A 142100-nucleotide genomic window follows, 5' to 3' on the forward strand; every position below is an offset into this window, starting at 1 on the left:
ACAAAATGCTCAGTAGTAGTAGTAGTAATAATAATAATAATAATAATAATAATAATAATAATAATAATAATAATAATAATAATAATAATAATAATAATAATAATATACATGGAGTCCATCTCTTGTGGCAGTTTCTCTTCCTTTGCACAAGGAAATATCTTGTAATGTTTGTTTGCTGTTGCTCTGATCGTAGCAGTCACTTAATCAAGGCAGAAATACTGTTAGCAAAATCCTCCCCCGCTCTTGTCCTTTCCATCAAATAAACCAGACGGATCACTGTTGTTCTGCAACTTGATAAACAGGTTATTTTTTTTAATGTAAGCTCTGGAGTCCTGACAGGAGAGTAGTCTGAAATGCCTAAAATATTTCAAATGCTACCAGCAGAATCTGCAGCAGCACGAGGAGCTGGTCTGTGTGCTGTCCCTGCTCGCTGGGGCTTAGCTTTAAGTATGGCAGCAGCGTCAGTGCAACAGGCGTTTCCATGATGCCTCAAGCATGGCTTCAGCTCCAGGACAGCTTATTTTATCTGTTTGAGGCTTGATACTTGTCATTAACAAGAGTTCTGTGGTCCTGCTAGCAGCCCATGCTGCCAAGGTCTCTTGTAGCATCAGCAGACAAGCTACACTGGTAATTGTCACACAAACAAGTGTGCCCCCTCACAAGTCCCCCCTACTTAGGTAATGCTGCCACTTCCCTTCTGCAGCAGCTCCAAGAACCCTTGGGAGTTGCTCCCCAGGAGGAAGGAATGAAAATTATTTTGGGGTGTCTGTCTACCACTGGAAACCTGAGAACTGAAAAATTTGGTATAAAGTGGAACACACTGAGCATCAGCCTTAATTCTGCTTCATGGAGCATGCAGCCAGAGGGGAATTGTGTGCTGGTGTTCTGGCATCCTGCATTGCACAGAGGAACAGACCTCACCCAACAGAGCCCTGGCACAGCTACACAGGGACCACCTACCCAGCCCCACTCCTTGGGGAGCTCCACTTGGATTGTGGCTTTGAGGCATCTCTCCTGGGCACAGGCATAGCCCGTCCTACAGCCCTGTCACCCTGTCACCTGTCTCCTAACCACAACCTCTCTGAGGTTTACAGTTAAGAGATGTTGGTTTCCTGCAGTTTCTCTCACAAATTAGCAACGTTCTGTGCTTTCTGGGCTCCTTTTCAGCCCTGTTTCCTCACACACAGCCTTTCCACCACCTCCTCCTCATCCGTGCTGCTGAGGGTTCTGTTGCTACCACCCAGCAGCTCCACTGATGCCCTGGCCATCTGGAGACCTGCACAGTGTTCCCCACATCCAGGAGAACCATGCAGGAAGGGTGGAGCAGGGCATGTTTAGCAGCTTGGCTACGTGTCATCCATCACCTGGAACATGCTGGTCCTCCATCAGTGAAGTGTGCCTTGTCTGATGGGAACGACTGAGCAGACGTTTGGGAGGGTGAGTTTCCACATCCCTAGGTCAAAATTTCCCATATGGGTAACTTGATGGTTAGAATCAGCACCTTATCCATGTTACACATGCTTGGCTGTCTGCTCAGTGAAGTTTTGGACTTGTTTTATCTGTCCTTGGATTGGTTTTTGTTTGATTGTTTGTTTGGATTTTTAAAGTAAACTACTGTGTCTTATTATTAAAAAGGTATCTAAGAAAAGACGAGTTTGGCTCTTAAAAACCAGTTGTTAGTAGTAGCCCTTTTCAGTGTGTTTTCAGAACTCTTTATTTTTTCAAGAAGGCACATAAACACAGAGGTGTGCAAAAGAGGCTTCCTTTCCAAAATACATCTGCCCTGTGCTGTGTCTGCTCTAACACACCACCACAGTCACCTTTGCTTGGGATTTGCTCCGCACAGGAGAATGTGGAGGATCCTGACTGCCAGAGGAGGGTTTGCCTCCCTTGTTTGTGCAGTTAGGAATGTGGGTGAGTCACTGCTTTCTTTGAGGGCTGAAACCTTTCATCCCAACCCCTTATGCCTTTGTTTGCTTTTAGAACTGCAGTGCTCTTGAAGGTAACTCACGCTCCTGTGGCTTCTCTGGGGCTCAGGTTTAACATCTGGTTTCACGTTTTGTATTCCCTTTTAAAAAGCACAGAGATGGGACTACATTTTCCCACGTGGGGTCCAAAATCCATGGGATCCTGAAGACCATAGAAGACCAGAGCAGGCAGACCCCCAGCCCGTCCCCAGTGAGCGAGGCTGGTTTCCACCACCACCAGGGCAGCGGGGTGTGGCTCTTGAACAGAAACGTCCCCAATTAAAATAAGCGATTTCCAACGACAAAATTAGAACAGTTTTTGAGGTCATTTTGTTTCAGGAAGGCAAGAAAAGCAGAAAAACTCAAAACGTGCTAGAAAGACACAAACCCCAGAGCACAGTTTTCTAACTTTTCTAGCTTTCAGTGATTTAAGCTTAGGGACCTGTGGCCATTTTGTGAATGAATTATCTGATTTCAAAGGTTTTTAAATGCCTTGAATGATATTCCTGCTTTAGAAAATGACATTCTTACTTTATGGAGAGGCTTAAGTATCAGTTTCAGTACTTTCTTTTATGTTTCGCGGATTGAAAAAAAAAATATATATATATAAAAGACTTCATAATTGTGCCATTTTCCTCGGCTGAAATTTGACATTTAACCTGATCTTTTTTCCATATATAATAGATGGTTTCATTCTTGGTTTCATTCTTGGTTTTGGTTGTTTTTTTTAACACTGTAAATCTGCAAGTTATTCCCAAAAGCCCAGTATTTATATTTATTCCATAGCAAGCATGTGACTGGTGTGACTGCATAATTATATCAAAATGAATTTGAGTTTCTTTTGTTGCAAAATGTTCTGAGGCTACAGATACGTTTTGAATGCGTAATAAGCTCTGGGTATTGAGATTACAAAAGAAACTATCTGCAAAATCCTATGGATTAAGGTCATGCATGAAATATTTAATTCTCCCTCCTGTGAGGTTTGATTGCAAGATAGTGTGCTCCCACTGACTTCTTAAAATGAGAAAGCTTGAAAAATTGACCAGATTCTGTCAAATTTGCTGCGCTGCTAGTGGAACTGGAGGTGTTGAAGAAACAGGGAACTGTGAGGAAAGGAAGAAGCAGAGACCAGGAGGGTCAAAATCCCTGCTGGTTCACAGCTTGGAAGTGAGGAAAGACACCAAGATAACTTTTTTTTTTCCTGCCACTATTTGATCTACTATAGAATTCACTATATGAGAAGGGGCAGCTCTTCTCTCTGTTGCTGTGACTACAGCAGTATCTCGAGGCTGCAGTTGGGACCAAGGTTCTGCTGTGCCAGACCAAAGGATGTGTCCTTGAGGGTAAAGGATGCAAAGTGTGGATGGGAGAAATGTGAGAAGCAGAATGGAGGTCATGGGGAAGCACCTCAGTCCTATGGGAATTCAGTGATATCTCTTCCCCCGCCCCAATGTATATATGATCAGTCAATACACCACAGAGACTTGATGGAATGTAAAACTGGGTTAAACTCTCTGGGGGACAGCCAGCCCCCAGGATCACTGCTCTCCTCTGCATCTGCCAGGAGGTGGATTCAGTGAATTGTTTTTTTATAGAGGTGGCTATTCTTCTGCCATTTTTTTTTCCTCTCCATAAACTGTTGAAAATCATCTGATGGGAATAACTTCCAGTAACTGATTCTGTCATACAAATGGGGTGTATCCTTATAGAGAACAAACCACCCCGGGTTCAAGTTAAATATAGATCAGCTGCATGGATTCGCTCTCCAAAAAAGGTGTGGATGTAACAATTTCACCCCGTTGCAGACACGATTAGTCACTGGTGTTCTTCATGCCGTCTGTAACTAGGGCATTGCTGCTGCCTCACTGCCTGTCCAAAGGGACCTGGGTGGTGTTTGTGCAAACGCGATTGGGCTGAGGAAGGGGTGGAGAAATGCAGCTCTCAGCCCGGGATATATTTAGTGAATGCAGCTGTGGGAGGCAGCAGGAACAAGAGAGCTTTTGTATTCCCTGCGCTCTCACAGCTCACATGCCTAAATAATCTGCTAGTTTCTTACCCATATGTTTCCTCCCCCTGGTCCCCAGTGTTTTTAATTTGAACGTAAAGTTATACTTTAGACAAAATCCTTCCTAGAGCTTAAAAGTGGGATGTGTTACAGTGTTAGCCTTGGTACAGCACTTCAGATGGGGAAACCTGCAACTTTCAAGGACACTGGACTTTCTCCATGGTGACTAGGAAAATTTAACTTCATCTTTTAGAGAAGATAGTGATGTTCGAATATGCTTTTCATGTGCATTGCAGAGCTTGCCTGGGGTGGGAGCAGACCTGCAGTGCTGCTGCAGCCCCTCCCAAGCAAATAAAGTCTGCTTCTTGCCAGGGCTGCTGAGCTGAGGTGCAGAGGCTGCTTTTGGCACCCTGGGCACTTCAATGACCTGTACAATCTCTGCTGCTCCTCCTGGCATCCCTGGGAGTCTGATCCAATATTCACTGCTACATCATGGGATAAAAAAGGAGGACAAAAATAGGTTTACTGACCCGCTGGGTCCAGCGGGAGCAGGTTACTGTGGCTGTGCTTTAGGACTAATTTGTCTGTGCTCTCTGGCAGTGTTCAGACTTGCCCCCAGAGAAAAAGATCGAGGCTGAGAATTCCCTGTGCAGCTTCTTCCCTGGCTTGTTCAGTGACACATAACAAGCCACGAGCTGACCTGCCTCAGGCTTTAAAGGTTTATAACAAATTATACTGCAGCATGTAAAAAGAATTTTAGGTTTTTTTTGGTCTTGTTCTGATGTGGTTAAGGGGTTGAAAAAACAGGACTGGTGCAGGGTAGTGCTGTCTGGATGGTGGAGACATCACATTTAGAGGGAGACAGACTCTGCCATTGCTTTCCTAGAGCTCGTCCCACCTTACGGTGTTTTTCCACCCACAGCAGCACTGCTGGAAGATGTTGCAGTGACACATCCGTTCTTGGGCAGAGCAGCACTCTGACCCATCCCAGCCCACCACGGACAGCATGGATTTGCTATTTCTGTGGCAGGGACCTGATATCCGTATCGGAAATGCACCTCCTGTGGGTGGCTTTTATCGTTCCACCACAGGCCAGCACATCCAGCTTCTATTAAAACTGCGTGGTGTACGTGTGCAGGGTATAGCTGTCCAGTTTGTCTATCGAAAGTATTTATTATTAAAGTATAGGAAAAATGCATCTATGAAAAGATCTGTACGAACACGATGCCCTTGGAGTCCACACAGCCTTTTCTGTCTCTAATCCCGCGGACTGCGTGCCTGGGCCTGGCTTTGTTTCCGCAGTTAAATGGTTAACAGGAGCACTAATTGGCTCTGAGCGCTCCAGCCCTTTGCAACAGATTATTGGCATGCTGGTAGGAGCAGCTCCCTTCCTTCCCTTCCCCCTTCATTATAAAAACACGTACTGTAGAGAAACCAAATACCACATGGCGCCCTGCGCCGAGCCCGCCACCGCTCCCGCTCCGTGTTCAGCACAAAAACTCCTTTTATATTTGGGAAGCGGAGGGAGAAAATTCTGGAGAGGCAAGATCGTGGCGATAGCGGCTGAATCGGCACATTTATTTACAGTGTGCAGGGGCTGGAGCCCACAGCCCCACACACCCGCGCCCGTGCGGGGAGCAGTCCCGGCGGGGCTCCGAAAGCAGAAGGGAAAGGCCGTTTTATGAAGGAGAACTCTCCCCATCAGGCTTCGGCTTTGCGGTGGGGCCGAGAGGCTGGATGTGAAGAGAGAAAAATAAAAGCTTTGCGAGGAAAAAAACAAACAAACAAACAAAAAAATGAGTTGCATTTCTGTTTTCCCGAGGAGCCGTGGGCGTTTTGAGGCAGCTGTCTGCAGAGGCAGGCGCCATTTCGTGAGGCGGCATTAATGCAGCGAGAGGAGACATGTTGTGTTCGTGCAGTTCGGGTTTAAGGTTTTTCCCCTTGGTTTGAAGCAAGAGGCTTATTTATCCCGCCTTCACCCTCGTTCAGTCCAAAGGCTATTGTTTTTTAAACCTGAAGGAAAAAAGTTATGACAAACGGGGAAAACTAGGGAAAAGGGGGAAAATTCTGAGTGTATCACAGTGTGCAAGCAAAATCAGGTCTCTCTCCAGGAGACAATCTTAGAGGTTTACATGGTTCCAAAAATGCCACGAACTGTGTGGGGAGGATAACCAAGATGACAGCGTGGCTGTACACCCAGCCCAGGTGTGCAGGGAAAATGTGGTACATCAGGAAGGTTTTAAATAGAGGATTTTTTTCTGCTAAAAAAAAAAAAAGTCTGACTGGTCTGCACACACACAAAACTGGCCTTTTGATTTACACAAGCTGACTTGACTTCCAGATTTTGAGATACTAGTTTTGATCTAAAAGCCCAGACTATTGCTAGTGCTGCAGAAGTGCTCTTTTGATCAAAGGAGAAAATAGGAATCATGGCAGGAGTGAGCTCAGGCTGATGCCCTTCAGTGCAGAACTCCTGGAATAAGCTGCAGCATTTTCATTAAGGGCTTTTGGTATGGGAGTTGACTTTTTACCACTCCGGGACCTTTCACTTGCAAAATGCATTATAAGGCTCATTTGTTTAACAAGTCTCTGGGAGCTGGAAGAGGGAGAATTAATGCTGGCATTTGGGAATACAACTGATAGTGCTGCATTTGATTTTGGTTTCATGTCATTATTTTCTGCTTTCAGAGTCAGGAAAAGCTGCTCATTTATTTTTCATGTAGCTGTATTTTTTTTCTTCTGGCTTCTTAAGGAGGCAGAGCTCATGAAATGGTGCTGTTAAAGGCCTGGAGCTTTTGATCTGACGTTCAGTTTCAACAAATTTCTGTTCTAGAGGTTCTGCACTTTGGGGAAGGCTGCACGTTATAGTGATAAATCAGTGCATCTTCTAAAGGAAGAGATACAAAATGAGTGCAGAGGGTCTGTGTTTATTTTCCTTGCTGACCATCAATGACCATCTCATTGCCAGCTGACTGGTCCGTGCTGTGTAGCTCAGAAATGTTGCGGCCTCTGTGGGAATATGGTGTGGGACTGGGGATGCTGCAGCAGTGTAGCACACTTGGGTGTGGGGCTGCTGACTCCCAGGAATGCAGCCATCGTTATTTCAGCTGCTCACAAAAGACTTGAAAACTTCCAGCCACAGTATTCAAATGCCAGCTAGGTTTTCAAGGAGTATTAGTCATATTTAAGACTCCTCCATGTTATGTGCAGCTGAATTTTGCAAGGTCTTTGATCTTCTTGCTCCGGGTCTAAAGGTTCCTTTTCAAGCTTGTCACCTGCAAAGATTTCTTTCAGACCATGATTCCTTTATTACAGAAAAGCCTCTTTGCCATCTCACGACTATTATTTTTCTTGATTGCCCTTTTCTACTCTTCTAAGGTTACATTCCATCTGCAGTTCAAACATAACCTGGGTGCAGTGGACTGATGACCAGCAATAAATGTAGAAGAACTCTAGCATGACATTTGTGTATATCCGTGGTTTGTTTGTCTAAGACTGTGCCTTATAATGATAACATAAAGCATAAAATAGTTTCCATAGATAAAAATCACTTTTTCAGCATTTACTAATGTGCCTTTTGGAACCTCTTAATTAGGTTATGTTTTCCCCTAAACTTAATTCCACATTATTAACAGGACTTGAGTAGACTTCAACATTCCAATTTTGCTTACAATTTTAATTTTGTTCAGAGTGTGTGTGTGTGTATATATATATGTATATACAAGAAGGAAATCCGTTATTAATCTTTTGCGCAGAACAGTTTTCGTTTGTGCAGGAGAAGTCCTGTGCCTGAATGTTCATTATTAGCACCTGATACGCTAGCCTGGAGCACAATAGCTTAATAATTGGAGTTTGGGGGGGGGAAGCTAGTTATTAAAGTCACAGTGTTTCATTTTCATGTATGTTATGATTGTAAATTATTCAAGCATTTGCCTTTAGCTCCTACACATACGAACTTATGCTCTCCACACATTTTTTTCCCCAAAGTGTTGTAGGGTTTCCTTTGTATTACACCCTAGGTTGGAGAATTCAAATGTACTGTTTAATATCAGTAGCATGTGTGCCTCGTTACAAGAAAATCTGAGATAGTTTCTAAATTAAAAGCATTTTATTTTGACCTGTTTGTTTCTACTTCTGTCTCATGTTTGGTCTCTTCATAGCCAATATTCTGTTTTAGGGAAGGTTTTTAAAGGCGTACTAAATGAGAGGAATAAGAGATGAAGTACCTAGCACAATTTATATTCTTTGTTTTGCCATTATTAATAAAAATATGAATGAAAAAGAAGTGTTGGGAAAAATTAAAGTAATGGTGTTGCAATTATATCTGTATGTGCAAAGCTGCAACATGCTTGCTCTTATTCTTGAAATTTAGACCTCTGCTTCAGGTTTTCTTTCCCTTGTACAGACTGGATTAGTTCACTTCAGTTGCATTTTCCAAGTACTACCATACATGTTCATCCCTAATTCACTTCATGTGCTTCCAAATCCTTAGGACAACATTCGGTTTAGACACCAAGAAAAAACTGGAGTGATTCCACGTGCCTAAATGTAATTACTCAGCCCTGAATTAAAGGCACAGACACATAACTTATGTCCCATGGGTTTGGAGCAACAAGAAGATATCAAATTCTCAGCTTTTGTCATTAAAGTAAATGTTTCTACACTTAAGACACATTTGTAGAGAGAAGTGATAGATTCTGGTTAGACGCATGATTAAATCTTGAAGAAAATAAATCCTGTTTTGGGCACATAGAACGCTGTTGGGATCTTCCTCTGGATGAAGTGGCAATGAAGGTGACAGTCAGATTTTTCAGGTGGTGATCAAGCACTGTGCGTGTCTCAGCCAAGACGTCTTGTGTTTGCTCTGCTGCTTTAATTGCACAAAAAGCCATTGACCTAATTTTGTGACAGGATTGTACCAGCAGTGTTTTCTAGGGCTGTTTTGTCACAGCTCACCACATAATATAAAACTTCAACTATTAAAAAAAAGTGCACTGTGAATGGTTTTAAGCTGAGACAAGATTGTCACCCTTACTGGGTTGGTCAGAGAGAAGGGGAGTATTTGTTTCAGCGTGAAACAAACTGTCTGCAACAGTTACGGCTGGTAATTCTGGAGTTTATGTGCCTGACATGCCCAGAGCTGCTCTGGTCCCTGGGCTGATGAGCTTTCTGAGTTGGGTAAAGTTCTGGCAGGAGCCAGTTTTTAATTAATTGACTGTAAGAAGAAAACATAAAAGCTCATGGGAAACATCAGCCTGACACAGGAGCTGTTTCTGTTCAGGTGACATTCTAATCCAAGTGTGTCGGTGCCTCACTACAGCAAAAATTGGGCTCCAGATCTAGCAAGTATTGACAAATACGAAAAAGTTTGTTTTGAGCTACTACATAAGTGGTCTTTTATATAAATGGTGCACTACAACAGGGTGATTCAGTGCTTTGTCACACTGCCTATGAAATAAAAAAAGTATATGCTTGTAAGATTTCAGAAAAAAGGTACCATTTCTTTTCCCTGCATGTGGCAATTTACTGAATAATGCATCATTTTGTCAACTTTTATATACCAATCAATAAATGCCCTACGGTGCCACCTGCACGCGGGAGATGAGAATGAAGATCATTATAGAAACAGGCTTGAAACTTGCTTGAAATAAAAATCCCAGTTCTATACTCGTGGTTTTGGAGACCTGGGCTGTTTTTCTTTTCATTCTAGAGTAGCTGTAATTTATCTTGTTCAGTCTGAGTGAAATTCCTCATGTTTGCAAGGCCTTTGCCTCCAAAACTCCAAGGAGATTTACCAGGAAAATATAGTTGTTGTTACAATCATCATCATAACTTTCCAAAGTCTCCACTAGAACTCACATGGAGAGTGTGTAAAAATAAAAATTAGAGCTCATAGTTGGAATTTTATTTTGTCCTCGATTTTGACATGTAAACACATATTTGTGCTAATCCTGTTTTCCCTTTTCTGATCATATTCCTCAAACACTTAAACAATCAAGCTTTACTGGCTTTTGCAGCAAATAAGTTTCAAGGATGTCAGGTCAGGTAAATTCCTTTGGAAAATGAGCTTTAAATGTACATAAGGAAGTCATCATGCTAGAATTTCAAAATAACTGAACTTACAAAACAATTAATTTCATTGTCTAGATCTTCTAAAAATTTTGCAGCTACATTTAAAGTCAGATATTCTGAAGATTTGGCTTAAAAGTGATAAAATGTTCTGATTCATTATGTAACAATTCCATAACATATTGGAAAATGGGAGAACAGTATCTGTTTTGAAATGTAAGGTGGGATTAGGCTCCCTTAATTGTGCTGATGTTTTAGTTTTTGTTTTTTTTTTTTTAAACAAACTCTTGATAGAATAATGACCACAAAACACTGCTGTGACTCTGCAGACTCTTGTTTCCAGCTGGAATGGTGAGATAAAGAACACTGCTTGCAGCTTCTACCATTTAAAGTGATCTTAAACCCTATCACCACGTCTAATCCTTGTATGGTTCCAGTCCTGAAAGTTTGCAGGCAGGGAACTTGATCAGTTCAAGTGTGTAAGCCAGGTCACAGCACCTACCTTGGTGTGCTCTGCCTCTGGCATTACAGTCCCTGGGAAGGTGCACTTTAGTTTCTTATTTACTTTCAAAGGCGATGTCAGCAGTAAGCAATAATTTTTTCATGTAAGGAGACATGTAATACCTTGTAAACACTTTTATAAATTCCAGCGTCTAAGTGGAGACAAGTAAAATGGTCAGTATTTTTCTACCATGTCCCAGTCCTCTTATAAAAGTTTTCCAAGCCAAGCAGAATAGTTTGTTACCTAAAAGGTGACCTTGAAGAAACAGAACATTCCATACAAGAAGTAGGGGCTAAAAAGGGGGGGGGAAGAAACAGATTTGTTGTTCCAAGCTCCAGTGGTTTACTTTAAGAAGCAATTAAACATATTATTATCCAAACACCCTCATTATTTAAGTTTGAAACAGTCTAGAGTTTTAAACTCTCTTAAGATTTCACCAGAATAAGGACTACTGCTTCTTTCCGACTTTCTTATAGCTCTAAGGCTGCCATTTAAGGCAATAGCTGTATGTTAGACATTGACCAAATACAGCATAAATACCTTGACTGAGATGGTCTCTATTTCTTACATCCATTTAAGATGGCAACAAGGGTTAGTTTGAAGATGATCTGTAATAAGAACAAAGAACTTCAAGTCTCAAACCTCCTTAAGAAAAGTGGATTTGATTTCCCAAGAAAAAATGTGTGTATATTCCCTAGTGGAGTTAATATAAAGCGTAATAATTAATCCTCTCACTAGACAATAGTTGCTGGTCTGCAATTTGCTTTATTGTATACAGGAACTCATGCAAAACTGAAACAGCGAGGTGTGTCGGTTGTTAAGGAGCTCTTAGATCTAAACTTTGAGCTCAGGCCACAAGATCATGTGTACAGTAACGGTACTGACTCTTTGATACATTGTGACCAACAAGCTAAAAATTTGCTTAGGAGAGATCATTAAGTCCCAAAAAATATGTTGAATCCATTTCTGACTTCTATTTCATCTTTCTACTTTTTATTAATAACTTTCTTTTCTTTGAAAGCAGGAATAGAAAGAGCTGAATCTTGGTTAAAATGGCTTCATTTTGAACAAATTGAAAAAACACTGGGGTTTGGCTTAGATAGAAAGATTTTTTTCTTTACCATATGTTTATAACACTGATAAGAATTTGTTTCTAATTATTCATAGTAATAAATCTTTTTTTTGCTGCTCACAAGGTTCATCGTTCTGAACATGAGCCCCATAGAAGTGCCAGCAAACCCCCCATATTAACATAATCTCAGTTTTCGGTGTTAAAGCCTAGGAACAAAAAGGGCATATGTAAAAGTTCTCTTTATGTGTGTCGATGTGTTTGCAATTATTCATTACCGGCTGGAGCAAAAGTCTGGATTTCAGCTCCAGTTCCAGACTTGGAGCAGAATGAGCAGCACGAGTTCATTGCTAGAACTGAGTTTTATCCTTGCTGCTGCGGGGTTTATTGCTTGTCTTGTGACAATAGCAAAAAGCTTTAGCTGGGATCAATACACCAGAATCTCTTTACCAGTCACACGGGGAATGTGGTTCCATGCTAAGAAGGTGAATTTGTATCTACTTGAGCAGTTACTGTGATTTTAATAGTCAATTACTATTATTGAGGAAGGAAACAGAAGGGGGGAGAAAAAAAAAATCATAATGTTTGTTTGACCAACATGTTACAGGTTATATACAAAATCTGAAAATAGAGCCCCTGCCTGATTCAGGACCAAGTGATAACTTCAATAAACACCCAGTTCACAGGAAGTTAAATGCCTCCCACAAACAGCTCGCTGTGCTCAAAGGGCATTCCATATCCTGTTTGCATATGCTCTGTCCAAGTAATCTAAACAATTCTGTTTGGCCTAGGGCCTAGGAAATTTGCATTGATTTCTTCTGAAAAGTGAGAGTTTTGGTTAAAGAAAAGTTTGGTGACTTTTCTTCAGTCTTGTTCAGACTCCTGTTTTCTTCTTCAAAAGGCAGATATAATACTTGACCATTTTGTCCAATATTTGCCTTTCCAACCATTTTGTCCGATATTTGTCTTTCCATTATATTTGTGTCTCCAAAGATCTGTGGGTCATGCTGTATAACAAAGGATAAACTGCTTCACCAACCTTTTGGTGTCCTCTGGTACAGAGGGCAGATTGGGACAGTGGGGAAGGGACACTGCCCTGTGGGATCAGTGTATGTTGTCCCTAAGGGATAGTAACATGGGGCTGGGGGAAGGAAGAAAGGTTCTAGAAGAAAATAAAGTACCAGAAAGTCAGGTTCTGTGCCTCCATCTGGAATTCCAGCCACAGACGCAATCTCAGAAAATAGTTCCCAAATTAGTAATGGAAACATTAACTTGTTATTTTCAGACACGTGGTTCATAAAACATGGCTGAAGTGTCTGGTCTAATGATACACAAAGGAAGAAAATGTCTTATCTGAAAAAGAAGGAATGAACTTCATAGAGGAAATTGCAGTGTAGAAATGCTGAATTTAGGAGGAAAAAATGGGGTTACTGCAGAGGCAGTAGGAATGAGAATTTTGTTCCACTGTTTCATTAGGAAGAAGAATGCATACAGTCTGTTCCTGGTACGGAGCAGCAACACCATGGCTCTGCAGTGACTGTACTTGTGTTCACCTCCATGCAACTGCTCAGGGCCAAGGAACGGAGGAGGTCATGGACACTCGTGGAAGGATTTTCAGAGCTGCTTCAGGTCTTGGTGCCCAGGAAGCAAAAGAGCAGCGCTGCACATATTTAATGAAGATATTGGACTTGGAGTAATTTTTTGGTTACACATAGCAGCAGTAGAGTAACAGACTTGCAGAAACATTTATCTATAAATGTACATAGGGTTGTTATGTTGGTTTTTTTTAAGAGGAACAGTCTATTATACTAGACAGTCTGGTATAGCTAGAGAAAATCAGATAACAGTCTGAGCACACAGGTTAGGTCTTGTTCAGGCACAATCTCAACTCTGCTGGCTGGAATCACACTAGTCTTACGAGGCACTATTATGTCTAGAATGTCTGATCTCTTTTCTCCCTTTCATCTGGTTATTGCAAGTGATCACGCATATATTCTGCTAGAAACGTACTTCTGTTTTGGGAAGAAATGAGAAAGGCTGGAAATTGTACATGGAATTTCTAATCTTGGTCTTTGCTGTGAAGTTTTACCATGCAGGATTGGCTGGAAATGCTGACATAAGGAGAAGTGCTGTTGCTACACCCTGCTTTCATCTGGATCCTGCCTCATCCTTCCCCCTTTTTTCACTGCTGGTGGTTTTCCAAGGAGGACAACGTCTGAGTTCTGTCCGTGCAGGTATCTTTAGATACAGTTATATCTGAGCAGTTCCACTGAGAGCAAGAGGATTGGCCTTTGCAGGAATCTAAATGGGAAAGAAGTTGCAGAACAAGGCTTTCTGCTATCCATAGTCTCCGTAGACTAGAACTTCAATAATTCTTCTTGTGAGAAGGGAAAAAAAGGCATTTTGCCCCTTTTCAGTGAGAAGCTGCATTGGCTCTTTAGTACCACCACTGATTCCCTGACTGGCAGTTCCCATGCTGTGGCACATTTATGTGGGTCACCACCGTCCCTTTTCTGGAGATGGAAACACCACTGTCTACAAGTAGTAGATATCCCCTGCTATCCTATACACGAGGTCATCTTCGCTCTGTATTTTGAAAGGAAATACAACTCTTGGCTCAAAATCATAGGGATTAATTCTTTTCATCTGGCCACTTCCTTGTGGTTTTTCCAGGACTCAGCTCAGGAGAGAGCTGCCAAAGTCCAACTGTGTGATCTCTAGTGCCAGACTGGATCCTGAGGCCTTCCATAATCATTTGAAGTATTGTTAGTTTAATCCTGTCATAATTACCCAGGTTCATTCATATGAAAAAGGAAGACGTAGACAATTTCTTTCTGTTTTTAATGGAGTTACCTGGATGAATGAATGAAGGTGAAAGGTGTGCATAATATTCAAAGTGACTGAAGTGAAACTTCATATCAGTAAAACGGATATAAATATCAGTTCTGTCATGTTTGCTGTGTGTGCTTCTTGCAGAGGGCACCATAACTGGGGCTGGCACAGGATTCATGGCAGTGACCAGGAATATGAGGATGCCTTTCCCTCTTGCTGATATCTGGAGTGGTTTCCATGGCTCTAGTCAAAACAGGAGATGATGTCCCGGTGAGGCTGGCACACCAGAGAGTTTCTATGGTGTTGGCTGAAAAAACCAGGATATCTAGTTTTATTTGTGTGTCTGTGTTGTTTCTGAGCAGCATTAATGGGGGATTGATGTGGCAGACAGGCAGGTGACTGGGTTGTGCTGGCTCTGTGCCCCAGCCGGGCTCTGGAGCTGAAGGTGTACAACATCAGGGTGTATCCCATCAGAAAAGAGGGGTTCGTGGGCCCCCTTCTCCGTGGAGACCCAGCAGGTGAGCTGTTCCTGGCTCACGTCAAGGGCAGATAACAGAGGTGGTATTTGTGGAATGGCGGCAAACGGGGCCGCGAGATGCGGGGCGCCAGCAGCCAGCTCAGGGGGCTGCACCCCGCTGTGTGTCAGTGCAGGCAGGCGGAGGCACGAGATCTCTGCAGTGGGGTCTGGCAGCGCTCGGGCCCGGCGGGATCAGGGCTGTGCTGGGCAGTTCAGGTGGGACGGCCCGGCAGTTCAGGTGGGGCTGGGAGGGGGCGGCGGCCGCTCCTGCTCCCGCTCCCGCCTCCCCCTGAGGGGCAGCTGCTGCGGCCGGCGCGCGAGGAGGCGGCGGGAGCCAATGGGGGGCGGCCGAGGCGGAAAGCGCGGGCCAATGGGAGGCCGCGGCGCCGGAGCGCGCGGGGCCCGGGCGGGGGGAGGCCAATGGGGAGCGGCGCGGCGCGCGCGCAACCGAGGGCGGGGAGGGGAGGGGAGGGCGCGCGCGCGGTGCCGCCCCTTCCCCGCCGCAGTGAGGAGCGACCGGGCGGCCATGTTGTGCGGGGGAGGGGAGCAAGGAGTTGAGAGGAGACGGCGGAGGCTCCCTCACACATACGGCACAAGATGGCCGGGGAGCAGCCGGAGCTCCCGCCCGTCTCCCGGCGCTCTCCCCGCCGCTCGCGCTGGAGACGCCCGGCGGGCGCCCTCGGTGCCGCTCCCGGGCGCCAAATCGGGCCCGGCGCTCTGTGGGCTCCGGGGCTTCGGAGGGCGGCGAGCCGGGCTGCCGAGCGGGGCTGCCGACGGTCGGGCAGCAATGGCGCCGGGCTGCCGAGCGCTGCCCGCGCCGCTCCCTCGCCGGGCGGGCGCGGGGCCGCCCTTGGCCGCGGGCAGGGAGAGCCGGGAGCAGCGCCCCGTCCTCGGGGCCCCGGATGCCTGTCAGCGGGCTGCTCTTCGCCGGGTAAGTGCCGGAGTCTCCGGGCTCCTCATTGTCCTTTGTCCTTGGGAGGAAAAACAAAATGTCCTTGGAGCTGGGAGGGGGAGGGGGCGCTGCCTCCCCCTGCCCCCTCCTTCCCCCCCCGCCGCTCGCTGAGGGGACCTGCGGGTACCCTCGGGGACCCCCGTCCGTACCCGACACCGGGCTGGGCTGAGGGGCAGTGGCGGGACACGGGGAGCCCCGGTGACCCTCGGCGGCTGCGGCCGCTCCCTTCGCTCTCCTGCAGCACCCGGGAGGCTCCGCACGCCCTGTCCCCGATGCAGTCCCGGGGGGAGCCGCGGCGGGTTTTGGCTCCCCTGTGCAGCACCGAGCACAGGGAGGGCTGCAGACCGGTTCCCCCCAGCGCAGCGTTCAAGGAGGGTATCTGCAAACCAGCCTGGAACTCCAATGCAGCAGTGGAGGGAGGGGGGAGAGGTGAAAGCTGTGCGACAGCATCACTTAAATGTTTAGCCCCGTGTCTATGTAAAGAGCGTTTCTTGCCCGTCGCTGGTCGGATGGGGATATGTTTTCGTAGTTTCTCAGAACAAAGACGCCATGTCCTTTTCTCTTAAAAATAAAACTTGGAGTGGTTTTTCTGTGGGGTGTTGGCTTTTAACTCTTTGTAAACCAGTAAGAGAAATGGGCTGCAGATGAGACCGATTGGTACTTTATGAAACAATAGAGAGAAATTGATTTCACTGGAGAAACAGCAATTCAGGTGCAGAAGTTTAAAAGAAAACTGCTAGGAATTACGTGCAAATTTGATTTTGCAATTAAAACGGCAGTGTAGAAACTTAAAAGCTTGAGAAAAACAAAGCTCGGTCATGCCAAGTCTACCGTTTAAAGTTGGCAAAATACTACAGTTGTGAATTAGGGGACACTACAAAAAGAAAAGAGTTACTTAAATACGAATTACACGATAAGGAAAAGGATGAGTTTGCGTCTGACATGGAAAGCTTTTAAAAAACATTTAATGGGTATCACGTTTGTTTTTATTATTCAGTTTATAGTTTTTTCAGAGATCTGACTGTTACTTCTCTTTACAAAACGTTTTAATCGTCCTTTCGGTGTTCTGATAATTTAGAAGTTGTACAAGACCTATTGCAAGACTTTCTAAAAATGCAAGTTTAAATGTAATGGCTGACGTTTGTTTTGGGTTGGCTTGCGTTCAGCAATTACCAGTTTAAGGGTAAAATTGTAATTTTAAATATATAAAAAGTCCCTGTAGAAGAGCAAAAGGTAAATACTTAAAACTTTAGTTTTAATTGGAGGTTGTGTATAGCCGTATTTGTTGGATTTTAATGGGTGTATGCTTGTGCAAGGTTATAAAACTCTTGTGCAGATTTTAAATACTGCAGTTGGAGGTAAATCTACATTTTTCGGTACTTCCTCTGCAAATAAGAATCTGTCATTGCAACAATTGAAGTTAGCCCTTTTTTGGAAATAGAAATACAAGTTTTAGCAACCACTGGACTTCTGTCACCTTTATGCAAAGTGTTCGGTGTCTTTATTTTAGATTTGGATTATGGCGGTTTTATAACCCCAGCAACAGTTCTGCAGTGTAGAACAGGTTCTGGCATACACACTTTGCCCTAAAGAAAGTTCTAGCTTTAGGTGGGTGTCTCCTGGATTTGTCTTAAGTATATTACAGGATAATTTTTAAATAGTTTTGACTGGTTTATTTTAATAAAATAGCAGGTAATTGTCCAGAAAATAAATTACTTGTAATTCATAATGTGTTTTATTTAATACTTCTGCGGCGGGTTTTTTATATTTAAGGTGTGTTTGAATTTATACATCTTTTAATCCAGCATAAAAATGGTTTTTAAAATTGTATATTTACAGAATGATTCTACATTTCTAGAGTATGAAGTAATGCTGGTGATAGATCTCATTGCTACAAAATTAAATGTTATGGCTTTTCACAAAAGGCAAGAAAAGTTGGCTAGAGGTTGTGCAAATATGATCTTCCTTGTGTTAAAAGAACATAGTTTGAGATCTGATTAAAGGTTAAAGAAGCTGAAGGCTTTAAAACTGTATTCTAAAGGGCAAAAAAGATGTTTTTTTGGGGAAATGAAATAACTTAGGACTTAAAATTCAGAGAAGCTGATGACAGAAGCCATTTTAAAATAACCTTGTTATCAGCAAAGGTTTTATTTAATTTTGTATAGTGTACTGCTAAAGATTTTAATGTGGAAAAAAATAGTAAAAGGGCTGAGGGATATTATGTGATAAATTACTCAGTAAAAAAAAAAATCTTAAATTGGAATTTTAGCTTTAAGTCTTTCAAAATTAAAGTAATGGGAGACAGAAGAGCTGACTGCAGTTCTTCATGAAAAACACAGATCATGCATGTTGTATGTCAGTCACTCATCTCCAGTGGGTTTTTCTTCAGCCAGGAATGTACAGCCACTCATACTTTTATTTTTCAGAGTACAGTTCAAAAGACAGTTACTGTGATCATAAGTTTTTCTCAACTTAAGAATTATCTAAAGATTGATAGATTTCAGACATATGACTAACGCTGCTTTTCTAAAGCAAAATACTGAAAATTTCCATATTTTTGTTTTTTCAGGTAGGATTTCGTGAACAGAACCTTATTTCCTGATAAGCTTCCAGAGGATTCGTTCATGCCTTATTTTTCTTAGGTAAGAATGGTTATACCTTTTGTTAGTATATTCATTTCCTTGTTTTTTTTTGAAACTGCAAATTGCCTCTTTGCTACTGTGCAGTTGTGAAGAATAAAAAAACAATCTCATTTTTATATGGAGGGGACACATTTTATAAATTGTCTGAACTTCTGAAAAGCTTTTCTTTGCAGTTACAGGTAGATTGTCTTCATATAATGTCACGCTTACGTGCTGCTTGGGTATAAATTTCAGTTTACTAAGGCTATTAAATAAGTGGACTGTTTATTTTTATAATAGATGGGTACTATATATATGTATTGTATTTGGTGGAAAAGGACAGTAATTGCATATAAACTGAAGTTCTGTAGGTCCTGTTTCACCACTGAAAACCTGCATTAAACTTGGAAAATTATTTCGGTTTTTTACTTAATGAGTTTGTAGCATTCATGTTTGGGGAAATTGTGGAATTTGTATTTGAAGGTAGTAACCCAAGACTTCAGGAATTCATGGAGAAGGAGATTTTTGGGGGCCTGTTTCGTGTTTTTGGAGACTAATGTTTAACAAGGACAGAATACTGGTTTTGTATTGTTGGTAAATCTTTCGTTTATTCAAAGACATTTCCTTTATGTGTTTTCAGAAAGTTTGTTAGTCAAGAATGTTAGGACTTAAAAAGCTTGTGTGTACCTTGTTTTCAGACGAACCTGGTTTTGTTGTTTTTTATCTTTAAGGGCTTTTACTGGATATGGTTCTTCCAAAAATTCTGATGACTGGTTGGGCAAAAGACCTTGAGCAAAATTCTGTACTGTGCATGCCAGGTATGTTACACTGTTGTGGGGTTTTGTTTGTTTTGTGTTTTTTATTTTTTAATCATCCTGGAAACAGTTTTTTTCAAAATAAACATTAAAGGTTTAAGTTTAAGTGTTTTATCTTGTTGAATTTATTTTCTTTTGAGCTTGGTGCGTTTGGAAATTTTTAGTATGTACGTACTACAGCAATGTTAATGTCTCCTGCATCATTAAAGATTTTGTGTTCACTCACAAGTACAACGTTTTAACACTCTGCTATGACCATGTTGACATGTGGTGAAGCCAAAGGATTGTCATCTCCTAAGGATATTGTGTAATCAAACTTCAGGAATGCTTTTCCTTAGTTCAAGGTATTGGTTTATTAGCAAGGGTCGCTCATAAGCTTTTCCTTTTCAAGAAATTGCTTATACAATAAACTTTAAAATTCTGGTTTTGGTGTAAATTTTATTCTAAAAGCCTAAAATGGTACCCAGTTGTTACGAGATATCTTGCTCTCCTTGCAGTGTAAACAAAGCATCTTTTTAATGTTTATTTTTTGTTTTCACACTTCAGATTCTGCATTTAGGATCAGAGTAACGTTTGAGTCAGGCTTTTACTACTCTGTAATTAAAAGTGGGGGATCCTGTTTGCCTCTCTTAACTGGTTCCTTTTCACAGCTTCCCGTGTTCGTGTACTTCTGTGCATACTCAGGACCTCAAAGCATAAGCCGTCTTCATGAGGACACATGTATCAGGATTCCCAAAAATACTTTTGATTATTTGCTTTTTCAAGTTACATAATGCATCATGATAACCAAAAAATACAATTGTGAGCCTCCACCTGAGTGCAGCTGGGTTTTTTTTGGCTTTGATGAAGCCTTCAGTCTGTTCACAGAAAAGAGATTGTACACAGTTTTCCGTAAGCTTTACAAAAATGTCTCTTCAGGTTGTAATAAACCTTTATCTGCAGTGAGTCACTGCTGATGTTCAAGGTAGAGTTCAAATTATAGATATTGGACATGTGCCACCATCATGCATGTCCTGCAGCAAACACAGCTAACGAGCAAGGTGATATGTCAGAATGTTCCTGCAACTTCATCGTGTGACTGTGTGATGGGAAGTGTGAGAACTAGAAGTTTGTGTTAGAAATTATCTCATACCTTAAGAACAACTGGGCATATCTGAAATCCCACGTAAGTTTTCAGTTTAGAGGGTCAAAAATCACAGATACTGCACAGTCTATTACGATAAAGGCAAGCCCAGCCTGGGTCACACAGAAGTCTGATAACGCTGATGGGATTGAACCTGTCAGACTTGACTTATATTCCCAGTATTAAATTCTGCAATGTCTGAATCTGCAGTTTCTGACTGATCTGCTCTTAACAAAAAAAGAGTAGCAAAATAAAAATTAGAAAATCACAGTGCTCAAGAGCAGATCTTGCCTGACCCTGAGTGTTTTATGATAACGATGAAATTCAGCACTTTGATCTTAACGGTCTTGTATCTTTCCAATATTGTCCCAATCCTGATAGCGCTGAATAGACATTACAATAAAAACAGCTTTAGCTGTCCCTTTTGTGAGCTCTTCAGAGCTGCCTTTTCTTGCAAGAACAGCTTGTTTTCAGCTAAGAGTGGTTTCCCCTCTAGGATAAGTAGACCTCAGTGTGTTAGATGCACACTACTGGGCCTTGAGGGAAGTCCCAAGTTCATGGCTACGCTACAGCGTGCTCGTGATGATTGGCGGGGGTCAAGGGGAATCTCTCAGGTTGAGTGCAGACCTTTTTCAGTAGAGGAAGCTGTTCCTCTGTGGGGATACAAACCCCTGTTAAGTGTTCTCATAGAATAGATTCTGGTAGCATTGACAGTGTACATGGAATAACATTGGTGTGGTGATGCACATCGTCTTTGCCAAAATACTTTGTTAATTAAATAATACAAGAGAAAGTAGAAAATGTGATACCAGGTCATAGCTTTTGGGTGTCTGACCTCACCTCTTGCTGAAAAAGGAGGTGCACTGTATGATGGTTAGTGCCAGTCTTTGGGGGAAGGAGCCATGGACCTATGATGCCGGGCATGTTTTGTGTGATAGGCTGTACTGTACTTGGAGTGTCTGTAATTTTAATACAAAAATAAGCCACAGCTGTTAGATAACCTAGAAAAAGTAAATTCACATTTATTTTTAAATAGGGGATGGATTTTTTTAATCATCCAGACTACAACAATTATAGCAGGTAGTCTGATTAAAAAAAATTTGACATTAGATACATGAAATACAGCTGTTAACATGAAATGTTTTCTTTCAGCCATGACTTGTATTTCCAAGCTCTGGTTTCTGGCTTGTGACATAAACCTGTAGCTTTGGTGATTTATTCTGTAGTTTAAGAGTGAATGTGTTTCAGATATAAAAATTAAAGACTCAAAATACAGGGGTATATTCTGTAATAGTGAAAAAATAACTAATGTGAATGAAATTTAATATATTATCAATATCTTCATGCTGTTTTTACAAAACTCATTGCTTGGTTTATCCACTCACTTCCAAGAAGAGAAGTGTCACTACTACTTACACGATACCCCTCTTGACACACCAAAGATTCCTTTTGCACAAGTGTGCTGAGGTCAGAAGAACACAACTCCGGTGGAGTCTTCATAACACTGTCATTAGAGGAAGGTGCTTTGTGGTGACAGCCATGTTAAATATTACCCTCATTAAAGTTTCTGTCAAACTACCATAGCTGTGTGTCTGCTCTAGAACTAAAGAAAACAAGAGCCAACTTGGAAGGAATGATGGATGTGTAGCTGTGCCAAGAATTATAAAAAATGGCTGAGAGCTGTAAACTGAGAGTCCTCCAGTCATTAATTTTACCTGCCTTCATATAGATTGTAGTTTCTAAGTGGCCTTTTTTGAATGAAATGATTCAAAGGGCCCAAGTAACACTTGTCTCCCTGGTTCATTTTTCATGCCTTGGATGAGTGGTGGATGCCTCATGGCTGATGGCGTGTCCAGCAGCCATGTTGTGTTTCTTCTAAAATGGTGGACGGGCACTTCAGAGAAGTTCTGTGCTTCCATTTAGTAGCAGCTGCTTGTGCACATTCAAATACATTTTAAAATATCATTAATACATTTTAAACCTCTGAATTTCACATGCATTAGGACATTCTACATGTTTCTGCCAGCCTACTGCTATTTTTTTTTGTCAGTTCCCTTTTTAAAGATTTTTTCCATACTAAGAGTTTCAAGTAAATGACATCAACAAAGAAATTGCAATCCTCCTCATCCCATATTTCTTTCTACACCTCTGAGTAGCTGTCAAATGGGAGAGAAGAATTTAGAGGATTGCAAAGTATACTGTCACTTGATAGGTTCATTAATTTTTATGTATTTGAGGCTATATTTCAATATAAGTAGATTCTGAGATGTCAGGGGAAGTGGTTTGCTTGTATGTGTCAGGAGGATAAACTTGAATGCCTTGTTGCATGTAGTTGAAATTTACCCTGAAAAGGGGGTTCATGAGTTGTTTTACATTTTTAGGTCTTTCTACCTTTGCTTAAGGTAACTATTAAGAATAGATTAAGAATTTACTGATACAGATTGCCAGTAGGCATTTTCAAAGTCGGATTTCCACATTTGAACCTTGCCCACACATGAGTAACTTTGAGATACTGTAGATAGTTTGTTCTGTATAAAGGTTACATAATTGCCCTGCATCCAGCAGATACCTCCTCTCAATAAAAAGAGCATTTTATTTTCTCTTGTGAAGGACGAGTTAGTTTGCTTAAGCATACTTCCACTTGATGCCTGGTTGATCTTTTCGAAAAACTTCAAAGAATATCTTTTTTGTTGTTTTTTTCTCAGTGAATTTTTGGACTGGGTCTGAATTTCTTGGGTTGTTTCCAGGTTCTTTAATAACAGGTTCCTTAGTGATACTTTAATTTTTTTTTATAAAAATAACTTCTGTAGCACATGCTGTGAGCTGGGAATGGTTGGGTTTTTTTGTGTTTGTGGGGGGTTTTTTTGTTTGTTTTTTTATGAGGGCTTTTGTAATAAAAGCTAATGCTTGGTCTTGTAGACCTTGAGGTCTAGATCTCTTATTTTTTAATTTATTTTAATTCAAGTGTTTTAATATCCCATTTTCCCTACAGATGTGTTGAGGAATTGATTTACTCACTGTAAGCAAAATAGCTGCTCTTGGTTGAAGCACTGGTAAGTTGTTATTCCTAATAACATTTACTTTTTAGCTTTAAAAAAACCCCAGCAACCACACATGGCTATAATGTTTAAGTGGCTGAAGGCTTTGGCTGAATACATTCTGAAGGTCATTAGTGTGTGGCCATGTGTGTTTCAGAAAAGCTTAAAAGGACCCTGGATCATTCCTGCTGGGCCTGGGGAAGTGAGCAGTACTTGGATAGTGCTCTCCCTGGCTGGCTGCAGAACAGCTTTCAGAGCTGGTTCTAGTTCTGGGGGCTTCCATGATTTGACTCCAGATTGCACTGAGAACTTTTACATCATAGTCATGCTCGTTGAGAAGGGTTTTTGGTATGCAGATGTCTGTCTCTAGAGAGGTACTACACACAATTTGGATAACAAATGGTGTGGAAAGTATAGCAGGAAGAACTTGCTGTACAAGCATCTTGTGTTGTCCTTATGCTTCTGTCAGGATCAGTGGGAGCCTTGCAGCAGACAGTAACTGTCTCCTGTTCCACAATTGTTCTCTTTCTGTTCTTCATTCATAAAACTTTGGCTTTGCACAAAATGATAAATGCCAGTACAGTTTCCTGTATTTTTTTAAAATAAAACTGCTAGCTGATAGACTTGAAATCATTCCTCATATAGTCAAAACATAAAATTGGCAGGCTCGAGTAGGTAAATTAATTCAGTTCTTTACTGGATGAATATAGAGACAGAATTTTTTTCCATTTCCTTAAAGGGATTTGGTCTTGACCTTTTGTTGTCTCTGGCACATTTCGTGACTTTCTTAGGAGTTGCTTGTGGAAAGACCCGAGTCCTTTTGTCTTTCTCACTGCTTAACATTCAGACTCCTTGATTCTGCATATTAAGGCATCCCTTGCATTTTGTGTACATGGGTTAACTTTTTTTTATGTGAAGCTCTATTCCTGTAGCACTGTGCTTTGGAATATATGCTTTTCTTTACGAGACAGTTTCTTTTAGTCTGACATGCTACCTGATGAACAAGGACTTCCTTAGGCTCCAGATAGCTTGGGAAAGTGTTCCAAGATGCAAATCCACTATTTTAGTGGCGGGATGACAGTGAATTTTAGCTGTCCCATGGCTGTGTTTGTTAGCAGAGCCCTCCAGCAGCCACTGCCTTCTGCCCTGCCTCAGGTGCTGGGAGAGAAGCTGGTTTTGTACTCTAAAGTCTTGTGCTTCTCTTCCACTGCATGGTGTGGAGCCTAACATAGAGCCCTTCTGAAAAGGAAAAGCAGTTTGTGGGAGATGTGCAAACCTTGGCAAGCTTGTCTTAGTCTGGCTTCCTGCTTCTGGGCCCATTTTATTTTGGACCAATTTTATCGTTTGAGTTTTCAGTCCTAAAGCAAAAGAAGTAGAAAAAGATGTAGCAAAAGAGATCATGGAGTTTAAATAATTAAGTTTTAGTATATGTACACAAACTCAGTTTTGATAAGTATTTAATTTCTTCTACTACTGTTGTCTGTAAGTTTTATTTGTTCTTTCAGAACTCTTCAGCTGTTTTTCCCACTACAGGTGTGTGTTGAGCAGTATATTTCTTGATGTTTCTTCTCCAGCTATTCCTCAAAACTTTTCCTATGCTATCCACTGATGCCTTCCTAGCCCCAGTCACCTGCTAGAATCTCTAAACATGTGATTCATGTTCCATTTTAATATTAATCTTTGTGTGATTGCTACATCTTCCTGTGTGCATTTTTGTTTTTTCATTGGGTTGTAAATTAGCTATTGTCTGATCTGTCTCTTTGAGTAGAACTTGGCTTTTCAGTTACACACTGAGTAATTATTCCATCCTTTTCTGGTTTACAATCCTTACCTAAAGGAAGAGGTGAATGTGAAACCCTTAAATGACTTCATTGAAATAGTTGTCTACAGAAGAAGTTGTTTCAAAAAGCAGTTGTGAAAGTATTGCAGTGTGAAAGGTCTGGTGTTGCATTCTCTGGTTAACATGGTGTTTAGTTGAAGCACTGATTTTTATTTTTAACTCTCTTTTTTAAGAGAAGAGAGAAAATACTCAAAAACACCAGGGGCTTTATTAAAGTTGGTGGCATACTTTGCTTTATGCAATGAAATTTATTATTTAAAAATAATACCCACAAAAGAGGGCATTTGTGAATAAAGCCACATGTTCTCTGGAATTAACCTTGAAATCTGACAAACCTGGCAAATAGCCTTTCTTACCTAAAAATACCCACACCTACATGAGTTGTGCTTTTACTGCTCTGCTTAAGGAACATCTGATGGTGGTAAAAGCAGGTTTAGGGCTGTCCAGAGCACTTAGTTCCTGCTAAAGATGGTACAGAATAAAATAATGGACATAACTGCCAATAGAGAACTCTCCTTTCCTTCAGTGTGAAAGTTACCAGGGGTGTTGTTGAGAGTAAAACATTGCTTTAATGAACTTTGAAGTGTAAAACTTGAGGTTTGGTTTGCTCAGAACCTCATTTTGTCCATTCAGCTCCCTCTGTTGGAGTGAATTCTCTTTCCCAAGTAGGTCACCTTGGTTAGGAGCCTCAGCTTTCACTTTGGAATAGTTTGTTAAATGTATTGGTGTCTAATGCATGGGAATTGTACATGTTGGGCTTCAGGGTCACCCTTTAAGGAATGCAGGGTCACAGTGGACCTGAAATGGCTGAAGCCATGGGTTTGGCCATAAGCAATGTCTCTTATTGCTGTGATCTTTTAATACAGCAACAAATAATTGCAACAAAAGCTGAAGAGAAAAACTTTGTAAACTCAGATGTTTTGTAATTGTTGCCTTGAACTTTTAGGCAGGTTGGGAATGGATGGCATGCAGTGCCAACATGTTACCAGTGGTTTGAAGGAAACTCTGTCAGGATTACAGGACTACCCAGGTCCCTGATTTATCATGACCAAAATAACAGTGCTTGGAAACCAAACCAGTAACTAGTAGATAACAAAAGCTTGAAAAATGGGCAGATGCCTAATCCATTTTACAGAAGGAATGGTAGACTCATGTCATCTAGAAAAAAAAAAAAAGGATTTTTCAGTATCTACCTCAAGTGTAGGATCACTGCATATGTCTTCATGGAGGAGTGTATTTTTGTAACATTATTGAAATTTCTTAGTAAAATATGCTTTAATTCATAAGTAAACAAACACTGTGAAATCTAAAGCAAATGTAAATTTCACAAGTGTAGAGGCTGCTATTAATATTTTGGCCATTCCTGTGGCATCTTTTTGATGTATAATAACTTGGAGAACAAGAATGTGTTCTTAGTTATAATACCTCATCAGTTCTGTTTACTGCTAATTATTTTACAAGATTTAGAGAAGCCTTTAAGATGAAGGTCATGAGGTTACTTGTGAAGTTCTTGGTCCAACCCAACGTAGGTGAACCGAGCAGGGAAATTTGCTCTGAAATTGCTTTTGGCAGGTCCTGCGAGTGTCTGAGGCAGAGGGCTAACCCAACTGGAAAGAGCCTTTTAAAGAGTGACTAATACATAACTAAATTACCTTTTTTAGAGGTGGGGAAAGTTTGTCACTAATTGGATTTTTATATTTTAAGCTTACTAAAAATAACTAAAAATAATTTAAATTATCTTATTTATGGGGTTTCCACTGTACATATGTTAGTACTTCTGAGTGTGTGATTGTGTCAATAATGGACAACTTTGTGGGGTTTTTTTTCATGTTTTGATACTTCGGTCAAGGCATTACTGTGAAAAAACATTCAAAATTTTAATTAATCTTCAAATGCCTGAATAGATTTGAAATCAATTTGGTGAGAAGTGGAAAAAAAAAACAAACCAAACCCAAAGCAACCCCAAAACCAGCTTACTGTGAGGGAAAAACACCTTTACTTAATACGTTGTCTTAAGTGAGGATGAGTTGAATGTTTGAAACAGAGCATTTCTTTAAACTGGGAAGTTCTGTTTCTGAAAGCATGAGTGTCCTGGGGTTGAATACTCCTGCAGCTATGCATGTTTCACAGTGCAAAGTGAAATTACCAGATGCCATATTCCACTTCTATGTGCACGACTTTCCCATTGTATTTAAAACAAGGAAGTCTAGAGAAGAGCATAAAACAGGACACATGGGTACTTGTGAAAGTCAGACTGGGGCTTCTTGCACTGCTTCCAGTGCTCTTTGCTTTGCTGTAACTGGTTATTTTGAGGGTGAGACTGGGGAAGCTGGGATGCTGAGGCAAAGACCACTAGATGGCCCCACTGGTTTTTGCTGGGCTATGGGTAATTTCTGCATCCCTTGTCAGAATCTGCCCAGGATTATCGGGGAGCAGAGTGGTGGTGAAGTTGGCTTTCAGACTAAAATGAGGTTAAACCTTTACATATTTAAAAAAATAAATTTATGTTGGAGTGCAGATACTCAAAATCATGAAGGCATTTTAAAACCCTTTTTGCATGTCAGCCTACAGTCAGCATTGGTTTCAAAATGATGTTCTTAACACTTAGTAACTTCTGTACCTAAGTTTTGCATGTGAGGAGGTGTAAGGTTTTACTTGAAGTAAATTGAGCTTATATTTCTTGGAAGAAGATAGGAAGATGGGAACATTGGGTTTGTATTTATCCACGTGGATGCTTTTTGTTCAGTTTGGTTTGTCACTCACCTGTGGGCTTGGTTGCACTTCCATGATGAGTACAGTTGGAATATGGCTCAGGAGCCTTGCTGAAGGTAGCTAGTGTGACCTGTGACCATTTTTGTCTGATTTCTGGTGTGTCCTTTCCCACCAGTAACCAAACCAGTCGTTCCATTTGCTTGTGTGTTTGCTGTTACACTCATGAGCTGGAGAACTGGGTTAAGATGGTGGAATGTCTTGTGTCCAGTCACCATCTGTCTATAAGAAACCAGTATTCCTTGGTTTTGATGGATCTTTGTCTTTGAAGAAAGGAGCTTGAGTACTTACTTAAAATTTTTGGTTTGTTACAAGAACCTTGGTGTTCTGCTAAGCAGTGTCAGGTTCAGGGGATGAACCAGTGCAATGAAGATGATTGCAAGAGCAAATTTGTTCAATTTCCCACCACAGATTTCTCTAGTGGTTTAAAAATTTCAAATGGAATTCATGGATCCTGAAAGGCTTTTTGGACTTCTAATATTTTCTCCCACTTTTTTATAGTTTTGGTTAAATTTTCTTTTTTAAATTCTTGAGTTGATTATTTGACATTGTTTCTGATGAAAATAGATATTATGGACTGTGTAACATGGAATGAAGCATCAGTTACATGTTTAAATTATCTTCAAGGTACAGTAGTTGAATGTCTTAGTTTAAAGCAATGATGTGTATTCCAACAGCATTTTTCTTCTAATTTTTCATAAAGAATCCATTCAGATGAAGAGTGTCAAAAGGAGTCTACGAATGAGACACCAAGATGGCAGTTCCACTGGGGAATGAGAGGTTGAGGAAATGGACTAATGCATGAGTGCTGGGATGTCTGTCCAAGAAAAGGATGTTAAAACATGGACTCTCGTGTTATTAAACCAGAGAAGATCTGGGTTGTGATCATCCTATCAAAATGGACTTTGCATTTGAATTAATCAGTGACTATCCAATGATGGATCTGTTTGAGAACTGGGTGGCAAAATTTTCCTTTTGGGTTGTTTTTGCATGACAGGCAAATTAATTTGGTAAAAGATCTGTTGCTACTGCTTTTGAGAAAATGTAATTTATAAAGTGACTTTAAATAAAAGGTTTTGGTTTATTTCACACTTTGTGTTTGTCCTTTCTGGTTGAATATTTTTTATTGAGTTGATATTGAAGTGGGTTACATTTTTGGTTGCTATTAAACTGAGAAATACTTTAGCTAAGTACTGGAGGCAAGGTAAAATTTTGTGCTATACTTGGTATCAAATGTGGTTTTCATTTGCAAATTATGTTCACTTTGCCATGACTTCCAATGAATTTTTATTCGCTGGCTTGTTCATTCAGGTGCTTAATATGAGGGGTTTTCAGTACTTGGCCTATTGTCAGGGCACTGCTGCTGAACCTTGTGAAGTTATTTTAAGATGGAATTGATACCAATTGAAGGCTGGGAAAATAAGACAATAAAAGAGTACTTGAATGTTTTGTGTAACTTTTTTAGGTATGTTCTTGGGTTGTGTGTGGGTACAGAAACTTTTCAACAGATTTCCTGGACTACAGACTTCTTGAACAGTCTCTTTGGTCTTAAAATTGTTCTGTGCAAGTGTCCAATCTGCTTCACTGCTCTTGCATGTAGCCTTAGTGTCACAATACTGTGCCATGTTTTTGGTGAGAGAAAATGAGTTATTTTTGATATGGCTACAGATGACATATTAACCCTCACAAATTAATTCTAAAATGGTTCTAATATTCGAAGTAATGATTTCCTTACAGGTTTCTAGTGGATCTAATAATTTAACTGTAGGCATTTCTTTTCTGTGTGTTTCACCTGAAACTCAGAGTTGTCTTTGTTTTGTGCTGGAGGGTCAGGATGGTAAACCTGGTGCTGAGAGAACCTTGAAATTGTATTTGAAAACCCAAACAAAATCCTGTTCATTGTCTGTGTTTAACCATTTGCCTTGCTCAGACTTTTTTGGAAATACCAATTTTTGCCATGATGAGTTGCTCATACCTGTTCCATCCAGCCATTTTGGTGGTACACGCTTGCCCCAGTTTGGTTTTGCCATGTGTTTTTATGGTGGAGTTGGATTCTGGGACCACCCTGAAGGGTTTCTCATTCAAATGAGTGGATTTCTTTAGTGTTACCAGAAAATGTTTGGAATGGTCTTGCATTGTGGTTTTTTAATTCTTGCAGTTGAGGTGCAAGGAGTCTTCTCTGAATAATTGGTAAAGTGGAATTTTTTAAAATGGCTTGTGGCATTGGGGAGTTCCTAATGAAGCCCCTTGTGAAAGAGGATGGATGCTCGTAGGAGATAAATGGCAGGTCCCTGGAGGAATTAAAGGGGATGGTGTTGGTTCTACTGGTCGAAGCCAATGGTTTTGGGCTGTTGGGATGCTGTGCCATGGATGTTCTCATAGAACCCCAAACTAGCCCATTGCCCTTTTGTCCTCCAGTGGTCCCCCAGTGGCTGGTGGCTCTGTCTTGTTGTGATGCTTATGAATATGCAAGATGTTCTTGTGCTTTAAGGGGTTGGTTTTGGTCGTGGAAGACAACTGGTAGTCCGAATCAAGTGGTATGGGGATACTTGGATCACGTCCATTCCCTTGGTGATACATCCTCTCAGTTCCAGGATGTTGTGTTGGAGATGTCCATTGATTGATTTGCAATTCTGCAGCTTGGCTATTGTGCAGCTTTAAAATTAATTTGTTGTGTTAAAATCTGTTAATGAGCATGAATGGGTTAAGAAAGTGCATTAGAAATGAGCAGTTTGATGGTGTTGGACTGGCTTGAGCACCAGTGCCTTGGTGTAGCTGATGGAGTGCTGTGGCTGCTGGATTTGAGTTGTTGGGGGAACCACTAGGGAGGCGCTGTGGAGCTGGAGGGCAATCTCAGCTCTGTGGGGTTGGCTTGGGAGCTGGTGATGCTCCTGTCCCCCCCTGCCAGTGCCAGCCCTGGGGGGCAAAGGGAAGAGCTCTTGTCTGGGGATTGTGCCACCAAACTGGGGGGAAGCTGCCCCTTGGGTGGGGTGACCCCCAGGGTGGGCTGCTGCTGCCTGCATGGCTGTGAGCTCCACTTCCATGCCTTCAAAATGGCTTGTAACAGCACCACTTCCTGTCCAGGGAGGAAGTAATTTTAGCCCAGGCACTGAAATATTTAACAAATCTTTAAAACAAAAGGCACAAATTCCATTTCTTTCTGGCTTCCAAAGGGTGCCTGAGCCACATGGGGTTAAGGTGCCCCTTGAGCTGGGGTAGTTGGAAGGAGCCAGGGCTGTGGGGTAGCAGGCACCCTTTAGGTGGAGGCTCTCTCTTTTTTTGGTAGAAATGAAGGGGTGGGTCTATGGTACATCACCTGAGTTGTGGGGTAAATGTAGAGAGTGTCAATCAAAGGCAGAGCTCAGAGCTGGGAAGGAGCTCTAGATGGCGGCTGTGCCTTAGAGAGAGCGCGCTCAGCTCCGTGCCTTCCCCAACACTTTACGCAACTTTCCCTAACTTTCAGGCAGCCTCAGGGGGCCCCCACAGCCCCTTGCCTCTCCTAGGCACTAATCGGGGGCCGAGCGGACCTTTTTCGGGCAGAAAAGCAGCTTTTGAGGGCTCCCTTTTCGTGCCTTGCTGGAAAGAAGAAGCCGTGGAGAGAGCCCAGGTCGTTGTTTTTCCAGCTTAGAAGCCATGGCGTACCTCCATTTTTGTGCGCTCTCCTAATGAGCTTTTTCCCCCGGACATTTTTGTACGAATTATCGCTTCTTTTGCTTTATCGGCAGCATATTTTTGGGATTAGAATATATATTTTTTTTTCATTTTCTGAAATTTATATTTTATCGGTATAATTACAAATATTTTGGATCTGATGTTTTTCCACTACCCGAAACTAATATCGACTTGGTCCTGGCGGCGGTGCATGGATCAGGTAGGTGAGCAATTAATAATAATAATTTTTAGATTTCTGCCGTTTTTAGTACTTTGATTTTCGACCGATTTTTGCTGTATTGGGATGACGCAATAAGATACAGAGATTATTTGCATCCAGTGTTACTTTGGGAAAGTTTGCAGGATGCTCCTCTCCTGTGTTTATTCTCGGATTTTTCTTGTAAAAATGATTATTTGTTTTAAATCTCCGGTTTGCCGTGTTGATCAGTGCTGTGTATTGTTATAACAATATCATTGCAGCGTCAGGACTTTGTTCCTGATAATGAAAGCCAGTGAAACGAACTGGGACCTTACCTTTCTTTCAACTTTTGACAGTAAATACCTGGGCACAGGACTTCAAAGCAAACAGACACCCCTGACCCCCTTTTAATATTTAAGAATAAAAAGATGATGAGAAATAAGGACAAAAGCCAAGGAGAGGAGGGTTCAGTCCACAGCAATGCATCGAGGTATGACCTATCAACTTTCTTTTTTTTTTTTTTTTGTAAAACCTGTGAATACCCTGTTTACTTTGACAGCCTTGGGTTACTGTCAGTGCTTAATAGAAAACATTTTACTGATTTTGCTTCCTTTTTAAGGAATGACCTTGAGATTGTTAGCATGCCACACCCTAATTTTTTTTGGTAGCAATTTCTGAAACTTGTGTTGTGACTTAAGGGCCCATGTCCTAGGCAAAAGGTACTGTACCTTTATTCAGGGCAGCCCTTGCCCCTGTATGATGTTTTTCCAGCTTTTGAATTTCAGTTTTTAGGTTTTTTGTGCTGTGAAAAATGACCTTGTCGGTTTAGCCATTGCTGCATTGCACCATTTTACATACAAGGCAAATTTTTCTTTGAAGAATCTCAGAAGTCTAAACTTTAACTGAGGGCCATACAGAAGCCTGGTGTAGTAGTAAATTATAGTAAATAGGCACAAGAAAAAGTTACATGAATGAAAAAAAGCTTATTTTAAAATATAAACTGGAAAGTGCCTGTTTGTCGGATACCTCTTACTTCAAATTTTATTTGAGCTTGTACAACTTTGATTCTGTGGAGGTATTTTAGAATATTTTTATACAATTTAACCAGACTTTGTCCTGCTGGTGATGGCATTTTGTATCATAAAATATACACTGGGACTGTTAACAAGAGGGACCAAATGATTTGCTTGTTTTGTTTAACGTATTCTTGCTCAGAGTATTTTTATTTACTTTTGTCAAGTAATGAGATTCTTTACAGATTTTTAGAAACTTAACCTTGATGTGGGAAAAGTATGAAATACTGAAAATGTTTGTTTGCTGAGAATGCAGAAGTACAATTACCAAATCGCTCATTTTATATTTAAAAGGTTGGCTCTTCCAAAAATTGGACATTAAACTATATGCATTTTTGGGTTTTGGTTTGTAAATATCACCGAGTTTTGCATTTTGTTAATTTCAGTTGAATCTTGGTCTGTTTCTTTTTCTCTGGTGTTGTCTTCCTGCATTTTTAACCGACATTAATAAAAAAGAACTCTGAACTGTCTGTTGTATCACATGTGCTCTATGTGATGTTCAGGTGTTTGAATAGTATTCTTGATGTCCAGTATTTAACCTTCCTTAAGCACACGAACTTGAAATTAGTGTGGCAATATATATATTATCAAATTATTGTAACATTCTAATATAAACTTGGATGGTGTTCTGGGTGTATTAAAAATGCAGTCAAATTTTAAATTCTAAAATAAATGTGGGTAAGATTGTTTAATTTGAAATTATTAATAACTAAATTAGCCTCAGGGATTGTTGAAGCCCTTAAACAGAGCTTTTCTAATAATGCAGTTTAAAAACACATCAGATTTTCATACTGTGCTTTCTTTACTGTAAATGCTGCACACAAAATATTATGTAAAAAGCCACCATTTATAAAAATTATTTTTCAGGTTATATACTTTTTATGCTTTTTTGCAATGGATATTATCAACAAGAGCAGCAATTGACATAATTTGTTGAGGAAATTGAAAGTATTTTATCAGTGTTGGAAAGGAATAAGAGCTAAAATCTGAGCCATGTAGCAAGAGTCCCACAGGGGGTTTTGTCCTTAGGGGTATGAGATTTGCATAGCTTCTCGTGTGCTTTTGGCGTTTTCATTGAAAGGTTATTTATCATAAATTGATCATTTACATTTAACACCTGTTGTGTGAGGTTACCCTTCTCCCCCTTCACATCTTTTTTTTTCTCTGAATTAACCTGCTGTGTGTGACACCAGCACACCTGAAGTGTGGGAACAATTGAGCACAGGATATTTGCAAGTGAACCCTGTTGAGCTTATTTGTGAGGTGTGAGTCAGCTCAATGTCATAAAATGGGCTTGACTTCCTGAGGTTGACCTGAAGTAGGGGAAATGATTTCTAGGAAGTAAAGCCACCACTTTGTTGCTGTATTGTAACCCCGAAATGCACCGGTGTCTGCACTTCACATGCTGCTGAGACCAGCTTGGTATCTGTGGAAGTACCTGAACATGGAAGCTGCACAGTCCTGGTGGGAAGCCTGGGTGGTGGAGGAGGTGGATGTGGCCGGTGCCATTCACCTGGGCTGGAGAAGGGTATTAGAGTGGAAGAAAATACAGTTCTTGCCCTCCACTGTAGTGCCCTAACTGAGGAATTGACTCCTTTTCCAGTTCTAAGGGAATACAAAGGCCTGTGTGGAATAAACAAAAATGCCTGAGAATTGTCCCAAAGCAGATAATTTATTCTTGGAGAGAGAGATGGTGATAACTCTTTACAGTTTGTAAGCTGAGGCTTGTACTCCTGCTTCTCCAGGTGCCTAGCAACACCTGTCCTTTGTGCTTTGACAGTAAATCCAACTTGGAGCTGAATGAGTTCATGCAACTTTGCCCAAGGTAAAAGTTGCTCTGGGTCTGCTGCAGTTCCTGCTGACCCCCACCTGTGTGCCTGAGATTTGCATAAGTAATTGAACACAATCTGCTGTATTTTCTAGCATCTTCTGTGCTGCATGTCTGAAAGGCAGGTAGTGTGAAGGTACATCATCCATGGTCGGCCCTCATTGGAAGTGCAGAGGCCAGAGGCAGGCTGGGGCCCCCATGAAGCCCAGGAGTGAGGTTTGCAGGGATAGCAAGTAACAGCCGTGGGATACGTGGTTTTCCTTTCCCTTGGCCTGTATCTGTTGCAGTTGCTCTCCCACCTCAGAAATACCCGGCGTGGGAATGGTTTGAGCTGCAGACCCTGCAATGCTGGGCCAGCCCTTGTGTCTATATCCAGCTCTGGGCTTCTCTGGCATTTAAACATCTTTTTTTGGGGGAAAAATAGGTTGCAGTGGGTTAGTTCCCAGGCCATTTTCTGTGCAGGGCTGGAGCTCCGAGGTCTGAAATGGCTGTTTTTGCTCATCAGCCACCTCCCAGCGCAGGGCTTTGCGCAGCACAACACCCTCGCCTGACGTGGCAGCCATTTTATGGAGATGTCGGTGCACACGAACCAGCATTTGGCCGGGGTGGGGGGAGAGGAGGGAAACGTTCGCGTTAAGCACAAACTGCCCCCGGTGTGTGGCACCGGGGGCGGGGGGCAGCCCGTTGTGGCTGGGGCAGCGGCGGGGCCGTGGCGGGCGGCTGGGGCGGGCGGCGTTGGCCGGCGCTGTCACAAAATGGCTGTTCTTTGTGCCGCACCGCTCGGGCGCCGCGGGAAGCGGCCGCGGGGTTCAAAGGCCGCCCTGCGCCGGCCGCGCCGCCATTGGCTGCGCGCGCCGCGCGGGCCCCCGGGAGCGGAGCGGGCCGGGAGCGGCGGCTGCCGCGGCCTCCCCCCGCTTCCGCTCCTCTGCCGGGCGTGGGCTCGCTCTGCTTGCATTTTAACGGGTTTTCATTTTAATACTGCCAGCTATTTTCAGCAGTCACTTGAAAAGAAGCAGGGCTATTTTTTGCCGCGGATTTTTTATTTTTTTTTTTTTTTTTCTTTTTTTAAACTTCAAAAGGAATTGTAGAATGCCAGAGTATTCCCGGAACATCTGTCTTTTTTTTTTCTTGTTGTCTCTTTTTTTTTTCCAAAGGAGAGGTACAGCTTTCAGTATCCTTAAATCACCAAAATTCACTGTTTGCTTTCAGTGTGTATTTTGCAACTGATTTTCTTTCAGCTGAGTAGAAACATTGAACACATTTGTTAAAATGCTTCAAACTGTGGGTTTCAAGTTTTTATCCGGGTGACGAGTTATTTTTTAGCTGTTGTGGCCATGTGCATGTGCCGAGGCTTTCAGTTTCATTGGCACCGCCGCATTCTTCAGCAAGGATTTTTTTTTCTCTCTCCCTTTTTAAGCTTTAACCCTTTGTGAAACTGTCCAGAGCCTTTTTTGAAAAGGAAAGATGCTTGATCAGTACGGGACACAAAAGGAATAATGTGCAAGGAATTTATATGAATCATGATGTAATCTGTGTGCCGCACAAAGGAGATTGTTCTTGTTTTGCTTTGTTACTTCTGTTTCACATTACCCTCGTGAAGGAAGTGTCTCATCTAATTACGCATGCACAGTCCTGAGGCTTTCAACTCCTCTGTTCCCTGTTTTGTGATTGCTGCCAGAGATGGATACAGTATATACAGTGCTATAAAAAGAGCTCACCAACTGCAGGAGGCTACATTTAGCTGTAGTTCATTGTCATCTGGATTGTTCTTTTTTTTCTAGTTAAATATCTTAAGCTAATTAATCAAATTGCATAGATTGTCTAAAATGCATGACTTTTGCTGAATAAAAATTGGAAAACGGGAATAAAGAGCTCACCTGGGTAATTGTGTAACCCATTTGTGTGGCACAGCCTGTGCTGGGGTGTTGCCGTGGCTGGGTGCACGTGTGTGCAGGCACGTTCCCAACTCCAGGAGCGCCTCCAGCCAAGGCAAGGTGGTTCAGATGGCAGACTGGAGCCTGTTCCCCTTTCTGTCGGGTTGATGTTTCACCTGCGGCACTCTGAGGGCAACAGTTGCCCTTATCTGCGCTGGAGCCAGCTGTGGCTCGGTGGTGGCGTTTCCCAGAACGCAGATCCCGCCTGTGCCTCGGGAGCAGCACTAGGGCTGCCATAACCACATTTCTGTGTTCAAACGAACACTTCCACTGGCAGCCTTGACAGGGCTCAGAAGGAGGGCCGGGAAGGCCCCGATGTTTCATTTCAGTCACCCTAACTCGGTATAGGGATAAAACAATTCCTGTCTTTGTTTGCATGTTTCACTCCTCAGAAAGTTGCTCATAGCACTGGCAGGTTAGTGAGCTGCCAAACTTGTCCCTGAGGAGTTTTTTACTGGGACATCTCTTAATTCAGATTTATCAGTGCTGGTGTTGAGGAGCAGGTGAAGTACCTGAGACAGCAAGCAGGAGTCTGGGGATTGAACTGAAGCTTCCAGTGCCATGGACTGGCTGCTTTTGAACTTGAGACAGCCCAAGTAAACATGCTTTGGGTGGGTTTGGCAGGTTACATTGTCATTGCATCTCCTGATACATCACCTGGAGGTGTGTGTATCCACTCCGTCTTGTTTCAGGTTACACACGACTGTCCCAGCAGGAATTGCAATGTTAAATATGGAAAAGGTTTCTAAATCTCTCCTTGCCTCTAGCTGAAATCCAGCTCAGGAAGGAGCTGATAATGGCTGGAGAAAGCTTCTGTTCTGCTTTATCTCTCCTCTCCTTCAAGGAAAATAAATACAAACAGCACAGCACTGGGGGAGGGGAAGGCCTGGATTACCATAATTAGATAGAAGCAGCCTTCCAGCAAAGGATGTGCTGTCCTACTGACATGGTGTCTTACATCAGTCTTTCTGGTGTGCTTTTATTAATAGACGTGCTAAAATGCCATGTGAAGATGCTCTTTCAGTAGGTCCTGTTTTGTATGTAAAGCCCACTTTCACAGCCTGTAGAGGAGACTTGAAATGACAGAAAAAAAGCCCAGAGAAAAAGTTTATCCCTAGTGACTTGCAGTGAAGCTTTTGTAAGTCTGTCACACTGTTAATGCCTCATTTTCTTAGAGCAGGGAGTAGCTTTGGGATATAATGAGACAAACCTTGCTGATTCTTTCCAAATGTGCAGCAGCTCATTTTACATTACAGCTTGTGTAGCACTGCTGCTAAATTATAATTTTCAGTCTTCACCTTCCATTATATTTACCTGTAGGCTGAGATAACCTACTCTGTACTACACGTGCTTTTCCTGCCTTGACTGTTAAGGGTTAAAAAGTTTTTAACAGTGATCTCAGATTCCTTTCTGGTATTGTGCTGGAAGTGCTGGCATGGCGTTTGATCTTTGCAGGGCTCAGTTCAGTGAGTCTGCCAAGCTCCACAGACGGGATGGGATGGGATGCTTAACACTTCATTGCTCACCAACCTTTACCCCAGCTATGAACAAGGGTGTTGCAATGTCAAGAATCCACTGACTCCAGAACACCCGACTCCTTAGGAAAAAGCTGTGTTGCAACTATTTATGTTTCTTGCAAGTGTTACTGTTAGGTATAGATGACTTAAGAGAATTGCTAATACGTTAATTATAGGAGTCGTTTGCATCTCTCTCATGGGGAGGAATCTCTGTACTTCACTGCAGAGTTGTCACCAGTTGAGATTTGAATGCCATGTACTGTCTGTAAAACTTTAGGCTTAAATCTCTTGGTTAAAACAGCTTTTAAGACTCACTTGGAATAACCCCCTTAGGCCAGATCAAGCTCCCTTATTCTGAACTGCAGGTCACCTGGAACCAAAAAGGAATTTCTGCACCATCATGTTCCTGTTAATGGGGTTTGGGTCCTAAATTTCCATATACACTCCATGTCTTTAATCTGAGAGGTTTTAAAGGAAGTTTACGAATGTTAAGAGAGGAGAAGCACCCACTTTTTCAGTACTAATTGTGTGTGCACACTCCAGCCCCTCTCGTGCATCCACATGTCCTTTGCCAATGGGATGCACCAGTGTGCAGAGTCCCCTTTGTGCTGCCGCTGAGCTCAGCCAGGCTGTCCCTGGGGGACACGGCGCAGCGGTGGCTGGAACGGGAAGGGCGGAGGGCACAGGGACAGCCCTGCCTGCTCTCTGAGGAAGGGCTGCACCCCCGGCTCCTGCTCCTCTCCTTGGCTGGGGCTGAGGAGGAGCTGGGAGCTGCCAGGAGCAGCCGGGGCTCCGCCCGCTGCTGTGGGATGTGGAGCCCGGAAATGCTTCGGAAATGCTTGGCTGCCTCCCGGCGAGGGAGAGATGGGCCCTTTCAAACCCTGAGAACTGCAATTGTTCTCCCCTTTCTGTGCAGGGAAAGGGAAGGATGCTGCCTTGGAGATTATCAATGGTGCTCCTTAATCAACCAGACAGGTTTTGACTCCTTTTGTCCCTCTGCTGATTTTTTTTTTTCCTTTTTTCTCTGTCCCCACTAACCATCCCCAGCATTTTCAGCCTCTGGCTTAAAGATCAGAGAGGAGAGAGCCAACTCTCCCCATCATGAATGAATTGCTCTTTTTGCTTGCTTATGCAAACACAACACAGTGTCTTCCTAGTGGAGGAAAAAACCCCACCAGCTTTTGGAAAGTCTGTATCATTCAGGATAGCCCAGTGTGCTTTGCTGAGCTGTAGCAGAGCAGTGAGGGATATATTTAGCTCTGCCTTTGGCATTTGGGAGTCTTGTGCTGAGGTAAGTAGCAGTGGCCAGAATAGGCTGGAAGTTTGCAGACACAGGTGGATTCTCCATGACAGCTTCTCACGTGCCTGTTTAAGAGGAGAAAAAAAAAGTTGCTGATCATAAAATGAAGTTAGGGAAATATTTTTATGCTGCTTTGAAGAACTTGTTGGTAATCTGGAAGGGCCAGCCCTATCACCGCGGGAGTTTGTTGTGCCCCTTTAAAGCTGGCCCAGATTTGGACAAATCATATTTTGATTATTCAGAGTTGTTTGACACTCACTCCTAAACAGTATGAGGAGCCTGGTTGTGTTTAGAATATTTTAGTTTAAGTTCTTGCTCGAAGATCAATGTGTAAAAGTACCATGCATAGGTATGGAGAGTAGAGGAGCACAGGAGTACTTTTCTTCCTTCCCTTTCCCCCATTTCTACTTTTCCCTGCAGGAAATAAACTCTTTCACCAAATGACCCTTCTCAAGGCTTCTCACTCAGAAAATCTTTGCCCTGGGAGACAAGCAAGCGCCAATCACTTTTTAGCAGACTTTCAGAATAAAATCAAGGGAACTGAAAAAGCTAGGAATGCATTTATTTATATTCAGTGTCACAATCTGTCCTTTGCTTGGCTCTCCTGCACACTCCATGTGCAGTGTCTTTATGGCCTTGTCTATGATTACGGTGGTATTTGTTCAGTCCTCTGTGCTACCCATATTATCTTCTCTTTATCTAGTGATCTGTAACTAGAACCCATCTTGTGTTCCTCTCCCTGGCTTGTTTAGCCTAAAGGTTAAATTTAGTTTAGTGCCTTTTTACAGCTACCCTGTGACTTGAGTGCACATACCAACATTGATGGTGCTTGTTTGTATTTGCAGTATATGTAGCCATTTCATATATATGTTTATATAGAAACATAGAATGGTTTGGGTTGGAAGGGACCTCAAAGATCATCTCATTCCAACCTCTGCCATAGGGAGGGACACCTTCCCCTAGACCAGGCTCCTCAGAGCCCCATCCAACCTGCCTCAAATGCTTCTAGGGAATGGGGCGTTCACAACCTGTCAGGGCAACCTGCTCTAGTGCCTCAGCAAGCTCACAGCAAGGAATTTTTCCTAATATTTAATATAAACCTACTTCCTTTCAGTTTGAAGCCATTCCCATGTGTCCTGTCACTACATGCTCTTGTAAGTAGTTTCTCTTCACAATAGGAAACATCACATTTATAAATCAGATATTCAAAGGAAATGTTTAACAGCAGCCAGTCCTCATCTCAGCTGATGTGTTTGCCCTTTCTGTGGTTTGTCACTGTGCTTGTGTGTCCCACAGTTTGTACAGGTCACTTTAGGAAGACAGGTCTGTTTAACTAGTTTTAAGTTGGTGGCCTGCACTGGCCTTGCTGCTCTGTGCTTTGGAGTAAATCTCAGGTTGGTTCTGCTGGTAGTGACCTGCTGTTTCTCTGGGCTGTCCAGGTGCGGTATCAGGAAGCCCAGCAGGTCCAGCCAGTGCTGGGAACATGGTGAGCAGGGATGGGAGCAGGGAGGGGCTGTGTCCCAGCCACCTGCCGGGCCATTCTGGTGTCAGTGAGCTGCTGCTGTGCACCTGGGTGTCACTTACCCACAGCACTCTGACACTGTGGCCAGCAATGCACAGGAGTTAAATATAACGGTCCCTGCTGTCACCCAGCCCCTGATGTTATCCAGCCATGGGATAATCTGCCAAGGCCCTTCTCCAGCCTTCACAGGGTGGTTTTGCTGGTGCCGAATCCCTGCAGAGATTGCGAAGCCCAGTGGAATGTTGCTGTTGGGATTCAAACTTGTTTAGATTCAAAACATTCACAACAGTTCTTAAAGCTGGGAGGAGCTTTGCTTGTGGGAGGGTGTTGGGTTATTAATCCTCCTTTATTCCCCTGTCTGAATTCAAGTTCTGTCCCTCAAAAGCCACATTTTAAACGCTGGGGCAGAATGGTCCCAGTTAGAGCCATTCCCCAGTCAGTTCTTGGTTTCACAAATGCATATTGGGGTCATTTTTTCAGCTGTCTCACACCTTCTGGAAGCAGATCTACTGTTACTTCTAACTGAGAACTTACAAAATGATTTGCTCTTTGCAAAGATGATCCCCTATAAAAGGAAGTCATATGTGAAATATTAAATGCAAAGTCTGGAGGCTTCAGGCATGTGGTAATGGCCTTTTAAACTCAGATGCCTCACTGTAAAGGGTTTTATCGCTGCCTTTCAGCTACTTATTTCTTGGAAGGATCATGTCCTTCTTGGTAAGGAATGATTTAGTTTTGCTCTCCTTCAAGTCAGGAGCAGGCTCTTAATTAAACCAGACTTATAGCTTAAAGTATTGCTTAGAAACCAGAGGAATGTATTTGGCTGAGTCTTTGTAGATCTCAACTTTTTTTTAGGAGTTTCTTCAAAGAAATTACCAGTGGTCCATCTGTTGCTTTCTTTTCATGTTCATGGGTGTTTTTGGAGGAGGGTGGTCTGGCTGAATTGTGATTTTTGTGACAAATAATTATAGCTTATTTCTTACTTTTAGTTTAATTGGAAGTAGGTCTTGTTTGGATGCTAACTCAGGGGTATTAAACCAGGACAAATTACAGAAATAACTTCTGTAAAGAGGACTTAGGTCTCTAGGTATATACAGTGTTAGGCCTGATTTGACATCTAATGTTGCTAATACATTATATTCTGTTGGCAGGTAGAAATGCTTCCTGATTGTACCAGTGACAGTTAGAAAGGATTCTTTTATGAAAACGGGCCTTTCAGTTATTTTTTTAATCTGATCAACATAGAAAAGAAGATAAACATATATTTCGCCTCAATAACAGGTTGTTCCTTAATAAAAAAAAGAAAAAAATTATTTGCAACAGCCTTCAAAAGGACATAACCATTTCTCATCTGTTTCTTTCCTTAGTAGGGGAAGCAGGTGTGCGGGGAAATATCTGCACATACAGATGTGTATGCCACCAGAGAAGTCTCCCTCTTTTCAGATGGCACAGTTCACAGCCTGAAAAAAAGAATTAGTGTTCAGACAATGTTGGGGATAAAGCACATGAATTACGGCTCTTAATGTGCAGAGAGCCTGTGTCCCTGTGTCCTTGAAATAAAGCTTAAGGCTTTGAGGAACAAAGAGCTCCAGAGTGGGAGGAGGACAGTAATTACTGTTCTGCCTCTAAACAAATACTGTCAGAGCTGTCTGGCTTCAGTCCTGCCTGGGCTGTTAAAATTCCTATTCCAGCTATTGCTCAGAAATGTGACTGAAGGAAAAACTGTCTTCCTCTTCCGTGTGTCCCTGTGGGACACAGGACACCAACATGCCTCAAGCAGAGCCTGATGTTGCCACTTACGTTGTGACAGCAGAGGTTTGGATGCCTCCAGATCCCATTCCTTTGTGGAGGCCCGGTGGGATGGCATCCTGCTGAGCCCTGCCCATGGACACCATGTGTCCCCAGAGCTGCTGGAGTGCCAGTGCCAGGAGCAGTGTGGTACCACCATGGGTCATGTGTGTGGCACCACCACCGGTGGGATCATGGCTGCAGCAATGGAGGGCTGTGGTGGACAAAGAGGGGGAACTGTTGTAGAGCCCACACAGCAAGGGGTGTAGTGGGACACTGTTCCTTTGGTTCTCGTGGATAACCTCCATCCATGCACAGGGCCAGGGCAGCCTGGGATGGCCGTGGTTCAACCTGAATTTCCAGCCCTGCTTGCAGGACACAATGTGATAACCCTGCTCCCTCAGACCTAGGCTGGGACGGTGAAACAGCAGCCACAGGTGATGGCTGCCCCCGCTCCTTGAGGAAGGGGCTCCGTTTGTGTCCCCTCAGTCTGGGAGGGCCGCGCTCCCCACAGTTCCCCTTCCCCGGGGATCCATCCCAGGGTTCCATCCCAGGGACTCATCCCAGGGATCGGCCTCAGCCCCGCGGTCGCAAGATGGCGGCGGAGGGGCGGTCACGAAATGGCGGCGGCGGCGCCTGAGGGCGCGCGGGTGCTGCCCCCTGCCCGCCTCCCGGCCCGCAGCCGCGGATCCCGGGATTTGTCCGGCCGGGAGCGGGACGGGCCGCGCTCCCTCCGGGCATCCCCACATGGTAATTCCTGCGGAGTCGGATGGAAATGTACATGCGCACATGCTTTCTATGGGATGGTTTTTGTTTGGGTTGTTTTTTTTTTTTTTTTTTTTTTTTTTTAATTTTTATTTGTATTGTTTCTCCCTTGAATCATGAAATCTGAGCAAAGCCTTTCATGTGCTTTGTCACTTTTGTACGAAAGTAGAAAAAAAAAATAAAAATTCTGTTCAATCCCTCTGGAAAGTTTTCCTGACTCTTCTTTCACAGTGTTCTACTTAAGTGAATATTTTAATATCACAAACACATCCGACTGCCAGTGGAAAGCTGACTGGGAAAGGGGTGCTCCTTATTCCAAAAGTTTGTGGCATCATCATTGTGTTTTTGTTTGTGGCAGTGGGGTTTGAATGCTGCCTTGCCAGTGCACGTGTGGTAAGGTGTCCCAAGATTTCAGTTTGGTTTTTTGGATCTTAAAATAAAAAATATATATGTTTGGAGTGATTGGGCAAAGATATTTGAATATTTTGGCCACCTGAAATAGTTTGGCCTCTCATTGTTTTGTTGAGGAGCTTTTATTTAAGGGGATACACTGGGTGTTAACCCATTTTTATATAAAAATAAAAAAAAATAAATGGGGGAACTACACCTACTTTGTGTTCTGCTCTTCCATTATTGGCTTGAGAAATGCAGTCTGCACAGCACTGATGTAATCCTTTAAAGGGGAGCTGCCCCAGCCACAAGTCCATATAAGCTTCTTTCTTCTGCCCTGTTGCTTCATTAATTCTTTTTGCAAAAAACATTACATTGAATATCATTCATGGTGTTATGGGTATAGTGGTTTTGATACTGGCCTCTTCCAGAAAGCAGATAGCAGATTTATTTGGAACCACTGGCCACACTAGGATGCAGTGGAGAGCCGTGCTGGAACAACTGCTCATCTTTAATATTAGAGGATGGTCTCTGGATGCTGCAGCTCCCGCTGTGCCTTTCTCTGCCTTGCTCCAAGACACCCAGATCCTCCCAGTGAAACCTGTGCTGCTGCTGCTGCTGCTGCTTCTCCTCACCTACCACCATGGCTTTTGTTCTGGTGATGAGCAGGAGGTCCTGGGCAGCGATTTTTGGGGGCTGCACTCTCACCCGTGTTCACTGCCATCCTGGGAAGGAATTGCCTCTGCTGCAGAAGGCCAGCGTGAGGTGTACACACAGGGTCCACACTTGCATTCAGGCTTTTCCAAACCTGTTGTTGTGGCTCAGGATGTGTCTCAGGTTTGCTCCCTGCGTATTTCACAGCTGTGTCAGTGCAGTTAAAATGTAACCTCTTCTTTCTCTACCATTAGTCACTCGGCATCCGAAGAAGCCTCTGGCTCTGACTCTGCAAGCCAGTCTGAAAGTGAGCAGGGCAGCGAGTCAAACAGCAGCTCCGAGTCCTCTGAGAGTCAGTCTGAATCCGAAAGTGAATCAACGGGTTCCAAATCCCAGCAGACCCCTCCTGAAACCAAAGAAAAACCAGCCTCTAAGAAGGAAAGGATAGCAGATGTTAAAAAGGTATTACCCCTGCTGCTCTGCACGGACACGTTACTCCTGTCCCCAGCACGGAAGGTCAGGCAGCAGGACCTCGGTGAAGCTGTGCCCAACTTCCTGGCCAACTTTGCACCTGGGCCAAATAGCCTCTGACCTCCAGTGTCCCCAGGGGCTGTTTGGGCTGTGTGCTGGAGCCCTGCTGCTGTCACCCTTGAGAGCAGGAGCTGCTGTGTTTGTGGAACAACCCCTGGATTGCCTAGTAGATGGTGACTGGTGTGAATGAGAGGCAGGTGCCTGTCATCAGTACATGATCTTTTCATTTCATCCTCTCCCTCTGTTTTTCCACTCCTCTATTCTGTCTCTCCTGAGAAGCAGTAAAGCCTCCTCATGTGATAAATACGCAGGAAGAAGGTTTGAAGTTTGAACCACTTTGTTGTTTTTTTTATATCACTCTTCCTCTCAAAAAAGCATAGGGAAAAAAAAAAAAACTTCCATTATTTATTAAGTCCAGAACAGGACAGTGCTTGTTTGTTGTGGTTTTTTTTCTCCTGCACCTTTCCAGTTCCTCCCTAGCTATACCCCTCAGGTAGTCAGGTTTTCCCTCCACTTACTGTCCAGCAGGAAAGGGGATTGTGGATGTTACTGCTCATGGTATCCCTCTGCATCCCCCAGGGCAGAAGCTGCACCTCAGGTACCTGCTTTACCTGAGGGATGGAGGCACCTGACTAACACAGGGCAGTGTGAGGTGAGAAAGAGGAGCCCAAATACCATTTGGAGACAGGAACTCAGTGAACTGAGTTTGCTTGGAAGGAGAAAATTCTGGTTAGGTCAACTTGTTTGTTTGTTTGTGGTGTGTAACCATCCTGTTGTTCTTAGCCGTGGGTTGCACTGGGCACAGCTTGCTCCTGAGAGTGAGTTTTATGGAGAAAGGTGCTGTGTGTGTAAAGGATAAGGAGGAAGGACAGTGCTTCCAGCCTGTGCTCCCCATGGACCTGCCAGGAAGAAAGAAAGGATTTTGTTACCACCTTCTCCCTCCCACAAAGCTCCAGGCTGCTGAACTTAATCCTCCAGTGTTTGGACTGGCAAGGGAGGATGAGTTTATAAGGCAGTTGTGGTAACACCATATTAAAATCTGTGGTTTATTGTTGATAAATGGGCACCAAAGGAAGAGTTCTCTCCCTCTGAAGGATTCTAAGAGTATGTCCCTAACAATAAATGTTAACATTATCCTGTGAGGAAGTGCATCCATACACAGGGTGATAATTAGCATGGGTGAAACATGAAAAGGTCAGGACACCCTCTAATAAGAAAGCCTCTCCCTTCCTTAATTTCTCTGTTAATGGGTGTCTTCCTTAGCTAGGTCTAACCTAGGCATGTTGATACATCTTCCCCTTGAATAACCAATGCAATTAATTATTATTGTTTATTTGGTATTTGCCTAGATACACCCATGAAGGCGAGGTTAATCTGCGTTAGGTGCTATTAAGATTTGTCATGGAAGTTGCTCCCACGTTTAAAACCCATGCCATTTAATAGATGAAAAGACAAGTTCTTCACATGGTTTGTGGGGGGAGCATTAAATTTGAGGGTTTATTCTCCTTTAACAGAGGCAGAAAAATTGCTGGGCTGCAGCCTCGTACTCTCAATCCCATCACTGCTGCATCTGGCAGCGTAGTTTGATTTCCTTTTCCTGCCAGTGGCTTGCAGAGGTGTTTGAGGATTGGAGAGAGAGAGAATCAGAAGGAAATGCATAGATGTAGAGAACTAAGAGCTCTGCTCATGTAGAGAGGAATTGCTGGTGTAGGAATTTTAGGGGCATGGTGGTGGTTTGTGTCTGCCCTGTAACTCTTGTGTCCTGTGTCATCAACACAGCTCTGCATTCATGCCCCTCAGGGCATCCATTTTTGTGTCCCCTTCTCCTGCCCATCCACAAGAACGATTGCATGCTCTTATACACAGTGTATTGAACTGGTGAGGGCCTCGTTTTACAGCAAAGAGCACAACCATTGCCAGCAGTCGCCTCTGCACATCCATGTGTCCTGCACTGCCAAACCACATTGCCATCAGTGCATTCGGGAGAGGAACCAGTGGCCACTGCCTTGCCTTGCCAAATGACAGGGTATCTTGCTCCGTTTGCCATCCAGACTGGGCCACAGAATTCACCTTTGAAGCTGCAGCTGGCCATGTCTCCAGGCAGCTGGTGGGGCTTTTCACCAGGAAAGGAATTGTGCTGGAAGCTGTTAGTGACAGAGAATTGCCCTGTTGAGTTGTTAAGTCTGTTCATTCCATGTCCAAGGTGTTGCCTCCATTCCTTTGGCACCAGTGCTGCAGAGGGCTGGTTACCTCAACACTCTGTCCTTCAGCCTGAGGGAGCTGGAGAGTGATTTGTGCCTCAGTGGAAAGATGACCACTGTAGAGAAAACACTGAGATAACACATGCCACTTTAGAAAGGTGTCAAATATCCCAAAGGAATAATAATCTTTCCAGCCAGTTTTTTAAACTGTCCGTCTACTGGTTTTTGGTTGATTTTTTTTAAGCCACCATCAAACTTCTCTAAAATGTCAAAAATAACTGGGGTGAAGCAGGCCTTCTGATGGTCTGTTTATTTTGCAGATGTGGGAAGAATATCCTGATGTTTATGGGGTTAGGAGGTCAAACCGAAGCAGACAAGAACCGTCACGATTTAATATAAAAGATGAGGTAAGGAAAAAAAAAAGGATGAGGGATTACTGAACATATAAAACCAACCAAACCCAAAGAGGAAAGGGAGGTCTCAAATGCTTTGCCTTGTAAACACTGAGTCCCAGTTTGGTGCATGGATGTTGGAGCTCACAGGTGAGGTCCTGATCCTGCAGCTGGATCCTTGGCCTGAGACCTCTGGAGTGAGCCGGACACTGCCTGGGCTGAGATCTGCATGCACTGATCTGATTGCTGCCATGGGGCATAATGCAAGTCCTGCTCTGCTGTAGGAACATCCTGGAGAGGAATCTGTGTAATTAAAAAAAACAGAATGAGACCAAAATGCAACACAAATCCAACCAGGAATAAAGGAAAGTTCCCAGAAACACCTCGTAGCAACAAACAGTCATTATTGCCCGTCCTGGAATGGATCCCACTAATAAATGCATTTGTGTGTGTGCAGCTTTATGACCCATCACTTTTCTTTGAACATTGGGGAGTCTTTTATGCTTCAGTTGAAGGTGACAGTGGTCAGAGCCTGGCAGCCAATCCTTCAAATTGTTCCTGTTTCAGAACACTGTTGGGTTTTTCCTGAAGATGTAGAAATCAGGTTCCGCCTTCATTTGCATCTGACAGGTTTTCTACATGGAGCATTTCAGCTGCTGGTCTTCAGGAAGGTCGAGTAGCTATAGCAGAGGGGAAGGAGAACCAGAGAGAGGCATCTGTGGAGAGCTTGGGGCTGGGAATCTGTAGATAAGCAGCAGACTTTGAGCAGAGCAGGAGCCCAGTGGTGCTGTTTGACTCAGGCTGTTTGTGCTTCACCACCAAGATGTGTGTTCAGATGCTCTAGGGGTGACACACAGGTCTCCAGCTCCTTGCTCTGGTGTGTTATTGCTGAGCCTTGGTGGCACCCCAGTGCCACCAGCTGCCCCCCAGACTCCTGTGCTGGCTGTCCTGCAGAGCAGAGCTCAGGAAGGAGCTCGGGGTGCACCATTGACGTAGCTTTTGTTTTCCTTTTCACGTTGGCAGAGGCTGGGCCCCTCTGTGCGATGCCCCGGCATGCACTGTGCCGGCGACTTCACACCCACCCCAGAGCTCCACTCCCCCCCTCTTAGGGGCACAGGTAAGTCCCTTCTTTTTTTGTTTTACAATATTACGTGGTTTTGCAAATGTTGTTTTCTTTTTCAATATCTTTATTTCCTACTACTTAAGGTAAAATTAAAAAAAAATTAAAAATCTGAGATGCAAAAACTTTGCTATACCACAAAATATTGTAAAAAAAAAAAAACCACCCCAAAGGTCCTCCAAATGACCCTCATCACTGCAACTTCTGTGAAACAGCTGAAATAAAAAAAAATGGAGCATACCCTCAACCCTCTCTCCCCAAAGCAACACTGACTGGTCCCCACAGGGCAGCTCCCATCTGCAGCAGAGTCTGTTGGAGGGTGTGACCTGTCAGAGCACAGTGCTGGGGCCTCGCAGAGAGCAGGAGAAGATGGAAAGCCTTGCTTTTGGAAGACACCAAGAGAGAGGAGATAGCACAGCTCAAGCCTGTGTGGTGCTGAGCACTCCTTGCTGCTGCTGGAGGGGGCAGAAACCCAAGGCACATCTGAAGGTGCTTTTTGCCTTCACAGGGTTAATCCTCTCTCCAGTGACCTGCACCTCTTGCTTGCTGCTTGGGACTTCCAGCACAGTGTCTGGGGGCTTATAATTGCTTTCTTCCCTAATGCTTCTCTGCAGATTAGCAAAGAGCATGGTGCAGGCAGTGTGGCAGGCTCAGAGACCAGAGCAAGGGTGGATGAGCCATCCCAGCTCCCTGTGCTGCCCCATGACTCACCTGCACAGAGGTGGAGGTGATTCAGGTTTTGGAGCCCTGCTCAATCACTGTGTCCTCTGAGAGCAGCACTCTGGGTAGGGTTATTTGTGTGTTAGACATGGTTGCCTTCTGAGGATTTCTGGGTTCATTGTGTAGGTGTCTGAGGTGTGATCAGGGAGGGTGATAACTCGTGATCAATATCCAGGCATGGGCTGAGCCATTGGGGAAGCAAAAGTGCAGCTTTGCATAGGAGCACAGATCTGCTCATAGGAGCACAGATCTGCTCAGAGGCCCAGAGCTGTCTCCAGGAACAAGAGAAGGTGTGAGTTTTTTAGTAAAAACACTACTTCCCCATTTTCTTTGCAGTTCATAAATCAGCTTCAGGTTTTAGCCAGGGGATGTGACGTGTGCAGAACCAGGTGCCTTTCAGAGTATTTAAATTGAAATGGGGGAGATTTAGGTTAGATATATAAAAGAAATTCTGCCCTGTGAGGGTGGTGAGACCCTGACACAGGGTGCCCACTTCCACATCCCTGGAAGTGTCCAAGGCCACGTTGGATGGGACTCTGAGCAGCCTGGTCTAGTGGAAGCTGTCCCTGCCCATGGCAGGGGGTTGGAACTGAATGACCTTTAAGGTCCCTTCCAACTCAAACCTTTTTATCATTCCATGATTCTGTGATTCTGGGGCAGTTGAGAAATCAATGTGCCCCAACCAGACACAGTCTTTTTACTATAAAAAGAATAGTTTCAGATTGAAATTGGTGACAAATGTCAGCGTATTTTTTTCTGTCAGAGAGAGGCCAGAAGTCACGCACCAGTGTATTCTAAAAATACAGCTGGTTTTCTTATTGGAAAAAAATCTGCTCATTTGCATTTTGGTCAATGCTTTGCCTCATGTATTTGCTGAAAATTTAAACACTACTGGTCTCACTGGGAAAGAGAAGCTCAGCAGACATAAAACTAACCTGGTTAGCTGAGATTCTCCAGCTTTTCTGGAGCACTGGAGTTTGGCCTCTTAAATGAGCAAATCCTCACTTTGACTTTAGTCTGAAATACTTTAGGCTCTGTTTAAGCAAGTCATTATCTTTCCTAATGTGAGCTCCAGAGGCTCACCTGGACCTGCTCTCCAATGGCCTGGAATCTCCATTTCTCCCAGCCTGGACTAATAGCAAGGACACTCCTGGATAATCTATAGGAGCAGCACTTTGAATTGCTCTGTGTTGCTCTGCTTGGTGCTACATGCAAACATCATTATGTTTGTTCAGTGTTGCTCCATGGCAAAATACAGTGCAATTAATCTGGTAAAAGTGTGTGCACTTTATGTGCCGGGAGAAGGAAAGAACTGATGGGAGGAGTCAGTGAGGCATGCAGAGGGAAGGCTGATCCCTTCAGCTGGAGATGAGGAAATTGTAAGAGGCCAGATCCTTGTCCAGCTCAGAGCAGTGGCGCAGGAATAAGTTGTGGGCACATTTTGACAAGGAGGAGCCAGGCTTGTCTTTCCCCTTGGCCACAGCAGCAGCACCCCAGCAGGGCAGCACTGGCACTTGGGCTCTGGAGCGAGCAGTGTGACCCCAGCATCTCGTGCTGGGCTGACAAAAACCCCACTGGGACTGGGGATGGACTTTGCCAGTCTAGCTTGTGTCATTCGGGGAGGTGACATTACAAAAATGCAAGTTGCCTGTGATTTCCCAACCAGTGTGTTCTGGTGCTGCTGGTGGGCAGACAGGACCTCAGGTGCACGCTCTGCACCTGGCATAGCCTGGCTCTCTGGCTGTCCTCTGTGCTTCCTTAAACAAGGAATTTACTCCATTCTGGGGTGGGGAGGATGTGGGAGCACAAGGCAGGCAGAAGACTCAAGCTGGGGACTGGCTGTGTCAGAGGAGATAGGGCTGGGCTTGACATGCATCCGAAACAGACAATGCTGTCTTTGAAATATGTAAGAGAAGGTGGCTGAGCTGCAGTCACAAGTTACATTTTTCAAGGTGGAAGAGGGGAGGAAAAGTCGAGTCATTTAGAGATAATCATCAGCTTTGTAGAGACAAGTGACAGAGCAGGGGGAGAGTAAAGGCATTAGACACTAGAAACTTGGAAAATGGGATTTTGGCACAATAGTGGAGTTAATTTCAAAGAGCTAAAGGTTGTGTTTGGTTTTCTCCCAGTGTGATCTCTGACGCAGAGCAGAAGAGAAATCCACCTCTCTTTACCTGTGGCTTGCCAAAAGACAGCAAAAGTAAATGAGCACTGAGGGGCAGCTGTTAAAATCATGCCAAATGATTGGAGTGGAAAAGCTTCAGAAAGTGGATAAGAGATTAAAAGAGAAAAGGAAAACTGAGGACTTCTAAATTTTGTGTGTCAAAACTGAAACCTGTGGAATGCTTGGCTTGTGTTGCAAGAGTAGGTAGGGCTCTCCATGGTGTTTGCCAGGCACTTGCTTCATGGCTGGCAGATGAGACAGGGATTTCATGCAGGGCCCTGAAACAGGTGGATGAACACGTGTTTGTAGTAGGATATGGTGCAAAAGCTGTTATTGTGCCACATGCAAATCTGACACCGCATCCAGGAAAGCTCATGGTCAGACGTGGCATCCAGTATTTTAATGTATTTTAGTGGATTCACTGATGCAAGTGAGACAGAAGTTTCTATGGGTGGGAGGAAAGCTGGAAAATGGGAATGAAGGACGCGTGTTGCAGCTCACACCATTCCACAAGGTCCTTGTGTGCACAGCTGTGTCCAGGAGGGCAGTGCAAACTGTGCTACCCATAGTGATGGACAGACAGTGCCTGGAGCCAAAGCTGAATACTGTGGCAAAAAGCAGCTAGAAGTGGAAGATTTCCAGTAAGTGTGTGGAGCAAGCAATCTTGGAGGCTGCTTCTGTCATTTCAATACTTCTTTAGAAATCTCACATGGGTTTCTTCAGTTTTGTTCCTGCCTATTTGTGTTTTCTGGGGGAGGCTAAGGAGAAGTCACGTTATCTGTGTGGTGATCTGTTTTCATGGTTGACTAGTTTTTATGAAAATGGGGTTGTGTGCAACCAGCATAAAGAGATTATTTTAGATATCCTGGTCTGTGGGAATTCGTGACGCCCACTTTTAGAATAGTACAGCAAGCAGTTAGAATAGCTCTAGATATATTTATCCAAAGAGACTTCACTGGTGGAGGCTGTAGAACTAGGAGGAAGGAAAGCAGCAGGACACAGCTCTGACCCAGTAAGGTCCTTGGTGACTTGCTGTGGGAGAAAAACCCAACAGCAAGACAAGTATACTTTTGATGAGATTATTGCCTGTCTACAACAACATTTTTATTTCATTCCTCGTAGGAAGTTTGTGCAATGACGGCAGAGATCACAGTGCAATTGTCGGGATAAGTTCACCCGTGGGTTTGCAATCCCTGGGGTGTTGCACACACTGCAGGTCTGCCTGGCTGCTGCTGCCATGGTGTCTGTGGGGCACTGGGGGTTGGTGCTGGGGGCTGCATGGCTCCTGAGCTCAGGCACTTCAAGTTAGGTGATGTTGTAGAGCTCCCCAGGCTTCCTGCAGGGTTTTCTTCTTCACACTGAGAGCAGAGCAGCGGGACTGAGCAGCTGAGGTGGCTGTGCTGGGAGGCAGCTGCTCTGCACCAGTGTCCTTCAGGCTGCAGGGAAAGGACCCACCAGCACATGTTTCACTGGCATCCTTGAGGAGCCAGTCCACAGTGAAGCCTACAACTTGATTTTCTTTCTTTTCAATTAAAGGCAAGTAGCGAGTCTGAAAATGAGAGCCCAAAAAGAAGACGCCAGAAGCAGTTGAAAAGAAAGTAAGTTTCTAAGGAAAGGGTTTTGAGTGGTGATGCTTTGGTTTATTTCTCAGAACAGAAGTGCATTAGATTGTTTGATGGGAGTTGTCAGCATGGTGAGCTTGTAAAATAAATATTTTAATAATACTTTGGTTTACTAAAATTGAAGTATGACTATGAATCTATAGATGGATACAATTTTCCAACCTTTGTTTGTATGTTCCTGCTGTGCCTGTGATGGAATCTGAATGAGTCAGATTCACTTTCTGTTGTCAGTCTTTCACTTTTCCATCACATTACTGATTCTCCTTCAGAGACACTTAAAACAGTTTAATCCCTTCTCCTCCCACCTTTTTGATTAACTGAGAATAAAATACCAAATTATTATTTTCTTTTATCTTTTATAACCCCCTGTTAAAACAAAAGAACTTCCATAAAGAATGTTCTTGATGTCTAAGCACCATAACTTGAGTTCACTTGCAGTCATATTTTACTGCCTTTTCCTATCTAATAAGTGCTTTCTAGTTTTTCCCTACACTAAAGTGGAGTAGGGAACTGTGAGCTGTCTGATGGAGAAAATCTAAACAGAGCCACATCATCCTGCTTGCTTTCTCCTGCATCTGGTCTTTTAACTCTTCAGTTAGTTGTTCCCATCAGTGCAGGAGGGAAGTTGATAAAGCACAGGGAGGACTGTGTTAGGATGGACCTCTCCTGGGCAAGGGCAGTGATCCTTGTGGATCCTCCATGTCCTCTTGGAGAGAGGAGAGGCTCCTCCAAAAGGCATTTTGGAGCTGCAGCTTTGTTCCTAGTTGTCCCCAGAGAGCATGCTTCCTTCTACTAATGTACAGTGTGACTTGGCTTCACACTTGGAAACTTAAATTGGCAGGAGAATTTCCATGGCAGGAGTCTTGTTCCATTTTCTGGGCTCCAAGAGCTCATGTAGAAATACTGTTGCCCTGCATGACCTACATTTCTGCCCCCAGAATTAAATGGAAAAGAGAAGTGTCTGCTGGAGAAGAGGATGAAGATGGAGGGGAGCAAGGCACCAGTGGAGAGAGTGAGCCTGAACCGAAGAAAATTAAAGCAAGAAGACCTGTCCAGAGGAGGTAAGGAATGGTTGGTTCAGTCTCTTTTTCTGCCTGTGCTGTGTGGAGAGGAAATCCCTATTTGTCACTAATGAATCTTCTGTGCAATATTACCTTTGTTTGTCACCTAGTAAACCTAGGGCCTAGTTATTCCCTCATCTCCCCATCTCATGCTCCAGTGAGCACTAGAGTGGTTTTCATGATAGAGCAGATTAAATCCCTTAGGAGTCTAATATTTGAGATCCGTGCTTCCTTAAAGACTTATTAAAGTGGATATTTACATAAACCATGCTGCATTATGGCTTTATTAACTCTTATTTTAGAACAGTGGCCAAAACTGGTGTTAAAAAGCCACACAAAATCCAGCGTGGGAAGAGGAAGAAACCAGACTCGTCTGAAGATGACGATGATGATGAAGACGATGAGACCCCCAAGAGACAAACTCGGCGAAGAGCAGCCAAAAACGTCAGGTGTGAAGAAGTGTGGGGTTGGTTTGGGGTGAGAGCTGGCTGGGGAAGGGGGCCCTGATTCCTGTGTGGTCCTGCAGGGACCTGTGGCTGAGGTGTGGCTCCTTGGACAGATTCCTGCTGGGCTCATCCAGGGTTTGTCTCATTTTGCCATCTGTGAAGGAGGGAATGTTTACCAGTCCCTCCTAAGAGAAACATGAGGAGGTTTGCATATTTCTAAAGCACCCTCAGATGAGATTGATAATTGCAAATAATAGATGGAAATGAGCAAAAGGGAGCAACTGTGCTGGACTGGACCAATGAGGGTGACTGGGGACAGTGTGTTGAGCCAGGGTGGAGTAAACCTTTATCCATTCCCCCAATCTTCTCACCTTTCAGGCAGTCCCAATAAGGGTCTTGCAAAGAGCCATCCAAATGAATCACCTGATGTTGGCCATGGTCAGAAAAACTATATGGGCAAGATCGAGGATTAGTCTGGTAAAGTGTAGCTATCTGGGTGTCATGGGGAAAAATACTGAATGCTTGAGACATGTGTGTGCTGAACATGCACTTGAACCACAACATAAATGCTGGAGAAGCTGCTCCAGTTTGAGCCATTCTCTGTGTTGGTGGGCTGGGAAGAGTCAAGGGTTTTATATCAGTTTGGTTTTGATCTTACTCAGCTACAAAGAGGATGATGATTTCGAGACGGATTCTGATGACCTGATAGAGATGACTGGGGAAGGAGCTGATGAACAACAAGACAACAGTGAAACTATTGAGAAAGTCTTGGACATCAGGCTTGGAAAAAAGGGAGGTGCGTGGCTCTGGAAGAAGCCTTTGTTTCTCTTGAACTGGTGCAATGCTTTTACAACTTTAAAGTGGGGCCAAGGGTTGTTTCAGTGCTTTTCATCTTTTCCTCTATGCCTCTTAGTTACATCTTGTAATATGTAATAGTTTTTGTAACATATAATATTTAAAATTCTAAAATGTCTATAGTTTATGTACTCATCAGCTTTCATTTAGCCTACACACATTTTAAAGATGCAGCCATTGTTCTGCAATTCCTGCTTTTCTCTGCTTTGAAATATAAAACAGATCTAAGAGAGTCAGTTTTCATAGCCCCATTGACAAAGCCATAATGAAAATAAAGCCAATGTTTTCTTCTCAAAGCCTTACAAAAATGTTTTTTGTAAAACTGAATGGTTGTGAATACTTTCAAGAGGCCTTTGAATTATACTTAAAGAAAAGCTACTTGTGACAGATTTAAAAATATTCTGTTGCGCGGACAGCTTCTGTGTGCCTGCCTTATAGATTTGCAGAATCTTTTGGGTATTCTTTGTGCTCCCACAAAAGATGTATTAGAATGGTAACTTTGTGTAATGCAGCTGATGCCCAGGGGTGGGTCAGGAGGGTACCAAATGCAGGCTGGTGTCTCTTGCAGCCATCGGAGCTTCCACCACCGTGTACGTGACTGAGGCCAACGGCAACCCCAGCGCCGACTTCGACCCCGAGAAGGACGAGGGGGAGGTTCAGTACCTGATCAAGTGGAAGGGCTGGTCATACATCCACAGCACGTGGGAGAGTGAGGAGTCCCTGCAGCAGCAGAAAGTGAAGGGCCTGAAAAAGCTGGAGAACTTCAAGAAGAAAGAGGAGGAGATCAAGCAATGGTAGGCTTCACTTCAAGCAGTGATTTGGCCTTGGGCAAGTTGTTTTGAGCCTGAGGTTTGAGAAGTCGTGACTGAAAATGTTTCATTTCTTCCTACAAAGTGTGTTTCATGTGCAGTCTGGTCTCTCTTTGCCTGCTGAGGAACATCCCCTCCCACAGAAATGATATCTGTGGTGTGGATGGCTGGAAAATAGAGAGGACAAGGCATGAAATCCACACTATTGCTATTTCCTAGGCTTAAGAATTGGGAAGGCTGACAGGCAGTAAATGGTGCACAGACTCACCTGGCCCAGGAGGTGCTGTGAGACCTTGCAGCCTTATTAACCCTTGTTAATTATGGGCTTCTCTGTGTGCAAGTTTTTGCATCAGTTTATGTCCAGCTTCCCCAGGAACTATAAGGGGAGCTACAGTGCCTTTCCAAAGTGCTAAAGCTGGAGTAGCAGCTTCCATCTCCATTTGGTTCCTGTTTTGAGACTGATTCTTGCATCAGAATAAGGCAGCATTTAACAGGGAGACAATCTGAACATCTATGACATTTGCTTCTCAGCAATAATTTACAATTTTAGGAAATTTAAGAAACATGTCATATAACATTAATTTGCCTCTGTGACTTGTCTGAATGACAGAACCATATAGGAAGGTAGATTTTCTATATGCAACATCCATGAGCACTATGACAGAAGCATTATAGTGTTTTCTTGTTTTATTTTGAATTATTTTGCATCTAGGTTGGGCAAGGTATCACCTGAAGATGTAGAATATTTCAACTGCCAACAAGAGCTGGCTTCAGAGCTAAACAAACAGTATCAAATAGTGGAGAGGGTAATAGGTAAGTGGAGCCAAGACTTTGGTAAAGGGGTGAGGTAGGAATGGGAACTTTATTCCATGTGACAGCAGAATGAGTGTGCAGCTCTCTCTTCTTCCCTGTCCTCCAGTATCCCTGAAGAAAACCCCATGGTGTTTACTGTATTTCATTGTGTGAAATTTAGGAATTTGGCCAGTAGAAATCCAGGTTTACAGATTTGTATTTGTGCTTGTATACAAGCAATACAAATCAGGGACTTTCCTTACCTGGAGTATGGGATGACACAGTAGTTTCCCACAGGTTGCTGAAATTGTTGCTGCTGAATTTCTTTGTCTCCCTTTGTAGCCCTTTGGATGCAAGACGTTTGTTTCCAAAGCAGCAGCATGGGCCTGGCTTTTGTGAGGTCTCCTTTCTGTGGTGTGGTTGAGGATGTGGTTAGGCTGCAAGGCAGCTCAGGGGCGAGATTTTCATGATTAATTAATAAAAATAAAACCAGAACTTACTGAGCACTTTGGTAATATCACAGTCATGTCAGTCAGAGGCGCCAACGCCCAGTTGCTTTGGGAATTGGCTTGGAGAGCTGTGTAAGCTATTTCCAATACAATTCCTGTAAAAACGTGGGCGTGAGGCAGTGATGGCCTGCCCTGCTCCCTCTGCTGGCTGCCAGCATCCCAACCCTCCCTTCCCTTCTCTCTCCCAACACAGCTGTGAAGACCAGCAAGTCTGCCACGGGACATTCAGATTTCCCAGGTAAAGGCACATTTTTTTTGGTCTCTCTACACTTTTGCTATGAGCCAAGAACCTGTTTTGTGGCTGTCTGGGCAGTTCAGCCTGTGAACCATGCTTGTGGTTCAGCTGCTCAGCTACAGGTGCTGAGGTTTGGGCTATTTTTGCATATTTTACAGCAAACAGTCGCAAAACATCCTCGAATGACCCCGAATACCTGTGCAAGTGGATGGGGCTGCCCTATGCTGAGTGCAGCTGGGAAGATGAGGCTCTGATCAGCAAGAAATTCCAGCACTGCATTGACAGCTTCAACAGCAGGAACAACTCCAAGACCATTCCCACCCGTGACTGCAAGGTTTGATGGCTTCCCTCCTTTGCTGGGCTCCTCCAGGCTGGGGGAAGATGCAAGCAGTGGGAACGTGAAGTTTTGTCAGGATAAATGTCAGAGAACATTTTTCCCATCCTCCCACCTGCGTTTGAAGGGTTGTTTGCTGTTCTTGTATTGCACTTCAAGCAGAGATGTGAAGCCCTTTGAGTTTCATTTACTCTGTGCACAGTGAGAACGTTATGTCCCCCTGGGGAGTGGGAGGCTTAATTAATCCTTGCAAAGTGCTTCCTTCTCAGAAGGAGCTGCAGCAGTTTTAATATCAGTTGGATGAAAAAACAGCACACCTGGGAAAAGAGGAAGCCTGCAAGATGCTGATACAGTGAAGGAGAGGGACAGAAATAATGGGAGAAAAACCAAAAGAGGACAAAGAAGGAAGTGGAGCTTGTTCTGACTCCTATGTACTTTGTGCAGCTTACTACACTCCTGGGGGACTCAGAGCCCTGATCATAAACCAGAGGGCAGCAGGCAAATCACAAGAAATGCAGACACAGGCACTGGCTAGGAAAATGTGGAAGGAGGTGAAGTTCTCTTCACTCGAACCAGTGAATAGATACACACTCTTTGCTGAGTTCATGAATATCTTTGCTGAATTTTCAGCCTTTCAGCTGCTCAGAGTTCTGTCTTTCTCTTCAGTGGACTTAAGGCAGATTTTATTTCAGGTGTTGAAGCAGAGGCCGAGGTTTGTTGCCTTGAAGAAGCAGCCCTCGTACATTGGCGGGGAGAACCTGGAGCTGCGCGATTACCAGCTGGAGGGCCTCAACTGGCTGGCTCACTCCTGGTGCAAGTATGTGCACAGCCTGGCATGTTCATTCCATGCCTTTTTTGTCCCTGAAGGAGCTGGCACAGCTCCCTTTCAAGTGAGGTCTTTACCTACCCTCCTTCTGCAGCTTGGAGGATTTCAAATGTTATCGTGCCCAGCTGCATCGCAGACACTGCAAGCAGGAGCTACCTAAAGCATGAACTTAAGAAACCTTGTGTGAAAACAAAAAGCATTTTCCCTGTCTGGGCCTGTTCACATGATGGATTTGGCTGAGCCTGGTACATATAAGCCTCAGATTTCCATTGACTTAATGGGAAAAAAATGGTTTCTGGCTCAGTGTGCTTATATACTCATTGAAGTCTTTGGGAGATGTCCCTCTAAAATTAGGCCACTGATTCCCCTCTGCCTTTGCCTGTTTTCCTCCAGTTTGGAGTCATCATAGTTAATTTTTGGACATTATTGTGCCATGTTCAGTCTGGCTGTCCCTGAGATCCACTTAGAAGTGTTCAAATAGCTGTTTTTGCACTGCCCCTCTCTGTCCTTGTTGTGGATTGCTGTTCATGTGGAGCACAGTAAATTAGTAGTTACAGCTGTGCTGTGAGACCCAACTAGGGGAGAGAGAAATGATTGCATCTGACTCCATCTTATCAGAAGGCTAATTAATTACTTTATTATACTGTATTATTCTATACTATATTACATTACATCTAAACTGAATCTTCCAAGCACTCAATTCTGCACACAACTGCACTGAATCTGGTGACTGTCAGCCCACAGTCCTGACACACACACACACACTGATAGGCCCTGATAGGCCAAGGAAACAAAACACCATCACTCTGGGGAAACAATCTCCATATTGCATTCTACTTTGGCACAAACACAGGCACAGCAAATGGTAAGAATTGTGTTTCCTTTCTCTGAGGTTCAGAGAACGTGAATCCCAGAAATATTCTTGGGAAGAATCATGCCTTGCTTTTCTCTGTGAAGAGAAACATGGGGCAACAAGTAGTGGCAGAAACATGCACTCAGACAGCATTTTTGTTTGTTCTCCTCTTCCTCAGGAACAACAGCGTGATCCTGGCTGATGAAATGGGACTGGGCAAGACCATTCAGACAATATCATTCCTGTCATACCTGTTCCATCAGCACCAGCTCTATGGCCCTTTCCTGGTGGTCGTGCCCCTGTCCACCCTCACCTCCTGGCAGAGGGAGTTTGAAGTGTGGGCACCCGAGATAAACGTGGTGGTTTACATTGGAGACCTCATGAGCAGGAACATGGTGTGTAATCAGAGAGCAAAGGGTGAGGGCTCAGGCAGAAGCACTGGGTGCACAGCAGCAGCTCGTGTGTGATGTGTGTGACACACAGCTCGAGAGGCTGGTGGACAGTGCTGGCAGCACTGCAGGCAGCTGGAGCTGGTGGGGCTGAGTGTGTGGGTGTAAATCCCCGCTACAGGGAATTTTCTGCTTTATTTTGCCTCTTGGAGTGAGTGCAGGAGTGAGTGAGGCTTCTCTCAGAGCCAGTACTGATCTGGATAAAACATGCAGTGAGAAGTCCAGCAGTGTAAAACGCTTGTCTTTAGTGTTTGGGACTATTCAGACAATGGGACACACAAATGCAGGGACTGCAGTGGTGTATGCAGTGAGGTGATGTGTTCATTAGTGTCACAACAGCAAGTTAAACCTTATTTTGTTACCTATGCAAGTTGAACCATGTGTGCACTAAAACAAATTGTTCCTTGGGCATCTTGAGCTCATCAAATGGCACAACTGGGGTTTGGAGTTGGTTGGAGTGTCTGGCTTACAGCTACACTAAAATAACGATTGGTAACTCTTTCCTTCTGATAACGTGTTCAAGTTAACTTTTGTCTCCCCTCACAGATACGTGAATATGAGTGGATCCATTCTCAGTCTAAAAGATTGAAATTCAATGCACTTATCACAACATATGAGATCCTTCTGAAGGATAAGGTGAGTCATTACTCCAAGAATGTTTTTATTTAGACTTTCTCTCATTTTCAAAGGAGAAAGCCAGTTCTCAGCTAGTGGGTTTCACCTCTTCCCCCTGTGGTGATGGACAACTACAGCCACTATTTGCTTTTCCTTCCACATTTGCAAGCAAATGTGGGAACGTGTGACACATTTTGCAGTGTCTTCACTCTTGTACTGCACAGCTGTGCTATTCTTTTTACATGTAAGACATCTGGCAGGATCCAGCAGTACCTGGATTTTTACCTGGTTTAATTTGGGCTTGTTAAGAGGACAAAATGTTAGACTGAACCTCTGGACACAGCGTTAGCAGTATTTATATATTTACATCTGCAAGAAATCTGTCTGCTTAGGAAATATGCATCAGCCCTGTCAGTGTATCACTGAGTCCTACAAAAAACTAAAAGCTTAAAAAAGAAAAAATAATTTAAATAAAAACTCTTGGATTACCTGAGCTTTTTAGGTACCTGAACTGCAATCCTGTTCTTGCTCCAGTGGGACTAGTGTTACCCAGAGCCCCAAGGGCATGGAGAAAGGGGGGAGTAAAGAGCTGGGGAAGGACTGTGCTTTCTGGGTAAAGCAAAGGAGGATGAGGATAGGTGTCCTTGCTTCAGGATATTGAGATGCAGCAGAGTGTTGTACAGCATGGCTGATTTTCACCTTTTCCTTTCTGGGAAGGCACCCTGGTCCCCAAATTAGCAAGAAAATCCTGTGAGGGTGCAGCCACAGGGACACCCTGGGCGGGACATGCTGCAGGGCTTCCTGCCTTGGAGGGAGACACATGTGCAAGGTGGTGGGGCCTGTCTGACCCAGCATCTCCTTGGGGCCTGTGTTTTTTCCTTCTCTCCCTGCAGACTGTTTTGGGAAGCATTAACTGGGCCTTTCTGGGCGTGGACGAAGCCCATCGGTTGAAAAACGACGACTCCTTGCTGTACAAAACCTTGATTGATTTCAAGTCCAACCACAGGCTGCTGATCACTGGCACCCCACTTCAGAACTCACTCAAGGAGCTCTGGTCCCTGCTGCACTTCATCATGCCAGAGAAGTGAGTCTCCTTTCAGGCCTTCCAAGAAATGTCTCTGTTCCATTCTGTCTGTTAAGTAGGCTCAAGGGAGTGCAGGATGGCAGAAATCCCTGAATTAAACTCAGTGGTGTGACAGCAATGATAGGAGAACAGACATTAGTGGGGAAAATCAAAGGTTAAATAACTAACATGAGGAGTATTTCTGGCAGCAAACTGAATGGGGAAACCTGATCCATGCCTTTCAAATCTGTCTGCTGTCTTCCAGCCATCTCTAAAAAGCTGAACTTGTTTTAAGCAATCATTTCAGCCTTTTCTGAGGTTTCCAGTACACTGTGGTTCAGGCACCTCTGCCAACCATTTCTGTGGCAGCTCTGGGGGTGCTGTCTGGCTGATTGTGTGTCCACAGTGTAACAAATGTTTTGTTTCCTTTAAAATAAAATGAGCTGTTGGCATGGCATCTCTAAGGCTAAGGCAGGCATGCCCCAAAACTCACTGAAATTATGTTTGACTGAAAGAAGAGCTGTCCCCCAAATTCTTTTTGTTGGATGACATAAAGAGTGAAGGAGAGGCTTGAGGTCTCCTAAGTGGAGGAGAGCAGATCTCCACATTTCAAAGGAGCTGTCAGAGGAAGCAACAATCCCAAAAGAGCCTTCAGAACAGGGTAAATCTGTCCAGTTGTCAAAGCTGTGCCTGGGGGAGGCACCGTGGAAAGTTCAGAAATTGCTGCCAGCAGAGTAAAATAGTGGGAACCTTGGGATTTTGGGTCCTGGGAGTCAGTGTGGAGCTCAAATATAAGATATTAGGAAGGTGTCTAAGCCCAGAGATCTTCTAGCTTTGCCAGCAGTCTCTTCAGTTAACCAGAGCACAGTGAATCTGTTATCTTCCACTGTGTTTCCATTAAAGTGCTGCTCTCCTGTCTTGTGGTGCAGCAGGAGTGTATCCAACAGCTGCTGTTTGGTGCCATAAGACAAGAGGTATTCTGACACCTCCCTCCTCCTCCTTTCTGTTGCCAGGTTTGAGTTCTGGGAGGATTTTGAGGAGGATCACGGGAAAGGAAGAGAGAATGGCTACCAGAGCCTTCACAAAGTCCTGGAGCCGTTCCTGCTGCGCAGGGTGAAGAAGGATGTGGAGAAATCTCTGCCAGCCAAAGTGGAGCAGATCCTCCGGGTGGAAATGTCTGCTCTGCAGAAGCAGTACTACAAGTGAGTCACTGAATGGGCTATTGGCAGTGCCAGTGGAAATGGGCACATCTCTCTGTGGGCCTTGGCAATGTGTTCCAGTATTCTGTGCATATTGTGGCCTTCAGAGTGCAGTGAGACACCATCACCTGTAGTACTGGGAGCTTCCCAGCAGGAACATGAGGTAGGGGAGTTGATATCTTTCCTTCTGGAAGATGTTTTTGTAGAGTGATACAGTTCAACGGGCCAGTTTTGCAAGACAGAGGTTATGTCTTTCCTGGGGCAGTGACAATGTGCACAAAGTTGGGATGCTGTTCAATATTAAACAGTGATAATATCAATAGGAAAGTCAGGTCAGGGTTTTTAGAGAGGAAAGAGCATCCTGTGAGAGAACTGAGGAGAGATGGAGGCAGGCAAGTAGACTGATGCCTGAATGAGCTGTTCCTGAAGGTTTTATTCCTCCAAGGCTCCGCTCTGCACTGAGTAATGATCCCGACTTTAATTTTCCTGCCTGCAGGTGGATTTTGACAAGAAACTACAAAGCTCTTTCAAAGGGAACAAGGGGAAGCACATCTGGTTTCCTGAATATTGTGATGGAATTGAAAAAGTGCTGCAACCATTGCTACCTTATCAAACCTCCTGAGGAAAATGAGAGAGAGAATGGCCTTGAGACCCTGCAGGTGAGTGGTGTCCTTGGTCACCACCTTTTCTCCTTAAATTTCATTCTTTTGTCCTCCCAACAAAATTCTATCTGGTGAAGCTTTATCTTCTGTGGCTTCTTCTTCAAAAATAACTCTCACATCTAAGCCATTTGAACCCCCAGCCCTCCACTTCTACTGTAGGCAACATTTTATGGCCTTCTGGAGCAGGAGCTGTGTGCAGTGTAGGATCTGTGTTGTATGATTCATTGTGAGTGTGGGCTCTGCTGTGTAAATCCAGATGATTAGATTAGAGATGTACAAGAGATGAATGACCCCCAAAAGGAGCAGGTCTGTGCAGGTCTCTGTGTGATGTACATAAGGATAAGATTGGAAATGATGGTTATTTCTTCAGTCTTTGATCAGGAGCAGTGGAAAGCTGATTCTCTTGGACAAGCTGCTGACGAGGCTGCGCGAGAGAGGCAACAGAGTGCTGATCTTCTCCCAGATGGTGAGGATGCTGGACATCTTGGCAGAGTACCTGACTATCAAACACTACCCTTTTCAGGTGAGAAACATCAGCATGGAAAACAGTGGGATCCCCTTGAAAGTGTGGAAAAAAGTGGAGGGAGCTTGAGCAGTGGGAGTCGCTGAGTTCCCCAGAGATTGGTGGCTGGGATTACAGGTGGCACTTGCTGGAAGGAGCTGGGATGTCCCTTCATTTCAGTGTGGCCCCATCTCTGCGAAACTCCTCTGACAGCCCCTGTTTGGGCTGTGTCATGTGATAAACCCCGAGGACAGTGAGCAGAGAGCCTGGCTGGCAGCCTGTAACGGGAGCTGCGGTGTCACCCGCCCTGTGCCTGCTCCCCGAGCATCCCCCAGCCCTTGTGACACAGCACAGTTATTTTTAATTGGTGGCTATTTTTAACAATTAAACGCTGCAGGCAGCACAGGGGGCTGCAGGGCTGGTAGCACTCGGGTGCAGCAGTGCCTCAGGGCTCCTTTACCTTCTCTCTTTTATCACTTGTGTTGATTTTTGCAGCGCTTGGACGGCTCGATCAAGGGGGAGATCCGAAAGCAGGCGCTGGATCACTTCAACGCCGACGGCTCCGAGGTACCACAGGCTGGGCAGAGGGTTTGTGGCTGAGCCACAGCTTGGCACTGACACCAGGGGGTTAGCTCAGTTCAGCTCTTTTCACAGGAGCCCAGGTACTTTTAAAGACATGGATACGGCAGGTTTTGCAGCCAGCCATATTACTTGAAATCTCTCACAGCCAAGGAGCAGGGCGGCAAGTCACGTTTCCAGAAAATTCTGAAGAGGTTGGGAAGAGCCAAAATTTACTAATTCTCTCCCTATTGGTCTGGAGAACGAGATGGTTGCTGAGTGATACCAGTCTGAAGCTGGTTTTGGATATGAAATGACAGAAGCAAAAGAAGGATTTTAAGTGTTGGCAAGCAGTGGAGTCTGGTGCTGGAGGTGAAAGTCTCCAGTGTAATAGGAGAGGGCATCTGAAACCTCTCATCTGGGCTTGCTGACTCACAGTGACTGGTGCAGGACACTTGTTTTTGTGTCAGTCAGCCCAGCTGTGAGAAATACCTTTCCTCACTCCAGGAGCCTGGGCTGGAGCGGGATTCTTGGCTCACACAGGGATTGTGAGGGATTGTGGTTGTAGGAAAATTAACAAAAGGAAGTGTGAGGGGGAAAGAGAAAGAAAGCCCATAGAACCTGCCCTTTTCCCTGTCCTGAGGACATCTGTGGGGGCTCTAAGATGGCGCAGTCTGTTCATTGCTGATGTCACTCCTAACAGGATTCAGGCAGCAAAAAGCAGCTTTGCCTGCTGCCTTTGTAGGAGCCTGGTGAGCAACAGGGTCTGACCTTCAGAAGTGACTACAAGCCACCCCTGCCTTGAGCTGCTTGTGTTGCTCTCCTATATTGATTCATCCCTTCAGCTGGGCCAGCACTGCCTCACCCTGGATCTGGGCTTAGAGACTGGTGCTGCTCAGCCTGCATGAACAGAAAAGGGAAGGAAATATGGGAAAGAAATCCTTTTTCTGCTTTAAGAAGCATGAGCGCAACAGAGCCTTCCCTTTTACAGCTTTTGAGTCACCACTGCTACTTTATGCCCACAGTTACAAGCTGGTTAACTCATGGATGCTTTTTATTTTTTCCTTCCCAGGACTTCTGTTTCTTGTTGTCAACAAGAGCTGGAGGGTTGGGAATTAATTTGGCCTCTGCTGACACTGTTGTTATCTTTGACTCGGACTGGAACCCCCAGAATGATCTTCAGGCTCAGGCCCGAGCCCATCGGATTGGACAAAAGAAGCAGGTCAGGAGAGCTGCTGGGTTGTTTCACTGTGGCTTCAGTGTGTGCACCTAAACATCCTCTCACCTCACCAAAGCTTCTGAAAACATGGGCTTGTTGTCCCAGTCCTTGCTCCAGAGTGTGCTGCCCAAAGGAATGTCATTTAAAAAGTAGGAGACAAAAGGCAGCCCAGATTTGCCAGGTGCCAAGTCTTTCTGTTGGTTTTGAGCATACCCAGAACCCAACCCATGGCATTGCACTTCTCAGCTTAGTCCTAGTGGACTCTGTTCTTTCTTCCCCTGAAAACCTTAAAAGGAGAACATCAACCTTTTCTAGGGGTTATTAGATATGTGAAAAGCTAGTTTAGTGCTAGTTTGAATTCTGAGTGATTGTTTCAGAACATTTTTGCTCTGTACTTAGGCACACTACAGGATCTATGTTAATTATCCTTATTTTAACTGGGTACAGAGAGAATGTGCTTGTTTTTCTTCTGAAAAAGCACATCTGTAGATGAAGAGACAATGTCAGCAGCCTGGTGAAAACAGCTGAGGGATGCATTGCTGTGTCAGCAGAGCCTGTACAGGAAATAGCTGTGGTCTCTTTTTGCCTCTCAGGTGAACATTTACCGCCTGGTCACCAAGGGTACAGTGGAGGAGGAGATCATTGAGAGAGCCAAGAAGAAAATGGTGCTGGATCATTTGGTTATCCAGCGTATGGACACCACTGGCAGGACTGTTCTGGACAACAACTCTGGGAGATCCAAGTACGTGGCTGTGTCAGGAGGCAGAAATGTCTAGAACACGTGGCATAACCAGCCTCCCCTGCTGGCATTTCCCAGTATTTATCTGATAGGGTACAGGGCAGAAGGCTAATAAATCATGGCAGCTTCCACTGATTTGGCTTCTGCAGCCATTTATTTGGATACATAGGATGAACAGAAATTTAAAATTTGTTTTAGGGCACTACTTGTTTTTGCTTCTTTCTCTCACCCAGAGATCATCCTGGTCTGAGGGAACCTGGCTGTGGAACAGCTGCATTTTGGCAGTGACCTCAGATGCTCTTCATTTTCCCCAGTAGATGGAGGTGGTTCCCATTGCAGTCTTTGTCTGTGCTGGAGCAGGAAAGAGAATAGTAACAAAGCTTTTTATAGTGCTGGGTAGAAAACTTACTCCTTGCTTCAATTCGGAAAAACTTTGGTATGGTTTTGTGCTGTAGCAGTTCTGGCTGAACAGCTCAAAACACCTTTTCCTTCTTTTCTTCTTGCAGCTCAAATCCCTTCAACAAAGAGGAGCTGACAGCTATTTTGAAGTTTGGAGCTGAAGATCTTTTCAAGGAGCTTGAAGGAGAAGAGTCAGAGCCTCAGGTAGTTTGAAATGGAAATCACATAGCAGTTTGTAGTGCTCTCCAGGTCTGCAAGAAGGACTGTGTGTGGTTGCTCCTGCTTTGTTCTTGCCCTGTGCATGAGAGCAAGTTGTTGAATAGGACATGTGGGAGTCTGGAGAAGCTGGAAGCAGAGTCTGGGACTGTGGGATCAGGGTTTGAGGAGAGCCTTGTTGTTGGGGATTAAATGGTAATGGTCACCCAGGGAGTCCCTTGCCTTCTGAGGATTATTAGCTAGTGACAGCACAGCCTGCTGAAGGCTCCTCTCCCTGCCTCTTCTGAGCACTTGCTCAGAACCCTTTTTTGGTCGTTGTGAGCGAGGCAAAAGTCAGCAGCAGTGAACAGGTCGCTCTCTCCTGCCTTGGTGCAACATTGCTTGACAGTTCAGCATTGAGTGACAATTCAACATTGCTTGACAGTTCAGCATTGAGAATTTGACCAATTCTCTTAATGGCCCAAGCAGCAGAGTTCTCCCCAGGGAAACAGTCTACAGTTCATACATCTCACTGCCTGGAAATTTTCCCCACTGTTCAGCCTCGATGGTCCTTTCCTTCTGTCACCTTATTTGTACTTCATTGTCCCACTTGAGACAGTTCATCCCTGCCCTCTGGGATGACACCCTGCAGATATTTGCACTTTATTTAGCTCATATCAGCACACGAGCCTGTTCTCAAAGCCTCTTACATCCTGCTGTGCCTGGCACCCTCTGCTTTATCCCTTCTTCTCCCTGACTGGCAGGAGATGGACATCGATGAGATTCTGCGTCTGGCTGAAACCCGGGAGAATGAGGTGTCCACCAGTGCCACTGACGAGCTGCTCTCACAGTTCAAGGTATGGACCCCTCCAGGCTCTGTGCTGGGTTTGGGAATGTGGCTCCTCACACCCTGAGGTCAGTAACAGGCAGGAACACCTCACAGAGATCTCAGAATCACAGAGTGGTTTGGGTTGGAAGGGAACTTAGAGATCACCCAGTTCCAGCCCCCCCTGAGGTAGGTATTAATTTAATTTCAGGAAAGTGGTTTTGAAGGCTGTGAATAAAATGCAGAATTTACCAAATTTGGAAACAAACCCAATAATTTACAAATACTCAGCAGTACTCCTTAAACTGCACGTACTTCCTCAAAAGCTGTTAGTCCAAAGAAGGGCAAGGAGCCAGGAATGTAGTGGCATAGGGATCAATTATGGAGTAGTCATGGAAGTGTTGGCAGAATTCCTGTGGAGAAGGAGTTGAGGCTTAGCAGACAGCTCTGGGGTGTTCCTGCCAGGGGAGGGAATTGCTAAAACTTCTCCTTTGCTTGTAAAAGGTTGCCAACTTTGCAACCATGGAGGAGGAAGAGACAGAGCTGGATGAGCGGTCCCAGAAGGACTGGGATGATATCATTCCAGAAGAGCAGAGGAAAAAGGTGGAGGAGGAAGAAAGGCAGAAGGAATTGGAGGAAATCTACATGCTGCCTCGAATCCGGAGCTCAACAAAAAAGGTACAACCCATCGTGAGGGGATGAGAGGCTGGAGGAGAGAGATGCCAAAGAGAATGCTCAGGGGAAGCCTCCTTGTCATCTGAGCTCCTTTCCCTCCTCCAAAGTTGGTTGGGAATAAAGCACAGAGGTGGCACAGTGACCTCTTGTTGGCACTGTGCATTCCACCAATGGTTTGGGATGCAGCCTGAGGGCCCAGACTGGACTTGGTGCGACTCATCTCACCTTGGCAGACAAAATCAAAAGGATCTGCAGTGACCACAAAGCAAAGTACCCAATTGTATTGGACTTTGCTGCAGATTTTGCCATTTCTTGGCTGTCTATTTTCCTTGGACTCTCTAGTTCCCTGGGTGGTGCTTGCCTAAATCTGGATCCTGAGGAGCAAAAGAAATGGTGTCTTCCCAAGTTCTTCTTTATGTAATGGGATGTATCCCAGTCCAAAAAAAAAGCTGACTGTGCAAGGATGCTTTGCTGGGATGTGGGACTTTAAGGGGTTGGAACTGTTCTATGGGGTGAGCTGGAGAAAAACATTGATGTCTAGAACACAGAGAAGGGTAATTCATGTTGGATGAATCCAGATTAATTTCTGAGGTGTCCTGGTTTTCAAAATAGTCTAAGGCACTGTGGCACAAACTCATGGAAATCAATATTTTAACATCTCTTAGTAGATCAAACTGCAATTGTGAAACTGGTGGTTGCAAAGGGAGGATGACCACCACAACCTGAGCCAGCTGGGAACTGCAAGGATGTGCAGCCTCTCTGGGCTGGCCACACGGGCTCCTGCATCTTCAGGAATGGATGCTCATGTGGTTTACAGTCCATTAAATAGTGCCAGTGCACAGAGGGACAGAAAAGGTTGCTAGCTGATTAGATGAGCAGTTGTCAAGTGTCCTGCTGTTTCTCTGGTACCTGCAGGCTCAGACAAATGACAGTGAATCTGATGCAGAGACCAAGAGAAGGCTTCAGAGATCATCTGGGTCAGAAAGCGAGACTGACGACACCGACGACGAGAAGAGACCCAAGCGCAGGGGACGCCCTCGGAGTGTCAGAAAAGACACTGTGGAAGGATTTACTGATGCTGAAATCAGGAGGTCAGTGCTGGGCACAAGGGACAGTTCAGAAGACAAATATAGAAATCCCATGCAGGTGGGGAAAATCCCAGATTAATCCAGGATGTGTTCACCTGTAAGCACGTCAGTGGTTAGGCAGAGCTGGTTCACTGGCACAGCTTCTGCACCTTTATATAGCTCAGTTTGATCCCAGCTGATGGCCTTAACATTCAGGTCAGTGCAGAATGGACTGGATTGTCTGTAGTTAGGACACAGTGAAGCTGGTGCCTTCCTAAAATTAATCCATGCTGTTACTGCCCTTTGTGGGCCAAGTGGATGGAGCTAATGCTGTATAACATGTGAGGTCTTAGGTGCCATGAGCTGCAGAGCTGGAGAAGCCAAGGGCTCTGGCCTTCCTGACACTTTTCTGGCAGTCATCCTGCTGATTTAAGCTCTCAGTGAAAGGCAGGTTCTGGCAAAATGACCTCATGAGAAGCACTGGTCCTGTTGATCCGAGTGTGTCAGTCTCTGATGACAGCTGGAGACTGAATTTCAGAACATTGTTTTCTTCTCCTATCTTCTAATTCTTGAGTCTTTCCCAGAGATCTTTGTCTTACAGCTCTACCCAGATGTTCAGCCAAAGATGGAAGAGAGGGAGTTATGAGTTTTCCTTAACTCTCTATCTCTGAGCTGGTGTATTTTTAAGCAGGAGATAACAAAAGTTTTGGGCTGTGATAGCTGCCCCATAACCATCTTGAAACCATGGAGCAGGAGGATGTGTTACAATATGCAATATAACAGCCATTTAGGTTATTGTGATGTAGCAGAAAGGGGCTGAAAGAATACAAAATGAAAATGAGAAGGCAGAAAATTAATTCATTTAAAAAATAACCTGTAGTTGTAGCCATTGTGTCTACTCCCAGCTCAAGGCAATGTTTGATTGCAGCAACTCTTGCTCTAAAGATGTGTTAGCCACAGCAGGGATTTTCACAATAAAAATAAGACAGGAAAATAAATAGCAAACCTCATCTGCAAACCTCTGTGATGGATTGAACCACATTTGGCTCTTCTGTGATGGGTTGCTACATTTACAGCCCGAGCTTTAAAATTACTAATGACATTGATTTAATGCCTCTTTTCTTCCTGGAAAAATGAAGTTAATAATTACCAACATGGTGTGAGCCAATGCTTTCTTCTATTTTTTTTTTTTTTGCCCTACAGTAACCACTCTCCTTTTTTTTTTTTACCCCTCATCTGTCAAACACTCAACATTCATAACAATGTTGTGTTCTTCTTCAGCCAAGGTCACAAAACTCTTTGTGGGGGCTAATGGATGAGGCTTCCCAGTGCTGAGGGATGCTGAGCTGATCAGTGGGGAATGCAAGGGTGATAATGTGACAGGCTGTAATTAATATATTCAAGCATATTTGTGATATAGGACCTACTTTTTATAGCAGCTGGTTTAGTTTTCCTAAATTTTTTTTTCTCCTTAGGTTTATCAAGGCTTACAAGAAGTTTGGATTGCCTCTTGAAAGGTGAGTCCCAACCTGGCCGTGCTCCAGAGGGAACCATGGAGGCACATTGTACTCCTGAGCACTGCAGGCACACATTGCTCTGGGTGTTTGACACAGCCTGCACAGACAGCACAAGCCTTGCTGTCCTGCCACAGACCCCAGGCACTGCTGTGCACTCCCTGGTGCCTCTGTTGATGGGCACTGATGAATGCTGGCTGAAAACCAGCTGGAGCAGTGGTGGTGCCAGGCTGTGACACAGCAGGGTCCTGCTGGCACAGTCCTGCCCTTGGGGCATTCCCACTCTGCCCAGAGAGGAGAGGGAGCAGCTGTCAGAACAACAAATGCTACCCAAAACACTTGCCAAGCTTCTCTATGCACGTTAGCCTCAGGACTGAATTTGGAGCATCTCTCCATGCTCTTTCCCTGCTGAAGGGAAACAAAGAGGCACCATCCTTAAACATGGATCTGCACAGCCCTGGCTTTAGAAAGGTCTCAGGGCTGAGACAGAGTTCCCTGAATGTATTATAGGAGAACTTCAGTGCCTTTTTAGCTGGTTGTACTCTCCTGGTGTGAAACGCAAGGCTTGCATGTGAGTCTTGATGTTACTGACTTCAGGCAGGCAAAAGGGACAGCAGATGGCAGCTTTGGCCCATCAAATGGAGTTAATGTGGAGCTGGAAAAGCCTGAGGGAATACTGGACAGTCACAGAGGGTCCCTGTTGTTCCCAAGAGAGACAGTTCTCACCTTTGCTTTGGTACTAAAAAATCCAAAGGATTGGATCAGTTTTTTTACATCTGCACTGCAGCTGTTAGACCAAAATAAAGACAAACCTGGGTTGTTTCCTGCACAAACTCAACTCATGCATGTTTTATACATTCACATTTGTACAGCACTGAGCTGTGAAACAAGGAATAGGAAGTGATTGAGAGAGGAACTGCTGTATCACACACAAAACTGTCCCTGTTCCCCAGGCTGGAGTGCATTGCCCGGGATGCTGAGCTGGTGGACAAGTCTGTGGCTGACCTGAAGCGTTTGGGAGAGCTCATCCACAACAGCTGTGTGTCAGCAATGCAGGAATATGAGGAGCAGCTGAAGGAAAATCCAGCAGAAGGTGGGCAAGGGGGTTGTTAGGGTGCTGCTGTTAGGGTGGTTTTGGGAGTGTTCCATGGAGCTTGTGAGGAAACCATTCCAGTGCTGGACAGGGAGGCCACACTGTGAAGCAATGAACAAGAACACACTTAAACCACCCCAGCTCTGCCAGGCAGCTCTCACCCTCAGAGAGGAGCCCCTGAGCTTTCTGCTCAGATTGGACAGTGCCACTTGGGTCTGTTGGCTTCTGCTGGACATGAGTTTTTGTGGGGAGAGGCTGAAGTGACCAGGTCATTGAATGCTGGGCCACAAAGCAAAGCAGATCTTATTTTAACTGGAAATCAAACTGGTGCTGTGTACTGCAGAGTAAAGCTGGGTCCACAGCAATTCCCAGAGCTGGAATCACCACCCACTCTCTGTCTGGCTGCTCTTTGCTGTTTGTTTGGACATACAGAGTCAGGGATGGATTTCCTGCTGGGTCTCTGCCTGCTGCAGCTGACCAGGACTGCAGAATCAACAGCTCCAGCGTACTTAAAAGTATTTTTAAGAAAATGGTACTGGGAGGTGTTGAAATTGCAGATCTAAGTGAGTTAGTGGAAGAAAACTTCTATTTTGGGCCTTACGTTTAAATAAGAGGTTGCAGGCAAGGTCTTGATCACTGTCTGTGGAGCCATTTTACAAAGACACTTCCTTCTGTAAGAGTTCCCTGAATTGCTGTGTTTTATTGCTGAGCAGGGAAAGGACCTGGAAAGAGACGAGGTCCCACCATCAAGATTTCTGGTGTCCAGGTCAATGTGAAATCCATCATCCAGCACGAGGAGGAGTTTGAAATGCTGCACAAATCCATTCCCTCGGACCCAGAGGAAAGGAAGAAGTGAGTTTGGCTAAGTAGGCAATGCAGAAAGGGGCTCAGGGAGTTTGGATTTTGTAGTGGGAAGAGAATAGCCTGGATGTGTGGATTTGCTTTGTCCTCCACAGCATTAAAAGCAGCTCGTGTTTGAAATGCCTTTAGGTACCGCCTGACGTGCCGTGTCAAAGCTGCTCACTTTGATGTAGACTGGGGAGTGGAGGAGGATTCTCGCTTGTTAGTGGGAATTTACGAGCATGGCTATGGAAACTGGGAGCTGATTAAAACAGACCCGGAGCTGAAGTTGTCTGATAAGGTAGGTGGCTTTGCTTGCTGCTTCCATTGGGTCCATTGCAGTGCTCATAGCAAACACACCTCATGTACTCCAGAAACAGATGTTTATGTTTGTAACTACTCCAAAAACCATGATCAGTGATAATGAGGAAAATGGTGACCTTTATGGAATGCTGCATGCTGGATGGAAGGCAGAGTTGTGCCGTTTGGTGGGCAGTACCAGGTGAACCACACTGAACTGATGCAGGCAGAAAGTGGCAGTGCTAACATGTGTGGTTCCATGCTCAGGATGGAAGAGGCTGTGGCTTGATGATGTTTCCTCGAGCATCTCACAAGAAGCTGAGTGTGAATTTCTGAGTGGAAATAATTTTTCACAGATTTGACACTGCTTATGTCAAGGCTGGTCCGTGTTAGCTTCGAGGGTATGGTTACACAACTGGGAATGGGAATGGCAGCACAGCCAGCTGGAAAGCCTCCATCTAGTTCCTCTGTTCCTCAGTCATCCCCACAAGAACAGTTTACAGGCACCATGTTGAAATGATCTGGGTTAAAAATAATCCACCATGTGTTGTGTCAGTGTGGTGGAAAGAGTGTGGAAACTGCAGCACAGGGCTGAGGAGCACTGGGAGTCTCCACACCAGCTTTGCTGCCAGCCTGCAGCATTCCCCTGACATCCCTGCTGGTGCTTCTAGCAGAGATCAGGCTCTGCCTGAGAGCCCTCCATGTGTGGAGCTCAGAAAGGCATTTTGCAATGGAAACAGCTGCCTGAAACACGCCACCCATTTTCCAGTGAAGTATGAAGCAAACCTAGCTGGCAAGCCGAGCTATTTCCTCCACAAAGTGTCACCTTTCAGCCTTGTTTTCCACTAAAAGTTGTGCATCTGTGCCCCTGCTGTAGCAATGTCTCAGGTTACCAGAGTGACTGGGCTGCTGTGACCCAGCTGCCACAAACAAATCTGAGGTGTCAGGGAGAGTGGACTCAGTTTTGCAGCTCAAAGTCCCAAATATAGCTTGTAAAGGATTTTTTTCCTTCAAGAGACCTTAGCAAGCTTGCAAGCCTTGGGATCCTTTAACTTCTGCAGGATTCCATGGGGAGGGATGTTTGCTTGCTAGGAGCTTTGCCTTTGGCCAGACAGGGACAGTCTGAGAGGGGGAAGGAGGGCTTGAACCTTCTTGTTCCCCCAGAAGGTGCAGCATCTTCTGCCCTTTGCTGGGCCTGGAAGGACTGCTGCTAATGTGTAAATCTTCTGTCCAACTTTGTGCATATGGGTGTATATATATATTTTTTTTTTTTCTGCTTTATCAAAGATCCTGCCAGTTGAGACAGATAAGAAACCTCAGGGAAAACAGCTCCAGACCCGAGTTGATTATCTACTGAAACTGCTGAAAAAAGATCTGGACAAGAAAGAAAACATGAAAGATGGGGAAGAGGTGAGATGTGGCTCCTTGATTCTGGGGGTTTCAGGGTTGGCTGATGGCAAGAGACACCCTGTGTTCCCTCAGTTCACCAGACATCATTTCTATGAAGGAATATGGACTTGTTGTCTGATTACATTGTGATAATTCTCATTTAAATGATAATTAATAAAGGGCCGGTTATTACTGCTCTTACTGAAGGATTTGGGCTCATCAGGTTTCCTGCCAGCCTGGAGGACCTGCAGCTGTTTGCATAATGTTCAGGAGATGGGAAATGTCCCCAGGAAGCAGCTGTAGCTATTTGCTTTCCCTGACTTGTTCTATGTTTTTACCAGGGCAAGCTAAAGAAGAGGAAACCACGAGTGAAGAAAGAGAACAAGGCTCCCAAAGTCAAAGATGAGCATGGGAATGAACTCTCCTCTCCTCGGCACTCAGACAACCAGTCAGAAGAGGGTGAAGTCAAGGTGGGTCAGCCTTGGTGAGCAGTGGCTTTTCCAGGTTTCCTTGGGCTCTGCTCTTACTGCCCAACCTCACCTTGGGAAGCATTCCCATCAAAGCCCCCAGGAGTCAGAAGCACTAAGAATGAATTCCCACAGGATTGGCAAACTCACAAAACCACCCATACAGCTATTGGTGTGAAAGAAGGACCTTTCCCACCTATTCTTTCAGCTCAGTGCTTTAAGGGATTTGGGGCATCCCAGAATGGCCACAAACATCCACACATCGACTCAGGGGAAAGGTTGTCTCAGGACAAAGCCCGTTGCCCTTATAAAGGAGAGAAAGAAGAATTGTTTCCCTCTCCTTTTGGGCACGTCAGCCTGTGGTGAAGCTGGAGTTTACCAAGGTCATGCTGTTGCTTAGAAAATGTTCAGACTTTGAGTGGTTTGGCTTGCAGTCTGAGGCTTTTTGTTCGTGTGCTGATCAGTATCTACCTCAGGGGCTGATCGTTCTGGAGTGCAGCTGGCACAGGAGAGCAGGGCTGCTCTGCAGCTTGCCAGCTTGTCACAGAGTGGGGCTGCTCTGGTTTTCATACCCTTTTGTCACCTTTGGGAGGATGGCAGCTGCTTGAGCAGGGCTTGATGTCTGCTTAAAGAGGTGTGAGGGTAAATCTGGATGGACCTCAAAAGTTGCCTGTGTTTTAAGGATGTTTTATGGAAGAAAATGTACATGAGGCGAGGGACTCCAACTTTGTGCTGTGACTGATATTCTAGGAGGATGGCTTGGACAAGAGCCCAGTGAAAAAGAAACAGAAGAAGAAAGAGAACAAAGAGAATAAGGAAAAACAGACATCCTCTAAGAAAGAAAAGGAAAGCGATAAAGAGAAAAAGAAGACAAAAGACAAGAAAGAGAAGGTATGTGGTACTTTCAGGAGCAGCATGATAGGAGGACAAACTGAGCAGGACAAACTGAGACTTAGGATTCATTGAAGGCCTTGTGGGATGAGGGGGTATCCCTTTTTCAGCCCTTCTGAATTGCCATAAAAAGTAGAAAAGATGGTATGTCCTAAAGCTCCATGGAATGTGACCAAAACGGAAGAGATTTTGTCAGGCTGCCTTTCAAGTACATCTGTCCCTGTGACATGGATATGGCCACAGAGCTGATGCTAAGGAAAGAGCCTGGAGCACTCAGATCAAAGTTCTGTCCAGCTGTGATTTATCACAGGGTTGGCAGGTCCTTGTCTGTATTCCCCTTTAATTTAAACTCACCCAAATGACCCAAGTGTCTGCACCATCAAGACTGTAAGTTGTCATTGTCACTGTTCAGGACTCAACAGAATGAGTGTTTCAACATCATTGGTATGCTGGAGACTCAAATGTCTCTTGAATTTTGGGTACAACTGCCCTGAGGCTGGGTGCAAATTGGAAGGGGGGCAAAAGCTTCCATGATAATGACCTGAAGTACCTGTCCAAGGAACAGGTATGTACTACATGCCCAGTGTATTTTGACACTGAGGTCATAAGTGCAAACTAAGAAGTTTTGTTGCCTATGTAGGGGAAAGTTTGCTTTCTAGAGATTTTTGGTGTGGCTTTGACTGCAAGTAAGTCATATAGGTAAAAATGTACATGAGTGTGAATATCGTATTCATGTCCAAACTGTTGGCTCTGACTTCTCCCTGCTCCCTCGTGGATGACATAAAGTTAAACAGAGCCATTGCAGCTCAACAGTTGGAGATTTTGGGAGGAAAGTTGTAGGAACAGTGCCCAGGTTTAGCAGCTGCCAGTAACAATAGTGTGGAGGTTGTTAGCTGGGTCACTGGGGATCCTCCATCCTGGCTCATCGCGTGATCTGTGTAATTTGTCCTTGTGAAGCCTAAAGGTGCAGAGGCCAAATCTGGAAGTAAAGGGAAGAGATCACAGGGTCCTGTCCACATCACTGCAGGGAGTGAGCCAATCCCCATTGGAGAAGATGAGGATGATGATCTGGACCAAGAAACATTCAGCATAGTGAGTATTTTCTTTGGGAAATGGGAGGGCAGTGCTGAGAGCCCAGCGAAGTTACAGAACACCCTGCAGCCTTACATTCCCTCTCTTGTAGAAGCCAAGGAGCCACTGAAGCTCTTTCAGGCAAGGAAATGCAGGGGAGCTTTGAGGGTGACCTTGTTGGAGGTGCAGAGCTGTGTAAATGCACTCACAGCAAACATGCCCACAAGGCTCGTTGTAAAAGTTGCCTTTTAGTCAAAGTTGTCATGGAAGATTCTCCTTGGCTGAAATATCACTTCGTAAAAGCAGTTCTCTCAATGCAATTTGAGAGAATTCTGTATTTGCTGCAGGTCCTGTGGGGTTTTTTGTCTTTTTCTTTAACTTTCCTTTTGTAATGTACAAAAGATCCAGGCAGGCAGGCAGAAAACCTGTCTGATTCCCCATCTATGCGCAGTGTTGATGTGCCCAGGCCGAAAAACATGGTGCTTTCATCTCATGTCTGCTAGTTTTGGTAAAAGCAAGCATTAAAGTGACCAAAGATGAGATTGGACAGGAATGAATTGAGCAGTTTTTCAGCTGGGGTGGCTGGTTCAGTGTGTGGAGGCTTGGATACACTTCCGTGCAGGGGCAGACTATGTGTGGTTACTGCTTGCAAAGCAAATTGTTCCCTCCTAAAAGGCAGGGGCAGTGGAGGCGGGGAAAATAATGTCTTTTACTGATGATTGTCTGCAGCTTGTCTAACAATTTGCTATTTTATAGCTGATTTCTCCTTGCCTAATGGCCAGATAAAGCTAAACGAGCTTCTTTTTGATTAACAGGGCAATGATGTAGAGCCCTCTGCCAAATTAATCACTTTCTCCTCTCTGTTGTTCTTTCAAGTGCAAGGAAAGGATGAGACCAGTCAAAAAAGCACTGAAGCAACTTGATAAGCCTGATAAGGGACTGACAGTCCAAGAACAGCTGGAGCACACACGCAACTGCCTCCTGAAAATCGGTGATCGAATCTCTGAGTGCCTTAAAGCCTACACTGACCAGGATCACATCAAGCTGTGGAGAAGGTGAGGGATCATTTTGTTTTCCTTAGCTGGTGTAGGATATTTTGAAATGGTAGTCAGAGGCTGCTGGATTTTTTGTGGATGGATGGATGTGCCATTTGCCTCTTACTTAATCCATGAAATCTTGTGATTTCTGCTCCACTCAGCCTACAGAATCACAGAATCATGGAATGGTTTGGGTTGGGAGGGACCTTAAAATCACCCAGTTCCAACCCCCTGCCATGGGCAGAGACACAGTTCACTAGACTAGGTTACTCAGAGCTCCATTCAGCCTGAACCTTGAACAGGGATGGTCTTCCATCACCAGTCCCAGGCAAATGTTTTGTCTTCAAGTTGTCCTGGTTTCATTAAAATTTATTCCAAAGCTAAATCACATAAACCTCTTTATTTTACTTTGAAGAATGTGTTTCCAGCCCTCCTGATCATCTTGTCCTGAGCTGAGACTGTTTTGCAGAGAGGGTAGAATGAATTTGATGTTGGTTTGGAAGCCATTGGCAGTTAATGAGCTGCTGTAGCACTTAACAGAAAATGTTCATGTCCTTCTAGGAACCTATGGATATTTGTGTCAAAATTCACAGAATTTGATGCCAGAAAACTACACAAACTCTACAAGATGGCTCATAAGAAAAGATCACAGGAAGAGGAGGTGAGACCTAAAGTGCTTTCCTTTTAATTTCTGTCCTTAAACGTTGCTGCACTGGAAGTGCCAATTCTTTCTGCCTCTTACCATGGGTGTTCTTTGTTGTTGGCACTGTGATTTTCTCAACATCTAAACAGTCTGATTGCATTTGCCTTCTTTTTCATGTGGCATTTCTGGTCACTTTGTCCTGGCTGTCCTGACCAAGCAAAAGCATTGTTTGGTGTGGCATGTGATGTTCAGTTGCCCTGTGGAGTGAAAAGCCTGGGCGTGCTGCCCTGTAGAGATCAGGTGTAGAAGCAGAACTGCCAAACTGTGCCTGTCCTCCACCACGTTTGTGCCGTTCTTGAGCACAGAGTTGGCTCACCTCAAAGAGGCAGGAAAATCCAGAGCCTGGCAGACAAGCCTGGCTCACAGTCCTGCTCTTCTGGTGGGAGAGCAGCTGAGCTGTATCCCTCTGTTGCACCTTGCAGGAGCAGAAGAAGAAGGAGGACATGTCCAGCATGAAGAAGCCGTTCCGCCCAGAGCCCTCAGGCTCCAGCCGCGATTCCGTGGTGTCCCAGTCCCACGTGCCTCACAATCCTCACTCCCAGAAGATCCACATGCCCCCTTCACACACCCAGCAGCAGATGCACGGGCACCCCCGGGACAACTATGGCCACCCAAACAAGAGACATTTCAGCAACACAGGTGAGCGCTGGCAGGCCAGGAGAAACCTTTCCTTGTGACCTAACGCTCCTGGACACAAATCCTTCTGGGACTTGTGGCTGCTGAGGCAGAGTGGAAATTTTTCAGGGTAGAAATCCATTTTGATTTGGGTAGAATGTACATCTTTAGGTATGTAGCTTGCTGTGTAGTCTGACTGCAAAAGCCTAGGCTCAGAGAAGCTGCTTCAGTGAAGGACAGAGGTAAGGAGGGGGGAGACAGAAGGTGATAGACAGAGACAGAGACTGCTGTGAGAGCAGGTCAACCTGACCTAGGAATTCTTTCTGATAAAGAAGAACTAGCAGCAAATGTCACGTGAAATTCGTAAAAATGAATATATATGAACCTATTGTGAAATTGTATGCATATGTATTTGAGAAAGGGATAAAAAGAGACCTGAAGTTCCCAGAGGTACGCATGTCATTTTAGGGGAATGATTCCCACGTGCGTCCAGTGCTGTAATAAACACACCGGCTTTACAACTTTCACAAAAGTTGTGGAGTTTTGTTTATCTCCGCAAAACACTGCTCAGGTTTAAAGGGGATGGGATAGAACATACACTGCCACTGTACTTACTGCTGGGCTAGAAAACGTGGTGATGTAGTGAGGAAAAAATGTGAGTAAGATTTGTGAGGATGATAAAGAAATAGCGATAAAGAAATTCAAAGAATAAAATGGGCCCATGTTGTTTAGGGAGGAGAAAGTTAAAGGAGTGTCAATAGCTATTATTTCTTGGAGAATTCAGGGGAGAAAACCATGGGCTTAAACCAAATCATGACAGAGACTCAGAGGTGCTCTTTGCTCACGGCAGACCGAGGAGACTGGCAGAGGGATCGAAAGTTCAACTACGGTGGCAACAGCAACCAGATGTGGGGCGGGGAGCGGCACCACCAGTACGAGCAGCACTGGTACAAGGACCACCACTACGGGGAGCGGCGGTCGCGGGGGGACCCCCACCGCAGCTCCGGCAACTACCGACCAAACAACCTGTCCCGCAAGCGGCCCTACGAGCAGTACAACAGCGACCGCGACCACCGCGGCCACCGCGACTACTACGACAGGTGAGCCAGGGCCTGACTGGGTCTGGACACACAGGGGTCTGCTAAGGAAGGCAGAGCCTCCCCTGAAATGGAAAATGTAAACCCCCTCCCTCCAAATTGGTGTAATTTTGAAATTAAGGCAAAGATACAGGAGCAGGAATAACAGTTTTTTATTAGGGAAGAAAATAAAAAATAAAATAAATAACGCAGTAATACAAAATAACACTGACAGAGTCAGAATATGACCCGACACCCTCTGGGTCAGGTGTTGGCAGCAGTCCCATTAAATGGTGGCTGCAGTCCTTCTGGGATGATAGGTGTGGTTCTGTTGGAGCAGTGATCCTGTAGAAGGGTGTAGTCTTCCTCTGAAGGAAGGCAGTAGTACTTCCAGTGGTAGTGGAGATGAGCCCAGTCTTCCTCTGGGAATCCAGTGGGAAAGACTGCTGGGAATGCACTGGGAAAAGGCTGCATGTGGTGTTCCAAACCTCTGATTACATCCAGGTAGGAGTGCTTGGCTCCTCCCCCTGGGTGGAGCTTCTCCCAGTGGGATGATGTAATTTTATCAGTCACTCAGTGACACTGGGCCATTAACAGAAGATATTTCCCAGAGGAGGGATTGGTTGTGGAAGAGATAAAGGAAAACTAAGAAGGTAACTAAGAAGGTAACTGCTCCACAGATAGGAATAGAATACACACATCCATTTCCAACCTAAGACATTGCCCTCACCTCAGCTGGGCTGGGGGGCGTTTGTGAGGGTTTCTGATCACAGAGGCCAGGCTTCTGGAGCTGATCTCCATCCATTTTTCTCTGCACAGGCACCACCACGATTCCAAACGGCGGCGGTCCGAGGACTTCAGGCCTCAGAACTACCACCAGCAGGATTTTAGGAGGATGTCTGACCACAGGCCACCCATGGGCTACCACGGCCAAGGACCCTCGGACCACTACCGGTCCTTCCACACAGACAAACTGGGCGATTACAAACAGCCCCTCCCTCCATCTCACCCTCCGGTGTCGGACCCTCGCTCGCCCCCCTCTCAGAAATCCCCCCACGATTCTAAGTCACCTCTCGATCACAGGTCACCTCTGGATAGGTCATTGGAACAGAAAAACAATCCAGATTATAACTGGAACATTCGGAAAGCGTAAAGCGACGGAGAGGGCGAAGGGCACGTCCGAGATCCTGGGATTGGTGCGACGGTGGCTGCTTTCTCCAAGCCAGCAACCAGAAACTCTGAACATGCTGCTATCATCTGGCTGGGTCAAGGAGGAATTTGGGGGAGTGGGTGGAGGAAGATTTTCCCTAGCTCTTGATTCTGGTTTAGATTCCCATTTCCTTTCCCCTTTTTTACCATTGAACTGTTCTGTCATGGAACCAGCCTTGCTGCCTCGTTTGTTGTTTTGTTTTTGTTTTCCTCAGTCCAATGGACCCAAGGGAGTTTTTCCCCAGCCAGTGTTTCCTCAGTAGGAGAAGGCAGATTGATGCTGCTTAGGGTGGTGCAGAAGGCTGTGTGCCTGCTCTGACTTGATGTTATGTGACAGATGCTGCTTTGGGGTTGGGGATAAACTGGTTGGGCTGGGATTTGTGTGTCACCAGCATGGGGCAATGGGAGGATATATTCAAGGAGGGACAGGAAAGTCCCTCAGCAGCCAAACTTGGTTGAAAGAGGGACTTGATGTCCCTGCAGAATGACTCCAGAGGAGCTGGAGCCATGCTGGTGACAATCCATCACTTTCCTGGCCATGTTATCATTTTCATGTCTTTACCCATTTCAAGAAGCTGGCTCTGCTTTGATCGCTGTTGTGTCCCCTGCAACAGAAGAGGTGGGGGGATCTTCCTCCCATCTCCAGAGCTGGAACTGGCAAATCTTGACTCTGGGGGTAAGTGGGAGCTGGGAAAAAAAGGCCAACAAAAGGCTTAGTTCACTTCTAACTATCAGGAAAGAAATTGGGGTGAGAACAGTATTTCCCAGTGGACAGGGCTCAGGAGTTCATAACAAAACTCTTCTCTTCTGGCATGGGCAGCTTGGGTGGTCCAGGAACTAACAGATGCTGGCTGGGAGGCGCAAGATCAAAAGATGGCTCTGGGGATACTGGAACTCCTAATCTTCCTGCCTCTGGTCTTTGGGCAAATCATGTCTCTCTGTGCTTCACAAAGCAGTGATCACAAACCTTTACTGTAAATGAAGGATAGGGGATGGTAGAGCAAAGTGAAATAGGAATCAGTGGAGTGATCACTGCTCAGGGAATGGTCACCTTTCCAGCAGTCAGCAGTGACTCTGAATTGCTAAAAGTACCTGCACTTACAGACCTTTTGTTTATCTAAATTGGAAATGAACCTGAGGACTTAGCACCTCAGTGAGCAGGGACAGAATGAGGAATTCAGGACTGATCTGTAAAGATCCTTGGAGCAAATGTCTTAGAGCCCAGCATGGCAGAGGGAAAAGAGAAATATGCAGCCCAGCTCAGTGAACTTCAGGGCAAACACTCCAAGTATTCAAACCACAGTATTTGATGCAAACCAGCGTCCATCCTGGACACTGGTGTGGTGAGGGGTTGGTTGTGCACATCCTGCTGGCCAGAAGCACCTTGGGTGATTATTTTTCAGAGGTTGGAGTTCCCTGGAGACCACAAAGGCTGCTCTGGGCGTGGTGTCTGGGGCTGCATCACCACCCAGAGCTCAGTATTAAAGACCAGGCTGTTCCAGACTCCGGTTTGGCAGGGCACAGAAGCTGGGCCTCCTATGAAGATGCCAGTATTTGACTCTAATAAGCTGTGATGTCCCTTCCCCAAAGGACTGAGGGCAGATGGGTGTTCAGGGCTGGCTTCCTGACTCCAGGCAGTGCCTTGGAAGGTGCATGCAAACTGACACTAAAACTCCTCCATGCAGTGTGTCCCTGGAAATCTGCTGCCATCACTCCTCCCCATCCCGCTGCTCCAAGGGGACGCACGGGAAGTGCTTTGTTCCCCTTTTGTTTTTATGTTGCAAGATTTCCACCGAATTCAGGGCAGTTTTGTTTCCTTAGGGGCACCTGCTGCCCTGATGAAGTGTTACACTTGTGTTTACCTGTGCAGGGTGAGGTGAAGGCAAGTCTTCCACAGTCCCCCTCGGAGGGGTGGGAGGTGTGGAGAGAGCACCTTTCCGTGGTGTTTCCCACTAAGCTGTGATTGCAGGCTGTGGTGTTCAACAAAGAGGTCCTTTCTTTTCAGAGGTATTAGCTTTTAATGTGAAAATGGAGGCAGCCTCAGAGGGGCAAAGAGAATTGCTGTTTTTGTCACGGTGCTGTCACGGTGGGAAGTTTGTGCCATACTCGTGTAGCAAAGGCAATACTGGCAACCAGCGTGAGGGCTGGTGCAGGAGAACTTTGGATCCCAGCAAGAGGCATTTTCTGTGTTGAGATGTGGGGGTTTCTGCTTATCCCAGCTTCCAGGCATGAGGCTGGTTGGGATTTCCTTTTTGTGCAACAGCAAAAGCTTTACCCATATCCACTGGAGAGCTGTCCCCACTGTCACTTTAGCCTGATGTTGGAGTCACATCATGTCAACTCATGATGGGTGAATGTTTGCTGGGTTTGGCTTTAGTGAAGCTGGAGAAGGAGATTTGGGAGAAAGTCTTCCCTAAGCACACACGCACACACACACACACTCATGCATTTTATGTCTCCTCAGCATAGGGACCATAACCAAACACAGTCACGGGGACAGGAGTGGGATCAGAGGGGGCACATCCACAGCCATAAACTTCCCTGTGGTGTTTGTGACAGCTTTGGTACAGCTCTTCCTTCCTAACCAGCTGTGGGATTCCCTCCAGCCTCTTTGCAGAAAATAGCAGTAACTTGCTGGGGTTCAATTAAAAAAAAAAAAAGAGTTTTTCAGCCTGACCTCTTTGGAAATGGTGTAAAGTTATGAGTTCACATGGTGGAAATCCTGCAGACCAAAACTTGCTGTGGGGACAGGCGATGTAGTCCCAACCAAAATGGACACGGAACCGAGTGCTGAAGTCCTTGTGTGAATGGTTTGTGATCCACACAAAAATATTTTTCTGCTTTCACCCATTTCCTCCCCACCTCTGCCTCCCCTCTGGGGAGAGAAGGACTCTTACTGTAAAAATACGGACTTTTAAACCTGTTGACTAAAAACAGTAATTAATATTAATTTATATTTGTGAAAGAAATGCCACTGTCCTAGTGATTTCTGATGTAAATATGTTGTTTATATAGTATGTATGAAATTTTCCTACATTGTAAAACTGCTGTACTTTTGATTCTTGTATATTAAAAAGTGTTACTGAGGTTTTCAGAAGGGCCCCAGCGTGGTATCTCTGGGGGCTCCTGTGGCAGGTCTGGGATCACAGGGCCCTTTCCTGCCAGCCACAGCCAAGCCACCAAGGATATTTTCACTGTGCAGGAATAAGCATGTTCTGCTTGGCTGTTTTTACATAGTTTAACAGTCTGTGGTGATAGAGACTTGGAAGCTTCTTCAGATGGGGAATTTCCACCTGATCAGAAGGAGCTGTGCATTCTCCAACCCAGATCCACCAGGATTTCACTGGGATGATACTGATGATTATGTGTTTATCCCACCTCCACGTTTTATGGATCTCTGAGGATGTGTAAATTTTCTTTTTTACATTTTCTGGGGAGAATTCCCCTTTCTCTGGGAGAAGTGTTGCTGCTGCTCCATCAGTGAGTTCTCCTCTCTGTCCCCAGCCCCTCCTGGGCAGGATGTGCCTCTCCCCAGGTGGGATGTGAAGGCATCCAGTGGCTGCTTTGGTTTGGTCTTTACCCTCCACTGCTCACACTGAGGCCCACACAGAGCAGGGATTGGAGCCGTTTCTCCCAAGTTATAAAAGCTCATTGTAAAAAGCACTTCTCACACCTGCAGCCACTGGGTCCAGCCTTTCCCCGTCTCTCTGCTGCTGAGCCAAGTTTCAGCCAAGAGTGAAATTTCACAGCTGAGTTATATGCTCCTGAAAAATGGATTTCCTAATGGAAAGAGTGACTGGCTGTTAGCCATGGGGCTCAGCTGCAGGGAGGCACAGGGGCTCAGGGAGCTGGGCTGCCTGTTACGTGCCGGGTGAATCTACCTGAGGCCAGACACTTTTTAAATGTTTTTATTTTGATTTAAAGCAGGCAGGTAAGGTGAGCACCCCGATGCTGCCAGGTGTGTCCCCCAGCCCTGCCTTGCACCCACCCCAGTGAGGAGACAGGGCTGTGCTTTACAGAGGGGCAGACCCTCTAGAGGGAGCCAAGCAAAAAGCTCATTTTTAGTGAGCACCATCACTCTGCAGTTGTGGCTGCTCCTGCACAGCTGGTCCTGGCTCACCCCAAGTACTCAGAGCCCAAGACAGTGGCCAAAGGCTGGAAACTCACCCCAAGCCACAGGTGGTGGCACTTGAGCTGCTGCCCATCACAGAGGATGGGGTGGGATCCTGGATCCCCCAGGGGGTGCCCCCTCACCAGCCCTGAACATGGTCTGGAGAGCAATTTGAACCTCTCCCATGTGCCACAAAGCCACCACCAATGTCCCTGTACATCCTCAGTTACCTCCTGGGGATACTCTGCTGCCTTGTGTGTTTAATGGGGATGGGCATCCTTGTGCCTCGGGGGTCACATCAGCACTTTGTCCCACTGGGACACGCAGGGGCTGCCTGCTCACTGTCCCAGGCTGGACAGCAGGGCACCACTGGTGATCTCTTGGCAGAACAGTCAGTGAGGGAAACCCCTGGCCTCTGCACTCTGGGCACTTTGTAGATGAATTTTCAGATTAAGCCATTTCAGGTTTAGTAATTTCATATGGCTAAACCCAAGCTCTCATTGAAGGATGAGATTCTCTGGGCTTTGAAGGAGGGCAAGGCCAGATGTCAATCACATCTCTGGTGCTGGGCATCACTGCATGGATTCACCCAAATAATGTGTGTTCTGAGCTGCTGTGGGTGTCCCACCTGCCCTCAGCATCTCCCTGTCCCCAGCTGCTGGGACAATGGGTCCCTTCAGATTTCAAAACCAGAAAATTTAACAGGAAAAAAAATGCAATTTTGTTTTTCCTCATTAGAGGGCAGCAACAAACCCAGCTGGGACAGGAGAGCTGCCCAACAAAGGGAGGAATTGCCATTACTGGGATGTACACCCCGATCTGCTGTGGTGAGCAGGGAGGGGTGGTGGTACCCACCTGGACTCCATTGCTGCACACCTCCCTTCCCAGTGAGGCAAGGCTCTAATGGTTTATTACCTATATTTTCACCCCCACCCCTTTTTAATTTTCTCATTTGGCTGTAGATAAATTGAACTCCAGAGTGAAATTCTCAGTAGGATTCAGGACAGGAATGAGCTGTCAGAGGGTCCTTCAGGCAGAAGAAAAGCTGCTTTGGAGTGAGTGCAGAAATGGGGCAACACTTCATCCTGAGTGGGGAACAGCACCACACAACACACACGGGGAACAAAGCGAGACCCACTCGTTTATTGTCAAAAAAACCTCAAACTTTACTTGTGTTTCTCTCAATAAATAATTTACAGTATTTACAGGCGGTGACACTCCCGTGGGTCTCAGCACAGGGAGGAGCTGGGGAGGCATTTTCAGCATGTCCCCCCTTTGCCTATGTTTTTTTTTTTTTTTTGTTTTGTTTGTTTCCAAGTATCGGGTCCTTCTTGGCCACACTTCACCTTTAACCAGAACTGGGTCAAACACAACCAAAATAAAGTGCTTCACTGTTTGCTTCTAAAACAGGGATACCCCAACAACCACCTCACACCATCAGCCACCACTGGAGCACCCACCTGGACAGAGGGAATGAGCCAAGCCATAACCAGACTTTCCTAAACCACAGCGTGCCATGCTGTGGGGTGATTGTTTTATAGGAAGGGGAGCTCTCAAGGGAATTATTGACCTGTTGGCACACTGTGGCTGGGCCAGCTCAGGCAGCTTTCAAGCAGCACTGTGCGCTCAGAGGGAGGCTGTGCACAGCTGCATTTAGCTGTGGGATAAACCTCTTCTTTGCCCAGAGACACATTTTGTATTTTAAAAGGTGGGGTTTAAACTTCTAGGGAAGATGAAAATTTGTTTTCTCTAGAACAAAGGGAACAGAAAGTCCAAATCAGCCTGGCTGAGCATTAGTGCATTGGGAAATGAAACTGTCCAGTGCTGTGGTCCAGTGGCTGCTCCCCTCAGCACCTCCAAACTGTGATATCCTTATTTCAAAATCTCCCTAAACAGAGTATCTGGGGCATCAGCAAACAAAGCAAGGAGCAAAGTAGTAAACACATCTTTTTGTTTCTTTTCTTTCCTTAAACATTTAAAAACCAATTACATCTTTTCATCTGTACAGTCACACGAGATCAATGCCAGGGCTCTATATATTAAAGAGACAATATAAATTACATCAATTAACACAAGTTTGCATTTCTCTGCTGCTTTACAAATGGAGCTCTAGAGCTGTAAGGACACAATGAATAGTCATGTTCAGTATTTACACCAGGCTGCCTCTTGGCACCAGTTCAGACTGCCAAACCAAGCCTGTTCCCACCTCTTTTGGTGCTAGCTTGTCTCATCACGCCCAGAGACCTCCCTTTTGAGAGCAGGAGGTGCCCCCAAGTGTGACACGTGTTTTGGGGCTTGTTTCTGAGAACTTCCCCCTGACGAAAGGCGGGGGAAACCCACCAGGAGGTCTTAAAGGCGCAGACCAAAGGTGGTCTCGATGTTTGTTCAGTGAGCCACGGGGTGAACCACAGAGGAACACTGAGTGGAGGAGACGGGCAGCACTACATGGTGGGGGGAAGGAGATTATGGATGGTTTCGAGGCAGGGAACAGACATCTGGAGGCAGCTGGGGGGGTCCTCTGCTGCATCCCGTCTCCTGGCTGAATTCTGACATTGCCCCATTTCTGATTCAAGCCCTAAAGGGCTTAAGGTGCAACTGGTCTGCAATGGGGTTGCAAGTCGCGGCCCCAGGATGGGGAGCAGAGCAGAGACCTAGCAGCAAAAATAAAGAGCACCACGCTCCTGCTCCATCCCAGGGCTGGGCCAGGCAGGGAGGGGCTGGAGGGAGGTGCAGTTGGGTCTCCCACTGGGCAGCCACCCTGCTGCCAGTTTCAGGGGACCAGGGAGTGAACGGTGTGAGGAACTCATCCAATGCTGGGCAGAAGTTGCAGAAACCCCTTGAATACTGGCCAGGTTTCTCCCGTTGCCATCAAGAGTCCACGGTGGGTCCAGGCAGAGACAAGGGAGACAGGAGTCAAACTACTGAGTGAATCAGCCAGATGAACTGGCTAAAAGAGGGGATATGCCTTTGAACCACAAAAAATGCAGGCCAAGGCTTGAGGAACGTGTCCTCCTTCCACCCAGAAGGTGCCTGGCACCACCAGACAAGCAAGCGTGGGATCACTGCCCACCATTTGGGCCCCTTGCACCACCTTCTGCAACAGCAGGGCTGTGGGCAGAGCAGGAAAAGCAGAGCCCAGCCCCGGTGAGCAGGACATCCTGCCCTGCTGTGCTGGTCCTGTCTCACTGCTCCATGCCCTCCTCGTGGGCTCTGCTCTCTGAAGACAAAGCCACGTTCACACATGCCAGTGTCACAGTCACCACGTGCACGGCTGGGACCAGGGGAGTGCTACAAGCAGAGTAGCTACAAGGGCTCCCCAGCACCCCCTCGAATGGCAGCAGGAGGAGGGGGAAGTGAGCAAGGTCCAGACAAGGTACAAGTCCAGCAAAAACTCCTGACTGGTCCCACCGGCAGCACATTCCTCCCAGGCAAGAGCTGGGAAGGTGGAGGACTTGCACCAAGAGAGAGACTGAGTTGAGGACAACCCACGTGGCTCTGATGTCCAACCTCTCGTTTTCCAACACTTGCATCTCATGTCTGGCTGCCTCCTGCTCCCCTTTCCCTTCTCTCCAAGGTGTGAAGGAGCAAACCTCTATAACAAGCACAACCAACACAAACACAGCAGTGCTACCCAGAGGGCGGGATGTGTTGCCGTGGGCGCCGTGTTGCCCGGGCTCAGCACCCGTGTCCTTTCATAGAGGTGCAGCTTGTCCTTGTTGGAGTGAAGCATCTTCACGTCCTCAAAGGCATAGTAAGCAGCCAGCATGAAGTTGACATCCCCGGTGGTGAGGAGGTCAAAGACACAGGACTGGAAGTAGAGGTCCTCCACGGGCAGCTTCTCCCTGCACTTGGCTGTGGCTGTCTCGTAGGTGAAGGCCTCGGGCGGGGCGGGCAGGCTGGGCCCCTTCCTCCGGGCACGGCCCTCTGTGGCCTGGGCCGAGCGGACGGCCTGGAAGTCAATCTGCTGGTTGGCTGGACAGCCACGGAGGCACAGGTAGAGGCCCTGGCTGTCCCTGTCCTCCACGGCGTTGACCACCTCCTCCGGCATGCGCACGGCGAAGGTGAGGTAGCGGCCCACCTGCCTCACCACGATGGTGGTGCCGATGTACTTGGCCTGGATCTCGATGTGCTGGCCCGACACCTTCTCTGTGATCTTCAGGCTGTTGGCTCCGTGCTTGTCCCCTCCGTTCTTGGAGCCATCAACGAAGGCGGCGGGGAGCTCGTCCATCTCTGCCTGGTACACCTTCTGATCCACACACTCCTGGAAGCTCTTGAAGATGATGGTGAGCTGTGGGGGAGGAAAGGAGCATGGTTACAGCCAGTGATGACCACCTGAGAGCACCCAGCAGTGGGGTGGGAGGTGGAAGGGCTGGATGCTCACTCCAGACAGGATTGTGACCTTCATTCTCTCAGTGCTTCATCCTAAGAAGTGGCACTGACTTTCAGCCTCCCACACATGGTGATCCTGCTCCAGCCAAAGGGTGAAGACACTTGTGTAGAGATCCAAGACCCAGAGGCTTGACTGAATGCACCACCTGGATCTGCCTGTTATCTCCAGGCCCAGCAGAGGAGCTTCCTTGCAGCTGGAGCTGGGTGGAGCATCCCTGCTCACAGGCCTGTGGCACCATGCCCGTGCACGCAGCACTGCCTCGCCTCCAGGGCTGGCAGATGGCAGCAGGGATGAGCCCTGACTCCCTTGGAGGCGGTGGAGCTTCTCTTCTGACTCCCATGACATTTACATCCCAAGGGCTGGACCAATTTGTTTCCCTAACCAACTGCAGACCAACAGGATTTCTCCCATGGGCCCTCAAACATGTTCCTGCTCCATCTCAGCCCCACAGGCACACATGTGCTCAGCCTGCTCCTGTGGGGTGGCCCTTCTGGGGGTGACTTTGGGGTGGCCTTGGCACTGCTGGGTTAATGGCTGAACTCGATCTTAAGGGGTTTTTCCCAGCCTTAATGATTCCGTGATTCTATGACACAAACACAGCCCAACATGCCTCCTCACCCCTGGCTGGGCTCAAACACAGGCCCCTTCCAGAGGAAGGACCTCCCTGTGCTTGCTCTTCCCTTGCTGGCCTGGCTTTTGGAGGGAAGACCTGGGGAGGAAAATGAGTAGAATTTGCATGTACAAACAGTACAAACTACGCTTCCTCTCAGCTCTTGCAGAGTTGCTCTTGCACCTTTCTGCCCATGAGGGAGAAGAGGCAAAGGGGACCTCCTGCCACGTGGGCCCTGTGAAGGGGGAGACTGAGACCTGGCCAGAGTGGGGTGGGGCTGGAGAAGAGAGCAGAGAACACACAGAGCCCCAAGGACTGAGTGCTCCCATCGTTTCCAGCAGCACGGTGCCCACAGCAGTGCTTCCCACAGCTCATGCTGCAGATCTCATGACTAATCCCTACTCACCACAAGCCTCTGAGGCAGATAACAAGAGAAAAGGCTCAATTAAGATGGTGATCCTGCGATCCCAGCAGGTCCTGGGATCCTTAAGGATCACTTTCCTCAAGCCAGACTTCCTTGCCAGCTTCAGCAGGTTTTGATGCGTTTTAGCAGGTAAGGACATCAGAGTATCATTAAGGGGGTTTATCTGGGAGGGGTCAGAACCTCAGTGCCAGTTCCAGCTCAGGATAAAGGGGGGACATCCAGAGCAGAGAAGCAGCCCCTGTCCTTAACATGCTTCCCTCCCCTCCCCACACACAGGGAGAAGCAGAGCTCCCAGACATGGTGAGCAAGAACATTTTCCAAATGCAAGAGCATGCCTCCTGCTGAGCCTCCCTCTTTCTTTAGCACAAAAAGTGCCCTGTTAGCTTTAGAGCTTGTGCACCAGGGGCGGCACATCAGTTCCTCAGCTCCAGGTCCCTCCTGAAGCTGAGGCTGTGGCACACAAGTCCTGCTGTATCACAGCAGCACAGATTCACTTGGGCTCTCTGTGTTTGCCTTGTACCTTCAGGACGTTTATTTAGTCTATAAAGCACCTCCAGAACAGACTGTTCCCCACAATATGTCTTCACTTGGCTGCAAACCGCAGAGACAATTACAAGCCTGGGTAGAGGGGAAGGCAGAGTGAGGAGCTCAGCTCCCTCCAGGCTTTTCCTGCAAGCTGGAGCCTCCCTGAAGGGCAGTCCTGGGTTTGCTTGGGCCTTGGGGGTGCCCCAAGAGGTGCCAGCATCATTCCTGATGTGGCTGTTCACAGCAATCCCAAGGTGGGAGTCCTCTTCATTAGCAATACCTGGCTTGGCCATGAAGGCCCCCTGAGGTGCAGCCTGCTGTGATGGGGCTGGATGTGCTCAACAAGAACCACATTTCAGGCTGGGGACAAAAGAAGGATGGACATCTGATATTGAGGGCCAAACATTCGAATTCAGAGGAGCTCATGCTCTGTCTTACCCTCCCCAAGGAGATGTGGAAAAGGGGGAAGACACGGAGGAAAGAAAGGCTGCTCTGAAGCCTTTCTGCCCAGGGGGACAAGGCTCACCTTGCTGGTGGCGGTGGCCGAGGAGCCGGGCAGCACGGGCGTGTTGGTGACCTGCACGTTCAGGTAGTTATTGTCTATGAGCGGCCAAGCCCCCTGCACCTTGCAGGTCTGGAAAGTGTCCGTGAAAGTCCTGAGGTGGGGGTCCCCAAAGAGCCCGCAGTGGGTGTAGTTGGGGGCGGCCGAGTGCTTGTGGAAGCTCTTCTCGTAGTGGCAGATCTCGGGGCTGTCGGAGCGCTCCTGGCTGTCCCCGGGGGGCAATGTCCGGAGGCGGGGCTGGGACGTGGGGCCATCCTTGGAGCAGTTGTGCTGCACCATGAGATCGTCTATGCCATGCACGGCCGAGTGGTAGGCCAGGTCTCCCCTGCAGGTGCGGGCGGTGCGGCGCGTGCAGTGCGCGTAGGCCCGCAGCGCCGTGCAGAACTCGGGCGCCTCCTCCGCGCCCAGGTGGTGCGAGCCCGACGTGGCCGCCCAGAACTCAGAGTTGCACTTGAGGATCTTGCATGGAGATGTCACTGTGGGAGGGCAACAGACACAAGGGGGTCAGTGTTGGCTTGCCCAACTCTAGGCCGTCCAGAGGCCACGTCCTCCTCCCGCTGCCCAAACTCATGACACCGGCCCGGCCGCGTGACGGGGCCTCGCTCACCAGACGTGACCCTCTCACATGACCCAACTCTCATGCATCAAAGCCAAAGAAACCAACAGGATCTGCCCCAATTGAAGCCAAAATGGGAAAGAACATGCAGCCTTTAGATGAATGATCATGGGGGGAAACCATGGTGTGGAAGAATGGGATATATTCATAAGCAGTGATGAGGGAGGATCATTAATGCAATGGGGTTTTTAATGCCCTTTTAGGGTTTGACATTCTAAGCTTTGTGCTGCGTGAGTTACTTGGCACTGTGTCCAGACTGATCTCTACCAGCACAAAGCTCTCTCCCTTTTCCTCCTTCACAGGCTTGGAAAACAAAGCAGCGCCACAAGCACTGCTCCCAGGTTAGAGCAGGACCAGTGCCATGACCCACCCTGCAGCACAGCCAGAGGCCATCCACCATCACCAGCGCCACAGCAGTGACGCTGCAGCGCTTGTCCCTGAGCCTCTGTAAAGAAACAGGTGGCCAAAAAACCTCTTTCTTGACATCTGTGCAGCTCTGCCCAGCCCTGGGAGCCCGTTCCCCACCACGGCCCGCTGAGAGAGAACAAGAGGTGGAGGAGAAAAACCGGCACAGCAGGTGCGGGGATGCCAGCGAGCCCCCGCCTTCCCTTCCCTTCCCACCCGCCGTGCGCTGCCCAGGCGGAGGCAAAGCCAGAGGCTGCAGGGCCTTTGCCGGGCTCAGCCGCAGCCCTGGTGCTTCCTGGCAAGACAGAGGAAGGCAAAGAAAATTCAGATCCTGCTTCTTCCCCCCACACACAACGTCTGCTCCCTGGGGCAGTGTGGCTTCCCTGGAGCAGACTTGAAAGCAGCTGTGCGAAAAGCACATGGCCATCGCTGAATGTCGCAGACGCTGCTCTGCCCCTGCCAATCTGGAGTCTTGCTGGGTGAACCCAGGCTCACACTACTTATAATTCATGGCATTTTCCTTCCTCTCCTCTTAATCGACCCCCTCGGAGCGCTTGGAAACAGGATGGGCTCAGGCAGAAAAGGCAGCAGGAGGAGGAGAAGACAAGCCCCACCATTTCCAGATGCTTTCATGGTGCCTTTTGCAGGCGTACCCATATATTCCTGTCTTGGGGCTTGTTTAGAAGGAGCCTGGCAGGGCATCCGTGCCAAAAGTATCTCAGATTTGTTTAGAAAGAAAGTTACAAAACCCAGTATTGTTTCAGGGAAAACAGTATGTTTGAGTTTTAAACATCACAGTGCTGGAAACCTAAACAGAGTTGGTGCTGGAAAATCAGAAAGGGAGACTTAAGACTATAAAACACTGAGCAGTTCGGCCATGAGAAACAAGCCAGTCTCCTCTCTGTTTTGAAGAAGACTGAAGTGCAAATAGGAAATGGTGACAGGTTCCTCACAGTTTTAAAATTCATGTTTAATAAACTCAGATGCTAGCAACAGCACTGAGAACCCGGGAGCTGTTTGGTCTTGGCAGCATCCCACTTAAACCTGCAAGAAGCTCTGTGGAAAGCCTTTAACTCATCATTGACCAGAGGTGACTCAACAACAAGGTTCTGACCTGGGACATGGGCTTATTCTTCTGCATGTATGGGTCAAATTTAAAGATATTTATTATTTCACACCCCTCTCTTGTTCATCCCAGGAGTGTGGTTTTCCAGGACTGTCATAATGGAAGGCGGGAGTCAAAACAGCATGGCAGGAGTGTGACCAGTGCCACCACTGCTGGTTATCCCAAACCCTTGTGGCATCAGGCAATTAAAGTCATTGCTCTCCTAGTTGTTATGCTAATGTGCAGCTTGAGGATGCCTTGGGGTTCCGGTGGCAGAAGGTGCTGTCACTGCAGCCCGACCTGCCCACACAGCCCCAGGAGAAGCTGGAGGACACATCCCTGGACACGAAGGAGCCACACACCCCACAGCTCAGCAAGGCACCAGGATGCACTACACAAAGCATCCCATGCAGGGAGCAGCTTGCAGAGCACTTTGCCTGCTCCAGCCCTTCAGCTGCTGTGTAGAGAGGATTTTTTTAGCAGGAACAAACCCATGCCTCCTGCTCTTTAAGGACTTGCTTCACTCGCTTGGATGAGGAGATGCAGACTGGACAAAGAGGGCCCTGCTGAACAGCCCCCCAACACCCAGTGCCGGGCACATCCTGCTGCTGAACATCCCCCACTGCTGCCCTGCCCGGGGTCACACATGACTTTATAAGGTCCTGAATTAAAAAACCCCAACCGAAGGGAGGGCAGGGAAGCCCATCTCCTTCCTCCCTGCGCCTGAAGGGGGAGCGTTCTGCTCTGCGATGTTATCGCTGCACTTTTTGGCACCGAGCCCCTTCTGGCTGTTTCGCTCAGGGCCCCATATAAGGCCAGATCTCCCAATCCAGGTGCCCCAGCTCTGTGTGAGCAGGGCCTGTGTGTGCCTGGCCTTTCCATGGACACCTCCCCAGCCATCCTCATGGCAAACCCCTCATGCTGCTGGCGAGGGAGCACAGCTGACAAAGGCTGTGCAAGAAAGCAAACACGACCCTCACCCCTCCCAAGCAGCCTTGCCTCGTCCCCTCTGGCAGCAGCTTTGGCACAGTGGTGCAGGCTCATTTGTACCCTGGCCAAGAAACGATGTTTATTCAATTTCGCATAATCTATTTTCCATCGACTCACAATGGTTCTGTTTTTCAACCACAGATGACTTAGCATGGAAACAAATCCCTCTCAAGCAGGAACCCAGCAAGGCTCTCCTGGGATCTGTGAGACATCCCCAAGTCTGGGTGATTTCTCGTCCACGGCAGAGCAGCCTTCATCTCACACACAGGTGACTTCAACCCCTCCAAGCCACCTCCCAACCCTCCCCACGATCTTCTTTCAAGGCCTTGAAAGGTGCCACTCAAACCAGAGAACAAAATTTCCTTTGTTATCTTGAAACCGACGGTTTCAGAAAGCTAAAGCCAGAAAAAAAAACCAGAAAAGCACCTGGACTAGGACAGACCCCTCCCATATCCCCCGTCTGTTCAGGGACACTTCCCATAAGGTCTGTGCCCACTGAAAAGCCATCCCGTTCCTGGGCAGGCTGTTTCGGGAGTTTATCACCTTCACAAAACACGGGTCTTGGTTCTAAGTGGATTTTATCTGACTTCATTGTAAGGACATAAAAAGAACCAGCGATTTTCTCTAAAGCAGTAAAAGGTCCGTTAGTGACGAGTGTGTTTCCCACAAAGATATTTACACACTGCAATCAAGTCCCCTGTCAATCCTCCAGATAAGCTAAACGGTTTGCACTTTTAAGTTCTCGCTGGAAGGTGTTTGCCCGGCCCCACCATCAGATCTCCCTCCAGCAGCCTTGTTTCCTGCACAAACTACCACCCCGACAGGACACGGGGATAAAAACACGCTCACAACTCTCCCGAGGTCAGCCCTTTAACCAGGACATCCCATTGAGCAGGCAATGAATGAATTGTGACCTTTTCCTGAGCTCCTGGTTTGGAAAGTCCTGGTTCTCCATTAAACATCCCATGGACCACCAAACATACACTCAGGGCTCTGGGGTATCAGATGCCCTCATCATCAGTACATTGCATTACCTGATGTCAAATTAAGTGTTCAAACATATGCACACATCTAACTTTAACAGCTTTTAATTATCAGTGCCCCCCTATTCTCCCTACAGCGGGTGTCAAGTAACCTGGGTTTCATTTACCCAAATCAGGCTCTTACAGAAAACTAGCACAAAATCAACATTTAATCTGTTCTCCTGTAATTCCTGTAACAAAGAGAATTACTGGAAATTAATTTCTGAAAGCAAAAGCCAATTCTTTTAAGACTCCTGAATGCACGTTCACCAGACCTGTTAATTTTAAAGTGTTCACTGCTAAGCAATGTTTTTTAATATCCTCTTGGTTCCTAACGGGCTGGAAAGTATTTCATCACCCACATGTGATGCAAATACATCATCCCGCGTTTTTCCAAATACATGGATTGAAGTGTAGATGTGCAAGCCTCACACATGCAGTGAAGGGCCTTTTTGGAGAACACAGTAAAACGTAATTACCTTTGGCCTCAGATCTGAGCACCCAGACTTAGGCTCCTAAACACATATTTATTTAAGTAATCTAAATAAACATATTTATGCTGACACCTCAATAGGAAAGGCACGATTCTCCAAGGTGCTAAATACCAGCAACATCTGCCAGCTTCAAGGAGATGTGGGCTGCTCTGCTCACAGGCAGACAGCAGTCACCACCAGCACGAAAACGAACCCAAAAGTGTTAAAAAAATATAAATCACATTTCTCCTTAGAAACACGGCACAAGGGATTGCTTCCAGCAAGGTATCAGGAGTCCCCAACAAAAACTGAGGGAATGAACACTGTGCTTTGTATCCAGCCCCTTGTGCTGCTCCTGTCCCAGGGGGTGTCCCCATGAGCCATTCCTCATGGTGGCCATGCTGGACCCACACCTTAATGCCCATGAGGGTCGTGAGATTATATACAAAGAAGGAATTTTTTACAATTAGGGTGCTGAGACACTGGCATAGGTTACCCAGAGAGATGGTGGGTGCCCCATCCCCGGACACATTCAAGAAGTCCCTGCCCATGGAAGGGGGGTTGGACGGGGTGACCTTTAAAAGCCCCTTCCAACCCAAATCATTGTGTGATTCTATTTTATGACACGGATCGGCCGGCGCCTTGTCACACCAGGGAGAGAAAGGAGCGATTCGGGGCAGCCCTGATGGATGGGATGTCACGGGCAGGGACAGCTCTCCCGCACCCCACGGGGCACCGCGGGGCGAGCGAGACCCAAGGGCCACCTGACCCAGCCTTGGTGAAAGGATTTGTGCGGGAAGGCAGCGCCGGGCTCTTCCAGCGACCTCCTTTGAACTGTTAATCAAGCACAATCTTGCAGAATAATAGCCTGGTTATTATTGCCTTGTTTGCATAACAAAGAGGCCCAATAAAACTGATTTGACTGTGCTCAGAGGGGGTGTGAAAGATCAGCCCTGAGAAAAGGGCTGCAGGAATGCAGCAAACTGCTCCAAAGCCTCAACCCAGGAAGAAAGACAATGCAATTTGCCATCAAGAAAAGCCCAATAGACCAATAAATTACCCATGTGCAAAGGGATTAGATCAGGTTTCAGTTGCACTGAAGTGGGGGGAGGACCAGGAGGAGGGGACTGAAGGAGAAAAATAAACCTGACTCTCTTAAAGAGCTGGGGCTCATATTTTGCAAGGGTGTGCATGGGGAGGTTGGCTCGGAGGGGCCACCTTCCACACTGGGGCCGAGGATATGTGCTCATTTCCACTGGCAAAAGCAGCAAATGCACTAAATCCAGGCAAAGGCCCTACTTTGTGTACGATGAAAGTGATTCTAGATGTACCCCAGAGTTCACCTCAAACCATGCAGCTTCCTTTAACCCAGTCTTGCTCAAGAGGATGCTGGGGGAAGGAGAAACCAGCTCCTTGAAGTCAGAAGAGGGACACAGAAGCATTTTTCTCGTTTCAGCCCATGTCAATCACTAAATCATCCACAGGACCTGCCATGGCCACCTCCTTTGTGTCCTCAGCACCGAGTTCACGGCCCCCCATCTCTCCTCTGCAGACATCACAGAGACACGGGGCAAGTACAGGCAGGAAACCAGCAGAGTCAGTGTCTTCACCAGCTCCAGCACAAACTGCTGCACGCCGCCGAAGGAGCCCTTGATCGCTGCTGTCACTTAGTCAGCTCTTTTGGCTCCAGACTCGGCTTACGGCTGACCCGGCATGCTCCGCGCCAGCCAAGGCAGCTCTCCCAGCCCCCAGCCAGCACTGCTCCTCCAGGCTCACCTCAGCATCCATGAGCAGGGAGAAGGGTGAGCAGACACCATGGGAGAGGGAACCACCCATGGAGCCGCCAGCCAGGGCTGTGCTGCTCTGAGAACTACCAGCAAAACAATCACAGACTTTGCTCTTCAATCTTCCTCCTGGGATTTGGGCCTTAGTGCTGCCTCTGCCTCAGCCGTTGAGGTTTTGCCTGCTCAGAGGAAGCGGTGCCAGTGGGCGGTTCAGAGGATGCAGGTTTTACTCCTCCACGAGCTGGTGGATGGAGGATGAGCAGGGAGGGAAGTGATAAGGCAGTGATCTCTGATTCTTCATCTGCAGAAGGGCACTAACAAAGCTGGCTCTCAGCAGCACAGGGTGCTGCAGGCTAGGAACCCGTTCTGGGGCTGCACACCTGACTCTCCCCGTTGGGAGTGCACCCGGAGACTTTCACCAACAGCTCCCAAGAGCTGGTAAATTTCCTCAGGTAAACGGTCCAGTTTAGAGACGAGGACACTGAAGGATGTTAAGGCTTTCACCCAAGATGAGCACCGTGGGAAGAGAGGTGAATTAGCACTCTCATGCCCTGCATGAAGCATCACCCTCACTTTCCTCCTCAGCCACCACCATTCATGTCCCATCCCTCTGGAGCAGCGGTCCCTGGATAAGGTCACCTCTGCCAGCCACCCCCACTGCCGAGTGTTTCAGGTTTCCAGCAGACATCTCTCTCCCCACGCCAAAGCTGTTTTCCCAGGGTGCCTTTGAAGGCAGCGCTGCCACCCACCAGCGCCTGGGGGCCCCCCAGGTGTGGCAGCGGGTCCCTCGCCCTCCTCCCCCTCGCCCGGGCCGCGGCAGGGCTGGCAGGGAAACGCTTTCTGCTCACAGGTGTGGATTCCCTCTAGGAATAATCATCCCCGCTGTGCTCTTGTGAAATTTCAACCCTTCAAACGCAGAGGTAAATGAGATACAAAACGAAGAGATGGAGAAAAGCCCGGAGCACATAAATCTGGATGAGGCAAATTTATACAATTAGATGTCTGCCAAAAAATTGCGGCATCTCAATCGGAGGCGTTGGCTTGCGCAGGGCGTGGGGTGGCAGCTGCCCGGCTGGAAGGCAGCAGCCCCACAAGCCCATCGAGACACCTGACTGATGCTGGAGCCCCACCTGGGGATGCAGGGGACCCTGTGGATCCATTCCTGCAGGCTGGGCTCCCATCCAGCACCAGATTCCCTCCCCATCGCTCATACCCCACGGAAGCCACAGGGTCTGTTCATCTTTCACAGCCACAGACCTTCAGAGGTTTGTTTATTTTTAAATGCTGCCTCTCCTGGACTCAGGTTTTAAATTTAAGAAGAAAAAGTAACTTTCTAACTGGAACCCACTCCCCCAGTCCCACTGCCCCCCCCTTGTATACCAGCACAGTGATGCTTTGTCATCACTGTGGGCTGGCAAAGTTTGGAGTCATGTCCTGCCACATGCCCTTGTCATTTCAGAAAGGACCAGCTGGAGTGTGTCACACAGCAGGAGAAAAAGGTAGCTTGTCCAAAACCCAAAATGCCATAGATCATTACTAAGGCTTTGGGGACCAAAGTCAACAGCTGTCCAGGAAGGAGAGGAAACCAAGGGAGGAGAAAATTCTTTGGCCTCAAGTGAAGCTTGCTCTCTGCCTGACCCATAAAACCTGTACATCAGGGACAGCTCTGCTTGCTGGGAACTGAACGGCCAAACACTTCTGGATGCTCATGTAGTACCAAGTGGGACTCGACACCCTTCTGAAGGACCTGCTGTCCCTGCAGCTGTGGGTACATGAGACCCTGGCCACCCCACACACCACGGCCAGGCCGTCAGACAGAGCGGCTCAGTCTGTGCCTACCAGGGCTGTGTGTGTGTCGGAGCCAGCTTGTTCTCTGCAGTGAGAGCCCAATGACTTCATCAAGGGGATGGCATCTGGTTTTGCAGTTGGCTATAATTCAATTCTCCCCCTTGCTGCAGGAATTTCAGCTGGTGGAGCAGTGATTTACTCAGCCGGGCTGCACTTGAGTGCAAAGCAATCTTGAGGCTACAATCGAACGCACTGTTATTTTGAGAGCTCACAGACAAGGGAATAAATATCCTCTTCTTTTCATCCCAGTAGCTGCCAAGTGCAGGCTACAGAGCTTTTTAAAGGCATTTAGGAGCTCTCCTCTAACAAGTGCACTCTGGATGCTGTGCACGGTCAGGCAGGACCCTGCCTGCACAGTTCACTCCTGATCTGTGGCATCAGGACGGGATTTGCAAGGACAGCCAGACACAGGTCAGGGCACCCCTCACCTGCCCACCACAGCTGCATCTCCACACAACCCCCATCCTCCCCAAAACCCCTTCTCTGTCACCCCAGCACACATCACTCCTGGATTACAGCAGCCCTGAGCTCACCTCAGCCCTCTTCAAACCACCTGGGACCCTGAGGCTCTTTTGGTCCTGGCTTCCTACACTCCCCCTTACTCCAAGTCTGGTGTCTACTCCAACAGGAAAAGCAAATCAGACAAAATCAAACTCATCCAGAGGGATCAAAAGCCCTCATCTTTGACCTCTTTCAGGGTCTCACCAACACTTATCCCTTGGGAGCAGTAGGGCTTGGCTGTGGGATCCCCTGAAGGACTGACAGGCTGAGGAGGGGCTTGCTTGGGCCACACACTGCCATGCCAGAGCCTACGGATGCTTTATGGGATGTGCCCATCAGGGAGCCAGAAGAGAGACCACAAAACTCATTGTCACTGGGGCCGCAGCCTGGCTCTCCAGGGACAGCAGGTCAGGGCACAGCCCAAGAAGAGCCCCCAGGTCAGGAAGTTTTTATGGTTGCCCAGCCCTGTGAGCACTTTCATGTGCACATCCGACTCAGCACAGCTGTCCAGGCCACAGAGAAAGAAATCTCCACTGTTCCCATGATAAACCCAAAGTCACTCTTAACATTGCCTTGTGCCCAGTAACCAAGGGCCAGGAATCCCACGATTTTCTGTGGAAAACAGCAACATATCCACTCCATCTACAACAAAAACAAGGCGCCTCCTTCCAGCCCCACAACGTGCCTTGCTGGCAATGGCAGAGGACTCCCTGTTCCAAGTACGAGACCAGCTCCAAGCTTGCAACAAAACAGGGAAGCCAAAATATTTCCAGGTTTACGTTTGAATCCCTCCCTTCTTCTCTGCCCTGACTACATCCCGCACAGGCGCGTCCCTCCCCTGCCTCCACCTTCCCCAGGATGGGCTCCATATTCACAGCACTGTAGAGGTTATTTTAGCCTCTAAACTATCTCAGTTTTGGCTTAATGCTGCCATCACCTCCCTGCTGATGAGACAAAAGCCATTTATTGACTATCCTGATACACCTCCAATAAGGCTGGATCTTTATCTGGAAACCACTTGTGCTGCTTGGATGGACCAAGAGCAGAAAACTCCAAATTTTTATGGAGGCAGAAGCGTATTACAGCCAAAACAGCCAAGCTGGAAACAAACAGGGAAAGCCAAAGCAAACCTGAGCCTGCTACACCTGGGGCAAAAACACCCAGGGCCGAATTCTGGAAGTACAAAAGGATTTGCAAGAAAACTAAGCACAGCTTGTACTGGGAGGCACAGGTTTGGTTCACCCAGGAGATCAGGGTCTCAGCTGGGAGAGCACCCATGAGCATCCAACACTGGGACTTGGCACAAGCTCCAAGGAGAATTTCTGCCAAGGAAACAGTGGCGTGCTCTGCACCCAGACCTCCTTCCCCAGCTGCCTCACGGTCACCCTGACCTACGGCCAGAGCACCCAGCCCAAGGGCACTGGGTGGTGGAGCTGCCCAGGAGGCAGCAGGGCAAAGCCACCAGTGCGAGAGCAGCACAAGTGGGAATCCAGCCCGGGCTGCGAGCGTGGGGGGGGGTTAAGCAAATAAATAAATAGGGCAGGACTCGGCGAGGCACTGATCTGACACGCCGAGCGCCCGCTTGGGCAGCCTCCAGCGGCCCTGCTCACCTGGGGCTCCCAGGAGGGCTGCAAAGGAACCCACAAATTCCCAGGAAACATAGGGAAAAAAGATATGGCGGGGAATAAATCCCCCCTTTTTACCTACCTTCCCACCCACAAAGCTTTTTAAAAAGCCCCCAGCCTCCTTGGTGCTGGGAACCTGCTAGGAACCTACAAATTCCCAGGAAGCATATGGAAAAAGGATATGGCAGGGAATAAACCCCCCCTTTTCCCTACCTTCCCACCCACAAAGCTTTTAAAAAGCCCCCAGCCTGCTCGCAGCCCACGGCACGGGGAGCCCCGTCTCCGCCTGCGCCCCGCTCCCGCGGGCTCTGGATCGCCTCGTTCTGCCAGTTCTTTGCACCTTATTTGACTGCTGAAGGGAGAATCAAACAAAGCAGCCAGCCAGATCTCCTATCAAGTTCTTTCTTGCACCGTAAATCTCACAGCCTCGACGCTTTGCAACTCAACCGCTCCAAAAAGGGCGTTAAGCAACACATAAGGGAGCAGCTCCAGAGTTTCCAGAAAAAAAAACCCCAAAAAACAACAGGGGGTTCAGCGTCCAGCCTGCTGGGAAGTTTCATGGGAAGAGTGGGATCCAGAGAGACACCTCAGTGCTAAGGGCAGCGCTGAAAAGGTCTTCCTGGAAGAGGGCGAAGAGGGCAAAGATGGGAGGAAGGGCGTAAAGCAGTTATTTATTTATTTCCTACATGTGTGTGCAAGACTACTTCACCTACGGTTATGCAAAAGAAAGGCAGAGGAGATTTAAAAATTAATAAATTTAATTTTTTTTTTAAATGAAAGTTTTACAAAAATAAAAAGGGAGATAGGGCGATTTAAGCCTTAGAGTTTTTCTATCGCCCTCCTGCTTTCTCTCAATTTTTGCTCTCCCTTGCAAGTGAAAAAAAAAAAAAAAAGAGGTAAAGAAACTGGAGAGTTTTGGAAGGAACAAATCCGCCTCTGTGGACTGGGTTTCCCCTCCCCCAACAAAAACAAGCACTCAGGGCTTGAAGGAATTTGCAGGCAGAGATCTGCCAAAAACATTGTGAAAAACTATGGGGGATTCATTGGAAACAGATGGCGTTTTCAGCTGTAATTCTGAAATTCTCCCCTTTTCTGACACAATACAAACATCGGGGCCGGGGGCGGCGGGGGGGCCGAGCCCCGCGGCGGGTGCGAGCGGCCGGCCCGGGGGTGCCGATGCTCTCGGGACCATTTGGTTGCCATCCCGCCCTCGGACAGCACAACAGCTCCCGGCCCAGCCACGGCAAGTTTTCCGAGCAAACGAGGCTGCCGAGCCCCCAGAGCCGTGCGGCGGTGAGCGACAAGGGGCGGCCGCCCGGAGCGCCCGCGCATCCCCCGCCCGCCCGCCCAGGTGCGCCCCGCGGCCGCGCTCCCCCCGCCGGGGCCGTGCGACCCCCGGGCCCCCCCCGACCCCAAATCACACCGCAAACACCAACCGAGCCCCTCCGAGACCGCTCCTCGGCTCTGCCCTCCGCGGGGGCTCGCAGCGTGGAGCACACACCGCTCTCACGGCAGAAATTTCCGATGGGGGTGTTCATACGTGGGTCACCCCACCGGTGTCCCCCCTTCCCTTGGCGGCAGCCGCGAAGGGCAGAACGAGGTAACCTGGCGCTGTCAGGAACACCTCCCTCCTCCCGGCTGCCTTCGCCGCTTTGATTTCCACCATCTCCTTCCTTGTGGGATGAGGAGCGGGGAGACAAAGAAGATGAGGTCAAGGAGAAACACCCACCGCAACGGCTTGGGGAACGGGGAATTGGGGGTGCACGCACCAAAACCGAGCCCCACTTGCTTATTTTAAACATGTGGCAAACTGCTGCGAGGAGAGGGAGAGGGAAAGAGGCCCAGGGACAGGGGAACGGGGGCGGCGATCCAAGGGCTGCCAGAAACACAAGGAAAAAGTCCGCAAAATAAAGAGGCTGTTCCTTACCTGAAGGGAAGATGCAGAGAAAGACAGGGAGGATTTGGAAAAGTCCCAGGGCTGTGGATCCTGCCCCTCTCCCCATACCCATCCATCCAGCTCGAGCTTTATCCACTATCCTCTCCCTGGAAGAAGAGTTTAAAAAGAAAAAAAAAAAAAGGAGAAGGGGAGAGAGGAAGAGGGGAGAAAAAAGGGAAAAATAAATCAGTCGAAAGAACTTGGGGGAAAAAAATGAAATCAAAAGCCCCGCATGGCTCCGCAGAGCGCGGCAGGCACGGGCGGCCCCAGCTCCGGGCTCTGCACTGAAAGATTACACAGACTTTTTCTCCTTCTTCTCCTCCTCTCCGTCCCCTCCCATTCCAACCCAGCCCCAGCCATCAATCATCCCGCTGCCTCCCAATGCCTGCATCCTCCGCTGCGCCTCCTCCTCCGAGCGCGCCCGCCTCCCCGGCCATGCTGCGGGAAGGGGCGGGAGCGGCCGCGGCCATGGGAGCCCGGCTGGGAGGAGCGGGGAGAAAGAGCCGGGCAGAGCCCGGAGAGGGGGCTGGAGAAGGTGATGGGGCCACCAAGCTCTGCTGTGCCCCCAGGGAAGGGGTGGCGGTGGTCTCACGCAGGATGGGTAACGGGATGTGTGCCAGCATCACAGCTCGGTGGCACTTTGGGAGAGGGGCTTCCTCCCCCCTCTTCGGGTCTCAACACACACTGTCCCTTCCCTGCCCCTCTCTCATGGGCCTACTAAGAGCCCTTTGATCCAAAGAACAAGGTAACCTGGCCCTGGGATCTCGCTCCCAAAAAATTAAGCAGTTTGGGGTAAACGGGCTGTTGTACAGCACAGGAGGGAAACTGAGGCAGGGAGGCTTTAGGCAGCTGTTGCGGGGTAGGGGTTGTGACAGCGACACTGAGGTCTCCAGCCTGCTGGGGGATGGCGTTCCCCCAGCACATGGAGCTCCTCCATGTCTTCCCAGCCTGGCACCATGGTAGGTGAGAGTTTCACAACAGTTCCAGGTCATTCACCCGCACCTGCACTGGCAGGGTGAAGTAACCCTAGGTGACTCAGAAACAGCAACTCTCATAGATCCTTATCATAGACTGGCACTCCTTACATAGGGGCATGGCTGTCAGGTGCCCAAATCCAGCCGCCAGCCCACCAAGGACCGATGGAGATGAATAACCATACCTAAACCCACTCAGGGCCACCACCACTGCCTCCTCTGCACTTACGGACCTGGATGTTCACTGGGGAAAATCCTCACTAATTGTGTTGGCAGGATTGTCCCAGGGTCTCACTTTTAAGCCTCCCTTAGAGACCCTCTGGGCAGTCCCAGGCAGACACCAACCCTGGGAGAGCCCTGCCTGCTCACAGACCATCAGATGGAACAGCAGCTTGGAGCACACAGGCATTTGCCTGCTGGGCTTCAAGCTCCTGCTCTTTTCTCCCTTCCGCAATGCCACATCGTGTGGAGGTGAGCAGATTGGATGTGCATCCCCACCATCCCAGGGGTCTGTGCCACCCATGAGAGGGCTAGGCCGGGAGGAAGGCATCCACTTAGCTTGGATCTCTTAAAAATTCCCCTTGAGGGATGTTTTAGCCACAGTGAACTAAGACCACTTCTGAATGAGGGTGCCCACGAGTGTGGGCTTTAATGACTTCCCTGTTTTGGATCATTAGCTCTCCTTTGATGGCGTGTCCCCTTGCCATCCGGATGTTTCATCTCCTTTCTTTTGGGGTTCTTATGCAAAGAATAAAAGGATGCTGGTTGTTTTACACTACCCTTCTCCCAGCTCTGTAAGACCATGCTTCTTTCCTCCTGCAGGTTGGTATAGGTTGGGATACTCCTTGACATTTCTTCTAATTATTCTTGGAAATCTCCTCTTCTAGCTCATAAACATCCTTAAGGATGCTTTTTTGAGTGACTGTGGCTTAAATCTCTAATAAGAGTTTGTGATCTCCTTCCTGTCATGGATTGAATTTGTGATCCAGTACAACAAATATCCCATAGAAGAAGGAAGAGGAGATGGGAATAAATATCCAAGAAGCAAAGATATCTTTTAACACCTATCTATTTCTCCATGAGGGGAGTGAGACCCCATGCCTCCAAATGAAGGAGAAGCTTCTCTAGGGCTTTATCCAGGCTGCAACAGGAATTAAAACACTGCAGCTTTTCCATCTGGGACCCAGATGGGATCCAAAAATCCTGTGGCCTTGCCTGCCTAACGGAATATCTGTCCTGATCCTGCTGGTCCTAGAGCTGCACTCAGACAGTGTCCACTAAAGTCAGAGGGAGCTCTGTGTGCAGAGGAGCTGCCAGAGTGGGCAGAGCTGGGCAGGAGATGAAAGCTGGCAGGCCGGATCCAGACCTGTAGCAGAGGCAGTGTGGGAGGAACGCCGACTCGAAGCACCTCTTTGTGGGGGATGTCAAACAGGGGCAAATATGTCCAAACCCTGCCAGCTGCTCCTACCACCCAAGAAGAAATGCCTGCTGATGGGATGTGTAGGCAGCTGGAGCTGGAAGGGGCCTAGGGGGAGGAGAGAGAGGGTCTGTGAGCTGGGGAGAGCCCAGGGAAGGGGGGCAGATCCAGGGGATGGGGCTCCAGACCTCAAATCCCTTCCTCTTGCTCCCACCCTCTCCTCTTGCAATGCGACTTTTGCTTTTATTTCAAAATAAAAAACATAATTTCTGCTGTTATCCTGCCTGATGACATCTAACACGATCTGTTTAACTAAAAAAAAAACCCATCTGAATTACGAACTTTTAAAACCCAGCTGTTAAATAGCTGCTGGGAGGCTGCTTTGATGGTTTGACCTAAAGCACCACTTTAGTATTGCCGTTTTGGGGCAGGCTGACACATTGCAAGGATAGCCTGGAATCCAGTCTGAGGCATTACAGTTAAAATAAGACCCTTGATGGAAATTCTGCCACTGGTGTAGGGAAAACTGTGCTGCCATAAAGCAACGGTTGGATGCCCCTGGCTCCAGTTTGTAAAAATTTCTCCTTGATTTTGCTCCGTTGCATCATGCATTGCAAATGGGATTGCTGTTCTTGGCACTGATCAAAGCAGCGGATTTCGCTGGAGAAAACAACAGATGTGTCCAAACCGTAACTTCGGGGAGGAAAAGGCCCCAAATAAGGTGTGTTTCTGAAATCCTGCTCCCCCTTACACGTTTTTGAAATAAACTTTACCTTTCTGTTTAGCTGAATCAAAGCTCTGGACTTTAAATCGCCTACTGAATCAGAGGCTGTGTGAAATTCAGATCTGTGCCCTGCTTTATGGGGATATCTAGGCTTGCAAATGTGGAGCTACTGCATTTCCCCCAACTTCTTTCCTTCTCCAAGCCCATGCAGAACTCCCTGTTCAGGCAGGGGTTGCGCCTGATGCTCCTTGCAAACAGAATGTGGGAAACCACCCACCGCTGACATGCAACCACGGCAGCGGCTCAGCTCTGGGGCACAGGCACCTCCGTGGTCATCTGCACCTTGTTGCCGTGTTTGGTGTCATTGTGGAGGGGTGACATGCAAATCACAGCCTTCCCCGAGGTGTTTGCAGGATGCTGGAGGAGTCTCAGTTCCCGTGGGACACCCAGCTGGGCTGAACTTTCCTTTGCTCTGCCCTGCGTGGCTGTGGGCTTCAGTGGGGCTGAGTGAATGTGGCTGATTTGAAGCCAGAGGTTTGCAGATGAGGGCTGCCCTTCCAGCCTTCCTAATGGAATCATTCACTACCTGTAATTATATGGCTAAAATAGTAAACATGGGTATTTCTGAGGGCTGCAGCTAGTAGTTAGAGGAGTGGATGTCGGGGCTCCTGATCTGCTCCTGACTCTCCCGTGAACTTTCTGTGTGGCCACTTTTCACACCACTATCTCCACACTCCTGCTCTGCCTCAGGACATGGTGCTCAACTCATGGCTTGTCTGGGATAAGCCATAATCACTCCTGCAGGAAGCTAATCCTGAAATGCTCTGCAGGGATGTGTGCGTGTTTGGGGTGAGCAGCAAAAAGCAAGCTGCTCCTTAAAGGAGGAAGAAAGGAAGTTTGGAACGGAAACCCCCAAGTTGTTGCCTGGAGAGGTTTGACAACTGATCCCAAAATGTTTGTGAAAATAAAAGCAAACATTTGTGTACGGAACAATTCCCTTACTAAAGAAAAAAAAACCCCTCTGAATAAGAAGAACCAAAAATACCCCAACATCTTTATGCAGTAACAGCCACCTCTGATATCTGCAATTAAATTTAAAGACCTTCCTTTTACTCATCATTCCAAGCTGCCAAATGCGCATCTAAACCCCCTTCCCTACCAATGTTTCCTTGCAGGTAGAGCAGGAAAATGTCCCCCCAGGATCTCCTTAGTGCCCTGCACTGAACTTTGGCAGGCAGAGGGGATGGCACAGAGCTGGGCTTTGAAGGGCGATCTACTCCTGCGTAGCAAAGTGCAGAGAGGAGTTTGTTGGTGTATCTAAATCCTCCTTCCCACAGCTGTGAGCATCAGCCTCACCAACCTGGCTGCGTAAAAGAGGCCAGTTGTGAAAGGTGGAAAAAAAAATTACAGCTTTGTGCCACCAGTAAATGAAATGTAAGAAGTCTTTGTTGACCTGCATCCTTGCAGATTAACTGATTATCAGCAACCCCCACTGAAGTCACAGTGGGTAACTTCTCTCCTCAAATTGCCTGCTCCAAGCCCACAGCCATAAAAATCACCTCTAAATGCTGAAAAACAGCCAGGCTGTATAAGGGGAAGGGCAGATGGGCTGGTGGAAAACTTCCAGTCTCACCCACGACAGAAAACAAACCAAGCAGGGATATTTTAAGGCAAATAGAGTTCATCACATTGACTTCTCGTTTTTGGACTTGTTAACACTCATTTGTGTCTCTCCCTTTCCCTCACTTGCAAAGCCCTGGGGGGGCCAGGCCTAATTCGCACACATGGAAACTTGTAACCATCCCTTGTTCGGCAGTGTTTGGAGGGCTGGCTGGAATTCACCAGCTGTATATTTCATTCTCTGCAGGGAGCTGGTCTGCCTGGCCCAGTCTCCTCTTTGGGGGTAGATATCAAGCAATATCTCTGTAGTGTATCTTCTTCACGTCTAGGCTCCCCTCTAAGCAAAAACAGAAGATGGGCTGGGAGGTTCCCCAGAGCAAGTGCAAATGGCCAAATGTCAGCTCAGCAGAAAAGATGGCTAAGTCTGAACTGCCAAAAAAATTATCAGAATCAGAGAATCACAGAATGGTTAGAGTTGGAAGGGGCCTTAAAGAACATCTAGTTCTGATTCCCCTGCTATGGGCAGGGACACCAGAAGAATTGCAGAGAACTGGGTGCTTATCAGCAGAGACAGAAGCCAGTCTGTGTGATGGGACAATCTTTCTCTGCTGCTTTTAAAAGCCCCTGACATCTCGAGAAAGTGCAAACATAGCCCACGAATTCCCCACCTCTGACTGACAGGTCAGCCAAGGACATCTCCTCGATCCTATTTAAAGGTGGGAGATGGCATCGAGTGTTTGCAAGCCTACATCTGCAGCCCTTTGAGCAAGGGCTGTTTGAAGGATCCTCTGGAAAAAGCTCTGTGAAACCCAATCAGCCTTGCCAGGTCTCCTTCTGTCAATTTGCAGCAGCAGGGGCCAGAAATACAACCCAACACAGGATGCCTTTCCTGCATTCTCACTTGTGAGACACTGAGCGACAGTGACCTCAGCTGATTTAAAACTTTGCCCCGAATATCTGAGAAAGAGACATTCCTTCTTATGGGGGGAAAACTCCCCAAACCCGAACAACTTTAATCCAGCACTTCTGTGGGTATTTTGGCAAAGGAAAATTGGAGTTTTTGTGAAGAGGGAGCATCGTGGAGTTGGCACCAGGAGTCCTCCCGGGCGTGCCTGGCTCGGGGCCGGGCTGGGTTAGGGTTGGGCTGGGATTAAGGCTGGGACTGGGGCTGGGGTTTGAGCTGGGACTAAGGCAGGGTTGGAGTTGAGCTGGGACTGGGATGAACTGGGCTGGTACTGGGCTGGACTGGGATTGGGCTGGGCCGGGGCTGCGGCCCCACTGGGTGGTGCTGTTATCCCTGCGCCGCCTGCAAAAGTATCCAGTTTATAAAATAAATGCAATCCAACGCCGCCTTAAACCACATGACATAACAGCAGCTTGCGAGCTCCCATTAAAATCTCAATTTGGGGAAATTGATTCTACCTCTGAGCAATTGCGATGCAATTACTCCAACCGGCAGCAATCAAGAATCACATCAAAACAACACCAAACTTTCATCTCCTGCCTCACAACCACCACCACAACAAAAAGCACCTGTCTTGCAAACGCAGCCCGGTTTCCATAAATATATGTAATTTTTAGGAAGGGCAACGTGCATGTCCCAGAGTGGAAGCTCGGACAGGGGCTGCTCTGCCTGGTGCGTTTGACCTGTCCTGTTTGGAGGCTTTATTCTGTCCCCCCGTCTCCCGGAGGAGATTTTGGGCTATTTACGGGCTCAGGACATCAGGAACGAAGTCGCTCCCGCTTCCCTGCCGCACTCCAGCTGCCCATCCTCTCCCTGCGCACAGATGTGCCCATCCCAGCCGTGTCCCACATCTGCCCAGCTGTCACCCCCCGCCTTCCTCCCTCGGGGCTCCTAAACCCCCCAAGCACTTCGGAACCAGCGAGAGCTTGGTGTCCCCGCTCCGGTCTCGATAACCGCGATCAGCCCCGGGATGAGCAATCTGAGGGAAAGGGGGAAATATTGGGGAGGATGTTTACAGTTCTCATCAGTGCTCTGCAAGGAATTACTCGACTGACTTAGCGCAGCAGGGAGCAGCTTTAGTGGCAACCATCAGAAGGGAGGATAAATGAATAACCTCATGCATGCCAGCTAGCGCCGAGCCGGGCAGGCAGCGCTGGGCAGGGGGAGCGGGAAGAATCCAGGTTCTTTATAAAACCGGCCGGGCAAAGGGGGAGCCAGGAGGGGCCCGGGAGCCTCAACAGGTCCGGAGGAGGAAGGGCCATGCAGGGAACCGGGGGACATGCGGCCGGGGGTCCCCAGCCCCCTCCCCGCTTACCTTGGCGGCCGCATCAGCCTCTCCAGCCCCGCGGGGGTCGGTGCAGGCAGCGGCGGCTTTTTTTTGTATTCTTTTTTTTTCCAGGAGGGGTAAATAAATCAAAAATAAAAGACGAAATAAAATAAAACCCAAAGGAAATAAAATAGTAAAAGCCCCCAAGGGTCTCAGCGGGGGTGGCGGGGCGCTGGAGGCCGAGGGGCGCGGGCAGCCCCCCGCCCTGCGCGCAGCCCCGGCGGGGTGCAGGCGGCCTCGCTCAGCGGGACACGGGGAGCCGCATCGCCCTCCCGGAGCATGTGAGAGGCAGCCGAGGAGATAGAGCCAGATAGGGAGGTCCCCTCCCTCCTCCCTCCTTCCCTTCTCCCTCCTCCCTCCTTCCCTCCGCACACGCCGAGCAGCGTCGCTCGCAAGGAGCGGCGGAGGGAGGGAGGGAGCGAGGGAAGGAGGCGCAGCCTCGCGAAGGGGGGGCTGGCGGTCTCCGCTGCAGCACCCCCGACCCCCAGCACCCCCTCTCCGTGTGCAGGCAGACCGGGCTGGGGGACGTGGAGAAAGGTTTCAGGGTTTTCCCGGAGTGGCGGGGATGCTCCACCTGCAGCAGGAGGAGATGAAGGGGAAGTGGGGTTTGGGGGGCACCCCCCTGTCCAGCCCCTGGGGTGTGTGTAGGTGCTGAAAGCATCTTTCCGTTGATGGGGGATGGTGACAAAGACTGGGACTGGGGGCGGGAGGAGGACCCTCATCAGGACTGTGCGGTGGGGAAGAGATGGAGACCCCAGGCTGCTCTCAGAACCCCTCAGTGTAGCTGCCCACCCCAGCTGCCCCACACCCAGCATTGCTGAGAGCTGGGCAGTGTGGCAGCTCGCCCTCAAGTCTCCCCAGCACTCCTGGTGAGAAGCCTGTGGGAGCTGGTTTTGGCAAGCACGGGTACCAGGGCGATGGGAAAGCTCTGGGTGCCGGGCTGTGCCAACCCAAGTGTCAGACACACAATTAATTACTGCAGCCCCAGAGCCACAAACACTAAATATGCCGTCGCCGTAGCGCGTGGATAATAGCAGCTCTTTGCAAAGTGTTTCTTTCTCCCCTTTCTCCTCTGTGTGCAAGAGACAGCGACTGCAGAGAGCACACAGCAGCTCTCCGCTGCTTGATTAAGTCAGCAGTGAAGACAAAATGTGCCTGTACAGCTCAGGCTTAAGGAGGGATTTGAGTGTGTGTAAGGTACAAATTAGAAAATGGATGTGACTTAATCACAACAAATCTAAACAGCCCTGCTACAGAAACCTTGCCATCAAAGAGGGCTTTCTCTTAAATGTGGGCACAGTGAGTGTATAGTCCTGACAAAGGAACAACGTGTTTGGGGATGAGTTATTAAAGCAGGAACAGAGAGAAGACTGGGGAAAGCCTAATGTATACCAGATAAGTTATCAGTTATAGAAGGAACGGCTTCCTTGCGTAATAATTATTTGCAAATCAGTCCTCAGTTCTGGATACTCTGGTGTCTGGACACCACAGCAGAGACAGAGCAGCTTCTGTCAGGCTTGGGATGCTGCACAGACAGGAAACCAGGCACAGACCCTGCCTGGGAGAAGGTAAACTGCTTGTTCAGAGGAGCCCAAGTGAATGCAGCAGACAAAGAGGAGGGGGGAGAAGCGATGGCAAGGCCAGGCCTTCCTGCAGGTGTGCACAGTGGGTCGGGCGCGAGTCCCAGGCTGTAAAATACTGTACACTGGAGCGTTACTAATCCCAGCTCTCAGGGACTGTGCCCCTGCTGGCTGGGGGGGGCACTGCCACCGCCACCACAGCAGCTTTGGCTGTGCTGGGGAAGGGCTTCCCTGAGAAGACAAAGCACAAGACAGAAGAATGCTAATGCACGGGGCGCTGAGGTGCCTTGGTAACAGCAGCAGAGCATTGCGGCGGCAGCAAATTGGTGCTGAGCCCGGTTCCTGTTGGGAACCAGGAGCCCCAGAGTGGGGAGGCTCCACCAAAGCACAGCTGCATTCGTGGGAACTCTCAGAAGTCTCCGCTGGCCACTTCCCCCGGCTCTTATCGGCGCGCCCGTTAATCTTTGGCATCGCAACAGGAGTTGGCACCTCCAGTTCCAGGTGCAAGGTGCATGTCTTTGACCTTGCCATTTCCTCCATAAACTCCCTGCGAGGTGTGAGAGCAGCAACAGGCCCTGCATGGGCACCTTCTGGGGAGCTCAGCCCCTGTGGTGACAGCAGCACCCAGCTGGCAGGGCAGGGGTGAGGATGACTGCGGGTCCTGGGGCAAGAGAAGGCCTTCATTGTCCTTACAGGGAAACTTCAAGAGCACTGATGTAAATTTGGTCCCCAGGTTAAAATTAGATCCAGCATATTCAGATTTCCCTTTCCTTTGCTTGTCTGGTGAATCCCCAGTTTAGTGCCTGTGAGCAGTTTCTTAGCCCTGGAGATGAATTTGCCACTCTGCCTGCGCAAGGGACCTTCCTGGCCACAAACCAAACAAAGCAAACAGCACCAGTAGAGTTTGTCCTTCCAGCTACGATTAAGACAATGGAACAGGCAGTTAAAGGAGGAGCTTGGCCATGGGAGAAGAGCAGCATGAGACCCATTTTCAGCAGGCAGGTGGCTGTCCTGAGAAGCAGAAGGACTCAGGTGACCTGGGGACTATTGATGGGTTGGGATATGCCGTAGAATCATAGAATGGTTTGGGCTGGAAGGGACCTTAAAGATCATCCAGTTCCAGTCCCCCTGCCATGGGATATGTGGCAGAGATCACAGCTCACTGACGCTGATGGAAATCATCTTCAAGAGTTTTTGGGCATCACCAGGCTGACATGCAGGTGCAACTGAGAGTGTGAGACACACGAGCTTTTCATCTGCCATTTCCATCCGTGCATGAGGATTGCCTAAACCTATTATTTTGAAGGCATTTTCCATGCTGCAGCTATCTTCCTTGACCTCTAAAAGATCTGGCTGATCCTGATCTCAAGATGAAAGATTGCCACCTCATGGGCTGTGAACACCCGTCTGTGAGATTAGGCCCTGAATTATTAATACAATCAATGACTACCTCTTTTCATCCTGGAAGAGGCACAAAGGAAAGCTACGGGGGCCCTGAAAGGGAGGGAGGATTCTCGAGCAAAGGGGGAAGAAGTCACCAGTGGAAACTGGTTTTCTTTGGGTGGAAACGCCTCCTGTGTCTGTTTTATTTTGGAGGCAGGAACAATGGCACCATTCAGGAGGTGACAACCCAGCTGTGTTGGTAGGGCTGATGGTGGCACTGGGAAACCTGTGTCCCCAAGGGAGGGCATTCTTCCTTCCAGCCCCTCTCCTGCATTCAGTGCATCGCGGGCTGCACTAAAATGGGGGCCCAAAGAGCCTGAACTGCAGAGCTAAAGCTGGAGCCACCGAGGAGAGGAGGAGCTGGGGAGCAGGGGGATGTGTTCATCCTTCCAGTGCCACAAAGCTACCAACACCTACACTCACAGGTCACACCTGTGTTTTACGGGGGGCCTGGTGGGGTTTCTTCACCATGGGAAGGATGTGGACATCACCAGACTGGAGTGAAGGATGGACTGCAAGGCCAAGCTTTTGCTGCCTGGAGCACAGTAACCTTTCCTTTCCCCTCTTCCCTGTGGAAGCTTCAGCGTGGACCATGTGCTGCTGGGTCTCTGTCCTGATCTTTACACTTTTCCTTGGCTTGAGCCTGACTGACCTATTTGGGACATTTAGGTGATACTGGTTCCTTTCTCCTTTCCCTGTTGCATTCGGGAGGAAGGTACCATGGCCCTCTCCTCACCCAGGACCAGAGAAAATTCCCCAGTTCTGAGCCCCACATAGAAAATGAAGCTAGTTGGAAACTAAAAATAAAATTCTATCTTTGCTCTGTTTTTCAAGAGGTTAAAAAAATTTATTGTGCTAGTGAAGCTATTCTTTCTGGGTAGATAATGTAAAGCATTGCTTCAGTGCTGGCCAAAATGTCTGAGAAACATTTTTTTCCCCTCCTTTTAATTTAACTTCATATTAACATTGCAAATAAGATAAGAAAAGAAGTGTTCAGTTACAATTATGTAGCGCTTTGTGATCACAAACAGATTCTGTAATCCCTACTCAGGGGGTTTCAGAGCTGAATTTAGCTTATTTCAGAGTACAAAGTTGAGCTCAGCCAAGACTGCGCTGCTACTCTGTGTGATCCTCATCTGTGCTCTGGTCACACAAAGGACCCATGGCAAGCCAGGCTGCACAGCCAACAACATCCCACAGATGCATCAGCTGCCCTGGCTGGGGACCAAACCCCCTTTTTGCCTAGGCAGCTATTTATCAATATTCTTCTACCTATTACTTTTAAACTGATGCTTGCTTCAAGCATCAAAACCTGGTACTGGTTCAGCTGCAGCTGCTGATGGGCTCCTTCCCAGAGATGTGAAGCTCTTCACTGTGGCTGAAAGTGAGCATTTATGGGCTCTGACCTGGTCAGTGTTATCCTGTCCTAAGTAGGGCCATGGCCCATGGGCAAAGGCAGGATCCTGAGCAGGTGGAAATATTTCTCCTCTCTCACCTGTGCTTCTAAACTGTCTGACCTTAAAGAATTTGCAGCAGGCATGGGAGTAGTCCCCTGAGTTCAGCATGGCCATCCTGTGTTTAAATTTAGGCACGAATTGAAATACCTGACTGAGAGCCTTGGAGTGACATTTACAGTAGAGCAACCCCTTGCACTTAATGGACTTAATAGAGCAACACAATCCACAGCAAATGTGAGATTCAGTGCCAGGCTGTGCATGGATAAAGCTACAGAGACAGGGAGATGGACAGGAGTCAAGTGCATCTGGGCTTCTGGAGAGCAGCCCCAGCTGCTCATGGCTTCTGCTGTCATTCCTTGACTCGATGTCACAAGATGGAAAGTGCAGAGGATGGAAGGTCAGTGGCAAGAGGATGCCCTCTCCACAAAAATAGTCCTTTGCTGTGCTGCAGAGCTCTACCTCCGTTTCCAGGCAGCTGTTAGAGAAACATTTTTACATCCGTTATGTCTCCTAGAGCGATCCACCAAGAGGAGCTTGGGGAGGCATTAGGGTTTTATGTGAGTTTAGGTTGCAGTTTGCAAAAGTGATTTGCTCCTAAAATGTTGATTAGGTTTGCTGCAGACACTGGTGCGTTAGAGGCAAGTCTGGCTACAAGGTGAGGAAAAAGTCACCTGCCAAGCAATTTGGAGAGCTTAGGCCTCCCCAGATAATTCAGTTCCATCAGGCAACTCATGCAGGACACCACCACAAGAGTCTCCAGTTCGGAAGGCCACATCTGGAGAGTGAGTGGTGAGGTAAAATTAAATTAAATTGAAAAGTTCAGCCAAGGATTTCGGGATTGTTCTGGAGAGATAGTGTAAACTTCAACACCAATCACTAGAAATAAAGACTAATGAAGGTTTGAGCTCCAAAAAGCAAAGGAGCAATGTGGAGGGTCTCAATATCACCAAAATGGCGTGAAGACTCCAAAGAAGCATTAAATAATAAATACAAATGTCTGAAGGCACCTTAGACCTTTCTCCCTGTTTCAGGCTATGCACTGTGGGGAGATAGCCAAGTTTGAGATTACCCAAACCCTTCTGCCCTGCCATGCAGGGCTGATGTCCCCCTTCCCTGGGACCAGCCACCCTCCCCTCTGCCACTGCCGGTGACCCCCTCTCGCTCCCTGCTCTGCTCCAGTGCCTCCTTACCCGGGGAATACAAGGGGGAATACAAATTGGGCAGCACTGGAGCATATGGAGGGGAAGAATGCTCAGCTGTGAGTTTCAGGGATGGGTATTATACAAACCCAGCCACCAGCACGTCACCTTTTCAAAGGCTTCAAATCCGCTACAAATTGCTTCTGAATGACAATGGGAATTTCTGCCCTTCACAAAGCCCCCCGTATTAGCATCTTTATTGGAATAAACTAGCTAATTTCTGCAGTCCAAGGGCTGGTCTGGAGAATCCCTCATTCTAATTAGATGGATATTCATCAGCACCCTGATGCTTGCAGGGTGTCTAGTCCAGCCAGGGGCTGCCACCTGCCCAAGTGTGGATCAGACAAAGGGAAGGGGAGCGTTCAGTCCCCGGGGCCAGCAGCAGAGCAGGACACTGCAGGGACTGAGGGGTCCTTGTAATCCTCAATTTGTTCTTTGTGCCATTTGTTAATTCCCAGGCACAGGGTGGGGAGCCTGTGCTTGCAGGAATAATGATAAATCTGTGCCCTTCTCCATCCCTGTATGGCAAATAAACCTACAGCTAAGCCAGGCTGGCTGACTGTGGCCTGACTGAAACACTTTAGGAGTGGAAGGAGATTCAGTCTGTCTCTCTGTCCATTCTGAATAACTGCATGACAGCTTGTCATTAAAATCAGCATTTATCTTGGACAATGGTTGTGGGGTTTCCAAACCAGGGGCTGATGCCTTGCAGTTAGCAGTGGTGCACAGATGAAATTTCTTCTTTGTTGCTACCAATAGATTCCATAAAGAGAAAGAAAAAAGACAAGAGATAAGCAAAAATCCATAAACATAAATACCCCAAAACGAAACCTCAATGATTTTGCAGGGAAGCAGAGCTTATTTCTCACTATGCTCTGAAAATGTGAAGACTTGGGAGGGCTTTTCCTGGACATGTGCTCCTGCAGCATTAATTAATTGGGCATTCACTGGCCTGGCTCATAGCCAGGATGGCTCAGGACTGTCCCAGGACAGAAAATCCTGATCTATAACCCAGGTACCAGCCATGCTGTAGTAACTGCAGTGTTATCAAGAGGGAGAGTGAGTGATGTGCCTTCCTGCCTGTAGCAGGTATCTTTAATCTCTGATCTGTTTGGCCAGAAGTGGCTCAGATCAGTTGCATTCAGTGGCTCTCAATGTCAGCAGAGCAATATTTCCCCCTTGTTTTTCTGTTAAACTCTTGGATTTAACCCATGGGGCATGGCTGTTCAGGAGCACTGAAGTCTCCACGGTGTCATTTGCGGGGGACAGATCCTTCAGATTTTATTCTCTTACAAGGTCAGGCTCGATGGAGGAATGCTGGAAATGTCTCATCTCTGTGCTGAATAAACACAGCCTGAGGGCAGAGCAGGGCTGGTTTTGACACTGTCTGTCTAATTGTCAGAACAGTGAAGCCCCCCAGATGTGCAGCATCAGAGGCAAAGCTGGTGGCTCCAGAGTCCTCATAACTGCTGTGCCTCTCCCAGCGTGCTGTGGACCAGGCAAAGCAGCAAGCCCATGCCAGGCTGCTGTCCCCTGGAAATCTGTGCCTGTGGTGTGTCCTGAGAGCAGCTCACTGCCCTTCACACCGAGCACCAACCACCCAGTGTGCAGACCCATTCCTTTCTGTGCCTCCCACCTCTCCGAGGGTTAATGGAAACAGGAGATGGGCTGCTGAAATGCCAGTAAACAAGGCTCAGCTGCTGAGGGGAGAAGGTCAAAGGACAAAAATGAGAACAAGTCTGTGCTCAGCCCGGCTGCTGCTGCTGCCACCTGCCCCGGCCCCAGGATGGAAATTGCTGCTTACTCTCCCTTCCTCCTGTTGAAGGTCTCACCCTTCATCCAGACTCTGTTTGTATTTCAATGGATTTGCCAGAGGCTTTCTTCTCCCCCAGACCAGTGGCTGAGAGTCCTATGGATGCAAATTGTCTTGTTCTGGGTTTTTCTGAGATGGACACGCAAGGGTTCCTGCTGAGGAGGGGATTTGACCCAAAACATGCACAGCAGTGAGGTTTGCTTCCCATCACCCAAAAACTGCCAGGCCACCCCTTGCCTGATGCAACACCTTATACAGGCAGATTGCAGAGCCTGCTGCCTGCTTTGTGAGCCTTGCTGCAGACTTATTTATGCTGGAAAAAATTATATTTGAGAATATTTTCCCCAGCCACTGATAGGCAGCCACTGCTGGGGTGGGATGTGGGAGCCTTGATATGGGCTTTCCTATCCCTTGCCCCTGTCCCAAGTATCAGCCATCTTTCAGCAGTGCTCTGGTGATGGGATTAACGTGCATTAGGAGGTTTTGTTCTCATCTCTCCCTGGGAGGATCAGATGCAGTGAAATATCTCATTTTGCTGGTTGCTTTTTGAAAAATGTGTGGTATGTGTTAATGTTAGAAAGGCAAGGTCAAAGGAACAGGACCGCAGGACACAGGGCTGGAAAAACCCTTTTAGGGCAAGGATTTTGGCCCGTGTTTGCACTGTTTTAGAAGCAGTGCAGTTGTTTACCCCCAGCACATGTGCTGCAAGGCTGTTCCTGGATCCCAACTGTTTCCTGTGAAGAAATGTGGAAGAAAAGCTGCGGATCTTGTGTCACTTGTCCTTCAACAAGAGAGCAAGCCCTGCGCCAGCTCAGCACAAGCTCCATCTGCTGCACCTACAGGCATGTAGGTTATCCTGCCTTGGGAGGTTTCTGCTCTACCCAAGAAATACAAGTTGCTGCTGATATTTATCCCAATGTTTTTCATTGGCCATTTTGGCTAGAGGAATGTGAATTTGAGTTTGAGCAGTTTTGGCAGAAATCAGCTCTGAAAGGAGATTTTCTTCAGTTTGTAGAGAGCGCTGATGGCATGGCTTAGGAAGGATATTGAGAGTAACAAATCCAGCTGAAAGAAGCATCCATGTGAGCAAGTTTAAACATCAAAAGCCACTTAGGCAGCACTGGTACATTGCTGCTGGCATCAGGTACAGCTGTTAACTGAGCCCTTTGATGGACAAAGTGTCAGTGACATTGCCACCACAAACCTCCTGCATGTTTGATCTGTGACCCATTTCTCTTGTGGGGCCAATGCCCCCAGCTTGACCTGCTCGAGTCGGAGTCGAGCCTGAAACTGTTCCTCATGTGCAAGCAGAAGTGCTTTTAGATCAGCTGCCTGGGGATAATTTATACCTCCAGTACACCAGAAGTGTGGAAGTATACATCTATATTTCTAGGCACTTCAAGTTTTGTGGGTATGCTACCAAAAGCTCTGGAGAATTTCCTAATAATGATGCCTCACATTTTGCTTTTCTTGGCCTCTCCATCCTGAAGGTCATCCTTCTTCCTGGCTCACAGTAATGGAGAGGTGTCCAAAGAGGGTTGCACCTTCCTCCAAGCAGATGTGACACAGCCACAACCAGAGGTGACCACTGAGTGCACCTGGCCCACACACCTGGAATGAGTCCCACACTGAATGGTACAAGTGGGAGGCTTATGAACCCTTTCAGGAAACAGATTTACAAAGACAGGAGTGTTTTCCCAGTGCTGGAGTGAAATAAGTGGTAGCAGTGGCAGGAACATTGTTTTTGTGGTGAAGAAAACATTGTGTGGCCAATGCCAGTAGAGCGTGATCCAGCTTCCTGGAAGAGCAATTTGTTTCCCTTTGGCTGTTGGCACCCTTCTCCATTCTGTTCCCTAGGGATTTCAGCTGGGCTAGTGTGTTTTCAAAAGGTCTCCAAACCCGATGTAGTTGTTGAATCAGAGGTCCACTTGCCAGAAATGCCTGGACCCAAATCTGGCTGGGAGCTCTGTCCAAGCCATTCTGGACCAGAGCTGTTGGCCCATCAAAGTCAGCAGCCTTGGACAGAGTGGGTGAGATGCTGAAGTGGTACTGGCTGATATTTTGGCTGCCAGGCTGGAGTGAGAAGGCACAGGTTATGTTTTAGGAGGGATGAGTCTTCTCTCCCCAAGGCGTGAGCGTTGCTGGCTCCAACTCCCTCATGCAGGAAGTTTTAAAGGTTTGAGTGCACATAGAATACTAGAATGTCCTGAGCTGGAAAGGACCCACAAAGATCATTGAGTCCAGCCCCTGGGACATGGGATACTTGACAGGCACCCCTGGAGATGAATATTGAACAGACCCTTCTCCAACATTTCTTATAAAAGGAACATATTTGTGTGCTCTTTATGTTCTTCATCCCTACAGATCCCCAGCAAACCACACAGTGCTTTAGGGGATTAAAAAGGAGCTGGTGCTCTTGTGGGGGTGGAGTACAGTCCCTCCCAAAACCCTCTGAAGGCAGATGGGGCACTAAAGGGCATTTATCACAATGCCATGACACTGCTCATGGGAGATTTCCATTTACAAAGTTAATAATGCAATGGTAGGAGACAGAAGGCAACCAAAGGCTGACTTTTTCAACTGTTAGTTATCAAGGTCACACACATTTATGTTGGATTTTCCTGCTGCTGTGTTTTAATTTCATTACAGTTATGTTTGTTAGGGTAGAATCACTGAATGATTTGAGTTGGAAGAGACCTTAAAGACCATCCAGTTCCAACCCCACCACCATGGGCAGGGCCACCTTCCATGAGACCAGGTTGCTCAGGATATAGCTGGGATGGGCATGGATGAGCATTGAGAGACTTCGCCAAGCAGAACAAGAATTTTTTTTCCTTCCCCCAAACAGGCAGTTCATGCACTGCTTGTTCATTGCAGCATATTTCTGGAAGACAAGTCATTTTCTTCCCTTTAAAAGGACTTGGGGAAAAAGGACCATCATTTCCAGGCAGAAATTCTTCTGAGGAGGATATTTTTGTGCCTGGCTAAGGAGAGACGTAAAAAGGTCACAGAAAATTAAAATCACATGCTCAGAACATTTTGGGGCAGGTGTTTTTCCTAAGCCAGAATTCAATATTTGAAGGGTGTATCCTGGGATTGACATTCCTCCTGATATTTCACCTGTTGCAGCAGCACAACTGGAAGGCTAATGATTTCATCCCCCAAGCAGCCTGGTTCCTCTGCACCCAGCTCAACAGCAGTGCTCTAAGCCACTGCAATGTGCATCTCTCCCAACCCTCAGATGAGCACTCCGTGGCTGCATTTCACTTGGCATGGAGGCTCCGGATGAGGAATGCACAGAATTTCCTTTTCCACCCCGTCAGATCCTCTGTCTCGAGCCTGGCCCGGCCCCAAGAGCACAACGGATGCAGCTGGAGAAGGGCAGGTCCCATCTTGCTGCTGAGCCCCAGTGACACTTCCCCTCCTGTGCCGAGCCAGCCGCCAGCAGCTGGAGGTGCCTGAGTCCGTGCTGAGCATCAGCTGCTGCCTGGGGAAACAGCTCCTTTGTGAGCCAACAGGGGCTTGTTCCCAGGCTGGAGGGCTCATGCAGCTCCTGCGGGAGAAGAAGGAGGTGGCCTTGAATCTGATGGAAGGTGTTCTCCTGATTTTCTTGAATCTGATGGAAGGTGTTCTCTTGATTTCTCTGTTGGTGTCGGGCTGTGTGAGCAGGTGATGGGAGCACAGCTCTGCCTGCAGCTTTGTCCCAGCAGGAAAACTGACCGCAGTTAATTGTGATTCCTTAGTGTCAGCAGCAGTTGGGAATCAATAGGGAGCTTTGAGCTATCAAATAATGAGACTAGTTAATCCCCTGTGCTGCTCCAGAAAGGTGTTTGGGAGGAGCATTACTCTGGGGCAAACATTTCTTGGTGCCACTGATGCTCTGTGAGACTGAGAGGCTTTCCCACAGGTCTGCTGGCTTGGCCTTTGTTGCAATGGGGGCTGTAAATATAGGATCAAATTCTGTCTTATCTCATCCTTAAAAATTATTTTTCTTGGCCTGGGATGGAACATTAACTGGCTTCTTTCCTAAAGCAGCTGTACAGCAAAGATGGGATTGAATGAACCTCTTTCCCTTGAGCTTAGGAACAACTCAAGATGGGTAGAAAGCTGCTATTGCATCACTGCTACAGAAATAACTATAATTCACACCATGTACAAAGATACCAGAGTCTGATTACTACCAGCAATGGCTGTATTGGTCACAAGTTTCTTTATTGCATCAGGAAAGCAAGTTATATCCCAAGGATGTTGCTGAGAAATGAAAAAAGGGGTTTTACTTTTGTTTGGTTTTTCCTTTTCATTTTTTTTCCAGTGGAATTATCCCAGCAAACAGTGTATAAATTGCTGGAAGACAGTCAGACTTCAAAAGACATTAGAAAGTATTCCTCTTCCTCCCCAGACTATAGATTTCCTTTATTGGAAGAACAGTGCCTTGAAAATAGCCTGTAATAAAATTTGCTGTTTAATTAGACTTCATTTAATTTATGTATTTAATTTTCCTGGGATGGTTAAAGACTACTGATGTTGAGGGAATTTCCTTTTTGTTTTTCCTGTGTATTTCCTTATCTTAGAATTTCTAGGACTGTCAAATGTTCTCTTCTGGTTTTGCTAGGAGGTCTTCCTTAGCTGTGTAGAGGCAAGTTTGCCTAATAATGTTTATTAACTTAATCAAAATATTAACAAAGACCTCTTTTAAACAAAGTGCTGGCCAGACACTGGAATGAAATAACTGTTAACAAAACCTACGAGTTTAAACTAGAAAGGAACTTTCTGCATTCAGCTTTGTGTTCCTAATGGTGTCATTATTTTGCTATTTAGTAACCATATAAAGCTCAACTCTCACTTGAATTTTTCACATCAAAAATTACAGAGAAACGAAAGGTAATTTCTACAGAGAAGTTTTTCAGCCTTCTCTCGCCAGCCAAAAGAAATCTAAGCCTAATCCTACATATTGATGTCTCTGGCCTCTTGGCCAATTGGGTTGGATTTAGTTTAACCCAAAGCAATCATCAGGTCACGGTGACTCTGGAAACAATTTTTTTTTTTAACTGAACTACTTTGTTCTTGTCTCTTCCTTCCAGTTGCTATGAAGCAAAAGGCTTCAGTTGTCTGTTCTCCAGAGATTTCAGCAGCAGCAGAACAAGTGCCATGCTAATGAAATCCTGCCTTGGTTTAATCTAAGCAGGGATTTGGGATAAACTCTGTTTGTTCAGTGACCCCCCCAGCACAGAGGTGCCTTGGGGATGGCTCAGGCTGTGGCACAGACCTTTGGAGAGCCAGGCTGGGGGCTGAACCCAGGCAGTGCAGTGTTATCCCCAGCTCCTGGTGCTCTGCTGGCTATCCCAGGGATAGAGAGGAGGAGGGGGAAAGGTAACTCTGGTCTCCTCTGCATCACTGGGAATTTCTTTGTAAGGTGATCAGCCACCAAAGCAGTGCCTTGTCACCCTTCTCACTGTGCCGGGGATGCCGAGCACTGATGGTGAGGAGGAAGAATGCTCCCATCCTGCTGATTGGCATAGCACCCCAGGGCCCTGCAGGCTGTACATGATGTACCAAACTGTCTGCAGCAGGCAGGTAAAGGGCACCTGACCACTGTGTGGTGTGGAAAACTCCCTCCCAGCCTCTGAAGCACGTTGCAGTGATGCAGGATGTAGAAAATGGACAGCATTTGAAGTGTTTCCTTATAGGATAATCAGAGGAAGTCATTGTATTAAATATCCATTTGTGTCATTAGCCTTTTATTTGGTGCTTTGTCCAGACATCCTGTTTGCTTCCCCTTGGAAGTAATGAATACATTTCCCCTGTGCTGGGTCCAATGGAGAAGTGAAGGGAGTTGAGTCCAGTCGTGTTCTCAGTGGGGAAGTACATCTCCAGAGTCACCTTATGTGAGCAGTTTTGGATAAACATACAGCAGTGTTTATTAGTTGTCCTTAAACCACACTCCAGCCCTGCCCAGAGGTCACAGTACCTGCTCCCTGTGCTACAGGGAAGGAGTTTGTGGCGTTTGGGACCTCGTGCTGCTGTGGTGGGACATTGCAGCAACATCACTGGGTCATCCTGGCTGGCCCAGAGATCTGCTCCAGCTCCCAGGGTGCACAGAGCAAAGGCTGAACCATAATTCTGTACATTAGGAGGTATCAGGTGCAAAGACTTTGGACCTCTCAGTCTGTAAACTTGGAAAGTCACACAACTACTCTACATTCTAGCTGAGGAAGCTCCCACCACCTTTCAGGCAGGCAGGATCAGTGTCCAGCTACCTGTCTGCAGTAATTGCTTCATATCTGCTGCCTTAGCCATCCTCAGGGCTTTGAACCTGGGATCTCAATTGCTAGAATTGAATTCTAGCAATTCAATTGCTGGAATTGCTAGAATTCTAGCAATTCTAGCTAAATTGCTAGAAACAACTTAGCCACTGTTTCTAAATTGGTGTCTGGGCAAAGAGATGGAGGTTTTATATGTGGGGCCTCAAGGAGGGGGCATGATCCATGCTGATCAGTGGAGTACAGCCACATCCAAGGTGCACCTTAAATACCACGAGGAATGTGGTGCCAGCACCTGGGAGCCTGCCCAAAAAACAGCTGGGGCAGCTGCAGAACCCCTGAACGGAGTGCGGAGTGCAAGAGAGAGAGAAGCAACTCTTTGTGTCTATCTTTTGTGCCAGGTTGGGAAGGGTTAACAGGGAGGCACAGCCCCTGAGGACCGGGGCTGTTGTTCTATGCAGATTGGCTCGTTCTTGTTTCTTCTATTGATCGCAATCACTCAGAGCTGTGCCTGTAACAAACTGCCTTAAATCACTGCAATCATAATAAGCACCCCTTGGTAAATAATGCATGAGATGTCCCTAAGCCTAGATTCATTAGAAGGAAGGTGCATATGGACCTTGGTAGCAATCAGGGCTCGAGATGGGGCTGGGCTGCTTGGATTGAGATGTAGTGGCTGCTAAGGATGAGCCCTGAACTGAGCTGGGTTTCAGGAAGGCTCCCCAGCCCCTCAAGATGTTGGAAGCATCGACAGGCTCCTTTTCACATTCATGAATTTTGCAGGAGATGTTTAAAATGCCTCCAAGGTTCACAGCATAATACAGGTTGGGCAGAAGAGGGCTTGTGGCAGGTCTCCAAACAGCATAATAGCAAGGCATCACAATTAATAGTGTTTAATACACCTCAGTGACAACAAAGCACACACTGGGTAACAAGTTTTGCTGTGAAAGCCTCACAGCCAAGTTAATGGTCTGGATATTAGCAGCATTTGTTTTAAAATGCAAATTAAAAATGCTTAGTTTTCCATTTGTCTTGAGGAGAGTGGAGCTTCCTTAGGGCAATTTTGCTTGGGCTGGGGGTTAGTGTAATGCTTTGGCCAGACCCCAGAGCAGGGCAGGCTCGGGTGCTGCAGCCTTCATTAGAAGGTTCACAGGGCAATCTGCAGGAAAAATTGGTTGTGCAGTAATTTCCACCTCCTTTTCATTCTAGGGAGATGACTTTTTTGTTTGTGCTTAGTGGCAATGATAAGTTTGGCTTTTGTATGGTTGGAGGAGAGTGAGGAGGAGGCAGAAACATTCCTGGCTGTATCAGACAGCTGTGGATGGTGATGGGTCATTTCACTCCATTATGGTTTCTGGCAAGTGAGTATTGAAGGGGGTGTGAGGGCATCGTGTCTCAGTGATGACTTCATTTGGCTGTCTAAACAAACAGCCCTTCCTCACCAGGTGCAAAAGGTCTTGTATTTGTTTTTTTCCTTCCATGAAGGGAAAAGAAATACCTAAAGTTAAAATAGCACCAGTGGGTCGTGTCTGCTGGACAGCCATGGTGGTCCCTGCTTCCTGCAGAGCAGCAGGGATGTGAGCAGGGAGAACTCACTGAGCCCCCGTGGGGTGCCTGCATGGACAGATGGGTGGCTTCAAAAGCCCAGAGCTCCAAATTCAGACCTTGTGCTCACACTGGTTGGCTCTAGGCTGTCTGTATCCAGCGTGCAGGTCTGCTGGGAGCACCCACAGTGGGCTGTGTAAGGCCTGGGCTGGCACAGGACATCAAGGCAGTGGTCACCAAGCCCCTGGAGGTTTGCGCTGGTGGAGGGGTGAGCCTCTGGTGTGCTTGATCTACCTGAGATTAACTGGCTTGCACTGGAACACAAGCGTGGGGACTGATCTTGTGCATGGCCAATGAGTCTGGCCTTGAGAATGGGTGAACCCCTCTGATAACCCAATTTGCAGCCCACTTCCAGCTGTCCTCCTGCCCCATCCTTCACTGGCACTTGCACAGAGAATCACAGCATGGTTTCAGTTGGAAGGCACCTTAAAATTCCCCTGTTTCCACTGTCCTGCCATGGGCAGGGATACCTCCCACCAGACCAGGTTGCTTAATGCCCCATGCAACCTGGTGTTGAAAACATCTCGATGTTTACCTCACCATGAATCAAACCTCAGCAATCCCACTTTTCTTGAGTCAGGAAGCAGGAAATTTAGAAGTGCTGAGAAGTCTACTGCCCCTCTAAAATGTCCTCTTTGCCAGGAGGTCAGGTGGTTTGGAAGAACACCTCAGCTTCACTTCTTCCTGAACCAATCCAGAGCACTTCCTGGATGCAAATAATTTAAACTTATGTCAGACCCCATCTCAGATAAAATTAAAGCCCCATCTCTCTTGTTGGCAGTCACTTAAACTTTCATTAAACTGCTCTACCTTCATCTCCAAAGCTGTATTTTTGTCCTTGATACTGTTCCCAGAAGGCTGTTGCAAAAATTCACAGCTGGTGGCTATGGTTAAATATAAGGAAGAATAGCAAAAAATTTTCCTCTCTGAAAGTACATTTCTGAGTGCCAAGCTCAGCCTTATCTCCAGGAACAGTCTGAGGAGCTTGAGATGATTTTTGAGTTCAGGGTTTTTTTTTTCAGTATCAATTCTTTTTGCTTCTTTCTGATGTAATTTAAGAAATTAATCCCCCAGCAGCTCAGCACAGGTAAAGCAGAGTTCCCCACAGAAAAGTGGTGATCCTAGCTAGTTTGTAGTTAAACTAATTTGTTTTTCTATATTTTTACTCACAGAGAGTTTCAGAATGCCAAAGAGAGAAAGGGTCAATAAATTTTTAGCCGCTCCAGTTGGACTGGAGAAGAAAGATCAGCAAACCCAAGGAAAATAAACAGGGAAATATTTCCCAGCCTGCCTTCAGCTTCACATCCTTGGGTGCTGCTGGCTTTGCAGGGGCAATTTGTAGCCATGGAGCTGTCAGCCTGGCCAGGCTCCCCGGGAATGGAGCCCCAGGCCGGGGATGCTCTGCAGGGATGCAGGATGCTGAGCCCGGCGTGCAGCGCATCTGCTACGGAGGGAGGAGCGCATCGGAGCCGCTTCCTTTGGTAACCTGAGCCAGGCTGTGAGCCACGGCCTCCAGAGGCGAAAGGCTAATGCTCTGGCCTCCCTCCCAGCCACTGAGCCCGCCTTGGGCTTTGTTAAAGCGATGCTCTGACTTTGGGAAATCGCTCCTGCAAGGCACAGCCCATGGCTCGGTGCGCGGGGAGAGCCAGCGCTGGATGCGGGCTCCTTGCTCTGTGATGGTCAGCAAACAGGCTGCAAGGAAATCTCAGCCCCATCCTGGACAAAAGGAGAGGATGTGGAGGGATCAACTGGAAAACTCGCTGGGTTCAGTCATGGGCTGGCTGCCTCTTGGGTAGCTGGTTGATAATTGCTGCCCCGAGATGTGCAAGATGTCTCTGTTTTGGCCCGCGTGGCTGAAGAACGAGCCTGGACTCCTCACTTTTTGGTCTTGAGGTTGTTTATTAATTCTTATCTGTAAACTTTTCTTTCTGCCCAGCCGAGGTCTGCTCAGCAGGGCAGCCACAGGCACTCTGACTGCCCCCGAGGTGGTGTTGTCTTTTTATACTACAAACTACATATATCATATTTACACTTAATTCCCAATACCTATCACCTATGTTAGACAATGAACTTCTATTCTAAATCAATCCCAAAGTGCCACAATCATAGCAGAAAATGGAGAACAAGAAGAAGAAGAAGAAGGAAGGCTAGACACGCCCAGATTCCTCCATCTTGTCCCCATAACCCCCATACCAAAAATCCTAAAATCTACATTTTCACCCTGTGATCATTTTGTTATTACACTATTCAAACCTGTATGACTTTCAGGTCCTCATACAAAGCTGGCAACTTGCTCCAGGGGTCAAAATCAAATCCCCAGGTGTTCTGGGCAGCATGGACACCCTTGGCAACTCTGGACACCCGGAGGAGTGCACTGAGTTCCGACAGCTGCCCTCAGCCCTAGCCATTGCCACCCAGCCCTCCCCGCCAGTCTCACAGGGAGCTCTCTCTGAGGTCTCAGCACAGCTTGCAGAGGTATTAGGCTCATAAAGGGTTTGTTATTCACACAGAGTCCTGTGGATGCCATGGAAGCTTGCACAGATTGCTTCTGGGTGAGGCCACAATGCTGGAAGTGGAAGGGGCTGGGATGTTCTCAAGGCTGGGAAATCCAGGCTGCAGAAAAGAGAGGGGTCATTAAAGCCCATAAATAGTTCTCAACTAATGAAATTGCTGGGTAGGGAAAAGGGGAAAATAGCTCTTTTTTAAAGCAGATGAGGCAAACGTGCCTCCCAACATATTTTCTGCTCATAAAACTCAGCCTGGGTTTCTAGGTAACTAGTGCAGATACCCCAAGGAGAAGTCTGTAGGGGCTTCCCACAGTTGCCAGCTTTGAATAACCAAATGCTGGCTATCAAGTTAATTTGGTACAGAGCTTGGCTCACCCCATCCCAGCTCTCCTGAGAATCACTTGTGTGTGGAGCAAACCTGAAAGCCTGGGGCTCCTTCACCCACTGCTGGGATCCAACACACACCAAGGGCAAGACTAAAAGAGATCATTTTTATATGACCAAATTTGACTTTCTGTCTAGCTCTGCTGAAATTACAGTTTTGTTCTCTGTCTGAGCATTGTCCTGGCTCCTGGGACTTCTCACCCTCTTACAGAGCCACATCCCTTGGATGGCTCATTCACCTGCTGGATCAGGATTCAAATTCTGATGAACATTCAAAATGTTCTGATCTCACTCTTGATCTTACTGTTTCTTTCTTTATGTTGTTTGACTGCTAAATTACTTTATTTTATTTTACTTCCAAATTGCTTTATTTCTAAGCAGCTGTTACTTTCTGGAGTTCAAGTTCTCTGCTGATCTCAGACTCCCCTTCAGTTTTGCCCACAGTCTTGCTGTGTTTTGTAATGAGGCAGTGAGTCAGGTCAGTTATCAAAGGCATGGAGAGGTTCAGATGTTGGGATGGATGTTTTTTCCTTGCTGGCCATGCTGTTCTTGCAGGACCAGGTTGCAAACAGTGGGAGATAAATAAGAAAAAGAGTTCCTTCCTTCCAATGTGAGCAATGGAGCTGGGAGTGACCAGCACTCTTATTAAAATTATTCTGAATGTTTCTCCCTGACTCTTTGAGATATTTGGGTTTACCCCAGTCAGTGGAAATAAGCAGTCAGATCCCAGCTGAGACTTGACGTGAGCTGAGGCATTAAAAACAAATCAAACTGGATGAACATTTGGCTTACAAGGAGCATTTTTACATACTGGCTCCTCATCTTCACTGGATTCAGACAAGTTAATTCAGTGTGTGAATGATTAAGGGCTCTTGCCTGTCATAAACTGAGAGTCCTGAGTCCAGGGAAACCTCAAATGGCAAAGAGGGGAATCCAGGGGGTTAAATGCAGCAGTGCTGCTTTGTGCACAGGGGCAATTTAAATCTGGGTACATGTTTTATAGAGAGAGTAAAGAGTCAGCTGATCACCACTGTCATATTAGAGCGTCTTGGGCTGCAAAGGACACAGATACTTTTCCTGTGAGCAGGCAGGGATGCCGGCAGGGACCAACAGAGATCCTTTACCCTTGTGCTTGAATTCAGCATCACTCATCTGCCAGTGCAAACGGGTGGCCATACAGTGAAGGTGGCAGGCAGTGCCTGCATCCTTCCCCCCATGTGGAGAAGGGTGAGCTGCTGATGGGTGTGGTAGGTTAGGAGGGCAGAGATGGCATCTGCCTGCTTCCAGAGGGCCAAGGCACAGGCAGGATGGCTGAGTATGACTGCAATGGAATCTGGTGATAAGTGCATTAAAATGCTTTCCTGCAGATGCAGAGGTCAGGTGTGACTGCAAAGGCTGAGAGAATCCTCAGGATTAATTAACACATTCTGCCAGTCCCTGCAAACACAAGCTGCTCTCGTGTTTGCCGAGTAGAAGGAGCTGTAAATGAAACAACAAACGAAGAGATTGTTGTCTTAATCAAAGTCTCAAAAAGATTGTCTGAAGAATGAGTTCCAGACCAGCCTGAAGAATGAGTTCCAGACCAATCCTGCCAGTCCCTGTGGCTGGCACAGGTGCTGGGCAATCCCACCAGCTGCTCTCACCTTTCCCAGGTGCCCTGTGCTGTGCCCTTCTGGGTCCTGTTCCTGCTCCTTTTGCCCCATGGCCAGTTTGTGCTTCCCCACGTGGCTGTCCCTGTCCCTGCTCCCAGCCAAGCCACTGTCCTGGGCCAGGACATTGCCCAGGGGCTGGCATTGCCTCCCAAAAGCCAAGGAGTTCATAGCTGGTGTGGTGGGCTGAGCCTGTCTCTGACCTGTCTTGCTTGGCTACACTGCTCTCTCTCTACCTCTTTGGCTCTTGGCTCACCTAAGCATCTCTTTAGCACAGGCTTAGTGCAATCCCAGATTATTGTTTTCTGACATCTGCTCCAAAACCAGTTCTAGTTGGGCTCTAACCACTTAGGCATAATTTTATATCTCACATGATAGTTTGAAGCCCACAGGAGCTGTTGATGTCTGTTCAGGTGTTCAGCAGAGGCTGACGTGTGTGGGGAGAGGAGGACTGTGTGTTCTGTGCATCCCTCCCACCCCAAAGCCATTGTTTTTATCCTCAGATCTATTTTATTCTCCCCACTAGACACTTTGGGAGGACAGATATAAATTAAAAGCAAATTATGCAGCCTGATACCATCAGTCAACAGACACCTGTCTCTGCCCACACACCCCAAATAAATGAAACAACCATCATATCTGACTGCAGACTGTGGAAAAGCTGAAGGAGAGGTTTGAAGGTCAAAACACTCAGGCACTGTATCCATCATGTGTTTGGGCATATTTTGAATGGTGCTGCATCAAGGAAGTGTCTCTCTCTTTGTGGCTGTGCTTGGCAGCACTGGCTGTTTCAGTGACAGCCACTGGATCAAAAAGCAGGAGTGGTGGCATGAAATCCCCCTCAGAGGGAAGATGGATGGTGTGCATTTCTGTTCAATGCATGGAGTAGCTGAGGCACTCTGGGATCTGCTCCTGCTGTGGGGAATTGTCTCTGCAGGTGCACAGACCTGTGGAGGGTGCTGGCAGCCAGGTGAGGGGCACAGTCTCGGGTTGCTGTTGATAATCGCTGCCCCAAGATGTGCAGGATGTCTCTGCTTCGGCCCGCGCGGCTGAAGAACGAGCCTGGACTCATCACTTTTCGGTCTTGAGGTTGTTTATTAATTCTTATCTATAAAATTTTCTTTCTGCCCAGCCGAGGTCTGCTCAGCAGGGCAGCCACAGGCACTCTGACCACCCTTGAGGTGGTGTTGTCTTTTTATACTACAAACTACATATAACACATTTACACTTAATTCCCAATACCTATCACCTATGTTAGACAGTGCACTTCTATTCTAAACCAATCCCAAAGTGCCACAATCACAGCAGAAAATGGAGAACAAGAAGAAGAAGAAGGAAGGCTAGACACGCCCAGATTCCTCCATCTTGTCCCCATAACTCCCATACCAAAAATCCTAAAATCTACATTTTCACCCTGTGATCATTTTGTTATTACGCTATTCAAACCTGTGTGACTTTCATGTCCTCATACAAAGCTGGCAACTTGCTCCAGGGGTCAAAATCAAATCCCCAGGTGTTCTGGGCAGCATGCCAGGGTCTCCAAGCCCCCCAGTGGGGTCCTTGGCAACTCTGGACACCCGGAGGGACGCACTGAGTTCTGACAGTGCAGGACACCCAGCACCCCTTTATTGTGGGGAGGGGGTGCAGGATGCCACTTTTCTTTGCGCTGCTGCCCTCCTGCTCCCCAGGAGCTCAGTTCCAGCTGTGCTGGCAGTCAGGGTTAGCAGCATTTTGATCAGTGAGAGATCCAGTGTCCCTGGATCCATCCCGCTCTGTCCATCCAGCCATCCACCACTTCCTCCCAGCTGCAGCTCAACTTCACCTGTGCAAATGTGTTTCCCCATTAAATCCTTGCTTGCAAAGCTTGCAGAGACTCCAGGCACGGAAACCCAAGTGCTCTGGGCTGTGCTGCAACCAGCTGGGTGCTGTTTATTGCCCCCAAATCTCTCTGTAATTGCAGGAGCAGGGCAGGGCTGGGCTGCAGGCTCCTGTTTCATGGCAGGCAGATGAGAGCAGCAGTTTTGTTCTCACGCTTTCTTCCACACGAGGATTTTGTGTCCCTGCATGGGATCCAGGTCTGGCTGCTCAGTGTGAGCTCACAGAGCTTGGCAAGAGCCCCTGTCCCCTTTTCATCTCTGCCCAGCCTTTCCTCATGGGTAGTGAAGGGGTAACCCCTGCGTTGGAAGGCTCCAGCTGGTGTCCATAAAAGAGATCCCACATTTTGTGCTCCTGTCCTGTTCTCTGCAGAGCTGAAGAGGTAAATTTCCCTCTGCATTTCCACTGCTCTGCTAGAGAAGGGTAAGGCCAGGCCTGTCCTGATTGACTCTGCTCTCCTGTAGTGGATGGTGAGGCATAAAATGAGGCATTTGGAAGGGGTTAATGGAAGATGAGAGTGAGCCCAGAGGTGCAGCTTGAAGGGCCCATGGAGCAGAGACCTTGAAAACTGCATCCTTGGCACTGAGGACAGCCTTCTCCATGCTCTGCTCTCCATTGGTACCTCCCAAACTTCTCCACTGCTGATGTAGCTGATTACAAGAAGCTGTCATTGTCACAATTTCTGGAGATGGCATTTCCTTCCTCACACTTGCTCCTGTGGCTGTGCAGTGGGAGCAGGAGGGTATTTCTTCTGCTTGGTTGAGAAAAGCATCCAAGCTGTCTCCTTGGCATTTCTGCATTTCCCAGGAGCATCCAGCTTGTGAAATGCCATTTCCCTGGTGTTAGGAGCTCTGGAAGCTGCAGGCAGCCAGAAGATCAGTATCTTTATATCATGAGGACTTCTTTTGGGAAAAGGCAACTGCATAAGGAATTGTCATGGATGCATGAATGAAGTGTTGAAAACCAGATGAGGGGCAGAGCTTACGGGGAAAGGTGTGTTCTGGGTGTGCTGAAAGGAAATGTTATCTCCAAATTGCTCATTAAAAACCTCATTTTAATGTCCTGATTCAGATCCTGTTTATTCCAGTGCAATCAGGAGGAGCACAGCTCGTGCCAGGGATGTGGCAGCACCCAGGTGGTGCAGCAGGAGGAATTTGGGAGCACAGGCAATCCCTGCCTCTGGGGCTCCTCACTGTGTTGGAGCACACAGCAGCTACAACCCACCCCAAAATCTGCCCCATTTGGGGGAATTTTGCTCTTAGAATTGAACACAACCCCCAGCTACTGAATCTTTGGTCTACCTGGCTCTGTCCATCAGTGAGTCAGTCCTTGGTGCTGCTCTGCAGATCCAGGAATGCCGTGTTGGCAGATTCTCCAGGCAGTTCACGGGTAGTCATTCAGACCCTGTTCAAAACCTCATGTAATAGGTTAGTAGCAAGGCAGCTTCCAGAGCTGTGCTCTATTCCAGCCAGCTAGAAATTACACTATTTTCCAACTTCATTATTACCTCTGTTTTTTATTATAGCATCATTATGGTGAGAAAACTGGAAAGGAAGTGGGGATTGTATAATGCAGGAAATAGTGAATTAATACCTCTACCATATGATGGAACGGTGCAGAGCTGTGACTGTGTCAGGAAAATATAAAGCAAATAAAGATCATGTTGGCTGGGTGAGGATGGGACTTTTCCACTTGCTCAGAGGAGTATTAAGTTGCAAAAAGAATTATTTCTCAGAAATGCAAGATCTGCATTTTCTCTTCTCATGCACGTGCTCTTGCTTTTGATTAAAGCCATTGTAGGGATATTGAATGTGGAGGGGAAAAAGCAGCTTTTATGGTATGTAGATGGGCTTTAGCACATCAGCAGAAGAAGGCTGATTTATTGCCTGAGAAATCGTGTCAGGGCATTTTAAGGAGGGGGCTACGTATGGTAATAACAAAGAATTGTCTATTCCTTATCATGTGCTTCTCCAGGGCTAAATCCTGAGAAGTGTTTATTGGCTCTTCAGCATTTATAACTACTGGCTTTGGTGGGCTGGGATCTGAATAGGAAAGTGCAGCTTTTGACAGCCAGGAATGTAGAGGGGTTTGTCTTTTTTATTCTGAAAGAGTACGCAGTGCTAAACACTGCCTAACATTTTTATATTCTTTTCCTTGACACTTTTCGAATCACATTTGTATTTTCAGGCTCGCTGACCTTACAGTGACACACACAAATCAGACAAACAACCTGCTATTTGCTGTGTCCCCCTGAAATTTCTGTTGGAACATGGAAATTCCACTGCTATAATACATGGAAATGGCTTTGCCTGCACTTTCTGGGGATGCTCAGCTAAAAGCCTTTGTGAAATGTATCCCTTAAAAAACCCATTTTGTTTATAGCAACACCAGCAGGTAATTAAATCTGCACGTGCATCGTTTTTATTTTGACACTGTCTTTGGAGAAGTGCAGGCATTGCTTGGGGTAAACCAGCCCTGCACACAAGCCAGGTGTATTTTGTGGTGCAGTTGTCAGGCCTCAGCAAATGTGCTTTTATAAAATGTGCTTGTTACTCCCCTCCCTGGGCTGCAGAGATGCAGCTTTTAGAAACAATTTCTTATTTATGTATCTTATGATCATTCCAAATGCCTGACAGCAAGGGGATGAAGATGCCACTCAGTGGAATAAACAGCAGGCGAGGAGGGGAGAGCACAAATATCAGTTGGGAAGCATCAGTGGGCGAGGAGCTATGAATTTTAACGGATAAAATCCAGATTATACGTTTCTAGAGGCTCTTGAAGGTTTAAACTCTTTACAGCCTGTTGAGAGCAGAATGATCTCTGACTTCCTGCGGGGAGGCCAGCGCAGGGGTGGAGGGATGCAGCTGTGTTACCGGCCTGGAGCAGCTGGACAAGGCTGGGAGGGACGCAAGGAGGGATTTTACATCACCTGAACACGCAGGGAGGAGGTGGGAAGGAGTCACCTAACCTGCAGTGAGGGCCTGGAAATGCAGCAGCTCTTGGTCTCATTCCTGCTGCCAGCAGGACCAGCGTGGAGAGCTGGGGCAACCCCCGGCGATGCTTTCAAAGTGCTAGAGTTATATAGGAAAATTATGGGATGTGAAATAAAATACTAGGTGATCGATGAAAAACATACGTTTATTGAGATGTAACAGTCAATTGCATGGCTGTTAAAGCAGCTATAACTGGGTATTAAATAATCAGTTCAGCTGGTATTTATTTAATATAATCGCAGCCTATTAAACCTGAATTAAGTACAGAGTTAAGTGTCTCTGGGACACACGGCTGAAAATGGTGCCAGGAACATTTTATGTTGCCTGAAACCCTTTGTGGAAAAGTCCCACAAACATGGACTCTGCTGGACTATCCTTTGCTTGATGGGGAAAATAAAAGATGAGATTTTAAATTTTGACCTGGGCTGTAGGAGAAATATCTGCAGCTGTCACCTACTCCCAGACTTAATGTAGATGCTTAATTTCTTCAGATCAAAAATATTTGAGTGACTTTTTGGAACTGTTCCTTTCCAGATTTTTGTACGGTTTATTTTGCTTTACTTGCACATCTTTGCTCCCCTGATTGCCTGACACTTATGCAGTTATTCACACCAGCACAACGTGAGTCCAAAGTAAATGTAAAATGCTGCTAAATCAACACGGGATTTGCTCTGACCTGGCTGGGTTTACAGATGGGAGGTGTGGATGAGGAGCGGCTCACACCCTGGAAATGAGGTCGGAGGACCCGAGGGGATGTAGAGTCCTCAACTCCCAACAAGTTCCCTTTTTGTTTCCAGCAGCTCCCGGGGGTTTGTGCCCCTCTCCTGGCTCGGGCCATCACTGGGGTTTGCTCCATGAGTGTTCCAGGGCTGCTCTGGAGGCAGCTGGTGCCAAACACCTCGCAGCAAGCACACAGCCATAGCTGGGATGAAATTTATATCGACTGCCTTGTGGAATTGCTGCTAAGCCTCTCCTGGGTTTGGGTCAAAGTTTTCCCATTTTTTCTTGTTTTATGCCTCTTCTTTCTCTTTTTAGTGACAAATGAAACCAAGTGAAGACTCTTGTCTTTCAAAATAAATATCCAGACCGAATGCCACGTAAACTGCATATGGAGTGCATTATAGATTTATTTTCATGAGAGCTTCCAAAGAAAAACTGCAATCAGAGAGTCAGGGCAGACCCTCACTCACGAACCTCGATGCCAGCGCTGGCTGTGGTGTTTCATGTGCAGGTTGTGTTTCTTTTACAGGACTTTCCTGAGCCAATATGTCATTTCACCATTCCCGAGGTGTGGAAGAGCTGATGGCAATTTATCCTTCCCACCAGAGATGTGGCAAACACAGTTGGAGAGGAGGCGATGGAACCCACGCCGGGCGTGACGCTGCCTCCCATAACCTCTCCTGTTTTACAGCAGGGGCAGAAATCAGCCGGGATGGGGCAGATCCTGGATCCTGCAGAACCTGGATGTCTCTGTGTAATGAATGGCACCGCTGCAATGCCCCTTCCCCTCCCTCTGGCTAATTATCCCGTGTTTAACAGCCGGACAAAACCCCCTGCACCTGCACAGCCCCGGCCAGCACAATGCCAACAAAGCGGCGCGGCTGGGACCCCAGGGCTCTGAAAGCCCACTTAGAAAAAGGATAAGAGAAAAGGGAGGGGGAAAAAAGAAAAAAAAAGAAAAAAAAAAGGAGGAGGAGATTCGCTCGCTTGGACTTTTTCACTATTGGAGAGAATGGGTGAAAGCCCCACAAAAGCGGCTTAATAAAGAGGAGAGGGAGAACAAGGCGAGAGGGGAAGTGCAGGGCAGGCTGAAAGGAAGGAGGGCTTTCCAGGTTGTATTGTTCCCTCCGGAGATCCTCGCTCAGCCTCTCAAAAGCTGTGGATGACATCAAGTTGATTGGTTTTGCTGCAGCCTTAAAAGTGGGATGGAGAATCAGTGTGAGCCTCTTCCACACAGGACCCACTTGTGAGGAGCACAAAATTGGTCTCATTCATGGCACTACAAAGCGGGGAGCTCTGCTTTGATGTGGTGCTGGATGGCCCCTTCACCTGCTCCTTCCCTTGGGAAGAGATGTTCCTTCCCTGGGTAAGATATTTTTGCCTGCCTTTTGGACCAACTTATTCCTAAAAATCACTGCAGTTCAGCAATAGGTGAAGCTATGATTTATTTTTTTAAATACAAAAAATTACCTAATGAGTAGAATAAAAATAATTTTTTACTTTCCATCCAAAAGTGTAGACTTGCTCTTCCCTGATCCATACTCATATAAAAGGAAACCTTATGTAGAATCTATGTTTTTTTACGGATGGGTCGGATGACTTTTTGGCTCAATTTTAGGGCACAGCTCTTAGAAAATGCTGCTGCTTTGCCATAAATCATGGTTTATGTGCCCTGTGGGGAGATTCAGGCTCCCAGGCTGATGTAGGGCAGCTCAGAGGGAGCAAAGCAGAGGTGCATTGCTCACAGTCACCCGAGGGACAACCTGAACTGCCACAATTCTTTTTGTGTGATAGATGAGCTGTGCTGCAGGAGGGAAACCAGAGAGGGCATGCTTAAATATCTTTCCTGAGATTGCTGAAAGAGTGAGTGTTGAGGATGGCCATAGATCTCCAGAGAGTCTTACTTCCAGGCCAGTGTGGCTGTGATGGTGTTCACAGGGGGCTTAAGATGAGGGAAGAGAAGAGAATGTTGACTCTATGTTTTAGAAGGCTTGATTTATTATTTTATGACATATATTATATTAAAACTATACCAAAAGAATAGAAGAAAGGACTTCATCAGAAGACTAGCTAAGAATAGAAAAAGAATGATAACAAAGGCTTGTGACTGACCGAGACAGTCCAGACAGCTGGACTGTCATTGGCCATTAATTAGAAACAACCACATGAGACCAATCACAGATGCACCTGTTGCATTCCACAGCAGCAGACAACCATTGTTTACATTTTGTTCCTGAGGCCTCTCAGCTTCTCAGGAGAAAAATTCCTAAAGAAAGGATTTTTCAGAAAATATCATGGCTACATTTGGCCATATCTTTAGTCATCTTTTCTTGTTATTATCTGTAAGGGATGGAAATAATGGAGCCCACACAGCCCAGATGAGGTCCCAGATCTGTCGTGCAAGGCATTTCTCCTCGGCTGAGTTAGCACTCCCTGACCCACAGTTTGGTGCAGAATTCCTCAGAGAGCTCTTACAGGGGAGGGTCTGTTCCCTGTGAATGAGCTCACTGATGTAAGGATTGACTGCTGTGTGTGCTGGGGAGGTCTGGTACACCCTGAGCACACCCACATCCCCTTCACAGCACCCCCAGGAATGCCAGGCATGGTGCACACAGGAGGATTGTGCCTGAGCAGTCCTGGGGTGGAGCTGTCAGTGGGACTGCAGGGCAGCCAATTAGGAGATTGCTCACAAGAGCAGCAGTACAGTCACTAAGGGGTTCAGGCATCACATGGCTGGTCTCAAAACATGAGCAGAATACAGTCAGGCTTAAATAGCAGAGTGATCAGAAGGTCAGTCCCAACAAGAATCCCTAGGAGTCTAATATGCTGGACATAAATTAGTATCATTAGCTCAAACACCTCAAAATGGGAAGTAAATTACTTCAGACACTCCAGACAGATGGTATCCACACACCAGGCAGAGAGCCCATCTCCCAGAGCAGTGCCAGTCCCTCCCTCTCCTGTGGGCTGGACAGCAGCAGGGAGATGGGACTATTGCTTGATGTGCATTCCCTGAGCCTCCTGGAAAGCACAGAAGGGGCAAAGAAAAGCGACTTTTTGCCTGGGAACAGATAATTTTTCTGGAAGTACTGCTTCAATTCATCCAGAACATGAGCAGCAGAGAGAAGAACTGGTTCACTAACCCAGTCTCCTGCTGCGTTCTCCTACAGTGATAAAAATATGGCTGGGAAATGTCTGTACTGTTTATTACTTTGAAGTCAAATGTGCGCCGGTTATTTTCAGAAACAAGGGAGCAGAAATGCTTTCTGGCTGGCTCTGAGCTGCAAGGCCATGTGACAAATTTCCCTTTCCCTGTCCCCCTGCTTTTGTACACACATGGGTATTTTCACTATATGTATTCAAAGTAGACCAGACCTTGGTGTGCTGTTTGGAGATGTGTGGCACGGGAATAAATCACAGAGGAGAGCAAGGGTGTGCTCAAGACAAGGCTCTGGAAGAGACAAGTGGATGCAGATAGATGTAATTAAACATTTTTTACAAGCATTTGCATCTCTAGGCATTCTTTAAGAAGTTAAACCAGACAATGGACTAGCTTACGTTTCTAACAAACCACAAGAGTTTTTAAAAACCTAAAGTATCAAACACACTGCAGTATTCTACATTCTTCTACTAGTCAGTCTATTGTAGAAAGAGCACACTAAATCACTAAAAATAATTCTTGAAAGGCAAAAGATAGTTTCGTCACTCCTTCAGCAAAAAGCACATTCCTACAGCAGATCAAGCCATGTGAGCTCGTGGGTTTGAGAGATTTAAAGGGTGTTCAGGGAGTAGCTGAGGGGTTCAGCACAATGCTGAATATCTTCAGGTGGGGAGAGGGTTCATGGCAAGGAGAGGGGAGAAGAAAGCTGGTTTCTCTGGTTTGCATGGCTATAAGGTTTAAGAGAGGCTTCAGCCTTGGGCGACTCTATGGAAGTGGTGGACAGAGGACACAGAAAACACCTGGGCCAGCCCTCTGCCTCCTACAACCACTTGAAAGTGTCCCAGGACATCAGTTCCAAACAGCCAAGCAAAGTAAATCCAGACTTTAAAGAAAGCACAAGGTTAAAGAAGATTATGGA

At 46.9% G+C, this 142100-nt stretch overlaps 2 protein-coding genes across 3 annotated transcripts; one reads left to right on the forward strand and one right to left on the reverse strand.

Annotated features, from left to right (window-relative positions):
• Positions 1-15486: 15486 nt before the first annotated feature.
• On the forward strand, positions 15487-85677 carry CHD2 (chromodomain helicase DNA binding protein 2). Of its 2 annotated transcripts, XM_030955193.1 has the most exons (43): positions 15487-15892; positions 18483-18555; positions 19266-19352; positions 23465-23525; positions 28823-31990; positions 32326-32459; positions 44995-45202; positions 47793-47879; positions 53405-53466; positions 54429-54551; positions 54854-55000; positions 55660-55793; positions 56421-56646; positions 57374-57474; positions 58156-58200; positions 58356-58531; positions 59224-59348; positions 60389-60605; positions 61206-61295; positions 62168-62358; positions 63351-63539; positions 64033-64195; positions 64569-64721; positions 65196-65267; positions 66331-66480; positions 67071-67219; positions 67723-67819; positions 68575-68667; positions 69141-69314; positions 70227-70402; positions 71854-71895; positions 72846-72985; positions 73699-73837; positions 73976-74126; positions 75413-75535; positions 75856-75984; positions 76732-76872; positions 77830-77964; positions 78820-78998; positions 79542-79641; positions 80106-80322; positions 81149-81398; positions 82194-85677. In XM_030955193.1, exons 6-43 carry the CDS (start codon positions 32398-32400, stop codon positions 82525-82527), a joined length of 5490 nt encoding a protein of 1829 aa, XP_030811053.1. In that variant the 5' UTR covers positions 15487-15892; positions 18483-18555; positions 19266-19352; positions 23465-23525; positions 28823-31990; positions 32326-32397; the 3' UTR covers positions 82528-85677. The 2 variants fall into 2 exon arrangements, with proteins under 2 accessions (XP_030811053.1, XP_030811054.1); XM_030955194.1 differs by having other exon boundaries at positions 19266-23525.
• A 2138-nt stretch (positions 85678-87815) lies between these two features.
• RGMA (repulsive guidance molecule BMP co-receptor a) lies at positions 87816-112834 on the reverse strand. Its single transcript, XM_030955196.1, has 4 exons — positions 112525-112834; positions 105502-105617; positions 93170-93681; positions 87816-90982 (listed from the first exon to the last, which is right to left on the reverse strand). The coding sequence occupies exons 1-4, from the start codon at positions 112536-112538 to the stop codon at positions 90287-90289; spliced, it is 1338 nt and encodes a 445-aa protein (XP_030811056.1). The 5' UTR covers positions 112539-112834; the 3' UTR covers positions 87816-90286.
• Positions 112835-142100: the final 29266 nt, after the last annotated feature.

This window comes from Camarhynchus parvulus, chromosome 10 (assembly GCF_901933205.1).
Source record: "Camarhynchus parvulus chromosome 10, STF_HiC, whole genome shotgun sequence".
NCBI lineage: Eukaryota > Metazoa > Chordata > Aves > Passeriformes > Thraupidae > Camarhynchus > Camarhynchus parvulus.

What these genes read in the sequence shown, in the direction of transcription:
- CHD2 (XM_030955194.1), top strand. Translation starts at nt 32,398, where the DNA reads ATGATGAGAAATAAGGACAAAAGCCAAGGAGAGGAGGGTTCAGTCCAC. An exon ending in AATAGTGGAGAGGGTAATAG is followed by an intron (nt 57,475 to 58,155) that starts GTAAGTGGAGCC and finishes CTCCCAACACAG; the next exon opens with CTGTGAAGACCAGCAAGTCT. An exon ending in ACATGAAAGATGGGGAAGAG is followed by an intron (nt 75,536 to 75,855) that starts GTGAGATGTGGC and finishes TGTTTTTACCAG; the next exon opens with GGCAAGCTAAAGAAGAGGAA.
- RGMA (XM_030955196.1), bottom strand. An exon ending in TCTCTGCATCTTCCCTTCAG is followed by an intron (nt 93,682 to 105,501) that starts GTAAGGAACAGC and finishes GCCCTCCCACAG; the next exon opens with TGACATCTCCATGCAAGATC. An exon ending in CGGCCACCGCCACCAGCAAG is followed by an intron (nt 90,983 to 93,169) that starts GTGAGCCTTGTC and finishes CCTCCCCCACAG; the next exon opens with CTCACCATCATCTTCAAGAG.